A 144179-nucleotide genomic window follows, 5' to 3' on the forward strand; every position below is an offset into this window, starting at 1 on the left:
CATTCAGGCAACGTTTTTGCATTGCCGACCTTGGGGCAACCTCGAATCCTCGGCCCACACCTTATTGACCATACTTTGGTCTAGGTCAGCCAGGCTACTTGTCGACGTCAGGCCCACATATTGTATGGGCCAGCGGGGCCTAAGGCCGATAACCAAAAATGAGCTCAGTCCAACCTTGTTGACCGAGGCCCGAGTCTGGACCGACTCTGCCAACTCTTCGAGACAGGCTCAGCTAGTAAGCGTAGCAACCGGAATGGACATACGTTAGACTTGCCCTTTAGCAATGGAGCCATGAGATACTTCGTTAGAAAGAACTGCTGTCAAGTCCGCCTGTCACGAGTAAGGCATGTGATCGAGGGACCGCGGTTCGATTCACCGACGAGATGCAATTGTAATTGTTATATTTTTGAATTTCATTTCTTTTTTTTTTATGAATCAGCACTATGTCATTTAATGGCTTTTAGCACGAGGTGTAGTCAAGTCCTCGTTAGTACAGTGGTTAGTATCCCCGTGCCTCATGTGGGATCTATGAGCGCGGGAGACCGGGGTTCGATTCCTCGACGAGGAAATATTTTGCTTTTACTTAGTGCTGTATTGCTGTATCCTCATAGCAACGAATGACAATAAAAGAAGTCCTCGTTAGAATAGTTTTTCTTTTTTTCTTTATTGACAGTGGTCAGTGTGCCGCCCCGCCTGTCAATCGCGGGAGACCTAGCTCGGTTCGATTCCCCGGCGGGGAGCTTTAGTTTTTTTTTTTTTGTCACAATATTACTTTTACCATTTAACGGTTTTTAAAGAACTGCTGTCGAGTCCTTGTAATTAGTATAGTACGTGGTCAGTATCCGCACATATATTACGCGGGAGCAGTGCACGCGGGAGACCGCGTGGGATTCGATTAACCGACGAAGAACTTTCTCGATTTACCGCAATCACATGTGCCCTAATTTCACGCAAATAATAGCATTTTCAAACAAATTTTTTTTTTCGATTTAATATTATAGAAACTTAACTGCTACAATGCATTCAACTGTGCTCCTTTCTTCACTATATCTGTTAATCGAAGCCATTATGCGTGGTGTGGTGTTGTACGTACGTTTCTAACACTTTTTCATGCAAAAAAGGGTACCATGCCTACCACTATCCACCGAAATCATGAAGCTTTTTTTCTACATCAACAAGAAAGCTAGAGCATTTTTCATCAGATACTATATGGCGATACAAATTTGTGACATGACGGTTAATTTTCTTCATAATTTATTTGAATGTGCATCTCAAATGATTGAGACCAGGGTTTCAAAATTGTTTCATATTGGTTTTAAACAACAGTGTATGTCAATTCAACTACGTACTTCATCTACTTTAAACCTTCCGCCGCCGGCACGTGCGGCCAACTGGCTGCATGCACAGCAAACCTTCTTGTTCGAAGTTAGTTTTTTAAAGTGTATTCTCATAGGCCTTGATGAGTTTAGGAATGGCATCATATTAAAGTGACTGGAGCATCTGGTTTTTGCAGAAAGTACCAACATATATATATATATATATATATGTTGTATTTGCCATAGCTTAGCTCAACACTACTATGCATGCTTTAAAACGAAATATGTTATAAGCAGCAAAGATAAAGAAATCTTGTACTGGCATCCCAGGTGGCAATGTCCAAATGGGGTCTTAATGGTCCCAGCTCAAGTGGTTTATTGGCCCATTTCCTGTAGCTGCTGGTTCCATTCAACTAGCTCTGATCCCAGCCGCCCCTGGTCTTAGCACATGTTGCTACCAGAAGCTACTTTTCCCAGTAACTGCATGCTTGGATGAATTGCCCTGGTAGCATGTGTATTGTTCGTCATCTTCTAATCTTTCTGAAAAGCTTACAAATAAGTTTTAAAATAGCTTCTGAAAGCGTATTCCAAAAATTAGAAAAAACATGTGCAACCCATGCAGATATCTTGAAAATGCACAGCTTTAAACTAAGCAAGAGGTCCAATGATAATATTTAATACAACTGTAATGGACACAGTTTAAATGATAATTTTCCTTATGTTCTCATGTAACTACCATCATTAAATCATGCTCCTTCATATTAGCATGCCCAAAAGCGTTAGGGGGAAAGTTCTATTTAAAAATGACTGGGAATTAAATTCGGGAAGCTGCAACCAACTTATATTGGAGCTGAGGAAAGCTAAGGTGCACTACTTTCAACAGCTGTTTCTGGATGCGTCAATATCTCGCCCTAATTAGGTATAAAAGATTGTAAATGCTCTGCACACGGCTATGCCTAATCAGTTGTAGATGACCGTCCTCAGTGAACTTCTTACCAAAGGCGCTTTTTCAGAGCTGTTTAGTGTGCATTATTTCAGCACTATGACTAACAATGGTGCTCCTTGTGAAACATCAGCATTCCTTTATCACAATGTTTGCGAGTGTTTTTATGACACCAGTGAATATACTGTAACTATTCAACATAACTATATCACTAAAAAAACAGTAAAAGATTTGACAATGACGTCCACATTTGACCTGCCAAATATGCTATTGGTGTGATCTGCCCTACCCTTGGGCACCTTTAATTTATAACATTGCTTTGCAGACAGGTTGTTTCCAGCTCAGCATGAAATATGCAGCAGTGTTAGTCAAGGATTGCAACAAAAATGATGCCACCAATTACCAACCGACACTACGTCTTTCCTGCCTGAATGCCTAATTTCAAAGTTAAAATTAATTTCAAAGTAATTTTATTTTAAAGTTTTGAAGAAGTCAATCTGCCCTGGCTGGACCCTAATTTTTTTCAAAATACAAACTTCTTTCCGAACGCCAGCATGAGTTCAGAGAAGGATTAGCTAGTTAGTCTGCCCTTCCGATACAAAAGGGAATAATACCAAGAAACATAGAGGCAAACAAACTGATGCTGGGGTGTTTGTAGACTATAGTAAAACGTTTGACAGCCACAATCATGGTGTTCTTCTCGATGAGGCAAATCAGTATGGTATTTGAGCTTTACCTCACTCACTCTTAAAACTTATCTTGCAATGTGCATGCATTGCTTAGTAATCAATGGTAATCCGTCATAATTCAAGGAAATACTGTGTGGCACTCTTCAAGGCAGCATATTAGGACCATGCCTGTTTGACGTCTTTGTGAATGACATTGTCAGTATTGATAAGCTTTTTTGATGACCAATTTGCTGATGATACCAGCTTGTTTATCACATCAAATAATAGTTCCCACTCCTTGTAGTGTGTCTGTTATGCTGTTTGCCTTCTTCTCTGGACTCAATGTGCACTTTGTATAGTAGTACTGATATTTGTTCAAAGTTCTGTATTTCACCACTTTCTTATTTTGCTTTCATAGCTTAAATTCTATTGATGTATAGAGTGCATTAGTGCACTCCATATATCACATTCGAAGGAAAGCAAAAATTGCCGGCACTTAGCCTACTCCTGGCATGTTTAAGGTCTTGCTTCCAAGCAGCTTTATAACAGTGATGGGCACTTCAGATAGTATGCCATCTGCGGTCATTTATTTCACAAACTATTCATTCTGTGGTTGACATTAGGCATGCTTGCTTTCAATATACAGAGTTCTTAATAGTGAGAGAGTGAAAAGCGTGGCGTGATATGGTCCATAGGGTCCCGAAGAGTTGGACACGACTGAACTGAACTGAACTAATTGGACAACCGTTTTCGAAGGACCTTCTTATAATTCAGTCAGGGGTTGAAAATTGTGGTATTTCAAGAACACATGTCAATCTTACTAGCATTTGAGGTATATAACAAGAAATATTGTAATTAAAATTATAAGTAATTATAAAATTACTTGCGCAAGCCAGCATAAAGTGGCCCGACTGTGAGCCATGATGACATTGTACACGTATCGTCAATTTATGTCCAATTTTTATGTCCTGGTAGATGGTACTGTGCGCCACTTCCCGTCAGGCTACATTCAGATGTATAGTTCACTATAAGAGAAACAAAAAGACAGACTGTGGCACCACAATTCAAGGGTCTTTTTGCCACAAACTCGCAATATGCAAGTTCACAGCAGACGTTCCATCCACCATTTTGATGGCTGCCGAATTAAAGATGACACTGAGATCCAAAAAGTGCCATTTTTATGTGCCATTTTTATTGAGACAGATCAGTACCAGATTTGAACAAACTAATCTTTATTCAATTCTTTAAAATATAAATGTTGCCAATCCTCTCTCTAGAAATATTCAGATGTAGCACAATTTCTGTCACTAATATATGTTCTTGTCTCAGATTCGATTTGAGCCAACTGCAGGATTTCAAATTTGCAGCATAAATAAGCCGATTCCTGCATTTGCAAAAGTGCCTAATGAAATTGCCGATCGAGTTTAAGCAGTGCAGGGCCAGGGAAGGGTGTGTCATGCAGATGCATTACACTAGTTCTGCACTGAACCATGTGCGTGGGGCCTTAGATGGTGGGGCAGGAATTGAGCTGGACATTCCCATAAATGGTGCTCTCGGCCATGCTCTGATCTGAAGTTTGCCGTTAATCTGCAGGTAGCGAACGCAGCCCACGTACTGGTCTTGTGTGTGACAGCCCACGTCCTGCTGGGATCCGGCACACCACCGATGTAGAGAGGGGTTGTGTCGGTGGAACTGACACCTCCGTGCCCTATCGCCAGGTTGCTGGTTGCACCCACAGCGAGGGATACGATATTCTTGTTCTTCACAGCTGTGTCAGGGAGAAACCGTAACCCAGAATAAAGCATGGCCATGCCAATTAAGGTCCATGTCTGCATTGCAGCTGAAACAGCAGACTCGCTTTACTGCCACTAAAAAAAAACACCATTAAGCTCTACGACGGCACGCAACTGAATTAAACATGCTCACATGTCTCTTTAGATTACCCTGCATTTTGGTTTGAGCATGTCCACCTTCAAGCATGAAAATTATAGAGTACAATTATTCCCAAGAAAAGTGGTCCAGCGTTTGGCTCATGTAGTTCCATTTACCAGCGCAATCCCATTTTCCTCTCCCCATTCCTTCTGCAGCTCAAGTGCCTACTCAAACCGGGGCAGTTATCATAGCTTGTCTTTAGTCCCAGTCCACTGCAGTGACCTATACCACTACACAGACTGCATGACTACAGGAAATCTCGCTGTCTGTTTGCTGACTTGAGGACAAAATGACTCAGATGTAAACATGCAGCGACCACGAACACAAGAAGCAACACATACATCTCCAGCCTGTGGAACTCGTCCAACTGTCTGGTTCACCCTAAGGGTTGGGTTAGGCTAGGCTAGGCTAGGTTGGGTTAGGTCAACACACACAACATGACGTGTACGTGTTGCTTAGGTTAGGTGAGGTTAGGTTAGGGTAAACACACACGACACAACATGTACGTGTTGCTTAGGTTAGGTTAGGTTAGAGGTTAGGTTAGGACCGGTAAGAAATAGAGACGTTACAGGGGGGGGTGGAGACCTGCAGCAGCTGTTGTTGTAGGTGCCGCTACGATCTGTGTATATTTCTTTCGCAGATGCCTCTTCTCTTCCCAGGGCATCGCTACCTCGGACCTGGCAACTCAGCAGACAACGGGGAACCCGTGGACCAACACGACTGCATAGCCCGGGAGCACGACTTGGACTACGACCGCGCCCGCAACAACGAGGACGTCTTTGTAGCAGACAAGACCTCTGCAGCGGCATTCTTGAACGATTTTAAAAGCACAGGCAACTGGCATTCTGCTTTAGGCACCGTAGGTTTAGGCACTAAAAGTGCTGGAAGAAAAGATTTTGGGATGGCCCATCTATGAAATGTCAAGCGGACGAAAACGTCATTCAGAAAAACAAGACGATGCACATTTTCTTAAACAATCCAGACCCTACCGTTCGTACGAGGAAATCCAACGAGACGTATTCGGTAGTCTCCCAACAAGCTCCATGGCCGGAGGAGAACCCGCGGCGGCGCCAAATCAGCAGCAGCAGAGAGGAGCCGGAGTTGGAGGTGATTCTGATTATGCGCCCGAGCTCATTACGCAAATTCTCCGAGTTCCTCGAGACCATGGGGTGGTCACGGTGTTCCACGACGGTAAAATTGTCACAACCTGGGGCTACGCAATGTTAAAAATCGAGCTCAAATACAACTTGGAGAAAACTTTTTCTGCCATGCTGACGAGTTTGTCGCGTTTACCAGTGGATCGCCCGTACTTGTATTTGCCCAAAGCTAATTTTGACAACCTTCCGGATCGCACTAGAGTGGTAAAATGCACTGTAAAAGTAACTCCACACGACCTGCATACCCCGTGGAAAACTGGTTCGTCTGTAGTACAACCGGGAACTCGGATATGTTGGTTTACGGCATTGCTAGCACTGGTCTGAACATGCACATGGATACGGGTATGTGTCGCATAACACGCAGCGTGACTGGTAATCGCAAAAAGCTACTGGGGGCTCAATATTAAGCCAGGCATGGAGGAAAGCGAAGGCGATGACAGTACAGACGTGTGCACGAGCATGGGTGCACCCAGACACAATTTTGCCTACGACTTTATTGACGTGTGTGACACCAGCCCCTGCTTTACAAAATTTGTAAACCAGTTTCCGTTTAAGAGCCACGTAAGGACGCCGATAATAAAATAATAAACTATGAGCACACTTTCCAAAACGCCTGGCTTCGCATGGGGCATTCGTACGACGACAGTAACGAATTTTACACGCGCTCTACACTACCCGTTAACCTCAAGACGTGGGATTTATGACAACCAACCTGTCGCACACAGTCCTCAGCACACGAGCCGACAATTGATAAGACCATGCGCGTACACCCCAACAAAATTTCCCGCATTAAATACCTAGACCCCATGGATAGCGACTATTTCCGCTGCGGAATTGGTTCTATGGTTGTGCAAAGCGCACAACCCAGCGTGGGCTATGGCATTCTAGTGGTGACCAAATCCAACAAAGACAATCCGGGCAGCAAAAACAAGTTCCAAGACGTTGCAGCTTTCTTTCAAGTGGACACTGAACTAGTGGTGCACAGCGACACCGACAGCGTGGCTGGTCATCGCGTTATGCGTGGCACGAACGAGGGCCCGTATCTGCGTTACCACCGACGACAAAATTAAAACTACCACTAATAGCCTCACGCGCCACGGCCGATTTGTGCAACTCTACAGAACCAAGGCAGAGGCAGACGAGCACGCAAAAGAATTGTTGGCCTTGGGACAAGCGGATCAAGAAGCAGCTGTCACAAGCAGCACGAGCATGCGGCGCCCACAAGTGCCATTCAGTGCGAAAAAATAAAGGAATTAACCAGTGAAAACCTGTCTCGTTACTTAACGCCGCTGTGCCGGCGGCCGCTGTAATCAGCGTTACATTATTATTCAAAGTGCACACACGAAGGTGTTAACACGGTAATAAGCGGCACCGTCGTCGCTGTCGTCTCTCCCTTGCAAAGAAAAAGGTATATATATATATAATCTCTTCTTGAAGGAACTACTACGACTGCTGCTACAACACTTTAGAATTTCAATTAGCCAGGCGCGCATCGAATATAAAAGATGGCCCCTGTAACCGAGGCAGAGTGTGTGGTCGCACCGCTGCAGCCTCACCACCATACACCAGAGATTGCCGCGTCGAAGGTAAGTTTGCACCATATTTTTAAGTAAGGAGAACTTTTTTTATTTTTTAGATGGAGTACGAGAAACGAATGCGTACAGATACTGACACAGAGGAAAGTGACGCGGGGTCAGACTGTGACGAGGTACCGCTCGTATTCGTTTTAGAAGTACTTTTCGGTGATTGTGAATATATCCCCAGGGATACGTCTGCCGTACCTCTGAAAAATATTTCCCGGATCCGTCCGACGTATCCCGAAGAAAAACGCACCGGGTCCGTCGAACGTACCTTTAAGACCATTGATTGGGTCCGTCCGAAGTACCTTTAGCCACAGCATATCAAAAAACGTAGACTGTCGTAGGCTACCATGTGGTCGGGGTTTGAGCCCAAACAGTGCAGTAGTTTGCACAGGAGAACCTTTCACAACTCCGGCAGATAAAGACGGAGCCCTGTGTATCGGTTATTGAAGCTGCTTTCATGCAGAGCGCTAACCATTAAAACCATTGTGAAGACTGATGAGCGCAGGAAGCGAAACTAAATGAGAAAGACGCACCAGCACAGTGCAAATCACATCTGCTTAAGCATGTTTTATGCAACATCGTGCCTGGTGTGCACTGCAGGCTCTTTGCAAAATAAGCCGTTTGCGACGAAGAATAATTAAGTTTCGAAGGACCACTCGCACAATTTCTGATCTACAAAAATTGGGTTCAGTGGCTGGGGTACTTTGCTTATGGGCATGGAGAATAGTTTGTTTCACGTCAATTAATAAAGTAGAACACGCTGCATTACTAAACTTGTAGAGACAGAATTCTTCATAGATTTCAGAATGCAGCCTGAAATCCACTCCATGTATGCATCATCTAACAAAGTCTAAAATCTGTATTGCATCAATGCCTAGGGCAGTTGGCAATAAACACGGCAACAGAAATGAAATTTTGCAAGAACTTTATTTCACGGTGTGAAAACAATGCTACAGTACATCTGGCTTCCAAGCAGCAAAAAAATGCGGCAAAGCCAAAGATGCGATCTAAACAAATGTAAGAAAATTTGGTTAACAGCTTATACGAGACATTTCTGCACAATCGAACTGCTTTAAACAGCACTATATTTCTATTATGTTTTATTGTTTTTAATTTCCTCCACTGAATTATTTCGTAAGCTGCCATGCCCATGAAATGCACAGACCTTTTAATTAAGAAAAGATGCAAAACACATACACGGACAGCAAGACGAGATAGTTTTATTGCAAAGGGATGCAAAAGCAGACTTATAAATAGTTCGGAAGGTTTTTGTCTTCAACTTAAAAATTGAACCTACTTTCCTCACACCTAAACTAGCTCAGTATGAGTGAGTAGCCACAACAGCGGCAATAAAATGAAATGCGACGCTCATGGTTATCTACACCGAGATGAACATATGATAAACATTCATACCAAATAAATTGCTGAATCAACCATTTCCTTCGTCAAATTCCTCCTCATCACTGAAATAAGCACTCTGGCGAATGCGACGTCGGCTAGCCGAGTCGGACTTGGTCCCAGCTTGGCTACTGCTAGATTCCTGGTCACGCTGTTGTTGCTGTTGATAAAGAAAAGAGGAGTGTTATTTTCGTTACTCATGGCCCAATAAACTTTCAAATCTCATCCACAGAAACCAAATTGTATTGGGAACCAGTATAATCTAGTTGCTTTCTAGCTTACTCACTTCCCTTATGATCTAGCATGTGTAAGTAAAGTGACAGTAAACAGATTACTCAGACTAATAAGATCTTAGTTGTTATCCCACAGCTGCCTTTTCATGAGTGCATCCTACAAAATATCTTTCTCAAAACAAAGTTCATATAAAAAATGTAACTACCGTAACAAATGATGCTGAGCATATAAGGAGAGACCTCCAGGAGGATAAGTGTTGTGGCTAGTAATTAAATGACTTTTTAGCTCTTTCATGCACAATGACAACAAAGGATGGGAGAGTGTTTGGTGCTTTGCTTTCACTGAAATGAGGGCCTTAAGAAAAGGGGAACGTTTCATTCAGAAAACTCCACTCCACCCATTTTTGCTTTCTGTATTAGAATGCAAGTGGCCCCTGCTGCATTCTGTAGTCTTGAACTAAAGTAATTTAAGTTTAATGCTGTAGGCCTACCGATAAAGAGCAACCAGCATAGAACAATAAACCAAATTTATCTGAGTTATAATTTTTTTCTCTAAGCGTTGTTGAAAAAAGGAAAGCACATAATTGGTTTTAAAATTCTGCTACTACATACTCGTCTTTAGGAACAGCAGGAACACTTAAGCTCCGCCTTCAAGAGTATAGACGCATTGTAACTGCACGGGCTGTTGCTGGGTTTATTTGCAAAATTTTGGCAACAAAGGAAGTTCCAGCTGCAGCATTCTAGTGAGCATAGCATTTTCTGCAATCTTAAGAGATAGGTTACTTTTATGGGCCAAACAACTTACCGTAACTGTACAGCTTAAAAGTCTAGCCAACAAGTAGTTGCGAGCTCAATGCAATCAACAGTGGACGGACACTGCTGCAGCTAAAAGACCTTCAACACCTCTATAGAGTTTAATGCTGCTGCGTCAACTCAACAGACTATCTGCTTGATGGTCACAGCAGCTATAAATTTAGCATTTGCTTGTACGTAGCGCATACTTATTCATTTTTTCCCTTTCCTTTTACATACTTATGGCTGGCAGTATAAATGAATCAGTTGTCAGCCAATCCCGTGTGCCATTCACTTTCTGTCCTGTCCTTTTGAGCTGCTGCATATTACATAGTGCCCGAATGGTTTGGCTTGGTTTATGGGATTTAATGTCCCAAAGCGACTCAAGCTATTAGGGGTTCTTTAATGTGCACCATTGCACAGCATACGGGCGACTTATTTTTCGCTTCCATCCATAAGTGGTCGCCGTGGCCGGGATTCAGTCCCACATTCTTGGGTCCGGCAAACAAGCGCCCTAACCACCGAGCCCCCGCGACAGGGCCATAGTGTCTGAGTCGGTGAATCACTGGTTCAATTACATTTCAAATTTCCATTTCGCACGGGTGCCACTAACTGCACAAATGCACCACCTGTTGCTGAAGTTCACAATCCATACTGCCATTCATTTCAATGATGCACTGGACTATAAACTTTTAGAAAAGACTGACTACTTCATCCTTGAAATGAAAAATACATCGACGAGGCAATTGGATGCCACACTGCACAAATGCACATTATTCTCGTAAATGAAAAAAGTAAATAAAGAATAACATAAATGAGGAAGGTGTAACAGAAATTGAAGGTGGAGAACAGCAAGATCTAACAGCCACTGCTTACAAGGCACAGTGCCCTTGTTTGCAAACACAACCTGCCACTCCCTTTCCCCCCACCTTACCTCATACTTAATTGCTGCATGAAGCGACTCCAGGGCAGGATCTTCATCATACTCGCTGTCTGTGGCTTCCGCCTCCTGATCCTTAGGCCTGGAAAAAAAAAAAAGGAAACAAAATAATGGGATTCGTACACTACAAACCTAGGCACTTATTAGCTATGAATATTTCAAAAGGGGCAACTAACTTTTCCAGCTGTTGTGGGCGCAAATGAAATGCCATTTCTTAACAGTGAGACTACATGCACCAAGTGTCCTCTAAGAAGTACTAAATACGCTTGCATAAACCTTAGCGTAGAGCATTTGCATTCGCTATCCAAATCGAAGAAGAAAACATATACAAAAGCAATACCTACTCACTTATTAGTGGGTGTCAGGAAAAATAATTAAAAGGGGAACTCTGACTCAATGCTGCAATTTGGCACAAAAATGCAGGCGGACAGAGCAAGCTTAATTTTAATGTTCAAGATGCATAACACCATATCTGAGGCCTCTAGCTTCACGTGATTCCGTGAAAAAACATGGATATAGATTATGCATTAGCAGCTACATTCTTTATTTTTATTTATGCTAACGTTACCAGCATCTATAATAATGACAAAAATGACTATTTAAACTTATTTACAAGAATACAGTGCAGAAGCTTGAAAATTCAGGAGAAAAATTTAAGTACATATTAGTAAGATTACAATGAACTGTCTAGGCCAACCATAGCTGAAAACCTACAAATAAAATGCGAACAAAGCACTAAAACATAGAGGGAGCGGATAGGCGAACATTATTTAAATGGCTACATTAAAGGTACTTCAGCCCAACTTGTCAGGCAAGTTGGTTCATAGCAGATGCAAAGAAAGAACTGTGTGAATCAGACATGGATGAAGAAGTACAGACATGCAAGAACGCGGATCTGGACTGGCAGGTCACCACGGTGGTAAGAAAGGCACGTAAGATCGCGGTACTAGAAAGATACTTTGAGTAGCACTTGTCAGGTTAGTTCATTCGTAATACATGCAAAGAAATGCACCAACGGTACACCGACAGAGAAGATGCATGCACCACAATCAAGTGAAGCCATACCTTCGATATCGCTACTCTATCTCAGTATTCGTTGCAGCACTATCAAAGCTGCGATGAGTGCAGAGGCGACAGTTTGTCGTTACGGGGTGTAGTGGCAGTATAATGTCGCCATAAATCGCACAGGACGAAATGTTTTAAAGCGTGCATTCGCAAAACATCATTTCTAATCAAACCTTAACATATGCTCGATTTATGCATGCTAATTCCGAAGTTTAGCATTCGCTACTCTTGTGTATGCTGAAATCATGTTTTCAACGCGGTGGCAGGCTTCGAAACAGGCCGTCTCGTTTCGCAGTCAACTTGCCATTGTTACCGAGCTTTTGGTTTGGTCATTTGACATAAATGGTGCATCCAGTGTTCATTTGTCCTCATCTCAACCCCTCTCATCTCATCTCAGTAATATCGGTTCGGTGATAAATGGTTGCTGTTAAGAAAACTAGATGGCGCCACAAGACTGAAGTTGCCAACGCGGCTTTGTTTGCATACAAAGAACTAATAGCGCAAATGTGACAAACTGCGCGTAAGATTACTTAAATGCTTAGTCTGAAACTGATGAATGCTCTTTCAAGGTTTGGCATATAGACAGGACCTATTTATACTCTTTTATGGCCTCATCCGCAGATGAAGCGGCATGGAGGATCAAGCTTAACGATCCGTCATGAATGGCTGAACAAGGCTCATAGTTTCCACAGTGCTGCAAGCAAGTGATGAGATAGAGCATTAATGCATGCAGCATCCCATGCAGCAGCGGTGGCGGTCATCGTTGCACCAAACACTATTCTCTACTCGTTGTACCAACACTATACTTCTTACTACGACACGAGCTGTATTCTGAAGTGCGATTTGATGCTTCCAACAGGATTTACAGATTCTTTGTTCTCAATATGCGGAATTTAAAATATTTCACTGCAGAAAGCTATGGGCCTTAACAAAGGCAGTGCTTGTGCCCTTGCATACCAAAAACCAACTTAGCTAGCACCCACGGCCATTCCTAAAAAGTCATATTTTTATCCAGAATGGTCATGTCTTCAGCGCTCATGCATAAAGGCCAAAAAGAATGGAAAAGATGAAAAGGATATCAAGAACTGCACGGGTTTCAGCTTCGTCGCTACAGCTTATAGACATGCCCAGAGGCCAAAGGAGAACTTCAGAGACAAGTGTTCAAGATGTCAAACACGGACTTGCTTCAAGAACAGAGGAGGAACCTTAAATATGACTTCATGCACTCTCTATTAGTTTGGAAGGAGCGGCATTCAGTGTCCCTAGGCCAACCACTTAGCATTCTATGCTACAGTCTGAATGTACGTTCCTCCACGAAAAATATGCCTTCCATAAAGCCATGTGTACTTTCCCGACTATTGACATTTGGTGGCGTCACACAAAACACCATTATGAAAATTCCCGAGAGGTGTTTATGGTAGTTTCCTACTGTCACCGGTTTGGCTCAACTTGGCAATGAGGGTCCGGCGATGCACTGATAGTTTAGCTGTGCAAGTAACTCACAATTCACAGAAATGCGAAAGCATCATCCGCGGCTTTTGTAACGTGTGTCTCCTAGGAGCAAATAATGGCTTTGCAGAACAGTCATGTTGTCCACTACCGTTCCATACAACTTGTTGTTCCGTGACAGGTTAAATTTAATTTTTTCTCAATTTAATGACCTATTACAACATTCACAGCATGACAATGACATCCAAAGGTCACTGAGTAAGCTGGATCAAGAACTGACAGGTCAAACAATGATATGACTTGTTTGCAATAAACATATGCTGGCACACAACACGTGAACTTTTCACACTTTCAGGCAACAACAGGAATTCTTACTGCTGTGCTTTTCTCCTTTTTTTCTTCTTTTGCGGTGCCTCTCGCTCACCAAAGGAGTTACGGGGACAGCGGTAGCTAAGGTGACCTTCCTCCTGCAAGACAAGAGCAATGGCAAATAAATAAATGGACTATGACTAGTGCATTCCGACTCCAGAGTTTCATGTTCTGCCAAATTCTGGGGAACTGACGGCCATTTAATGTAGTTAGGTCAAATGAGAATTAGGTGCGCACTAACATTTTGGTTTTGACTTTAGTTTCAGGTTGCATGCACTCATTAGCATAAGAGTTGCAATCTACCACATTATGCAAAAGACCGCCTCACATAAATATAAAGGGATGATGTGAACACTTCAGAGAATGGACTGCGGAATGGAAGCAATAAATTTGCCTCCGCACTGCTTTTGCGCAAGAAATTGAGATAGTCTACATGTGCCTTGAGTGATGCGTGCTCCCACTTTCACTGTGCCTTAGGAGACCCCCTGTCTCCCAGCAAATTGCTGTCTTGGGAGACCGCCCCTTAGACTTGAAAAGATGCAGCTTCGTGCTACAAAAAAAAAAAAAAAAAAAAAAAAAAAAAAAAAAAGGCGGATGCTGTTTTTGATAATCGGGCAGAAGCCAAGCTTCCTTAGAAAGTCATCCTACAGAAAAGACCCAATGATATGGGCATAAAACTCCATGCTATGAGTTCTCTGCTTTGTACGCATGTGAGAAGAACTTTACAAAAAGGCTGAGGCAGCGCAAAGCTAACATCAGACCAATGAACACTAAGTGAAGCACAGTGGCGCTTGCAAATACTACTGTCCCCAAGATTGACTCTGAACTCTTGTGCTGGAGATCGAGCTAAACCTTCCAATAAGTCTGCTGTTTGACTTATGGAGATGAGAAAATATTACTCGTGTTCTTGGAAAACCTTCCTTCTCACATGTTCATAGGTTAAGTTCAGTAACCAAGTGGTGGTGGTGGTGGTGGTAAAACTTTCATATCTAACAGATACAGGATAAGTGTCAGCCTATCCACCTAGACGGCGGCCTGGAGTCCTTGGACCCGGGCATCTTCGGCCAGTTGGATTAGACTTAGTTGAGTTTTAGGGTGTAAGCTCAACTGTAGAGTCTCCCAAAATTCCCCTCTTTTTGTCTCCTTATTTGTATCTTCGATTTCTGGACACATCCATATCATATGTACCAGATCTGCCCTATCCCAACATAGTTTGCATCTATCTGAGAACTGTTCCGGGTACCACTAAATAAGGGTAGCTGGACTGAGAAAAAAACTTTAAGTGCCAAAACCTCTACTGTGCATGTTCTCAAGTGCTACGCTTGCAGTTATACCTCAATGATACGCAAAAAAAAAAAAATGCCTACTAAGAACTTAGTTATCATTAATTTTCTGTTCAATACCACATCCTCAAACATACAGCCCTCTGTGAAAATGTTTCTTTTGAGCCCCTGGCAACAATGGAAAGATTCAGATCATCACATAATATTTAACAAAGAAAAAAATAAAAAAGGGCCAGAAGCTCATTTGTAATTGCATAGCCTCCTTTATACTCTCTGTGCCTGGCAACTGCGCTCCACGGCCGTCGTCCCCGCTCCTCCTCCGTTGAGAAGTTACGCCGCTGGCTCCGAGAGATGGCGACAGCGACGTAGGGTCATCCTTGCCAGGCGAGTGCCGGGTGCGCTGTGTTGCAAAGCAGTCCGGATAGCTATGTGCTGTCGCCCTGTCACTTTCTCGCTGTTTCGTGGACAGTTTTGCAGTGTACAAGGTCATGCTACTACTTTTCTCTGCCTTCGGGTGTTGCAATAATACAGCACTGCACCAACTGGTAAGTGCCAGCTTTGCTTTATCCTTACGTCGATCGCTGCATAGTGTTCAGCTTGCTTTGAGGTTTGTGAAAAATAGTGCAAAAACTGTGTTTATTATGCGTCAATACTGCAATAATAATGTTAGATGTGCACGTGTGCTTTCTGGACTGAAATGCTAATTGCTTTCCTGCTTAGCTCGTCTGCATAGTGTGTTAGATGTGCTCCTGTGCAGTTATTTTTTTTTTCGTGGTATACGCTAATTACGAAATTTTGTGATAAAATACAAACACGAGCTTTACCTATTGTGAAGATAACTACTTTTAAGTGAGTTAAACCGAATTGTGCAAAGCGTGTATTAGTTTCCCTTGTCAACTAAATCGCTGTGTCCCTCTCTAGCATTGGAAACCCCAAAACACGTACTCAACTGCATTGAGGCCTGTGAAAAATAATGACAGCACCAGAAAATGTGTTTATTACGCGTCAGTAAGGTAATAATAATATTAAATGTGCACGTGTATTTTCTGGACTGCGGTGCTAAGTTCCTCCCTGGTTAGCTCGTCTGTGTGGTATGTTACCAGTGCGCTACAGCACAGTATTTTTTGTTTTGCTAACTGTGCAATTCTGTGATGAAATAAAAACACAAGCTTTGCCTATATTGGCGATTACTTTGGAATGAGTGAAACAGAAAGATGCAAAGCGTATATTTGTCTTCTTTGTTTTTCAAGTAAAAAAAAAAAAAATAAAACGATTGTATGACGTTCTGAATCATTGAAAGTAACAGCTGATACCGAAATTGTTCTGCGTGCACCTCGACATCTACGTCAATGGCGCCCTCAGCGACGGGAGTGGCAACGCAGCGCAACTTTACCCAACAATGCCGCTGTATTGTTTGCGCGGCGCGTTGACAGGCACAGAGAGTATAAAGGAGGCTATGGTAATAATATAGAACTTGAAAAGCCTTGTTTTCACAATCAATCCATGAGAGATCATTTACATAAAGTATGTTGACTCATGCTCATTTTTGGCTAATTCTACTCAGTATTTCATGGAATACATGACCATCTGCATTTGCAGAATTATAAAAAAAAAAATGTTTACGTTCATGCCACATCTGTCAGACCTCTGCATGCATTATAAAACTGCAAAGTATTTTGTGAACATTGCAACAACTAGTTTTAATGCCCAAAAGCATAAAGGCAGTGGTTGCCAAAGCATGAAAACTAGCTACCAGAGACTACATACCAATAATCCACACGTGTTCTCGAGGATTGGTTTGAACAGCTACTACAGGAATTCACCTTCAAGTAAACCATAACCATACTTACCTATTGCCACTGGCAATAAATTTATGAGAACTTAATAAAAATTATTATAGAATGAGTTTAATTTCAGTAATGATTTCAGTAATGAACTCAGATAATTAATGACTATTTTCTGGCAGGCGGCCTTTTACCTCAAACTTTGATTGAACCTAACCATAACAAAGCTTTTGTGTACAAGAATCAGATTTGAACAAAAAATGTATGGACCTAAATAAACCTAATCAGAGACTTGATCACCTAAGGCTAAATGCCATCGAAATGATTTAGATGGTGAAGGCTAAAGGCTAGTAAAATGCCATATAGTGCTAGAATGCAGGTCTGCATCTAGCAAAATGACAGGAACACGTACGTCATCAAACGGCAGCAAGTATGCCAGCTCTTTGAAGATGGAGTCCAAAATGACGTCATCTTTGAGCGATGGCCAATGTTACGCCCAAACAATCTTCTGCAGTGAAGTGGAAAGTGGATAGCACAAGAAGATTTTGATGCCAACAAGATCATCCGCTGGTGCAGACTTCAAAACAGGAAGTAACACTAAGACTGACATAAGCACATGAACATAATAAAACAATAAGCCAATACAAATATTCACTAAAGGAAACTTCAAATCTTGAATATCTTGATGGTTATTTTGCCTAGCATATGTTTTTTCGAGTCACAAAATGGCTTTACTGCTTGAACTTGGTTTATTTTTACTTACACCGCACTCAAAGCATCTTGATTTGTCTTTGTACTCTTTGCGACGAATGAACTCAGGTGCCCGACCGTTGTACTTTGCGATGCTTGCCCGAAGGGTGCGTCCCATGAGCTGCTGCTGGTTCAGTGCACTCGCACACTTGTTGGCCGATTCGCTGTCCATAAACAGCACGAATGCCACTCCTTTACTCTTCCAAGTCTGCTTATCCTTCATGACTGTTACCCTGCGTAGCCAACATAAGATGCCAAGGTTATGTCAGAGCAGCTGTTACAGTGTAAATGGCTTTCGTATGCGGCTCCCCTTGTGGATCCTCATTCTTGTACGAGCACTTTGCTATTTCTCGCTTAATCACTGGGCTTGCCCAGCGCTAAACAGGATACATGGAAATAAAGAGTCATGGGAATCCTCCCTTCACAGCCAGGAAGAACAAATCCAGAAGCAAGTCATCCGTCAAGCCCAGGCCGCCGCCGGAAGCCAACTGATTCCGGCCGACGTCTAGGGGGGAGAAGACGGTGAAAGGGGGAGCTGCGTCTCACCCAATCATCCATGCTCTCTGACGGGTGCAAATAAAGTGCTTTCTCTATCTCGCTTAATCACTGACCCCTTAATTGCTGCCTGTATTATTTTATACACACTCATTATCATGCAGTCTACCACACTAGATGAATCACTCTACATAGATATAAACCTCGTTTTAATCAAGTGATGAACGTGCCTCTCAGGCCTAGGTGCTGCATGTCTGACTCTGGATCAAAGGGTCCCAGAGGGTTTGATTTCTACCTCACTCACCCATCCAAAAGGAGCTATCCGAGTTGGTAGCTCATGCTAACTTGGTCATGTTGTGTGGCCTTATGATATCATCATCATCATCATCATCATCATCATCAGCCTGATTATACCCACTGCAGGGCGAAGGCCTCTCCCATATTTTTCCACTTAACCCGGTTCATACAAACCACCAACCAATAGGAGGTATGCACGTGACGTCATCCGCTAGGTGCACTAGCGGCCGGTGCAGCATTTGCCATGCGCGTGGTCGTGTGTGTGGGCGCCGCACCCAGCCACAGTATTCAACTCATTGTGATCCGTGGGGTACGCCTTTCGCATGTTGACGGAACTTCTGCGTGTGCCAGCGAAAATCATGCGAGCGAGTGGATACACACGTGGACTTCGTAGAACAAGAAAAACGATGGTCTCGACTTTGTGGAAACATCGGCTCGTACGACCACGGTAACTTCTTCGAGGTGTGCCGTGTACTACAAGACCACTGCTTCACGTTGGATTCACCGATATTGGTGCTTGCCTTGTGAAGTGCGGTTTAAAGTTTTGTGACAGGTGAAGAAATTAAAATGTATTAAGCCATGAAAGTGTTTTAATTTTTGGCAAGCGAGCGAGGCCAAGAGCCACACGTGCATGAGGGTGTCGATGACCGGGTGCTGTTTTTAGAGGTGAGCAAATTGCGACGTGTCTGTTCGCTTAGCTAACGCTGTCATCTTCTCCGACTTGCAAGTGACAAGTTACAACTGTATCAAGCGTTATCGTTGCACATTGCGTTGTTGCGAACCTAGGTTCCATGGGTTACGTGTATTTCAAGCAGAGCTACTTTGCCGATACTAAATTTGTAAAACATGCTCTCTGGTGTGCCGTTTATACTGCGAGCGCATGACAGTACTTTTTTCCTCGGCCTTCTGTCACCCAAATTAAGCAACTGCATTGATTTGCTTTACTCCTGGAACAGCGCCTGTGCAAGCTTCCATCGGCAGTTTGCCGACTACCGCCACTAGAAATGTACGTTTTGCGGCCATGCCAGCTTCGAAATCGGGGCATTTAATGCGCTCGCTGTCCCTCCAATATGTGTATGTGTTCTGCCTCAGTGGCAGCTAACAACGGGTTTAACGAGCTGCAAGTCGTATTTCGCGTAACGGGCAGCCGGCCGCTTTTGCTGTCGAGCTGTTTCACGGGTGAATGCCTAGTTGCAACAGCGAACAGCTAGTGTTATGCCCCGAAGCATCAAAATATCGCTGCAGATTCCATGCGCATAAAGGGCCCGTATTTAACAGCTTGATGAAACTTTACGGATCACTTCCAATATACAGCGGGCACCTGACAGCGAACCTGAAACTGGGCGAGCCGACGCACACCGAAGCCACCGGCGACCTCCGACATGGCGGACGAGGCGGGACGATGCTCGCACCATCTGGTAGTACGGCCTCAGTGAATACCTCCTATAAGTGCCCAGACATGTCACTTACCAGAGGCACGCTTTGAATTTTCTCTCACAATGCTGACATTGGATTTTCTGGAGAATGGGCCTTTAATACAGTCACATTAAAAAGGGAGAGATGTGAGGGGGAATCTGCATGATGCTGCCATTGTCCGACGAGCACCATCAAGAGCTTGCACGATTGCCAGCGATAGCTGATGACCGATCAAATGCTATTGATATGTAGCAAAAACCTGTGAAACCAGTAAGAACAAAGGAATTTGTCAGAAACTGCCACTTTGGTTGCATCAGTCCAAATGTGTGTCACAAGTATTAGGGGCTATATTAAGCAATGATCACATCACAAACCAGCTGTCACAAATCTGTCAAAAACCGAACAATTAGCCCCGCTGCTATTGATCGAACCTGCTGACCGGTGGGCATATCGAGCATAAGAGCTGGGCCAATGACAGTTTTTTTTATCACTGCGCGATTTGGCCAATTTAACTGCTCTTTCTACATGCAGCAACGACACCATGTGGTTGTGCCACAAGTGGTAAAACGTTATGAAAGGGTTTGTCGCGGTCAAATGTGATCTCATGTCTACAATGCGCCGAGAAAAGACCAAAAGGTCAGCGCTGCTTCTGAGGAAAACACGATAAGAGACACAGGTGCACGTTTAGTAACTAATGAAGGATCCGGACTGCCATGATGAATGTTACGTTGAACAGAGTCTATCGTTGGAAACAGGACTGACAGCGTATACAGTCGTGCCCCGTTAATATGGACGACCTGAAGTATGGACAGTTTTACTGGGGATGAAACCTTTTCAATGTATTTATGCCTCATTAATATGGAAACTCGCTGTCCGGACAATGGACAGGGGAAGAATGCACGCGCCCCACTTGGGCTCATGTATTTTTGTCTCGTTAATATGGACAGTGCTGGAAAAAAAGCAGAGGAGTCTGAACGCAAGTTAAAGAAGGGTGCGCCGCCCGCGAACCTACGCGACAGCAGATACGGCGGGATGCCTGAATGAGTCCTGTGGGGTTGCAAAGAACCAAAGCGGGTGTGTCGCCGTTCTAAGGGAGGGGGAGCACTAGAGCGGAGAAGAACGTAGACAGCAAACCGATGGTCAGCGTAAGAAAGACCCCGAAAGGGGGGAACCAGGAGATTTCTGCGTGCAGCGGAAGTGCCGCCGCAGTCGAGAAAACAGCAACATGTGGTTACAATAAATTCTGCTGAACGTGAACAGAGAGGCCGGTAAAAGCGTAAGAAAGAAATGACAGGAAGAAAGACAAGTGCCTACAGTGGCGGTGGGAACTGAAGTTTTCTTTCCCAAAGCGCAATGTGTGTTCCATGAAGCCGTTAACGCTTTTCGGTGAGAGTTAAGACACACTCACAAAGTAGAGCGACAAAAGAAAGGTGACGTACGAACACGCAACCGGGACCGGGCGTCCCGTCCTGGACACGCTTCCCTCTCATGCTTCTGGTTTTCGTCCCTGTTGCGCTGCTGAATTGCCAAACTATGCACACTAGGCGGTCCATATGTCGGCTTTGCTTTGAGTCAACGATGCGGTCGGCTAGCCGTCGTTCTAAACTATACTTCAGCTTGCAGTGTTTGTTTTATGGGAACACATAAAAACGGCACCAAGAAGATGGGATGTTCTGCATTGCAGCTTGCCAACTGGACTCCCTTGCTTCCTTACAGAAACAGTACAAGGCAAAAAATGAGAATCAGAAGAACGAAAAGGCAGAAAAGTTACCTAGGCAAAAAAAGTGCACACCATCAAGAGCCTGTAACCCTCAACTTGAGTCTGGCTTTTGGCATGGCGGGAGTTAAACGCAAAAGAATAGAGCTGAACGCAGGCGCGAAGAAATCTGTGAATATAAGCGGCAAAAGCCATCTCAGTCAATCCAAGCTGCGAGGGACTAGTATCAACAGCTCAGCTGTTTCCTCGCCTCAGGAGAATCTCAAGCAGCTACTTAGCGGCTACTTTGCTCAGTGAAGAGGCCATTTTGGAAGTGGCGGTGAGTAGAGAATCAGACGCTGATTCATCGGCCAGTGAGGAGTTCGTGCTCGAAAGTTCGACCAACACAAAGCCCAACATCACGGGTGCCATGGTAAGCGATTCGCTTCAGACTGCACTACACTTTTTCGAAGACAACAATGGCAAGGATAATGCACTCAAAATTGCCGGTGTTCTGTGAAATTTTGAGCGTACCGTTATGTACAAAAGCAGTCGTTAATTACAATTCTCTTTTCTCAATAAAATCCTTTTTGTTTTTATTCATGACTCGTTATTATAGATGACTCGCTTTATGGACAGCTTTGGTCGGAAACCAAAGTGTACATATTAACGAGGCACGACTGTACTACATGTTACTACTTTTCGGAATCGGAAGGTGAGTAGCCATGGGTGGACCACAGTACTTCAGAGCCGTGCCGATCAGTGAATTCAGGTACTCACTTGGCAACTTTGCCGTACTTCTCGAATATCTGATGCAGGTCATTGTTCGTGAGTTTGAATGGCAAGTTGCTGACGTACACAGTGCTTTTGCTCGGTGTGAGCCCCGCACTACCAACACTACCTGCATTCATCGTGGGCGGTCAGGTTTCAGTTCAAAAACCGTTGCCTCGCACAAAAACGGCAAGGCTAGCACAAGTCACGGAGATGGGAACGGTCAACTGGAACAGTTCAGAACATATAACACTCATGTGTGGCCAAATTAACCCCCTAATTCCGATTGTTTGCATCGGTTCACTGCTAAACTCTGGCAGTTTTTACGCCATGGTTTTGTATGGCAAAAGCAAGTCTTGTCTTGGAGCTAGTTGACTTATGTTGAGATATGTTCACGAGATAGCGAGATTCCGCGAGATGTGTCGTCGCAATAGGTTGTGACGTCGATATAATTTCCCCGGTCACTGCACTGCAGGACATGGCGGAAGTAGGAAAGAAAAAAGAACCGTACGACCTACGTGCTGCTCAAATGCGCGCGCCCGACTTCAAAACAGTTGGCTTCAACGCTTTTTGGTGGCGAAGTTCTGTTCGAAGGTGCCCGCCGAGTTAAACAAACGCAAGTCTGGATGACACAGAGGCAATGATTGCCACGGGGGAGCCCCTGGAGTTCGTGCCGTTCGGCTCCGAGTACTTGAAACATCATCCCGGCAACGTTCGGCCCCGCAGTGACGGGATCAGCGGCAATGCCTCGGTCGGCCACACAAATGCCATCGAACTCTCGGAAGCCCTTCAGGGTGTCTCCCTGCGTGTGAGCGAACACGGAGATGATGACGCTGCCCAGAAGAAAACGTCGCCATTCTGGAAGCTCCGCGAGAGCCCGTCCCAGGACGACGACTCTGACGGTGAAGAAGAACTGTTCGCATCGACGGATACCGTGGTGTGGAGCAAGTCCAACGGCGGTGACGTGCGCAGAGTTATTCGGACATTTAACGTTGGCGGAAAGATTCAAGACACCCTGTGGTGCAACTTTCTCGCGTCTGATTACAAGGCGAGGCATCTCGGTGACAACGTTGACGTGGAGCCAGACACGATGCTTCCTTGTGTGTGTCTCTTCGAGGAACAATCCAGTACCCTTCATTGCTTTTCACGCTCAGGGGGTGACTACACGAGGCCCGTACCATTCGCCGTATTGCGCCTGTGGCCCATGAGGTGTGGGCTATTAATTGAACGCCGAGCGCCAACAGCGACGCGCTCACGGTGCTCTTCCGGCTCCAAGGCCAAAAATTCCGCTGCAGGATCGGTGATGTTCAGCTTGCTGCATCCGCTGGACGAGGTGACGCCTGTGGTAACGCAGACCAAGGTGCCTGGCCGCACACCCAAGTTAGAGTATCTTCAATGCAGCGATGACATCGAGGTTGTGTTCGTTTGCGAGGAGCCGTCGCTGTTGGTCATGTTTCACCGTAGCCAGACGGCGCACAGCGTGTGGGAAGTGCGCCGTACTACGGCAGAGGAAGATGCGTTCGCCAACACCACTGTGCCGGGCTGCATTGACCACACCCCTCTCTCGAACTGCCAGCGTCAACTGGCGGGATTGTCATCGCGGACCCCCGGTTCGTCGTCCCGGGGCCGCTCCTTGTCGCCGTGTGGTGGCTCACCTCGATTGAAGCACAGCACGCCCCGCTCATCATTGAGTCAAGCGCACAACTCCGGACATCAGGCCCATTCCCCCCTGGGACAGATGGCGTACTTAAGCAGGTCGCAGTCACCGCTGTGCACCGGTACACCCTCCTTCAAGTCGAGCATTGACAGCAGCGCCTTCTCGAGCGCGAGGCAGACCAGTGACGTTTTCTACAACCCTTACGAGATCGAGTGCAAGCCGCCTATGCCTGACATTTGCCTCGACCAACTTTGGTGTGAGCCGCAGCCTTCTGCGGAGCGAGCGTCCAAAGCCTTTGTCGTACGTGACATAATAGGGAACGCCTACATCTGCTACCACTTGCATTTTCTCAAGGTGCTCAAGCTTGTCAGTTTCATACAAAGTAGTCCTGGTGCACGGCCTGTGTTAAGTACATGTGAATCAGTGCCAGCACTGGACGTCCAATACTTGCCATCTCTCGGGATGCTGCTTGTACTTGATCTGAACCACAGCCTAACCCTCTATGCGGGACCCAGCAGGGTGTGCAAGGTGCACGTGCCATCGTTGGTGTTTGCTCTGCCGAGAGACTTTGAGTGTAGTACATCTGCCAGTGCTGTTCCTCCGCAGCATCATTGCTGCACCATGGGTAACAGTTGTGATGGTGATGGCGTGTTGGCAGACATGAGCATTTCTCCCACGTCTACGAGTCCCTCCTCTCATCATACAAAGATGTTGGGTGAAGATTCTGCACGTCGACCACCATCACATCACGTGTCCCTGCAGGACGCTGTAAGGAACCGTGTCACGCTGGAATCGTCATCTGGAACCTACTATCGGCTCAGCCTGCCTGCAATGTCCAAAGACAGGATTGTCAAGCGCTGCCTGAAAGCCTTGTCTCGTGTACTTCCCCAAGAGCTGGGTCTGCAGGTGCTTATGAAGTGGTACATGTCTCGCAATGCGCCTGGCCCTACAGACTTGACAGCTTCGACCGAAATGCATTCTTTTCTGGTGTTTGTTCTGGGCACGGTGGGCTGTGTTACTGGCAGCGGGTGGCAACAGACTGAGAGCATGGAAGTTGACCTTGGTACTCCTGTCGCAGTGAAAAAATCTAAATCAAGTGAAGGAGGGTCGAACACTGACTGGGAGTACTTGATGAAGCAGTCGGGTGGGTCTCTGGCATTGGCATTGAGAGGTGTGCCGAAGCCGGGACCCAAGATGCCGCTCTTTGTTTCAAGTGCCGATACCTTGGCAAGCACTGCTGCTCCGTTACAGGAGTATGCCTATAGTGTGCTCACTGCTCTTCATCTTGTTTATGAAGATGCAAAGCTGAACGTGCTTGAGTGGCCTTCATTGCCTCGTTTTGCAGAGTTCCTCTACAGGCTGGCTGACCAGCTGTCCTTGAATTCATACCAGGACTTGTATATAAAAGATTTTCCTGAAAGAATCGGAAGCCTCAGTGTCCAGTCTAGTATATCGAGTCCCAAAAGTAGGCGAAATAGCCCACCATGGTTTTCTTTGTCACCGCCAAACATATTTGCGTGGATTGCATACAAGATGTCACACCCTGATTGGAAATCACGGTTCCTTTATATTCCTGGTACAACAAAGTCTCTCAAGGCAGTTGTGCTTCTTTATTCACTGCTTGCCTGTCCTGCGGAGGATGCAGCTTGTGATGAACTCTTGCAAGACATTTCTGCAGTGCCTTTAAAAATGGCCGAAAGATTTGAATTTTCATTTTCCAAGGAAACCAGTGTGGGAGAGAAGATAGTTTCTCTTCTTGTGAAGTTGGGAATCGACTCATCCCAGCTTTCCCGATGGCCTTCAGGAGTGGTCGCACCTCTTCAGGATGCCATGGTGGAGTGTCAGGACAGCCCAGCCCTTGGCTGGGGCCCGACGGCCTGTCATTTGGTCGGAAGGGAGGACCTTGCATTGCTGACAGTGCCAAAAGAGAAAAAATGCCTTGCAAAACTTGCTCTGCCAGTGGTGCATGATAAACAGGGATCAAATCTGACTGACAAGGAGAGCGGATTTGAGCTTCTCAATCAAGAAATGTGCAAGCTGAAGTTCAGCAGAGACCAGCGCGTGGCCGACGCTTGTCGTTTTCTGCAGTCATCTGTTCCTGTGAGCATCAACATCCAGCAAAGACCAGAAGTGAGTGACCATGAGTTTATGGAAGAACAGGAGCGTCACCTGTACGGCTTGTGCATTCGTACTATGGCCCTTCCAGTGGGCAGGGGCATCATGACTTTGCGCACCTGCCAGCCTGTTCTCACAGATCCGCTACCCATTCCAAAGCTCTGCCTTACAGGAAGAGTTCCCCTCCGAAACACCACTGTTGACATGTCACACATTGAAGTGCCTCCCAACATGAACACATGGCCATTGTTCCACAATGGCGTGGCGGCTGGTCTGCGTGTCTGCCCTGATGCGAGTGATGTGGACTCGAGCTGGATCACATACAACAGGCCTCGAGCCAGCAATGCGGCTGATGCAGCCATTGAGCATGCCGGATTCCTGCTGGGTCTTGGTCTTAATGGCCACTTGACTTCCCTCAGTACCACTGCTATCCACGACTACATGGTGAGGAACCATGAGCTGACCAGCATTGGCCTCCTGCTTGGCTTGGCCGCTTCAAAACGGGGCACCATGGATCTGGCAAGCACCAAGTTGATGAGCATACACGTTGAGGCCCTGCTGCCACCAACTTCTACAGAGCTGGACGTTCACCCGCAGGTGTGTGTGGCATCAGTCATGGGGCTGGGGCTACTCTATGCCGAGTCTGGCCACAGCCAAATGGCAGAAACACTTCTTGGTGAGATTGGTCGGCCTCCGGGGCCGGAGATGGACCATTGCGTTGACCGTGAGAGTTACGCACTGGCTGCTGGTCTTGCTTTGGGCCTGATCATGCTTGGAAAGGGAGGCTCTCAGTCCCACCATTCTAACTTGCGCATGGCTGACCAGTTGCACCATTACATGGTCGGAGGGCGAGTCAGGCCCACTGGAAACCAGAGGGAAAGGTTCCGCTCTCCCAGCTACCAGATCAAGGAAGGCAATGCTGTCAATGTTAACGTCACTAGTCCAGCAGCTACGCTTGCTCTTGGCATGATGTTCTTCAACAGTGGCAACGTGGCAGTGGCGAGTTGGATGGCTGCCCCAGATACTCAGTGCCTGCTAGACATGGTACGACCAGACTTGCTCATTCTGCGGACGCTGGCCTCTGGGCTTATTCTATGGTCTGAAGTGTGTCCGACAAAAGCCTGGATTGAGAGCCACATGCCTAAAGTGGTGCTTGCTTACGCGTCTCGAAGGTCATCCGCAGATATCGACTTTGACCACGAAACTATGAACTATACCTACTGCAACATATTGGCAGGTGCCTGCCTCTGCTTGGGTCTCAAATTTGCTGGCTCTGCCAACACGCAGGCATTTGACCTCCTGCGCCATTATACCATGTATTTTCTGAACCTGCAGAAGCAGCCAACGGCCGAGCAGGCAGGACGAAATGCTCTTGAGACGTGTCTTCTTATCGCCATACTCAGCTTGTCTCTTGTCATGGCTGGCACTGGTGACCTCGAAGTCATGCGCATCTGCCGCTTCCTCCGGAGGCGCTCCTCTCAGGCCTCCAGCCACGTCCTCTATGGTTCTTATCTGGCCACACACATGGCCTTAGGCTTTTTGTTCCTCGGTGGTACCGAGCTGACCCTCAGCACTCGTCCCATTGCCATTGCAGCTTTGCTATGTTCACTGTTTCCACGTTTCCCCATCCACAGCAGCGACAACCGTTACCATTTGCAAGCCTTCCGGCACCTTTATGTGCTAGCTGTTGAGCCGCGCCACCTGCTGCCAGTTGACACCGTAACTGGCAATGCTGTCTACTGCCATGTAACCGTCTCATTTAAACAAACGAGTGCCTACGCCCCCTGCCAATATGTGTTGAAGGCACCTTGCCACCTTCCAGAATTGAACCTTTTGGAATCCATCGCTCTGAATGATTCCCGCTACTGGCCAATCGTTTTTAAGCGCAACAAGAACTGGGGCCAGCTCAAATCCGTGCTCAAGTCGTCACGCGGAAGACTGAACGTGAAACACAAGGCCGGCTGTCTACCGTATTCCACAGACCCCACAGGCTGCAAGACGGCCCTCGAACAAAGCGCCATCAAGGACCTGCTGCGCGGGTGGTCGTCACGGTCGACAGTATCCGCCTGTTTTTCGGAAAACACTGTCATCTCAAAGTTTACGGAGTGTTTTCTTCGAGTTCGTGCCTCCGGCGACTCTGAACAAGCGCTGCAGCATGCCTTCGGAACCATACTCCTAGAATGCACCATGCGCGAAAGGGTAGACACGCTGTCCACCCTCTTCGACTTGTTCCAGATAGCACGCCATGACTTCACCCAGTCAACGCTGCCACTGTGGCAGGCTAATATCGCACTTGCCTATTACAATCACTGCAGGGGGCAGAAACAGCAGCTCATAGACACCTCCTTTGCCCTCACTCTGCGCGCACGCATCGCGGAGGCTGTCGAAGACTCTGTCCCCAAGGAAGAGCTGTGCACGGCTGTTAAAGCATACCTGAAGGATAGAACAGTGTCTGTGGCAGCACTACCATTCCTGGTGTGGCACAGTATTTCATATCCTCAGTCAGATACTTGGCATAGTGACAGGGGTTCTGAAAGTTTTCTTGCTCTCTGCGTTGCACATCCATGGCTATCTGCCAACATTGACAAGATCATGCGCTCTCTGCTGTGAATGAAGTGCTAGAACCATTGCAACGAAATTGGCAAAGTGTTTTCTTTAGCGAGAAAACCACACCAAACTTTTTCAATTTCATCCTGTTAATTTAATAAATGGACATTTTTGACAAGTGAGCGATGTGGCAAGTTTTTCTGTATTTGCTTCAGCAGATTCAGTAGAGTGTGTCCCATCATTGAGGGTATATTTGTGGTTACTGCCAGCACTGTAGTGGCTGGACTAGTACAGTCAAATTTCAATAATGTCGACTTGGAGAAAAAATATTTAGGGAGGCCCGACTAGGTTTGGCTTAAAACATTCGGCAAGCACAGACATATTTTCTCTTCTTTCTTTCCAATTCTCTCTCTCTCGACTGAGAGAACCGTTTTTCCAGTAACACTACCCCCGAAGACTTCAATTTTCTCTCTTGGCTTGGTGCAATCCACTTGGGCAGGCATTAGACTAAGGCAAGCCAAATCAACTAAAATGGGCTTTAGTTGCAAGACTCAAAACTGCAAGCTCAAATAAACCAAAGGTTGAAAGAGAATAGAATGGTAGGTGTAACATTAAGAGATGGGAAGCGTGCAGAGTGGGTCCGAGAAATAGCTTGAGTTAATAGAGAGTTTTAGCTTACCGTGATCCGCGATCCGCTACTGGGATCCGCCACCGCGCGTTCCACTGCGCATGTCCAGACCCCCCTTGACGCCGACAGATGGCGCCACATACTGGATGTCGACACACAGACCTGCCGCGTCGGGACCAATCAGCTTGACCGCCCCGCCCACGCGTGGTAGAGAGCCACGGTGGCGGATCGCGGATCACGGTAAGCTAAATCTCTCTAATGACATTCTAGCGCAAATCTAGAAGAAATGGGCAGGGGAGCAACAAATTTGATTCCAAGGGAAGGAAAGCATAGCAGGGGGTGACAGAATTCTGATTAGGTGAGGGAATGGGGTTAAGAAGTTTGCAGGGTTCAAGTGGATGCAGCTAGCACAGGACCAGGCTATTTAGAGGAATATGGGAGATGCCTTCACCCTACCACGCGTATAGTCCGGCTGATGATGAAATAGAGACCACTGCAATTCCTTTTCTATATTTGGCCTTTCAACGCAAGCTCCAAGAAACCATCTTGCGTAAACTATATTGTTTCAAGTGCTTAAAGACTAGATTACGCATTCTGTACCAATGTAGAAATTATGGCCAAGCACCTCCCCTTTTAATTTGAGAAAATGATTGAGGCAGTCAAAGTCCATTCACTTCCAAATTTTATTTCATTGCATGCTACATTGCAAGCGACACCACTTTAAACCTCTGGCAAGAAACTGGCTCTTCACAGCACAAGGTCATGGATGCACTACAGATTCTGTGCACTTACCGTGCAACAAGGAACAAGGGAAATATGCACCGAATTGAGTGGCACCCAATAGAACAACAAAGTAAACTCTATGTATAAAAACTGCGCGTGTAACATCACAGCATGCAGGGCAACTGGAAACAACATGCACAAGTTATCATTTGCCACCTATGTATACCGTAACAGGCAATGGTCGGCAAATGTTGTATCCCTGGTCCTGCGACGCATGATTGGCTACAGTCGGAATAATTGTGGATAGTTGTTTCACCACAAAATCTCATTCTGCTCAGTATGGCCTGTACCTTTTTAAACCTACAATGCAGCAAACGAACAAATATTTGACCAACGCTGAAAGACCTGTATATGTTAATGTAAATATATAAAACACATGACTAGGGCAAAACCAAACACCCGAAGAAAATGCACAGTTGGACCTGCATGTTGTAACAAAATCAACCAAATTTTAAAGTGAAGCTTACAAAGGAAGCAATTAGATTTAACAAATTTGAACATGATAATTCATGTTTGTTGCCATGTATTATCAGAAATACGAAAAAAAATTGCATGCAAGGAAATCTGCTTGGACTATACTACAATCATAGATGCCCATGGTGAAATGACCTCGAGCTTACTCGTGCATCGCATTTAACTGCCAAGCCCAGAAATTAAAAGGTAACATCTGCTTTTAAATTCCTAATTTCCTTCTTTTTCTTTCTCTCTCTCTCTCTTTTCTAAATTTGCACTACTATGATTTTTCTCACTTGGTCTGCCAAAGTACACAGTTTGGAAAATGCTTTTAACAGACCGCAAAATGTGACTGGCTACAATCGATTTCAATTTACCCAACACTGGGGAAACGCCACACTGCAGTGTTATGCCCGAGATGACATGAAATCCTCAGCTAGGTCATGTAGTGAGTGCACTTACAACAGAGGAAGAGAAAACGAAAAAGGAAAGACAGAAGAGCCGCAAACACAGCGAAATGTACACAAGCTGTCTGGATTTCTGCAATAAGAGCGGGCCACTTTGGATGGCACGTGTCTCTATAGAAGCTTCGAGTAGCAGCGACAGTCCCCGATCCATCTGCAATGACTTCCGCGTGCCACTGCATTCAGGTGCTGTGTTGTGGGTACGGAGGGGGCGCATAGACGGGCACGAATGCCGGCATCTTGGTTGCCGTTTCGTAGTCAGGTGGCAGAAGAGCCTGCAGTTGAAAAGAAAGCGTAAAATGCGAGGTGTGTTTTTGTTCTTTTTAGCAATGCACCTGTGAAATTTGGGTCTCCCTCCTTCCTCTCATAAAAAAATGGCCAGACGTGCGTGACATTGTTTTTTTAGTGATGCACAAATGCTGCTCGGTGTGGTTGAAATGTTTCAGAAAAAAATATGAAAAGACTCATTCGGGATACAACACTTAAAGGGACAGAACACTGGCCAAAATATGTGATGAGATTACGGTGGAGATAAAAAGACCTTGCCTCATATAGTACAGATCAAGCACTACAATATTGTTACATGGTGACAAGCAAGAAGACGGCATAACATGGCGACAGGATGAACGATGATTTAATGTCTGGCCTAGTGCGAGGGTTCCTCTCACGCCACTGCCGGTCTTCTTCGCAATAAAAAGAGTAGGCTTTACAATTTTAATTTTCCATTGAAAATCTCATAAAAACAACTGAGGCTCTATATAGCAGAGAAACACTTACTTTTACTGTAGTACCCAACGTGACTACATCTCATCGAAATATTGCCGATTTTCGTAAACGCACATCATTCTTTTTTCTTCTAGGAGTGCTTGTCTTAACTTGTTATAGGCATTTTGCGCTCTCTAAAGTGCGTTCTTAAATAAAAACCACTCCTCCTTTCGCACTGCGAGAGGCATGCTTTCAGCTTTTGCCACTAGATGGCACCCCAATGTTTGAGAATGAGGCGATGAAGTGCCCACTAAACATTTCGTCGAGGTGTACTGTTATTGTGCCGTAACAGCATTGAGTGTGGAATCTGAAAAAGACGCCAGTCTAAGCATAAAATGTCTAATTACTGTCTGGTGAGTGAAATTTGTTTATTTTCGGTACGTCCTTTTTTGTCAATCATCAGTTGTCATTGTTTCCAGCATCGGACTACATAAAAACAGGTGCATACACTGACCGAAAAATTCTTGGCAAAAATTTTCTACAGCGTTTCTACCAAAACCGCTATGGAATCGAACATTTTAGACATGAATCTTTCCATTGTGCTGAAAAAAATTGAAGACCTAAATACCAGTGTTCAGTCCCTTTAACAGGAAAACAAACTTGCAACGGCAGTCCCACTACCGGCAACATTCAATTCTTTACTAGGACTCTTCGGTTCCCAAGCAAAACTATGATGAAGCGAGGTAGCCTGCTTCTGTGCATTATATTTACCAGTGATGAAACGGTAGTTTTGGGACCTACAAGCACATTATTCTGGTTGCCATTATGCTTTAAACTCGGCGGTGCAGCTTGATGCACCTAGAAAGATTTAGCCACAGCGTGATGGTGTGTCAAGGCTAAAATGGCCTAACTCTTATTACGACAAATCTCATCCTACAAACCATTACTATACGCATCAACACATAGTCAGCTGACAGCTTCTGACTGCGGCTCATGTGGCACAGTTTGTAGAAAACGTTTTCTTCATCATTAACATAGTAAGGCGCATCTACTAGGCAACTTTGCACTGTAAAGTACGAAACAAATAAGAACATCACTCAGTCAAACGCAATTTTTCACTGCATTTCTCATTGTCCTGCACTCCAAATGCACAATATGCAATACCTGGTTCGGGCACTAGAGATTTTGTGCTCGCCACTGACAATATTAACGCTGCAAAAATACATGGCCTACAAATGGGCTCTGGGCGTTCTCTCCTTTTGTCCACTGTCTGGACAGTGAGTTGCCATAATAATGATGAGTGAAATATAGTGATAGAGATTGGCCCATAGGAAAAAATGTCTATATAGTCCGAGTTGTCCATACTACCGGGTGTTGTAATGACGAGGCACAACTGTGCAACTTTCAATCAGATATTTACGACACAGAGTTTTCTTACTTAAAAAAGTTCTTCGTGAAGGTGACAGGCACAACGTTAAGAGAGAGTGCAGAGTAGGTTATGGGATAAACATGAGTTAAAGGTTAATAAAGTTAATAGGAAGGCTATGGGCTATGTCCTGCAGTGAGTGTGGTGGAATGTGGGGTGGCTAATACCTCTGATATTCATGCAGGAAAATCTGGCGCAAATGCATGCAGTTTGCTCGCAAGATCGGGCAGTGATAGTGCCATCTGTATTTCTGTATTTAATTTATTCCTTTCTAGTTTACAAAAAGCTCTGTCGCAAGAATGCCATACCAGAGTGATACAGGTCAAATCTGATTTGTCCTGGATGTGTCCCTTTAAAGAACTCAATGCATGAGAAAGATCCTTACAGCCCATTCGATGTGTGGCATTAACAACTTGTAGGCAAACTGTTATCCGCGTGCACTAGACAGCGTCCAATTTGCCTAGCAGTCGAAGCAGTTTACTGAGAGGGCACCCAAGGAGAACAACAGCCAGCACGCTGTGCTAAGTTACTAAAGAAGAACTTTGGGCAACCTGTATGTGCATTCCGGATGGCATCCTTGCAGTTATGAGTGGCCAAGCTAAGGAATTTATTAGAGTGCCCATTCAATAACTATTTTCCTCACTGCATCAGAGGGGGTATAGACAGGTAGGTTTGCTTGATAAGCTGCCAAAATTGTAAGTTGTGACCAAGAAAGACACTGGCACCAACCATGAAAATGCACACCCCCCAGAGCAGAGAAAACATGTGCTGCACTAATGAGTGGACAAATTACTTAACCATGGTTCATAAAGTCATTGGAGGAAACGACCCCTCCTTGCTTCGGTGCACTTCCTAGGCATCAACCCTTTCTTACTGAGACAAATATACCTACCTGTTCTTTCTCACACATACTTTAAAAGGCTCAGGGACTGCATTCAACTCTTGCAACACCAGATTGACACCAGTAATACAAAAGGAATGAAAAATCAAATCATACAAAGCTACACTGTCTATCTGGCACATAAGGTGCCAGTGCCTTGTTTTCTTTAACATGTCACAGCAAACTGACAACATGCTAACAACATGCCAAAGCATCACCCTGCTTGGACATATGCTAGCGTTAGTGCAGTATTTCAGATGTATCTGTTCATGTGCAACCTCCCATGTAGTACCTTCGTACGTGGGCCTTTAGCGGTACCGTAAATAAATAAATAAATTTGCTGTGCAATTCAAAATGCTCACAAACCAAGCTGGCTTTAATGAACTAGCTTTACGTTAGCACAGCAGAATGTGCACAAATGGTACGATATAGAAACGCAACTTCACTAATCCAGGGCCAAGCAAGTCCCCCGCATTATCTATTCTCATCATGTACGTGTGTTTGTAAATTTAAAGTGAAACATTCATTAGTGCAGGCTACAAAAATAATAATAATAATAAAAAAAGTGCCCAGGCTGCAACAAAGAGACAACGGGACTACCAGACTACAGCTACCCATCAGCAGCTTGCAGGCAATAAAAAAGCAGCAGAGCAAATAAACAAAAAAGCCTACCTGGCCGTACGGCAACACCTGAAAGCAAAAGAAGGAAAATTTCTAGCACACCAAGTGACAAAATTTGTTCAGTCATTCCTGTATATGTTGCAGTAAACTTTTCATGTAATAACAACAGCAAAGTTATGTGTACTCCCAAAGGGTCCAGAAACACTGCAGACTCTTTCAGTGTTTTTCTCAATGACTCCTCATCCCTGGCAAGCCTGTTAATGTTGTTCTCACTTCACCAAAACGCAAGTAGCATTCTTGCATAAGCCAGCTCCCTCTTATACAAAAACAGCAAAAACCACACATACTCAATTCAAATCTCAGACTGGAAACACCCAGCTTTTAATCCTGTTTTTCTTTATTTAGAGTAGGGTATAGGGCACTGGTAAGCACGTCTGTAGCTAAATTTATTTTCTATTGCAGTTTCAAGTTATGCCTTGCAAAGCCATACTATAGCCATGATGTTGCAGCTCACACTGAGGTCACGTTAGGCCACAAAAACTAACATAATAGCTGCTTCATTTTGATTTGCTATCAATCACACAAGACTTTCTCAGAAGGCAAGATCACATATCAAGACCTAACAAGAGTCGTTATCATAGTGCAGTTTATTACAGCCTCTCATGACGTCAACCTCAACTGTGACATCACAAAGTTAAGTGGCAAATTATTTACACCTGTTATCACCTACCATCATAAGGTTATTGACCACCACTATCACTACTGCCAAGGTTTCAGTGGCCTTGCTGGACCATAATGCATACGCAGGGGACACTCTAGCAAGCTCTACCTTTCAGCGCACCGGAAATGCCAAGATCGCAGGGAGGACAACCCTTCCTATGGAAAGGGTCCCCTTCAATGCACTGCCCTTTGAAATGCAGAAATAAAACGGCAAAAATGAATGCTATTTGCAAACTGCGAACAGAAAAAGGCCCCAAGAAGTGAGCTTGATGCCACCACAAGCATGAGCAAGTGTTTAAAAAATGACAAACTGACACAACAGGGCACAGCAGAGCAACGCATACCTCAGAGTCGGATTCAACATCAGCAAGGCTTGCCTCTTGTCTCATTCGAAGGTATTTGTAGCAGGACCAGACAATTCCCATCACATAGGCCTGAACAAGAGAGAGGACCGAAGTTAGGCTAGCATGCACACATACCATGCACTGTTCATTACCTGTATTGCATCTCAGCAGCAAGATTTCTTCTAACATGCAATGCCTGTGAGACTCTGACAGATGGGCACATATTTCTGAAGTTGGTCAATATTCTGGCAAGAAAACTTTTTTGGCACATGATAACAACAGGAAAGTTACATTTACTTGCAGTGGGCCCAGAAACACTGCCGACAACTCTTTCCAGTGTGTTAGGTGGCCGCCATCCACAGGTTTTTGAGAGCGCTATGGAGCGGACAGCGCTATGGAGAGCACATTTCTTCTCACCCCAGGACATAAGACAGTTTAGAGTGGTTATGCATGCAGAGCTCCCTAAAATTCAAAAAGCATCAAGACTTTCGAGCTGTGAAATAGTGATATCGCAAGGTTCATGAAACAAGAAGAGTGACGATAACAAGTACAACATGGCCGAGTACCTTTGCCCATCACTAGTGTGCCGCTAAGCTGAGAACTGCAAATTATTTTTTTTAGAGCTCTACTGTAATTTAATCAGACCTGCACATTTCCGTTCATGCAGTACTGCAAAAGGCACCCAGCTAGCTGTCAATGCTCTCATACGACATAAAAAGCAAATGCACTACACAAAAATTAGGCAAGAGAATATTTAAAGTGACCACGAAGACACTGCAGTGCGTTAACATCCTTACAGGGACATTTAAAAAACAGCTAGTTTCTCGAAGACACTTGATGCCTATAAACCCGTGAGTATGAGAGCTAATGAACCACGGCCACATCTGAGCAGAGTCCTTATCCTTCAAATAGCATATAAAACGTTATGAATTCTTCCTGCGCTGCTGAACTGCAAGTCTCTTGAAAATGTATCTACATAAATAAAGCCCCAAAAATGGCAGAATCCCTATAACATGACAGAGTTCCAACTTTACTGAAGGTAAAGAGAACTTTTTGTCCTGTCCTCTTCAATGTGAACGACTTCCACGAATGCTAAAGGGGTGCCACTAGACGGATTAGAAACAGACCCCTTGGACTCTAAGCTTTTGACCTTCCCATAAGCAGAGGCAGGTTAAACAGAGAAATCATGACATGCACTGCCAATCATACTAGAGAGGCCCCTTATTCAGAGAAAAGCATGGATGGCCTCTCTAACCATTCTGGCTACATATCCAGGACCTATTTTTTGAACTGTCTTCGCTGGTAGCCTTGTCCTAAAGCAACAAAGTACTAGAAGGGACAGTTGTAGAGGCCATAAGAGGGTTAATGGAGTGTTTCTGACCTGCAAGAAGTGGCCCATGTGCTGTAACAACTGTTTCATGCATCAACAAAGGTCACATTGTTACAGAAGGCCTAAAAGAAGCTATTTTATACTGGCTCCTTGATTCGCTCAGTTTGAGGAGGAACATGCACAGTCCCCTGGCTGTCCTAATACACTTGCTGTTCCTCTAGGTGTTACATGTTTCTTTTGGGTAAGTATGTATACCCTGGTATAAGTTCTCCGCTAGATGTTGCATATCTCTCACCTACCGGTCTGTAGTCGTTGTCTCTCACTTACATCACAATTCCGAACCAATGCAGAAAAGTGCAAGACGAGCATGATAGTTGAGAGTGAGAATCACTCCACTGACTAGAAATGAGTAGAATGAATCCAAGTATCCTGATACTGCTATCTGTGCATGCACCGCACGGCAGACAGCTCTTTCGAAAACAGAAACATTTCCTTGAAGCAAGAAGCTCAGTGCCGACCTTGAGCATCATGCAGGCAACGAAGCCGATCATCACCACCGTGCAAAGCCACTGGGGGTCGAGGCGCAGCAGCTCCTTCTGCAGGGGCAGGTCCCGTGACGAGGCCACCAGCCGTCGAACGTCCGGCATGTATGAGAAGTAGCCCACCACCGTCAGGGCCGACAGCACAAAGTCGAACACTTGCAGGCAGAAGAAGGGCATCAGGTATGTCGGCTGGCCCTGCACAGGGAGCAGCAACAAGTCAGGAGAGGGGGAGGGAATTTGCTACTACTGGGCACTCCCGAGAGGTGTGCGTCCTTTCTACAAGGTAACAAGGTAAACATTACGGGAGACACTTAAGCTCTGCCTTTAAGGGCCCGAAGCGATAGCGTAGGCTACCAGCCCACATATAAACCCCTGCTTTAAGCAAGCCATATAAACGTGGCCTGCGTGCGATATCACCCTCGCATATTACATTCGGCAGCTCCTGCCAAAACGCAATGTCAGGCAACTTTACATCCAGTCAGTGCTCGGCCATGTCAGTTGGCAGCTACTGCCTGCCAGCACCACGCTCATGATTTTTTGCCTAAAATGCCAACACCGAGGGATGGCCACCAACGCCAAATTTTCGGTGAACAGGGCTTTAAGGCTATCGCGTTAAATCTCTGTAACCACAGAACCAGCAATCATTAACATCCTCGGTCTTCATAAACTGCTTCCGAAATTATTAAATTCAATGAAACACAAGAATATGTGGCAATTCCCCCCCCCCCGTGTTACAGCAAGAGGCATAAACCAAAAGCCTGGCAGCACCATCTACTGTGATGAGATATGCCAATGTACAATAGCAGGTGCACTGCTTACATCAACCTGACTTTCTGTATGTAAGACCTTCTAGCATGCATGGAGGTTAGGGGACAACATGTGTCCTGTAAATAGCTAAATGCATCCCACTTTACTACATCCCACAGCAGCACGTTTGGACCTTTCCCAGGCCAACAATGGGAAAGTTGGTTCTCACCGAACTATGCCATATAGAAAAGTTTGGCCATCATTAGTTGGATGGCTGCTGTTTCAATAATCCTCAAAAAGCATGACACCGCAGTAACCTTCCCAACCTTTTCCTGTTATTTAGGTGAATGTTAATCTTTCTGGCAAAAAAATAATAATAATAACCTGACAACAAGGAAACAAATAATGTAACACAGCCTGCAGAATGTTTTGTAGGGTTTACCATCCCAAAGTCACTTAGGCCATAACAGATGCCATAGTGAAGGGCTCTAGAAATTTTGAACACCGAAGGTTCTTTATCATGCACCAACATCACACAGTACACAGTTGCCTTGCTTTTTGTCGTCAAAAAGCAGCCAGAATTGCACCAATGTCCTTAGACACAGCAGTCGAGTGCCATAGCCCTGAGCCATCGCAGTGGCCTTTCACAATATCTGTGGTGTACAGTTGTTTTAAACAGCACATGACTGCACCTCATGTTGTAAAAGCTGAAAATGACACAAGTGACCAGCCTAACAGCCACCTAAGAAACAAAAGCTTTAAAAGAGACCCTATAATTTCCCATTTTATAACATTTTGGCACCTCAACGTGCATGCATGGCTGAACTACGAATGAAGGGTTCCATTTCTTTCCTTAATGAATTCTACTTGCTCGTGCGACACTCCTGTCATTTCTCTTAATATCCTGGTTGCATTTAGTGCTTCGTCAACGTGATATCATACCAATGAGCCTAACCCATAATGCTTTTTGCCCCCAAAGTGCAGCTTGAATTGCTTACCCATATTGTTCCGTACAGCAGTAACAGGGTGACAACTCCTGTGCAGACGGTTATGGCCAGGGCTACGTGGAGGTCCTCTGTAAAGTGAATAGAGGGCATGGCAGTCTGGTGCAAGAAATTATCCAAATCCACCAATGAAGAGTTTTTTCTTCTACTTTGTATTTAATAATCTTTCACTCAGATAATATTACATTATTAATTTGGGTGAACAGCAGAGACTATGAAAAAAAACAAAAAAACAACAACAATCTCCTATGCTTCCCTTAGTATCGTTAACTGAAGGCTATATATCGACAGCGTAACACTTAAGAGTGCACTTATGGCGATATTTATTTATTTGATACTGCCAACTGCCTCTTGGCAGTCCAAGCAGGAGTGAGTAAGTACAGAAAAGACAAGTCAAAGTCGGCACTACAAATCAAGGTAAACAAGAATGTAAGTTGACAAGAAAACATAAGGAAATGGCTTGCAATACAGATTATTACGTGGGCAAAAGCAGCATATACAAAATTACAAAAAAGAACATTAAAAAGAACAAAAAAAAACACACACACACACGCACACATCTGCAAACTGAAAAAACAGGAGATTGGACACTCTAAAATTAACATACTTCATTGCAAAGAGTGCACGGTAGACGCAAAGGATTCGACCGAGGTCATACTGGCGACTTCTTGCAGTAGGGCATTCCACTCTGCTATAGTTCGAGGGAAGAACGAGAAGCGCTAGTCTTAGCCTCACAACTGTTTTGCTGTGCTTGCCTCTTGTTTCTCGTCTCTTAATAAAATTGATGTCGGAATCCATTTTTGTTTGTTTATTAACTATATGAAACAAAGTTTGTAGGCGATGTAGTCTGCGCCGAAATTCAAGTAAGTGTGATTACTGCACGTAAAAGAAGACAGGCACCCACCATCATGAATGCTTGCCAACTTTGGATCATTGGCCATGTCCGACAATTCGTGGTTGTAGACGGTCGGGCGAAAGCGGGTGATGAAGCTGCCCGACAGCTGGGTGGTCGCTGAGCCGCCATTTCCGTACAGCTTCTCAAACAGCTCTGGCCGCAGCATCATGCTGACCAGAATGGCCAGGGCAAGGACATGGAGGATCTACACAGGGAAAGACATAGGAGGAAAGCGGGCCGGGCAAGACATTGTAGCAGAAAACTGGGCGTAAGGGTGACACAAGAAAGAGACAATACGCAGCCACTTTTGTGCGTGTCCCCTCTGTTTTGTCCCGCCCAACTGCTTTTATCTGTCATGTCTACTGCTTGACAACTAGCTGAACTCCAACCCAAACCTTACAGCTCATACTGAAAGCAAAAAAAGCCATACACAATTGCTACATCTCAGGACCAGCAAGACTTTGAATTACTGCTGCAGGCATGGGCCTATAGAGTGCCTGCAATGGCTTGCAAAATAAACAATAGATTCAAGTGAACCTAATCATTAGTTCCCGAAGGAAGCATTGAAAATTTCTGAGGAGCTGAAAAAAAAATCGAATTGCTGTCTGTATAACACGACTTTAAATTGCAGCAAAAAGGGTGTACCTGATACAACTCAGAAATAAACAAATGAACCAAATTAGAAATTAGAAGTAGAACTCTGCAGAAGCAATTTTTTTCACAGGTATTAAGCCGCACAATAAAAACTAACTAATACCTTGTTTCAAATGGGTCCTTTTCACTGTTAAGTAGAAAGCATAAGGACCTTAATCATAACTCGAAGAAAAGTACTTTTCTGATTCTACGAAGTTGTCCGAGAGCTCCACTCAGCATTTGAAATATGTGAAATAAGTCACCCATTATAATGATGTGCTTCGACAGGTGATGATGCATGCCTATGCTCACTAACCTCATGGTTTAGATTTTTGAATGGTGCAGATTACTTAACATGTTCACAGAAAGGGTCTATAGTGTAACAAGTATAACACAATAGTTTAAAACAATATGCTGCTCGCAATTTCACTACCATTAAACAACAACGATGGTAAAAATTTTTTTTTAGGCGAGATTAAATTATAATCTGCGAGATTAATATACCTAGCTCGTCACACAGTACTGTGTAATTCTCGAATATTAGCAAAAAGAGTTAGCAATTGTAGCAGAAAATTCACAAGAAAATTTGTTTGGGCAACGAGCGGAAATTTGAACATGTACTACAGGAACGAGAAGTAGAAAAACCGCAACCCTGGCACGGCAGCACAATGTGCCAATAACCATGGACTGTTGGCTATGTGATACGTGTTATAATCGGCTTTAAAATAAAATTAACAAAGTATAGAAGAATGCAACGCAGTGAGACAACATGATTGTCGAATTAAGCCGCACACTTTGAGGCAATGCTATGCTTCTTTAGAGGAATGTTGGGTGCAGACTCCATTCCCTTAGCAATCACAGCAACCACAGCGCCATCTGCTCATAAACTGGCATCACCTAGTCTTGTTACCTAGTTGAAGAGTTTTCACGTAGCGTGAATTGACAAACAATATTTGCAAGTATAACAAGTTACGGTCAACTTGAAACCACATAGAAGAGTCACAACAAAGTGTTATATTCTGGTTTCTGTGAAGGTTCAACTAAACTTCTATTGCTGCAGTCATAATGCAGACCATGTCATCAGAGGCTCTTCGACTCATCCTGGATTTCAACCGCAGTTGCAATTTTACTCTAATCAATCTGAAGCTTTGTTTTTGTGAAATGTTTACTACTTTCACAGCTTGTCCCGTGACAGAAGGAATGAGTAGTGCGTCCAACAAATATGCTTGCACTGACAAAACCAGGTAAATATTTCGAGCCGTGAAACTGGCTAGATAGGAACACCTAATTCCACTAAAAGGCAAGTGTATGCATGTTGCTCCTTTGATTTGTTTATTTCTTAAACTTTATTTTGGCTTTTGCACTGCCAAAAGTAAACATCTATTTGCGTTTTTGTCCTAGGCCCAACTCCTTACCTTGTACAGTGTCCCCTGCACCCCCCCCCCCCCCCCCCCCTCCTCCCCACCTTTTTTAAAGTGATATTAGTGCATATTGCACTTGCTACTTAGAACGTCATCATGTGTGCATGATATGCATCATGACTTTTCAGCACACAAAGTTGCAGCACATATCCACACTGCCTCCAAAACGCCAATTTTTCCATATAACATATCTGCCCATAAAAATGAAAACTGCATTCTGAAATATTAAAACTGAAGCCAAACAGGCAATAAATACTGAATAAATGACTGAAATAAAAAGCAAATTGTGCAAAAAAAAAAAAAAAATCGAATGACCACATGCACACAATTACGCAACGACCATAATCCTGATGTGCTTTCAGCCTTTCAGCATCCACAAAAACCAACGTTGCAACACGGTCCAATTTTTGATACGATCGTTGCCGCAAGTTTTCAGTCATTGTATCATGATCCTCTGTAATGTTCCTAAAGTTAATCACTTTTTACATTATGCGTACGAAAGTTTTCCAAGCGATTCTGTGTTGTAGCAATAAACCAAAAGAACAATTTGAGCTCAGTGAGATGGAAGCGTGATAAAATATTGCACCGAATATTTTAACCTTTCGTAAGTATATAGTTAGACGTGTACTTGTGTCTTTGGGTGTATTCATTTCAACCAGGGTGCTCTCAGCAGTAATAAAAAAACAACAACAAAAAAAAAAAACATTATGTGACGTCATCTCCATGTAGTTGGCTTAGTTTTGTAGGCGCCAGTGACATTCGAGTTTAGGCCAGGAGCTAGGTGTCTCACGAAGTGCTTTGAAACTAATTACTTTCTCTTCGCGACAGTGCAAATTGTTTCCACGTTTCCACACAAGAAAACCGTCTTTAGAACAAAGTAACAAATGCCAAGGCGCTCACAAATCACTGTCTCGACTATCGATCAGCGCTGCCAAGCGTTGCTAGCTCTTATTTCCTAGTTTCTCTGTTTCGCTCCGTCACCTGACAAGAGGCAAGCCCTTCGCAACGCGTAGTTACCTGCGCGCGACGCAAATAACTTACAATTGACAGACAAGCAATAAACACTGAAACGGAAGCCTCCAAACAAATCAGTCATGAAACCATGCCCGATACTCACCAAATGCCAGATGCCCAGAATGACTGTGCCTGTGCGAACATGACAACAGAAACAGCAGCGAAACGCGCTGTGGTTCGCAAGGTGGTCGCTCTTCCTGCGCATGTTGGCGGTCTAGTCGGCTACACAACCACGGGAATTCCGCACGGGGAGGTGAACTGTCGACAACTTAAGCACACTGCAGCGAACACGACGTTGGTTTACAGGCTTGTCGCTATCAATCTGTAAATTTTAAGCCTAAGGTGCTGTTTACCCAGTGGTTGTTTCCTCACTGGAGGTGACGTCGGTGGCGCGCCGTCACTCGCTCAGGCTCGCTCACAGGATCGGCCGTCAGGGTGACGGCAAGGAGATTCCAACGCGTTACTGATACGCTGCAGCAGCTGCCGCGATCGCGGTCTCCGGTACGCACCAGTACACAAGACCTACGCTTGCACCGCAGCGGCAGCCGGCGCGGCGGACGCAAGCGGAAGGCGAAACGCGAAACTGCCAGGCGAAACCACGGCAGCGCCGATGCCGCCGGCAAAGATCACGGGTGCATGCGCATGCGCGCGCGCTGCCTTCTTTCCTTGCTTCTCCGCTATACTAGGCCGGCTGGGTTGTCGCGCTTCTGCAGCTCCGCTGACTTGTTCAGCTTGTTGCTGCTATGTCGCTGGGAAGTCTAACAATAGTTGTAACCTTTCAAACTTAACCAGCACATCAGAGACCATGCACAAGTTTAGTGCAATTATGCTCGCGCAAACGTATTCTTCCGTACTTACCACATTCATGCCCAGTTCTCGTCGTAGAGTGCTTTGTTGATCACTCAGAAATGACACCATAAGGCAGTGCGTGAAGTAAAGTTTCTTGTCAATTGTTTCTTTTTTCTCCTTCCAGTTCAAAATTGAATGAGTGCAGCAAAGCGACAGCAGTCGTCCAAGGAGGTTTGTACATACAGAACAACGCAATTCATCACATCACTGTCTCAAATAACGCGAAGAAAATGGCTGTGTAATAACAACCTGCAGCACGCATCAGAACTTTACGTTAGATCGATCGTGCCTACAATACTTTTAAGAAATTTATGATACAGCATATAATTACCTCTCCTCCAATGAACTTGACACAACATGCATATGTTGCCCAATGTCTCTCTGCTGAACACGTCAGAGAGAAAGTAGCGACTATTTACAAGCGTGCAGCAAATGTAAAATGACATAACAAGAGAGTAGAGAGAGAGAGGAAAAAAAAATGCAAACACCCTGGTGACTGCAACCTTGAGATATGTACAAAGCGCATTTGCACACATGGAGATGGCATTGGGTAAACCCTACAGTCCTTGCCCCTGTAGAAAGTGGGTAAAGCTGCGAGGTGAAAGCAGGCAGCATCCAAGCTGCTCTCACTGTTTCTCTCTTTCCACTGTTCACTTCTGTGTGCATTAGAGATGGCCAGTACTGGCTTTCCTCCCCACTTCAAAGCTTCTCATTCTACGGTGGAGAACACATACTGCCAATATTTAAAATGCAACAGCCTGCTGGTGACCCAATCTGCATGTGGCTGCAATCAACAAACAACTTGTTCTCATATACACCGAGCTTCCCCTGTACACAAAAAAGTGATAACAGAACACTGCGAGAAAGGGGATGCTTGACGCAACTTAACAACAATGCATGATAAACTGAAGCCCTGAACATGACACTTCCAGAGAACATGTATGTCAAACTACTAATCTCATAAACAGATGCAGAAACAAACTGCTCTTTATCATGAGAAAAAAACAACAAGAGACTGCAGTTCTCACCCCCGAGACTGTGCAGTGCATTAACGCCATAGAAATCAATGCCACGAGAAATGCTCGACAGCACTGCATTCTACGAAGAATGGCAACAAGCAAACCTCTCAAAGAGCTTCTTGCTGTAAATTCATCTAGTTTAGCAACTAGCCTGTCATGTGAAGACAAAATCAGAGCAGAAGCAGCTGGAGATCGAATGATGCACATTCAATTGTATGTGCCCCTACCCATGATAAAGTCAGTGTCCAGCCATGACAGGGCCACAACAGTAAGGTATCATTATGACCAATTAGCGACCCTGTCTGCCTTATTACGAACTGGAGCATTGCAACAACTTAAGGATTATTTTTTTAATATGAGAGGCAAATTGGCTTGGGCTCCACTCTGAGATCCCCATTTCTCAACGCTCTAAATAAAATTGTTGTAACAAGGTGAGTAGGCAGCATTTCAGCAGTCAACGTCGAAACAAAAGCCAACCACACAACTCTCCTCACATGCAACACTTTTTCTGTTCCCCTTGGGACAGAGTCATCTGTGCAGGACTGGGGCAGGATCTCTGTTTAGCAACAATATTAATTAAAATGATATTAAAAAAAAGAAAAAGAAATATGCTGCAGTGCTCAGCCAGTGGGCAGGATGTCGAACTTGCTAGGGAATCGTAAAATGGTGCTCCCCAGTTTCTTCAACAAAGCACCGGTACTAAGTTTGAACAGTGGCAGCGTCTACACGATGCACGCTTTGCGCTAAAACAAACAGGATGAAAAAAATCAATCCAGGGGGGACAATTCGAGGGGGAAAAAAATGCAAAGGGGGCAGAAATTTCACAAGCCTACACATCTGTCATTTCCGTTGCTTTGGCACCGTTTGGAGTGGGTTCAATATCGCTGGCAGTGGCAGCTGCCTCAGCAGCAGCAGCGACGTCGTCTTCAACATGGCGCCGCTTCGAGGGGGTCTGTCCCACGTCATCTTTGGGCACCGTTTCTGTGTCGCCCTCTTGCTGTTCGCCCCCGTCGACGGCTGATATTGACCGTTTCTGGCCTCTGTTGCCATTTGCAATGTGATCACCGTCTTTTTCCGGGTGAAACTGAACAATAATGCAAGTCATATTGTCACAGCCTGTACCGTCGCCAGATGTGTCTGGGGCGAGGCAAGCGTCGAAGAGCTGAAAAAGATAAACATTTATTTATTTTGTTAATTTTTATCCCATTAATTAGTTTCCTTCTCAAGAGCCCCAAATCATTACATGGGGGAGACGTGAATGCATTTCAAATAATGCATTCCAACAGAGAGGGCAAGTACTGCACTGTTGCTATCAGGGATGCTGTCATACTGATAAGTCCTGGGTGTAGAGGGATGCCAAGAAGAAATTGAGGTTGGTTTGTATAGACAGATCACTGTACTCTCACAACAAAGATGCTACTTTGACTGTAAAACGGCACTTTCATAAGCAAGAAATGCACAAAAATGACATACAGGCCTCGTCATCACTGGTAGATGTCACATCTCAACTCCAATGCGTCAACGAGCCGTTTTTATTTTAAAACTAAGGTGGGGGGAGGGGGTATAGACCTCAGAGGGAAAGCTATACAGGCGAACCCGGATATGGCGAACCCAGAAAATTTGAATTTTGGTTATATCGAACTCACGGAATATCCCCTTAAAAATCCCATGGAAAAGTATAGGAAAGTTGTGTCGTATATCAAACTCTGTACCACGCACTGGAAGGTGCGCCTTCTCCAAAAACTATCACATCACCTTTGGTAGTTTGCCGTGCAACGTTTTCAAGCTAAGCGCAGACGAAATGAGAGGGAACAATTCGGCGACGGCTGCACTAGGGCAGCGCTGCGCCCTTTCCCCGAAGGCACGCACATCTGCAGTGATCGTTTGCCACGTGCCAGCACGTGGCGTTTGGAATGCAGCCGTAGTGTTTGGGAGAGGGGAAAACCGTGATAGAGCAAAGTGCAAGGGTGTGTCCACTTTTCTGCCGAGCTTTCGCTCTTCTCTCCCGGTTTTCGTTCGCAGCAGCGCGCATTACACATGCGCGGACAAGCCTCTGAACCCTCTGCGCGCGGCAAGGCCCTGCGCAGTGGTTGACGTGCGTGCTGAATGTGTGTTAGCTATGACGGCTGCAGACGCTAAGAAGTGGCAGATTTTGTTTTTTTGCGAGAGTAGTCCAACCTTGTTGTCGTGCTGAACATGCAGTGTAGCGTAAGCTATGGCGACTGCAGACGTTAGGAAGCGGCGGATTGAAAAAATTTTTTTTTGCAAGTCATTTATCTTTGCATCTTATAAATCAAAGAAAGCATGCGGTCAGCTGTGATCACGATACCGGCTTTTAGCACTGTTCACTTCAAACGGAATTTGCAGCTATCACGCCTTCCAATGATTTTGCGGCAGTGGACTACGCTCGCCCCAAGCGCGGCGTGATAAATCGAATCAGGCTTGCGCAATCAAGCCATCACGGGCACTCTGCCAAGTTCGCTCCCTGCCGACGTGTGACGTTATCGTTGCGCAGCAGCTTGGTGCACTGCCAATAAACGAGCTGTGGACGTGTTGGCCGGAACGGAGAGACGTGCCACCGACTAAATATTGTTTCACATGCAAGCGAAAACGCTTACAATTTGTGCCGCGGCGACACATAAACCTGTTTTGAGCTGTTTTGAAAATCTGTTTTGAACCGGTTCGAGCGGCAAGAGCGATGCAGTTCCAACAAGATGGAAATGTTTTGTTCTGTCGCTGCTGCTCATCGCAGAGTTCACTCAATTGCTTGCATGTGAACCGGGCTTTTGTTATTATTATTATTTTTTTTTTATTCTCAGAGGCAAAAGTGGAGGGTGGGTTCATTATGCGACAAATACAGTATCATTTTTCATGATTGCAAGCGGCGTCTGAAGCCGATTTCTGTACATCGAATTATCGATATGTCGAACTATTTTGCGATTCCCTTCGAGTTCGATATATCTGGGTTCGACTGTACTACCATTCACTACAGAATAGTGATCAGAGTCCTTTTCAGTTTAGACATCATGACAATGAAATGAGTAAATATATATATTTTTTTTGGCCAATACATGAGTCTTTTGCCACTGGAAAAATACCAACATACCCAGAAAGAGCAGTAAAATCATTTACCATTGAGGCCAAAAATTGGATGTATGTTGTAAAAAATGCGGGAAGAAACGTTTTATCTAGGAAAAGGTATGATCCAAACTGCTTGATTTAGAAAAATTTAACTGCTGAATGAGGTACAATGGAATTGAGACTTGCACTCTATAAGAGTGTAAATTAGCACTATAGACATTAAGTATGCACAGCTCCTTTTATAGCTTCAGCGGAATTCAGGCCACATTTGCAGTCCTAAGTGTAGGAGAGATTTAGTAACAAATCTGGTTAGTAAAAAGCAGTGGTGAGCCGGTATCGCTGTCTTGGTTTTTTCCGGATGTTCCATCCCCTTACACTCGCGACATGTGGAAAGCCATTGCAATGGCCTACAGGCGGGGAGTTTTTGCTCATGCTGCTTTCCCTAGACCCGGCCTGCTTGTATGGGAGCAAATAGTTGTAGCTATCAAATGGTTCACCCCTGTGCTCCTAAGGTGCGGCAATGAAGTCATCGCGTTTCTTCTCACGAAGTCATGTTTCCGTGGGAACGGGCACATTGTATGTTGGCTCGTTGGTTTTCTTTGATGCCTCGCCCCTTTGCACTCAGGCACTGCAGGAAAGCAACTGTGGCGAGGGAGCGCCATGTCACGAGCGCTAGTTGGCACATGTCCAGTTGATCGCAAAACACAAAATTATAATAAATTATTATAAAAGCAAAATTATTATAAAAGCACAATTTGTCGAATTTTCGAACGTAGTAACTGGGAAATCGCGTTATCCGGGAACGCAATAACCAGAATAAAAATAGTGTAACTGTATAAGATATAATTTTACTGCCCGCGATTCTGAACTTACGAAACCAGAAATTGTATCAACCGGGAACATATGAACGAGATTGTACTTATGTACAAAAGGGATCTTAACAGGCACCAAAGGTCCAGTAAACGGGCATTTCCGGGCTTGGCCTTTACCAGAATGCGATTGCCACGGAGCAGGTAAAACCAATTTTTCCAAGCCTATTTATGCAGCTGTATTTAACACTGTCTTGTTCCGCAAATCCGAATCCTTTCCAATTAGATGTGAGCACCTGTACGTTTCACTCACCATTTCACAGATCAGGGACAGTGGACGGGTGCCCTTGTCGAGTTCACGTTTGACAAAGTCAACCACCTCTTGGCTGGTCATGTTGTTCCTGCAGGACAGTTTTGGTTAGTCAGACAAACAAATGACGAATACAGGAGAGAGAAAAACAGCAAAACATTCCGACGTGACAATAAAACATTAAAAAAGAAACAGGAAATGCTAGCATCTGGAAACTACAAAAGACAATATTCGCAGGGTTTAATCAATAGTTGAACCTAGTTACAAAAGTCGTAGCTCGGTTTATAGTTAGCCAAGCATTTGTCCATCTTAACTGACCACTCTAAAACTATGAGGGACCGCTTAGCCCCGTCATTAAGCGTATGACGTGACAGAATTAAAGACCACCATCTTTGGCTGCCCTTGTAGTTCCTCATTCATGTACACGTAGTTCCAGCTTATTCAGTACAAATCCCTTAATCTGTGCCAATAACAGCGCATACATTCTTATCAGAATATAGTCCTAAGTTACCATATTATTCAGATGCTAGTCGTAATTAACCACCCAACAAAGATTTAAAGTCTCACTTTGCCCAGGCCATATGACTGTCCCTGCATAGCCCGGATGCCTTACTCGGCATCCAAGTGGCCTGAAAGGTTAGGTAACTTCCACCAGCTACACTAGTGTAGCAAATCTCCTATACATCCAATGGCTTTTTGCTACACTAGTGCAGGTGATGTAGGTTAAAAAAATGACCCTGTTGATTCCTAGCTAGGGGTATGCAAATATTCGAAAACTGAATCCACTAGAAAATTTTCAATTCACCACATTTTCTCCCCGCACTGCGCATTTCACCGCAACGCTTGGCAGCGTGGGCTGTGCAGTGAAGCCGCTTCAAAATTCGACAGGGTCGTTTTGTAAGGAGGGACTTTCCTGACAGATAGTGTGTGCAAAACGATTCACTTGACGAAATAGAAAAAAAAAAGATGTCTTTTTCTTTTATCTCAAATGTAGACATCCATTGTACAGGTGGTGTTCATCACATAAAATTACTGTTACGGCTTTTTGCCAGTTTTTTCAGACCCATTTGATAATTTGAGCTTTCGGTTAATTTGGACAATTTTCCTCGCTCTTTGAAGGCCGAAATAATGAGTTTACAGTATTCAGCAACTAAAGTCCCTCAATAAACAAAAAAGTAGCGACATGTGAAGCTTGCCGCCCACCTCCTCTCCGGCGCTCTCCTTCCGCGTTCGACCCACCGATTGGCCGAGCCCCGTGACATGTTTTCGTGCGCTTTTTTCTTGCTTGTTGTGTTGGCTGCCTCCTTTCCATCAATGCAAAACGAAGCGTGCGCGGCGCATATCGCCGTGTGTTTTGCTAAGGCTCGTGCCTCTTTCGTGCCTTTTTTTTTTTTTAGTTGCTTCGTTCGAAATGACGTTGTAGCGTTTTCTGGTGCAGCACACTTGGGCATGATGACAAACGGTTGTTTATAATGCCGTCCGCAAATCGAGATGCGGCGCGGAGGAAGGTTTCGCGGCACACGATCGGCCGGGCGGACTAAAACGCTGTGGTCCCGGCTCTGAGAGTTAAATGAGCAATTGCTCATCTCTAAACCAATATGCTGCATTTGTTCATTTTTTTTCGCCTTGCCAAGTGTCACATGCCCGCGCGTCAAAATTTTTTTTTACACTTTTCGCGTTGTACATTGAAGTGTAGAATAAAGTCCTTGGTGTTTTACTCAACCATGCTTTCTGAGGCATTGTCATGGTCTTGAATGTATACTAACTGCATGTTTTGAGTATGTCGCTACATCTAAAGAAACAGTGACGGCTCTTAAGCAACCAGATAGTCACATATTTCATGCTTTGCTTTCGTTTGATGTGCCAGTTCTCGATTTCACACGCCATACATGCAAGCGCTGATAGACCTTCAGCTGAAGTTGAAAGCACATGAAGACGTGCTACCATGCTTCTCAAGTTTACGGCCAGCTCGCAAACCAGTCAAAGTTGCAAAGAAACCATGCACAGACTGTTGCTAAATTGTTCCCGTCTGCCGCCTAGTTACAATTATTTTTAAAGCATGACGCTCAGTTTGGCCAACGGGTGGCGAACTATGGATGCACAGAAGTGAAGTCGAGTTGAACCGACGCCGAAATCGCGTACGTGTGGTGTGAGACACTGACAGCTGGAACTAGCCATCCACTGCGAAGGTGGAACCACGGTCTAAACGCAAGAGGAGGAGCGGCGGCGCCGGAGGAGGAAAGAGGAGATGGCGCTACTTTTAGTTTATCGAGGGGCTTTATTCAGCAGCAACATGGCAGCTCCACCTGGTGTCATGCAGCTCCTTCCTGTACAAAATCTGCTATACGGAATTCTGCATCAATAATTTCGATTTGTTTGCTGATTTTGCTTATATATCACACACGGGTGTGAATTTGTCATCGGCAGCTTTTTTTTTCGTGGTTCTCTGGCTGTTGAGAACATGGCGGAAATAAATGTTGATTTAATTAAAAAAAAAAAAACTGAAAAAAAAAAAAAAAAAAAAAAAAGAACCTTGCACAGTTCAACTTTTATTGCAATCATAGAACCAACAGAGTAACTTGAAATGGTTTCCATTATCTCATGCAAGGTCTCAATGCATACACCAATACACACATACAGAATACGCATGCACAATACACAGAGTACAGTAAAAGCTCGTTAATTCGACTCCCGTTAATTAGGAAAATCGGATAATTCGACCTTCACGCCTGGTCCCCAGAATTATGTATAGGAGTCTATGGGACGAAACTCTCGTTAATTCGGACGGATCTGACCGCACAACGGATAATTCGGACAACTTCGGGCAGCTACCGAGGCTCGAAAACGAAAATAAGACTAACGCAGCGTAATAGCGATACCCAAAAGCAGCATCGCCATGGACATCAATTAATCAACTTGGCTCGACTTGTGGCTGGATGGGCGCGTTTTCTTGTTTTTTCACGAGTCGACGTTACTGGCGGTGCCATTTTGTCGTTTTGCTGCTGTCGGTGCGCTGGTATCACCGCACTTGCCCCCGATGGCAACACCGGCGAAACGGCCGAAGAGCTACGAGGTGAAGGACTTGGCTACCAAAGTGGAAATGTTGCGGGCCCTTAAGAACGGGCCCTTAAGAACGGGCTCTCCCGACAAGAAACAATGAAAAAATATGACGTTAAAAGGAGTACTTTAAGCACATATGTAAAAAAAGAACAGATTCTTCAGGCGTTCGAAAGCGAGAAGTTCCAAGCGTCAAGAAAGCGTCTGCGAACAGCAGCTCATCCGGAGTTGGAAGAAGCCTTGCTTCGGTGGGTGGTCAACTCGCGTGATGCAAGCCTCCCATTGAGTAGACCCCTCATCATGGTGCAGGCCGGGAGGTTTGCACTGATGATGTATATCAATGGATTCAAAGCGTCAGAAGGGTGTTGTGCGCGCTTTAGAGACAGACATGGTCTCGTTTTCAAGACTGTGTGCGGCGAAAGAGGTGCCGTCAACGAAGATGTTGCCAACAACTGGAAGAACGCTCAGCTGCTGGAACATATCGCAGCATATGATCCAAATGACATATTTAATGCTGATGAAACAGCACTTTTCTTTAAGGCATTGCCTGACAAGACTGTGACAATGAAAGGAGATCCCTGCATCGGAGGAAAAAGGAGTAAAGAACGAGTCACCGTTCTTTTAGCCGCAAACATGACAGGGACAGAGCGCTTGCTGCTTGTCGTCATTGGAAAGGCACAAAAGCCACGGTGCTTTAAGAACGTGCTTGCTCTTCCGGTGGAGTACCGGGCTAATAAAAAGGCCTGGATGACATCGGAAATTTTTCGTGGCTGGATACAAAAGTTAGACCGACAGTTTTCCACGAAGAACCGCAAGGTGTTAATTGTCCTTGACAACTGTAGTGCACATAACAGTGCCACCGGACTGAACAACATTGAAGTTGTTTTTTTGCCGCCCAACACTACATCGGCCCTCCAACCGATGGACCAAGGTATAATTCAGTATGCGAAGACTAAATGCCACAGGCGCGTGCTGGAACGTATGCTACTGTGCAATGAAGTTGGTAAGCAGTACGACGTGGATCTTCTGAGCGCGGTCAACATTCTTGCCTACGTTTGGAAGAATACGCCTGCGCACGTCATCGCTAACTGTTTTCGACACAGTGGCTTCGTTTCGCCTGAGCCCTGCAATGACACAGTGGCAGAAGTGTCGCCAGACGACAATGCAGATGACTGCCCGGATTTCGGAGGTGTGCTGCCGGATGCGGTGACACTCGCCGATTACATCAGCACTGATGACGGCGTTGCTCCAGCCGGCTCTCTAACTGAGGAAGAAATTGTCCGGGATGTACTGCACGGCGAAGATTCGGAGGAGGAAGAGGGGCTATGAGAGGAGCAGCCTCCGCCCCCTCGCACTGTGAAGGAAGCAGCAGAGGCCCTCGTTGTGTTAGAGGAATTTTGTTGGGGCACTGCAGATGGCATGTGCGCTGCTGAGCACCTGGAAGGACTGAGGAAAATAGTATCTGCGCGGGTTTCTGCGGGAAAGCAGACAAGCATCCGTGATTACTTTAAGTAATAAAGGTATGTTGAGATAAAATCGTGCATGTTTCTTTTTTTTTTTTTTCTCTCGATAATTCGGACATATCTTACGGTCCCTAGACGTCCGAATTAACAAGCTTTTACTGTATACCAATTCTCTGCATAATGCAATTTGATCAGTTTATTTCCACGAAACTTGCCATTCTGTGTCCATTTCCACTATTTCAGTATGCAAAATTTGACAAGACACGTCAGAATGAAATGCAAGAGGTGCTGCAGGGCACTTTGCTTAGATCAAGAAAAGGAAGAGACAACCTAGATGCTTGAAAAAAAAAAAACAAAACAAAAAAAAAAAAAAGTTTAATGAAGTAAACAGTGCAGAAGCATCACAAGCTGTATACCGTACTTACTCGAATCTAACGCGCCCTCGGTTGTAACGCGCACCCGTTTTTCGTGACCCCCACCCCCGAAAAAAAAAAAAAAAAAAGCTCCGATTGTAACGCGCACCCGTTCTCCGCGAAAAAGAGTACCGCGCACCTAACGCTTTCATACAGCAATACAACTTTGTCTCGTTTGGAAAAGCAAAGATTCAATCTCGGTGCACTAAACAACACACACACAAAAGGAAACGGCTTATCTTGCCAAGATTGTCACTAGTCGGCACAAGGTTCACTCGTCGTCGCTGTCAGACAACTCCTTGTCACTGCTGACGGACCAAAGCATCTCATCCTCGGTGCCGTCCATGGCATTCGATATGCCACATTTTTTAAAGGCCTTGATGACCATGGCAGACGGTATCGTGCACCACGCATCTTTCGCCCATCCAGTAAACTCTTGCAGCGAGGCACGCTTCATTCTGTTGCTGGGAGTGAATTCATGGCAGCCACTCACAAGCCATTCGGTGTAGAGCGCCCGAATCCTATCTTTCACTGGCTTGTTCAAGCAAACATCGAGCGGCTGGAGCTGCGATGTCATGCCACCTGGTATCACGACAAGGTCGGTGTTGCACGCAGCGAGCTTGTCCTTGATGCGTTGGTCGAGATGGCACTTGAAAGCGTCGAGCACAAGCATCGCACGCAGGCCCAAACTGCCGCCGGGTCTCTTGCGCCAGACGTTATCGATCCAGTCGGCGACCAAGTCCGTTGTCATCCAACCTTTTTCATTGGCGCGCACAATCACGCCACTCGGAAACACGATTCCTTTCGGGAGCGTCTTGCGCCTGAATATGAGATACGGGGGCAGCTTGTGTCCATCCGCGGTGCAACAAAGCATTGCGGTGACGCGTGTTTTTTCGTGGCCGGAAGACAACACGCGCACTTGCTTCGCCCCCTTCTTTTCAACGGTTGTGGTGGCAGGCATGTCAAAGTACAGCGGTGTCTGATCGGCATTTCCAATCTGGCCGAGGTGGTAGCCGTACTTGCGGCGCAAACTTAGAACGAACCGCTGAAAACTGTGCAGCTTTTCTTCGTACTCTTCAGGCAACTTCTGGCATATCCCTGTCCGCCTTCGAAGAGAAAAGCCTTTTCTCTTCATAAAATTAGACAGCCAGCACCTGCTCGCTTTAAAGTCGCTCCGCGTTAGCCCTGTTTGTAGGGCTAGCTGCATCGCCCGGACTTTGAGCAGGTCCGTCGTCACTGACCGCTGCGCCGCTCGCTGCTCTAGAACATATTCTGCGAGCCGCTCTTCTATTTCGGTGAACCGGCCCTGCTTCGGTCCACTGAAACCTTTTCGTGTAGCCTTGCTGCCGAAAATCTTTTCCTTCTGCTTGCGCCAGTCCCGCACGCATGTTTCTGGAACTCCAAATGCACGTGATGCGGCCCGATTTCTGTCCGTCTCTGCACACACGATGACTTTCCGTTTAAATGTGGCATCATGATGAACTCGACGAATCTTTGGCACGTCCATACTGGTCAGTCAATCGCAGAAAACGGGTAGGCTAACCAAAGCACATGTACCAGAGCACACGAAGGACGCTACTGCAGCTAGGCATAGACAGCTAGACCAGCTAGTAGGCTCGAAGTGCATACCAGGCGGCCATTTTGAAATGCCGATGGCGATATGATATCGGAGATTTAGGGTCGTACTCGATTCTAGCGCGCACCCAATTTTTGGACACGATACATCAGAAAAAAGGTGCGCGTTAGATTCGAGTAAATACGGTAACTCCTACAGCCAACTCACCAGATGCCGTCGCAGGCCAGCACCATGAACTCGTCCGTAATGGGATCGACTTCGAGGGTCTTCACGTCGGGCAGTGCGGTAATCATCTGGTCCCGCAGGTCGAGGTCCTTGTTACGCTTGTATGCATGGTCACCTGAAAACACCACAAAGAAAAATCACAACACCGAAACCTGCTTTCCATTTAGGACTCCTGATCTAGCCCTTTCCCTCGACCTTCTGTAGTTCAAAGTGACAGCCACGCATTACTTCCTGATCATATTCCCTCAAAGACAGTCCACCTAGTCACGTTTCCACATTCCCTTCTATAAATGAAATCCATAAATGAGTGCCAAGGCGAAACACTTTTGGTTGGTGCTTGAAATTCAGACGCCGCTCGTCTTCGTCCAATTGAAAGAGTTGCAACTAGAACAGCTTACAACAATATGCACGCATACCTCCGCTGTTAATCTTCTTATCTATTAATAATCTGCCTTCAGTTGTTAATCACTTGTTAATTAGAACAACAAAGTAACAAAAAAAAATATGCCAGCTGCGGCAGTTGTTAGCACCTGAGCTGCAGCTGGCGGAAATGACACGAACAGGGAGGAGATAAAGAGGGGAAAGTAAGAAGGGGGCGAAAGGAAGGACAATGGTAGGGTATTTAAAAAAGCTTACAGAATATAAAAACTGCAAAGATAGTGCACCCCCTGCCTGCTATTGTGGTACCAGCTGAGTAGCTTAGATACTTTTTGGCTGTTCAAGACGGCGCAATGCGTGCACTTTCTGCCTACCAGTATGTCCTGGCGCCCCTGATGCGACCAATGTGTCCCCATATACCAGAGAAAAGGAGTGGTGCTGTGCAGTCTAAAACGATCTATACTGAACTGTTGCTTGTACAGTTAAACCCGGATAACTCGAATTTTGGTTATATCGAACACATAGAATATCCCCTTGAAAATCCCATGTAAAAGTATAGGAAAGCTGTGTCGTATATCGAACTCCTATTTCACTGGTCGTTCGATGCAATCGTCCTTGCAGACAGCGCACCTTCCAGTGCGTAGTGTTCGATATATCGAACTCCGCACCACACACTGGACGGTGCACCATCCCCAAAGACGATTGCATCACCCTTGGCCTTTTGACGTTTTCAAGCCACGCACGGAAGGAGTGAGAGGGAACAGTTCAGAGGCTGGCTGCTCTAGGGCAGCGCCGTGCCCTTTTCCTAAAGGTGCGCGCATATGCGGTGATCGTCTACCACACGCCAGCACGTGATACTTGCAAGCCACGTGCGTGTAGGAACAAAAGAGGGCTTTGTACTGGCAACATACCTTCGGACCGTTGCTGGTACGAAGCAGACGCAGCTAATGCAGCCGTGGTGTTCGGGAGAGGGGAAACAATGCGATAGAGCGAACAGCAAGGCTGTGGCCATTCTTCTGCCACGCTTTCTCTTTCTGTCCTTCTCTTATTCCCGGTCTTTGTTCGCAGCAGCATGCACTATGAATGCGCCGACAAGCCAGCTCAGCACAGTTTCTCCAAAGTGTGTTTTAAAGCCTCTGCATGGCGGGCGACGTGCTGAACGTGCGGCATAGCGCAAGCTATGGCGGCCGCGCACATTCAGAAGTGGCCATTTTTAAGTTTTTTTTTGCGAGTCGTCCATTTTTGTCATCGTGCTGAACGTGTGGCGGCTGCTGACGCTAAGAAGCGGCAATTATTATTTTTGGGGGGGAGAGGGAGATTTGTCCATCCTTGCATCTATGAATCAGAAAATTATAGTCAAAAGATAAACACGCCGTGATGTCGCGGTGCAGCATTTTGGCGCGCTGCCAATAAATATAAATTAGCTGTGGATGCACCGGCCGAAACGAAGGTGCGCGCCACCGACTAACAAACTTTTTTTTTTTTAAATTCTCGGCGGCAAAATTGAAGGGTGGATTCATTATGCGAATGGGTTGATTATGTGACACATACAGTATCATTTTCCATGATCACAAGCGATATCTTAAGCCGATTTCTGTATATCGATATATCAAACTATTTCGCAATCCCTTTCCGAGTTTGATATATCCGGGTTCAACTGTATCAAATTCTCAGTCAAAGGCCATACGAAAGAATAGCAGTGTTCGCATTTATCGAACTGCCAGTCAGTCAAAATCTGATATATTGAACTGCATCCCATTACCCTGCATGGGGCGCTTCTCCTGACAGTTCCCCAATATGTCTCTGCACTTGGAGCCATGTCGACTGCACATTTCTTGGCAGCTGCTAACTACGCCAACGCTGTAAATTAGTGTGAGACAAAGTGAATGCTGGGTCTGCTTTAAAGTGGCCTTTGGTATGGTGTGTTTTTATTTAGTCGTGACACTGCTGTCATGCAGCGAAACCAGCCTAGCCGACCGAATGCTTGAGGCAGCTCTTTTACGGCCTGCTTAGCCCGCTGCAGGCGACGCAGAAAACAACTGCAAATTTGAATTTAGTTATTACTGCGCTTAAAGGCGCTGGTAAAAGAATTAGACCTCTTATGATCTGCGATGCCCGTTTCCAAAGCACCGTGGAATGCAGCTTTGACACGACTCCCAATTATGAAAACACTTTTCCTGCGCGATGAGAGACCGGAGCAACATGAACTCTCCACACTTTGGTCTGTCCCTGACACATATTTGGCATGTGTGCTCGTGCCTACAGAGCAGCACATGAAGGTGGTGTACCCAGTGTTTCTTTTCGATGCAAGGGGGCAGCCTAGATAACTGTGATGTCGTTCCTTTAAGTGGGACACCATGAACCCTCACCTATTGCTCGAGAGAGGTTGAGGCCACCGTTGACGCGACCCTCCTTAGTGACGCGACCGCCAGCGTTGCGGATGCGGGTGTACTCTGCCTCGTCCTCTGGCTTGTGGTCCAGCGACATGTCCAGGGCCTGGCCCGAGCGGCAGACGACGCAGCGCGAGTCGCCTGCGTTCGCCACCACCAGACGGCGTCCACGGACGAGCCCCACCACAGCTGTGCAGCCACTGTCAAATCCAGCCTGAAATAAGGGAACCTTGTTTTCCTACCCCTCTTCAAATGCAAATTAAATATTTAAATATTCATTAAACAGCATGCAGAGGTCAAACATGAGAAACTTCCACCGTCCAAAGTGGTCAATTATGTAGTTTTTGAATTTTCGCAAAGCGTTCGACACTGTGTGTCACCCATTGCTTCTTCACAAACTTCACATGGTAAATATAAACCAGGAAGTGTGAAACTGGATCGCCAATTACTTGTCCTAGAGTCGATAGTATGTCAAACGGAGCGTGTACGAGAACCCGACAAAGCTATTTAATCGTAATGCCTAATGGTTCCCAGCATAGCGTTCAACCTGACTTATAATGATGAACACTTACGTTTTCATTTGACAACCTGCAATCAGCGTCAGAACAAAGCTGGTGCGAACCACGCAAAGTACTTGCTGGGCTGAGCATGGTGCACCTTCAACTGAGGAGGAAGGGTGTTTTCGGTTTTTTTTGGCACCTGTTACAGCTTAGTTTAAGACGTTAATCATCGTTTGCACCTACCACTTCATCTCGTTGCTGTCGAGGTCACATCGGGAGTTCCTTAGGGCTCCATCTTAGGGTCCTTATTATTTTTGGCTTATATTAATGACATTCATACCGTCATATCTTTGCGATTACATTTGTTTGCCAACGACTGTGCCATATAAAGAAAAATCAGGACTGAACAGGATTATCTCGATTTGCAGACTGATATAGCTAAAATTGTTGCATGGTGTGAGAAGTGAAAAATGGAGCTAAATATAAAGAAACGTAGCAATCTGTCCTTCACGAAAAAAAAGAAAAAACTAGAGACTCGCTACTATTTGAATACCGATGCTATTAATCGGCAATCTATGTATAAATATCTGGGTGTGATATTGTGAACTGATTGTTCCTGGAATGCCCATGTGAGTGAAGTAGTTTCAAAGGCCGCCAGAGCTCAAAATTTAATTCAATGGAACCTGAAATCTTCCCCTGTACCCTGAAAAACACTATTTATCTGTCATACGTAAGACTGATCCTGGAATATGCTTGTGTGTGGGACCCTCACCAGATAACCTTGACAGAAAAAACAGAGAATACAGAACAGAGCGGCAAGGTTCATTCTCGGGCAGTACAATTGAAGTGATAGCTGCACTTTAATGAAAAGAGAACTGGAACGGGAAGTGCTCTCGACTCGCCAAAGAAAATTGAGCATGAAATTGTTTTTTAGAATATATCACAACAGGACTGGCATTAATAAAGATATTTATTTTAAACAATTGCACTATGTATCAAGAAGAACTGATCATAACTTCAAAATTCGAGAATACCAGACTAGAACAAACCTTTAAGCTAATTCACTTTTTGTCAGAACCATATCAGGGTGGAATAATTTGTCTCGTGACCATATGTGTTGTACTAATGAAGATCTGTTCTTTTCCAAGTTGTAACCCCCCTGTTTATACGCCGTTGAGCAAAGCGGGGCATCCCTGAATAAAGAATAAAGATCTAATGCCTTCCCACTGTGACTCAACGCTGGTTTCAGAATTATTTCTGTCATACGAATTCATTATGTAAACAGACCAGAACATAGTTAAGAATTTTAAAGCAGACATAAAAAAAAAAAAAAAAGAAAGCACCCATTCTTCCAAAACATACAAGAGAAAAACGCACATTAGCCCTCGCTGCACCAGAGCTACTGTAAACGGTGGAAGCCTCCATCCTTAAAACGAAGCTCATCGTGATAATTTCCCGTGCCTAGCTAGAAACTGTTCTGCAGAGTCTGGACGATTTTGCACATCTGCCAAAATGTGCAGGATCGTCCACAGAACCATTGTGCGTATCCTTCTGTGCCTTCTACACAGGCATAGGCAGCATTCAGGACTTGTGTACCGATGTATATGCAACGTGTAACGGCGATACCCCATCACATGAGGGTGACATCCCGTCACCTCCGTCTGCAGGTGCAACAGTGGAATAAAAAGTGCAACAGACCCCCTTTCGTCAAGTCGGCTTCCCCACATCGTGTGCGGCCCCAAACATGGCATCAGTGGCCGCAAGAAAAACGGGAATATAACGCCAATATTGCAAGGTCTGCTGCATAAATCACTCAAACCTTGGCCACAATAATTAAACAAATAAAAAAAAAAAAGAATTCTTTGCCACCATTAGTGGGGAATGTAGCATAGGGGTAAAGCCGACTTTACATTTATGAAAGAGATCTATAGTCCAACGATATCAAATCTCCTCCCACGTCTATGTTCGCACAGGCGTGCAAACCACACAGCTCCATGCACAAATTCCACTTTACAATTACAGTGAAATTTCACTTGAACGAACTTCAAGGGACCTTAGGAAAAGGTTTGTTGAAGTGAAAGTTTGCTAACTGAAACAAATGCATGCAAGCTTGATTCCATTAGCTCCAAGAAACATAGTGTGTTCAAATCATATCTCATCCTATTTATTCTTCACTGCGCTCATTTGCAAGCGAAGAATGCAGTAACCTTTTGCAGCACTTTCAAACTTCAGAATGGAGTGGTCTTGAACTCCGCCACTGTGTGTAAGCTCTCGTGAACCTTTTCCGGCACAACGTCTGCAGGGTGGCAAAGGCCTTCATTTTCTCCAAGCATATAATTGCCTCAGCGAGTGACAGTTAACCAACAACACACCTTTCTCGAAGCTAAAAGCTTAGTAAGGCTGATGCTCTGGCTATGACTATGGAGCCAAGTAAGCGTGCAAAGCCAGCTATGGATGCGGCAGACTACAAGCCTGTTTAGATAGCGAATTCAGTACAAAGCTAAACGTCTTTTTGTCAGGGGGTAATGAAACATGGTTCTCAAGGTAAAAATATGATACAAAAAGTGCATGTTGTGCTTGCTAAAGCGCTCGGTACGATGTGAGAGGCACAAGATGACGCCGCGGTAAATGTTTGTAGAACTGAAATGAGCAATAACTGAATTTCGTTAAAATGAAGGGCACTTACGTAGCATTCAACGAAGCTTCAGGTGGGCAGGATTTAATGAAGCTAGTACAGCTGAATACTTCGTTTAACTGAAATTTGCTCAAGTGACATTCCACTGTACTGGTGAAACCCTTCAGTTTCCAAGTGGCTGCGACACCAATCCATATTTGTATGGAATGGCAAACGCGCAGCGTAGCTTCTGCGGGGCAGGCCCTTTAGTAGGCTCCATGATAGTGGCTAGCAAATGGTGGTCCTAATTTTTAAGAAAACAACCAAGATGCGGCTTCTGTAAAAAAAATAAAAAAAAATAAAAAAAAAATAAAAATAAAAAACAGACGTGGGTCCTCACCGTCTCGGCGTCCCCACTTGGCAGTGTGTTCAACTCGCTGAGCCGGCGCTTCAAGCGTTCATCCCATCCACCACAACCTCCCCTGCGTGACACAGAAAACTGAATTTGAGAGACATTTTCGACGGGTCTGAAGAAGCCATGGAAGAAAAAAAATCAAACAATACAAAACTGCATATTAGGCAGCCAAATGCACATGAAAACCATGCAGATTTTTATCTTTGTTGTTGTACCATATGGTCAAGCGTAAAAAGTTGCAGCATACTTCCTAAACTGCTTGGAAAACTTTAATTTTGATTTCAATCAGGTTGTAGAACATTTGTATTTGAAGACTCGGCTGTTAAGGAACTACTACATATTGCGACGCTCACCCGTCGTGTTACTACACATCGTCTCCTTCCATTGGCTTGCTCAAGGAATGCTGGACATTCCCCTTTTTGTTAGCCAGGGCCTGTACTCCGAGCTTGCGTCGTTGTCGAAGTGTCGCTATCACACGTGACCTCGAGTCATCTGACTGGTCGAAACGCTGGAACTGGGTGTTGCCACTATGGAACCAGAACAGGTAGCAACATCATGTTCCGGTGTTTCGAGCAATCAGATGACTCGAGGTCGGGGAGATAGCGATGCTTTCGATAACAACACAAACTCGGAATACAGGTCTGCATCATCAATGTCAGAGAGAAGCACATTGGTGCCCAGAAATGTTGCCAAGTTAACACAACAGGGCCATAAACCTTCCTCTTACCGCGCAATATGTTTTACACTACACAAAGGTAAGGATCTGCAAACAAGCCGGAAATGTCACATCAACTCAACAAGGTGGTGGTACTAATGGCCAAGATTGTTCCAGAGAAGGCCTAGAAGGAAAGGTAAAAAATTTAGTTCTAGAGCAAGTACTATCTGTTTGGTAACGAACACACCAACCTCAAAAAATTCAAGCTTGAAAGTCGAATTCATAGTCAGTCATATGCAAAAAATATCTTAAGTAATTGCAAATAAAAGAATGCAACACAGAACAGCAGTCGAAAACGAAGTAGAGCATGCTGAACAAGTCCATAAAAGGCTTTAAGAACAGACGCATTGCACGTTTTCAACAGACAAATCAAAAATGGAATACTTAATAGCGCACACAGAACTGGTGCTAGCAGAACTGCAGGACTATCGTACTGTCAGAAAAAAATTTAGGTACCAATTGTAGTCCACAAGCCACTCACTTTTCGCCCTCTTTCCCTTCCACTTCTTCATCCTCTTCATCTTCTTCCTCCTCCTCTTCAGCTTCCTCCTCCTCCTCTTCTTCTTCCTCAGATTCTTCATCCTCAGCATTGTCCGAGGAGTCTGACGACGTGTCCTGGTCGGCAACCAACGCCATGTATGGCTTCCAGTTGCGGCGTGACCTCCGCCCCGTTTCTGGTTGTCCGTCAGCTTTGTCCCCGGGACCTGAAGACGATGATGCTGAGCCTCCTGCATCTGCTTCACCCGAGCCTCCTGCTTTAGCTGGGGGGAAAAAAAAAAGTGAAAGTGCTGACAAAAAGTTCGTTCGTTAGGACACATCCTGGCTACATTCAAAACAAATGCAGCAGACACAACAGGCATCCCCCATAGCCCTACTCACTTTGGGACATTAGACACATTTCAAGACTTACAGGGCATGATTAAATGCACTGATTCCCAACGAGAGCTTATAAGTCATATGCTCTCTGCACTGGTACAACACTGTAAAGGCCAGATGAGGAAGCTTCAGCAGAAATTATGATAGCAAACATAGTCAACTAATTTCACCTGACCTGGTTGCGTCAGCATAGCCAATGGCATATATGAAAACACATGAGCTCTATTGTTCCATCAGTGCTTGTGCCATATGCTTTTAATGCTTTCTGCAGTCCGTTTGAGCTAATCCCATCAGTAGCATACAACCTTAAGGTTTTGCTGACAACTGTAGCATGGGTCAGCATTGCACAAAAGCTTTTAAATAATTTATGAAATGCAAATAACGTCTGACCCTAGTATGCAACTTTCACAAACAACTTTCAACACTTCAGTGCAATAAAAAACCTTGCAAAACAGTGCTGTGTGCCACTCTCTCTGTCTTACCCACTCCTCATTTCAACAGCTATACTCCACAAATACTTTTTTGGGCAGTTAGGCCGACCCTACTGATCCAAAATGTGCACGCTCTTTCTGTGCAGTGGAATATAGTCCCTGCTTGCTGTCATGTTTTTCCTAAACCATGGCAAGCTGCATAATTCTAATTTAATGCATACATGATGGGATACAATGGAAGCTCTTGTAAGCGGGTTGCGCTCTCTTCGCTGTGAAGGGCCTATCCAACTCTGGCCGTTCGTTTCTGTGGTGGCGGCTGGTGTGCGCCTTCAACTGCTCGTTCGCGAGGTTAAAGGTGCCGAAATAAAAAGGAATTACGGTGGGTTCATTCGCTTCGCGAATTTCAATGGGATACTTCATTTTTTTCACACAGCTGGCCGTTACAAAATACAAACTAGAGAAATCGTCCTCCAATTTCACCGAACTAGACAGAGACCGACATTTTGCGGTCGTCGTAAATGGAGAAGCTGTACTTTGAATTATTTACCGCTCTTACTCCTCTTAGCACGTACTAAGTGGATGCGAAGTATGGCTCATGCCAAACTGAACAGGCGTTGAAATAGGAACAAATGAATGCGAGCATCGGGGAATGCAAACTCAATGTGTGCAGCGTCCTTTGATTTCCTCTCTGTCCACTTCGTATATGCAAACACGGCTGAGCAACAACACACTACTGTAAGGTGAACCCCTTTATGCCGTACAAAAGCTGTTTTATTTTTCTGCGGCAGGCTTGATTTCTTCACGATATGAAAGGAACTGGCAATCGTCAAAAATGTAATGACAAGGCTACAGAAGAACAAAACTTATCACATGAGCATTTTTGGCCTGTCAGATTTGTTCACCGTTGGAGACGGAGCAAGAGTGTTAAATGCCGTTTCCGTCATATCGCTGCAATGCATCGAATTCTGCCAGCCTGTTAAAACTAGTGACCGAGCGAGAAGGAGTACCCGTCTCGCCTGAATGCATTATCCCAAAGGATGGCAGAATACAGCATTTTTTTGTTTCTGGGCACTTTACTGTCTGCTTCCGCACATGCGCCGCAATTTTGGGTGCCCTCACATATTTCCCGGCAAGTCAGGCTGGTCACTGAGCCGTTGTAAGTTCTGTTTGCACAAGTTGAAAAAAAAAAACTACTCTTATCGCACTTTTTGTGCAGAACGCTCACCGTAACTCCTCTTCCTGTTCTTAGGTGTAGTGCACCGCCTCGGGGTAACAGACGGCGTTCATTACCATCCTCAAACACATGGGATGCCATCTATGTTGCTAAATCGTGCAGCTAGTTTGTGACAAAGAAGCTGACTTTGTGACAGCAATCGGGCTTTTCGGCCGCAGTGTACTTTCGGCATTTCTTTCGGTCCGCACATATGTTTTCTGCCGCACATTTAGATTATTTCTTTTGCTGCGATATACAAACCCCTGAACGCTGTGCACACGTCTGTGCAAGTGATGCCTCTGCACATGGAATAAGTGTCGCAACTCTCCTTTTGCCGTGTATGTGACTACTGTGCCATGGTTTATTGCTGCGCCCCATTCTGTAAATACCGGTCTAAAACGACCTCAGCATTTTCTTTCACTAATTCCCGAGTGATGGAGAACCCTGTTCCAAATAATTTGGCTGTGTTTTGCACAACAGTTTTTACCCGGTTTTTTCAGCTCTTCAGCAAGATTCTGATACAGCACCAAAGCCAGAGGCTGTAAGGATGACTCACGGCCGGCATGCCCATGATCTCCTATGATGCCTAGAAGTTTTTATAACATTTTGTTGATGAAAATGAAGAACAATTCACAATTCAGCAAATGTGTAAAGAATGTGTAGGCTTGCAGCCACAAGCTTGGCTAACCTCAATACTTTCTTTTCAGTTTGTTGCACACCAAAAGTGCCATCCGAGCAAACGCTCCAACATGCTTTGCAAGCGGGTGGCCACACCACCAGGAGAAGACGGGTATGGCCACAGCGCCATGATTTCGCAGTGGCGGCAGAGAGGAATCACCCCCTTTACGCGTACCATAAAGAGCATGCCGCTGCCACTTGAGCCTGGCCATGACTTCATAAAGTAACTGATTTTATGTGAAGAAAGATCTCTATCAACTAGGATTCAAACCCGCAACCTTTGGATCGCTAAGAAAGCCACAGAGGCATGTTGACTTGGCCGAGGTATGACGAGGATGATAAGAGTGTGCTGCTAGGGAAGCTTAATAATATGGACAAAAAACAGAGACTCTGAGTGAAGAAAAACCAATGAAGGAAGGCATAAACGCTATTATGTCATACTCTTAGGGAAGAGCACAAATGCTCCCTAAATGTTTCTTTTCGCAATTACGAGATACTGACAAGGAACATGAACGAGCATGGCGCACAACTTCCAACTGCAACACACTCACCCTCTTCACAAGCCTTCTTCTGTTGGCCTGACTCTTCCTGAAGGGAACATTCCCCATTGACAACCTTCTCTCCGGATGCAGATTCTGGTTGGTCAACTGAGCTACTTCCTTCCTCCTTCCCCTCGTCCGCTTTGGCGCCCTCCTTGGCCTTTTCATATGCTTCCTTTGCCTTGCCACTGTAGCGTGCAAGAAGGTCTTCAATGGGCATATTGGCTTCTGCATGCAGCATGTCTGCCTCGCCCTCTTCCGGCGTCACCTCCCCCGAGTCGTCTGAACTGGTCCCGGCGAGTGCTTTGAGTTCGCTCAAGCCAGTGGAGGTTACCAAGCTGGCGTCAAACTGAAGAAAGCCCTCTCTCAGGGCCTCCTCGAGATTACCTTCCTTGTAGCAGGCCAGTGTCTTGACAAAGTCGGGCAGCTTCATGGCACAGTACTTGGCCACTTCGGCACCTGCAATGGGCAACAGAGCATGGGCAACCAACAACCATGAAATGCATTCCTGGCTTGTGCATTTATTTCCAGATGAACGGTACACGCCACAAACGCTAATGTACAAAAAAAAAAAAAAAAAAACGGGAATCAAATTGTCACATCAAAAATATTTTTTTGACGAAGTTGATGAAGCTCAGTTTTTCTTCTGAGTCACACTTTCATCAGTTAAAAAAAAAAAAAGGATGGAAAACTTCATACACAGATACTAAATTTTTAGCTACAACTTTTGCTTCGTTTTTGTTTAAATGCAAAACAAAAATTGTGGAAAATCTGGAGAGGTAAATGAGGTTAGTGGTTAGTTTGTTCAAAGAACATCCTCGGATCAACCTATGCAGCAATCTTACAACACCATGGCCTAGAAAAAAATGCAAGACAATATACAGCACATTCTTAATATGAAAGCAGAGTCGGTATATGCACAGTAAGTTGCACAGAAACTAACACACACCGGAAACGCATTTTGATGTGGTCCACTTATGGGCACCTATCAGTACATCCCGTTAAATGCACATTAGCACACGACTCAGATATAATTATGACAATAGCTTTCTGTTCCTAGTTTTCTCAATCAGCAATTTTTTTTTTTTATGCTGTCGATTCCAGGTGTCTATGTATGTGCGTTTGCTGCTATCCAAGACATTGGGCAAATTTTTTTGCTTGTCATCAGTCGTCAGACTCGGTGCCGAGACGTTTGCTTCAACACAACGCCGTCATTACTATGCACAGAATCTCACAAAAGCAAACTGGAGTAATGCAGACTAGGACGCTCATGGAATTCCCGAGTCAAAACGAAATCTGAGCACGCAGTGGCCCCAAAAACGGCATCCCAAAAGAATCGATGCACAGCAGCGAGCATAGACTCGAAAGAAAACTTACCCCCATGGCCATCATACACCGCGAAAAAGGATGTGTCGTGATCGTAACTCAGGATCGTGTTATGGGCATCCTGAAAGGAAATCGGCGAACACAGGACGTCAGGTTTGTTTACATCAACAACGTGGGCGGAGCCTAAGCGCTCAAATAACCGCCAAAGGCCGGATGCTGCCGTGAAGTTACACACAAAAGAGCAGTACGTAAGAGCGCACCGCGCTACAATACTAGAACTCGCGCGAACGAAAAATGCGGATATATATCGTAGCCGGCGCAGCGTTTCATTCAAGGATTCACACAGAGTGCCAGCGAGCCCGCCAACACCGGTGCCCAAACGCGGTGTACACTTGACGGCCCATATTGCACTAATGTGTCTACGATTTCACTGCTCTAGGGTGGCCGCGCGCTGCCGGCTTTTGGCACGAAAGTGCGTTTCCGCTCGTCATGAAGACAATTAGAGATGGCTTTACCTCTTGGCTCATACGCCAGCCTTGCATGGAAGACGCGCCGTACGAAATGCGGCTGCCAGTCTCGTTGGTGGAGAACTTCTCCGTTACGGGTTCCGACAGGTAGGCACCCATAACGAGCTGGGAATCAATGCACACCGGAGATGATTTCGCTACCCGTCACTGTTGCGGTGTACAGGGAGATCTATTGTACAGGAGAGCACGCAGCCATTACACGTGCCCGCTTGTGCCCGCTTTGTGGAGTTTAAGCGACAGCAGCGCTCTCATGATCGACTACTGGCAGAGAGCATCAACAGAAAATACCGGAGTTGACGTAATAACAACAAATTTGCATACATAAAGGTCAATGGTCAATGTTGTATTTGTTGACATAATGCAATATGAGCAATTGGAACGCAAGTAATTTGCGTTGAGCTACGACTGACTGGCAGTTTTTGGTCTTAATTAGCTGCTACTACATTCATGACGTACTTTTTGTGCTCGCGGAAACCAAAGCTTTGTGGCTTTGTTGCCTTTTACGCCGGAAGCCGTCGTGTTTATTGTCCAATTAAATGCAACGTAGTGAATATTTACTGCGTGTAGAATAAAAATCTGTCCCCAAGAGTTGTTCGAGTTGTTTAAAATGAACGATGTAAATAACTTCAGCCGCAAGTTTTAAATACTCTTTAAGTTGCATTGTTAGGGTGAACTCTAGCGACTTAGGTGTCACCACTCGCCACTATAAAACTAGTCCTACGCATACACCCACCAGACGGAAAGCTGTTTTTTAATGGCGTGTGGACGTGCTTTGCGTGGTGGTTGCTGTGTCGGTATCCTCGCTGTTCCAAGTGGGATCTTTAATCGTTGTTAGTGGTACAAGGATTTGTTTATTTCGATGTGTTACGCATGATACATTTTCCACGAAGCCTTCTGCTGCGGCAATGGGCGACACGAAAGACGGTAAGATTCCTCAGGAATCCAACGAACAGCGTGGTAGCGGGGACGACTCTGAAGACGAAAGCGAAGTCCTAGAAGAGAGCCCCTGCGGCCGATGGCTCAAGCGGAGAGAAGAGGTAAATGCCGTCATTGCTCTACGGTCCTCTACGTTCACCGTGGGACGACCAGCCTTAAACTTCTTGTTAGCGAAAAAAAGACAAAACTGGGTCGTGCACAGGGCATCGCTAAGCTTAAGGGCTTTTGACAAATAGTATTCTGACAAATCGTTCGCGAGCCTACTATCGGCGCCACAACAACGTGATTCTTTCCGCTATCTGTGGCGTCTAATCGGTAGCTGGATTAAGTGACAGATGTGTCCAAAAAGGGGTACGTGTCTATTTGAAAGTCAACATCCCGGGAACGCCCTGACGTCGCCTGTACTTGTTTGCTTGTTGTTTACCGCACGAATTGTCGGCGCACGTCTGTCTCGCACTCTGCAATGATCGCGGAGCGCACCGCTCTACGTGCGCATGGGAGTTCGCGTGGCCAGTAAAAGTGCTGTTACGTCTACTGATGAGCGATTATGCTATGCTTCTTTGTGGTAGTGGCCTGCGCCCGACTCATTGCTGCACGGTTTCACAGATCGCCTGCACGAAAGATTCTTTACCAAGGGCGAATGTATCAGCTACATCGTCTGTCCATGTGACGACGTGCGGCCTTTTTGGGACTGAAGCCGTAGCGAGCACGTGTCTGCGAGGAGCAAAAACGAGACGAACAAACTTGATAATTTGATTTCAAAACTAATTTCAGCCGTTTTGGTTACCATATGTCGCTAAGCGCGCAGTGTCTGATGAGTGACATTCTACATTCTGTCTTACTAAATGCTTCTGCTGTGGCATATGCAGACTACTGCGTACTGTGCTGCTACCATTGTAAAATCACTTACCAAATACCTGTGAGGTGAGAGTGTGACCTTGTAGAATCTATGTAGGTACCAATATATTTCATTTGGATAGTGAAATTATGTTGGATACTGAACTTTAATAAAAGCAGTTGTTCACGTGAACTGATTCATAGGATTTAATGTCTAAAAGTGACTTAGGCATTGAGGGATGTTGATCAGACGAATTGAATACCTATTAGACTTGAGGAGTAAATAAAGTTTTCTGCACATCATATATGTTTTGAGGCATCGAAATGTTTGCTGCTATGGTCACTAGTGAAGGATGACTGATCTCCATTAGTCATACTGTGGTCACCTTTTTGCAAGTGGGATTGCCATACAAAGTTGCTTTATCTTTACGAATTGCATGGTCAGTGATCTGTGTAACATTCAAGTTATTCTGTTTATAAGAGTTATCAGCTAATGTTATCACTATATACATTGTTATAACCAATTTCAGTTGGTTATTCAGAGTGCTTTCAAGGTCTGTAAAGGAGAAAGACTTATAGGAAGTCTACTAACTGTACTGTCGCAGCCCCATCAGAACTTAGCCTCTAAATCCAAATTGCTCATCAAAACAGCTCCTCGGTTTTGGGGAGCAAGAAGCTTGCTCCAGGTCACCAATTGGAATTCGCCATTAGATGTGCCTTTCTTCCTGCTCTGGCACAGTCATTTTTTTTCTTTTGTTCCTGTTGCTTTTTACGGGTGGTTGTAAAGGTAACCCACTGAGGAAGCTACATGTTTGTGTATAAAATCTTGAGATCTTTGCAGCTGCTTTCCTTTGTTCGCTGTGCAGGTTCAGCAGCGGGACATTCCAGGCATAGACGCTGCCTATCTTGCGATGGACACAGAGGAAGGGGTCGAAGTTGTCTGGAATGAAGTCAAGTTCTCCGAAAGAAAAAATTTCAAGGCCAAAGAGGTATGGGGTGCATGGAAATTACTCCGTGCTCCTGTATATTTCAGCTGGGGTTCTTTTAAGGAAAGAAAATATCGGGAGGGGATCAATTGAGTTTTCTTTTTAGGTGGTGATGCTGGGAAAACACTTCTTGATAAGGATATCGATGTTCTTGATATACTGATAGTTCAGACTCGCAAAAATTCACATTACTTGATGGCACGACAGAAAAAGTTAACTATTTATTTCACACATAAATAAAACAAAAAGAGAAAACTATTTACATGACTGAAATGTTAAGTCAACGAAATCGGCCCTGGTTTAACTCAAGAGTGCATAGTCCTCTGTCTCCGCCCTTGGCGGGGACGGCAGCCAATAAGAAATTAGATGACACTTCCCACCAGTCGATAATCAGGGAAAGGAAAATCAAGTTTCCTTCAGCGAACCAAAGATTAGGGAAAGGATATCTGCTATCAAATACTTGGGAAAAGAGAGGTCCCAAGCAAACATACAAACAGCACTTAGGTGGCTGCAATCCGAACCTCTGCCTTCCCCTACGTTTCCTCTCCACACACGGGTACACGGGACAAATGCTGCGGGAACACTTTCTAATGAAACACTCAGTGCCAACTCCAGCTTAACCAAGCGCTTGTGTGCACCTGCAGCTCAAATGACCCATTGGCACCTCATCGGGCACTGGTCCGTCACCGTACACCTGCTTCCTCACAATAGGCTATATGCACATGAGCAGAGGGAATGATGAGAAGGCATAAAAAGACGTCCACTGGTCACAGAAAGGACATTCAACACTGTGAACACTACACTACGGAACGAGTGCAGTGGCGGGCGCCGGCAACAATAGAGCAGCCACTGAGCCTCCATCGTGCGTCTGCGGTTCCACCAATTTGGTAATCGCCGTGACTGGGGACAGGTGCACATCTCTTAGTAGCTACCTCGGTTCGTACGCTCTGTGTGGGAGACCGAATGGCGCGAAAGTTCACGGAACCTCACAGGATTTATATAATTTGTCTTTACGAGATATTTTGGGGGAATCATTCATTTGAGTCTGACTGTGTGTTTCTCATATTGAGCCACATACTACATGAAGAATGCACTGCCTCTTTCACTGAGCAACTGATACGTTGAGTCGAGGAAAGTGTTGTTGCATGAAATATGAGCTTGTTTATTGACTGATGGAAGGAGCAGATGACATCTCAGGTCTGACCGTGTGTTGCACTAGTGTTTTACAAATATATCTCTTGCATTTCTTGCAGTGTAGGCATAGAAAACTTCATCTAGAGTACCATCGTTCGAGATATCAGCCTTTGAATGCATATGTGCTTGTATTGCAGGAGAAAATACGGGAGGTGTTTGACAGCCTAGCTCAATTGGAGCACCCCAACATAGTCAAGATCCACAAGTACTGGATGGATAAGGATTCGGAGAAGCCACGAGTTATATTCATCACTGAGTACATGTCCAGTGGGTCACTCAAGCAGTTCCTAAAGAAAACAAAACGCAATGTCATCAAGCTTCCCCTGCAGGTATGGACCTGTGCGAGCATGTTTTTGCGGCATGCCTTTGTGGCCTTCTTGAAGTGTTAGATTCGGGGTGTGTCTGAAGGGGTGTCCGAAACGGCATTGGAAACGAGATATTAGCAGGGACGTTCAAGTGGACAAAGGTGTAGTGTATAAGAATGGAAGCCCTTCATTTAACTTGTTTATTCAAAGACTGCACTGAATTTTTGGGCTCGTTGTCAAGAAAGTTTTGCGTGCAAGTCTATTGCAAAGTCAGACTTTTACCTAGCAGTTGGCCGTTCTTACGTTTTGATGTTTCTGCTGCTGTTTTCGGGGACCTCTCATGTGACAGTGAATTCCTCTTCTCGCCTTCTTTTCACGCTTGGCTGCAAACTGTTTTCAGTAAACATTTTATTTGAAAGGAATTGGTTCCCAATTTTTCTTGCCATTCAGCATGGGATGTCGGGATTTTGCATAACATTGCCTAAGCTGCTTTTAAGAGAAGTCTGGTGTACAGTAGGCTAGCGGTTGGTGCTCCGGGGTTGAGGTTCGCATTTTAGAAATAAAAAAAAAAAAGCTTTGTCTTTGTTACTTGTCTGTACATATAATAGAAAGCTTTCCGCGCTCCCTACGTAGCTGTGCTTTGTTATGAATTGAATGGCCCACGAGCTTTGAAGTTGCATTTTCTTTCACTTCACTGGTGAGACCGTGTAGGAAAGGCTTTTCTTTGTGCTGCCGCAAAACGGTGATGTACTGGTGCTCTCTGTACGCTGACATGCCATTCACTTACAGTATCTACGTAAGCATTTGGACCGAGTGTGCCTTTGCACCCCAAAGTTCTTGTTACGCCAGCTTCAACTGCATGCTTTCCCAAGAACGACCAGACCTTGCTAAGCGTACTTGTAGCGACTGCAGGTGTGCAATCGGGAACAATAATTATTGTCTTCATGATGGAGAGGGAAGGTAGGACAGTATATGGTGACAAGATGCCTGCACTGTTCTCTATGCTTTTTCTCATGGAGTGCATTAAGTTGCATGGAAAATCTTTGTTCTTTTAGGGTGTGCTTAGTCTGGTGTACGTGCTCTGCGTAGGTACTCCCGTGATCTACATAGAGGTTGCATGTCATTTTCAATGTGCAGCCAATGTTGTAGCTAAAGCTAGCGTAACTCACAAATAGAAAACAGCTTATAGAATTGCCTATAGAAAATAGAAAGTCGAAAATAGCGTAAATCACAAGATATATTGTTTCGATCATGGCCGTCATGAGTTTTACGATGGCATCATTGGTAGAATTGAGAGCGCAAGCTATGGTGTCATGGAAGGTGCGTTTGTACTTACTACTTACACTGCTTAAATGGCAAGGGACTGAAAATCATGAGTTTCACTGTGGAATCAAATGCATTCTTTTGAAATTGTCATAAGTGTCACTTTTAACCGCAGGATTTGCTTATGCATTCCCTCCCCCCCTTTTTTTTTTTAGTGTTATTAGAGTTTGGAAAGTATAATGCTTTCGTAGTGCATAAATAAACCGCTACATTGCCCTGTCACCTTTTGCTGTTGTATCTTACTGCTGTTTTTATAACTCAAGACACTATCATATTGTCTGAAATAGGGAAGGCAGAGCTTTATATAAATATTTTTTGTTTTGCTGTTTAACCAGCCAAGTGTGTTCCCGGGCCCATCTAACCACCAGTAGCAGCCAGTTATCACAGAGGCCTTTATTCTTCTGCATTGTTTATTAGTTTTTCTATGTAAAACTTAATGGGGATGGGCTTTGGAAGAGAGGATTGGAATGTGCTTCAAAGCAGGTGAGCTTGTTTGCGTTAAACATGAAAGATTTTTAAGCATGTTATCACAAGATGTGAAGTATCATCCTGTGGCTTACTCACTATCGGTCAGCATAACTTTCAGGCCAGTTACATTAGTTAACTTGTACAGAAAATTTGGAATAAATTTTTTAGTGCCGCACAAGTAGTATATCGTTTCTTGTGCTAATTTCATGAAATACGGATTTAATGCATACATTTAAAATTGATGGTTGAGCGACACGGGTGTCATGCATCCTTAAGAAATGTCCTAAAAAAATGTAAACCTCTATATATGAAGGGAATTGTGGGCTTCTTGAAGTGCTTAATAATCAAGTGGGAGTTCATATCGAAACTTATCCTGGAAGCTTTTCTCTTAAGATTTTGAGAAAGTAAGTGTTACCTAATCTCTTCACTCATTTAATTTTAACGCATTATTAGTGTAACTGAGATCTGCATGTTCTCTCCAAACGAAGCCGTGCCACATATACGAGCAACTGTGGCTGTTTTATTCATGTTTATCGCAAACCAGCTTGCTGTCTTTGTTGCCTCGGAGACTGATCACACTTTATACATCAGCCTTGGGGAGGTTTGGCAAACTCGTCACAATTCTTGTCAACTTCTCGTGCTTGCAAAATTGCCTTTCTCCGGCTAGCCTTAGTATAACTTCACCAGATTCATATTAAATCTCCTTGCAGTTGGGGCAATCTGAGGCATGCTCGCTTGAGGAGTATTCATGATGGATTTTAGGCTTCTTACTTTTCTGAAACGGGTGCCCAGTGCTCATTTAGTTGACGAACATAAAAAGGTAAAGTGTGATCTAGTCTCTTTCTAGTTCTTCTCTCCTTGTGTTCGCCGTCGCCATGTGTTGCAGTGTCTCCTGTCGCCGGCACGCGTCATCACCTTTGCAATTTTCATTTTAGGCATGGAAGAGATGGTGCAACCAGATTCTCTCCGCCCTAAGGTGTGGTCCCAGCATTTGATGTCTTAAAAAACAAACGCGCGGCTGGACTGTTGCTCAGTCCGCCGACCGTTGCCTGTCTTTTTGGCCGAAGGGCCGTGCCTCGCACTCTTTCGCGGGCCGGCCCGAAGGCGCTGTGGCAAGGGCCCTCTTTCGCACCTCACGGGCGTCTCTTCTCCCCCACCTTTCTCCCTCTCTCGGCAGTTACCTCCATTCTTGTTCGCCGCCAATCTTGCACGGCAACATGACCTGCGACACCATTTTCATCCAGCACAATGGCCTTATCAAGATTGGATCAGGTTTGGTGGAGCATCCCTGTCTTTGTTTTCCAATTCGTGCACTGCTTGGAGATGGCAGCCCGTGTATGTTCAGAGCTACTTTTTGACAAAACTGAAGCTAAGTTGATGGTAAAGCTTCAGTTCTTTTTGTCTCAGCAATTGTGAAACTCTTGCCAAAGAGCATTATTTTTTTTCTTGCATTTGTCACATTGACTTCCTGCAAAGTGGGAGCAAAGCACTGTAGCTAGTCTGCTTTAACCACTTTTAATGATTAAATAGGTGGTGGTGGTTCTCGTTTGTTCACGCACGTTGTTACAGGAGTAGGAAATAAGTGTTGTTTGAGGACTGAGCACAGAAAGCAGGAGCCAAGGGGAGCAGACTGGGGACAGTTTTTGTAAAATTAGTTTGAACGAATGAGTAAACATAACGTGAGAAAACTTGACAAAACCTATGTTTAGTAATAGATTTATGTGCTTATGCAAGGCCAGGACAGGTGAAATTCCATAATGTTCTTGAAGAAAGGATAAAACTGTGCCTGCCATAAAGGATGCCTGTTTGTTGTCTGAGGTTGTCATGTTAACTGTACTGTCAGACATTGAAAGCGAGTGTTAATAAGGGATAGCTAAGTATTTAGATGTATGAAATAGACAGCTCAGCTCTGTCATCATTTGCTTGATATTATTTTTCTGCCCTTTGAGGTTCTTTATTCTAGCATTTTGTTGTGTGTGCATTGTTTTCGGGCTACCAAAGTTCTTGCTGGAGAGTGAGCAGATTACTGACCAGAAGTAAAACACAAAACTAGAATGGCAGCTATCACTGATGTGTCACTGCAGGTAGGGAATCAATATCTCTGCTTATCATTTCGCAGCCTTAGATCTTTTGTATGGCCAATAATCTGGTCGTATTTGGTGGTAGCGTGGTGGACGTAAATGGATGATCAGATGAGCGCATAGTAAAACTCTTAAGGTATTGATTTGCGTATCCTAAGATTTTAAGACTGTATTTATATGTGGGTGGAATACAGAAGTTTGTAAAGATTGCGTATATTTTTTGTTCTTAATGAGAAAATTTTCATTGAAATAACAGATGCTGATTGGGTTATCTGCTGGAAGTTGGGGTCTATAGCATGCAAAAAAAGTAATGTTGCAGGGCTTGAGTGTGTTTTTCTGGTTTCGAGGTTGCCTTAGATGAAGCTGTCTTTTATTTGAGCTTTCTGATAGTGTTATGTGATTTCATTCACGTAAATGTGCTTCATATTGCATAATCCAATCCACTAAGGCACTTTATATATTTGAATTTTTCTCCCACTTTTGTAAAATTTGCAAAGATCTCATAATTGATGGTTGAGTTTAGCCTGACAGGCATGGTTTTTTTGTGTGTGCATATTTTAGAGAATATCAGGAACTGAAGTTAGGTTTTGATGCTAGGAATTGGCCCGGTGGCATGCATACGAGTGTATTTGAGATTTCACTATTAATATTCAAGCGTATGTGGTTCAGAACTGTGTCTATTTTAATATTACAAGCGTATATGGTACAGAACTGGGTCTTGAAAGCTTTGCACCAGAGGAGGCCTAGAACACAACAGATTTGGGAAGGTTTGGTTTATTTTGTGAGGGTTAACGTCCCAAAGCTACTCAGGCTACGAGGGGCACTATATTGGAGGACTCCAGAAATATAGACCACCTGGGGTTCCGTGCACTGACGTCATACAGCTCACAAGCGTCTTGCTTTTCGCCTCCATCGAAAAGCGACAACGGCCACCGCTGGGGTTCGATCCCGCTTTCTCGGGTGCAAAGGCAGGGCAGACTTCGGAAGGTTGTGCACATGTAGTAAAGGAGCAAGTGCAATAATGTTAAGAGCTAGTAGCATAAAAATGTTACAACAGCTCAGTGCAGCAAGAAGACAAGAGAAAGGACAGGCATAGAACATTCGCCATGGGAATAATATTGCACTTGGAATTTCACGTTAGTTCTGTCACAAATAAAATGCATGCCATAGTTTCTTGGGTTAATGAATTTTAGGAGTACATGCCAAAAAGCAGTGAGTAGGTCATTTTTAATTCGGAAGCACTGGTCTTAGCATTGCATCACTTAAAAAAAAAAATTTGTGTGGGGACCAGAGGCTTTGTGCATTGGCCAAGCTCCCCTTTAATAACTTCTTCTGTGTTTCTCTTCTAGTGGCACCTGATGCAATCAACCATCATGTTAAGACATTTCGAGAAAACATCAAAAATGTCCATTTTGTGGCACCTGAGTATGGAAGTAAGTCGAGTACGTGTCTGGCACTGGGCCGCTTTCTGCCTCTTTCTCTCCTTCCTGTCTTTTTGCTGTCCTCCATTTGTGACTTGCACATTTTTTTACCCTTTTCCTCCACTTGTTCTCTTCCATCTTCTCACTCTTTTCCACTTCTCCATGAGTGTTGTCTTTTCTTTTTTCCTTCTGCCGTTATAGTCCAAGTTATTTTCAGCTGCCATTGACCCATTGTTATTTATTTATTATTTGACATCAGTTATTGTTGTGTAGTTTGCACCGCAGACTGCTATCAGCTCCCTTTCCCCCAGTGACGGTTGAGTTTCATCAGAAATTAGAAATAAGGCAAATGTGTCAGCTTATGAGATCGGGATTGGCATTAGATGCGTTATTATTCCTAGTGTTATGTTGTATGACATAATTTTGATGGCTAGTTCAGGCATGAATCTCACCTTGGTGTAACTAATTTATGCAAAGAAACATAGAACTCTCGTGTAGTTTTGCTAGATTCTCTTGGCTCTGAATAGTACGCATTTCTTTGCTTGCACAAAACTTACACTTTAGGAGAAAAAAGCACGGGTGATGCAGACATGTTTCTATGAATAAGCAGGTTCACGTGATGGTGTGAGGTGTTCAGGTGTAGCCGTCCGAGTTTTTAGTTCGAGACCCGAATTCATCTGAAATGGCCCCTGTTATGTGACCGTGCTTTCTAACTGCCTTTATTATCTTTTTTTTCTTAAGCAGCTTGAATAGATTGATTAAACCTCTTAATTTGTTTTACTCTTGTACTGGCCTTTCCTTTTTTTCTTTTTTTGAGCATTCATGTTTCTTTGCAGCTGCTTCTGTCGTAACACCTGCTGCCGACATCTACTCTTTCGGGATGTGTGCCCTTGAGGTGAGTACCGCACCATGATAACTTAGTCACTTGCGGAATTCATCTGTAGCTCTGGCTGCATTCTGTTGATCACTCTACAAATACGGCAAAAGGTGGTAATTGATCCACGAGGTAAACAAAGGTACTAAAGCTTTAGCTAGTCTGAGGACAATTCATACTACATGAAAGCTTTCTAAATTGTTAGGTGGCCTTATTGCATGTGGCACGATTCTGTGTTCTTACACAGTTATTATTCTTATGCAACAAGATGCAGGCAATAGTCTATTACCAGTTGCTAAAGTACAGCGTATTCTGGTTTGGTTTGGTTTATGGGGTTTAACGTCCGAAAGCGACTCAGGCTATGAGAGATGCTGTAGTGGAGGGCTCCGGAAATTTCAACCACCTGTGGTTCTTTAAAGTGCACAGACATCACACAGCACAGGACACCTTGCTTTTCACCTCCATCGAAAGCCGGCCACTGTGGCCGGGATTCGATCCCGCCTCCTTGGGCACAGCAGTCAAGCACCCTAACCACTGCACCACCGCGGCGGGTTGCAGCATATTCTATGGAGAGGACAGGCTGGGGTGTCTATTAGGATGCAGGTGTTCCCAACATTCGGTAGTAGTTTTTTTCTCCGAGGCAGGTTGATAGTAAGAAATGCAGCATTCTTAAACAAATTTTCTGGCTTCTTTTGTTGTGTGAGAGATTGAAGGCTCTGCCTAAATAAAGTGTCGCATGCTGGTTGAGGGCTTCTGTCACAATGTGGTAAGTCTCCTTTTCCTTTCGTTTTCGTCTGCCAAATCCTTTCGAGCTTTAGTAGCGTGCACTCGAAAGTTACAGCCATTCACTGTTTTTCTTAGATGGCAGCTTTGGAGATTCCGGGAAATGGTGATTCTGGCACGCAAATCACCGAGGAGGTCGTCAACAAGACAATCGAGTCATTAGAAAATCCCCAGCAAAAGGTAAGGTATTTTTCTTTTATCTGATGAGACATGACTGCTAGTTGGAGCAGGTTTATAATAATAAGGAAGCAATTCCTAGCATCTGAGTAGACCAGCTATGCACATTGCTTGTGATCTCTGCATTGTGCAAGAAGATGTCGGACTTTCGAAAACTAAAATGACATACATGGCCTGAAAATAGTGGAGACTACATGAGGCTGTGTTTATATATATATATATATTTTTTTTCAGGACTTCATCCGCAAGTGCTTGCGGAAGAACCCCCAGGAGAGGCCCACGGCCAGAGAGCTCCTCTTTCACCCCGTCATTTTCGAGGTGCACTCGTTGCAGGTCCTTGCCGCACACGTCATTGTCCAAAGTGCCTGTGAGTCTTCGGTGCCCCCTACCCGCGTGAAAAGATCTTGCGTCTATCATAAGCACGGTTGTGGCTTGGCCTTCGTGTTGGGAAAAAACGCTCGTTTTGTTCTGTAATTGCCTTCACTGCTTTGGGTATTAGGCAGCCTGACACAGGTTTGGTGGCCATAGTTTTAAAGGAATCACGAGAAGTGAGTCGTGCAGGTCGCTGCTTCTACAATCTAGCACTATTTGAAGGTGATCACATCAGGACTAAGCTGCTCGAAAGAAACTGCTTGAACGCTGTTTATTTAGCCAGAACGCAGCAACAAATCCACATGCTTAGCTAGCCAAAAGACTTCTGTCTTGGGCCATCATGTTTATTTTAGACTAAGCAACCATCACGACAGAAAAAAAAAAGTATTTTGATTCGTTTTACCGGAACAAATGTAATAACCTTCAAATCGTGCTAGACTGTACTTTAGTGCCTCAGTGGAGTGAAGGGCTTGTAAATTGCAATAGAAATGGATTGCTGATGAGAAGTAGCGCATTCTGAGTGTAACTTACTGCATAAATGGTTTCTTTTTTCCTTTTTTTTTTTTTTCCTTTTTTTGGAAAAGCAATGTCACCTTTGAAGACACTAGCAGCACCGTGTCATGGCTACACACCCGAGCTGCTAGTGAAGCTATGCTCGGTTGACCCTTTGTATTGACACTGATTTTATTCATGAACAATTACGACTGTAATGTCTATAAATGCCTGGCTAGTTGCCATGAGGCTTGCCCTACTCACTAACAGAGCATCTTGCAGTGAAGAATCCGGATTTCACTAGTGCCAGTTTGGCTAAAGACAGCAGTTTTAATTTTAGTGCGTAGTTACAAAAACAACAAAAACAGCTCATGAAAAGGTGAGGAAATATGAAGACTTGTTCTGGATTTAATAAGCAGAGCATTAAATGCTTAGTGAGGAAACATTGGTCGGCTTTACATGTATGCAGTCGAACAGAGTATATAGTGCATGCATAATGAAAGATACCATAGCGAGATCATTGTGAAATAATTTTAGTAGTTGATTAGTGAGAAGTTTCAGCAGAGGTAAAGGTCTCCATGTTACGTCAGCCTGACATTCCTGTGGTGTTACAGAAAAGAAGTAATAAATAAATCAACTGTGTCATGGTTCCACTCTGCGGCCTGTCCAGGCTTAATTGAGCCCGTTTTTTTTTCTCCAGCCTATCATCCAGACCAGTTGACAGACGAAGCGGTGCTTTCAAGGTACAGCCAGGCAGACATTGTGGCCGAGATTTCGCATCGAGACGGCCGTGTTGGCGTCGAGCTACGAAAGAATGAGGTGCCCAAGCTGGAGCTGGAAAAATTGCTTGAAGATGTTAGGTGTGTGTGGTAACCATTTTGAAAGCCATTGGACAGAGTGTTCACACTGCATTTTGTGACAAGAATTCAGTTTGGGGACATTTGGACCCTTTCTCGTAGGGAGCATTAAAAAGCGAGAAAAGTTGATTTAGTGCAGCCACTTAACTTGGGTGAATTAGTATGAATTTTGTTATGGGTTGCTGACTAACGTTCCAGAGGACAAAGTGGCCAAATGGTTGCTATCATTAGCCACAGGAATAGTTTTGTTATGGGACAGAGCTCTTTTGTGCAAAATTTAAAAAAAAGCCGCTCTTTTTGAAAATTTTGAAAGTACTGGCGACTGTGGGTGGGGTGCGTGGTTCCCAAATGCTGATTGCTTTTATAGTGGTTCACATTTTCATGCCAATTCCTTTCTTTATTCTGGTTTAGTATATGGTTTACCGCAGTATTTAGCGTGAAATTTTAACATTTATTATAAACAGGGCATCCTACAAAATGGTCAAATCTACCATGACCTGTTCTGTTCCTTTCAAAGGGTTGTTATGGGCGTGAAGAAAAACAGAAATGATAAACTCTCCATATATTCAGTATTAGCCTTCAAAATTTCCATATGAGCCTAAATATTTGAAGAATCTGACAATTTAAGCTTTCTTTCTGAACACTTTTTATTTTACTTTCTTGCAGTCTTAGCAAATCTTGCTCCGTTGTACGGAAGGTACTTTCAAAAAGAAAGAGCATATGTGCAGCTTATCTTATCTCTAAAGCTCTGAAGTCGTATTCTGTGCTACCAGCACCCAGCTGCTTCTTTTTTAAGCTTGCTGCTCACTTACTTTCCCAGGAATGGCATCTATCCTCTGACAGCGTTCGTGATGTCACACCAGCCAATCGTGAGGCCCCGGGCATCGTCACCAGAGGTGTCCGAGTCGGTCCAGTCTGCGTCACCGGAGCCGTTCGATGCCGAGACACGCCGCATCATAAACATGATGTGTAACATCAAGCAGCAGGAGGAATCTCAAAACTTCGTCGTGAGTCTCGGTTTGCAAAAATATTTTGTTTCTTATTTTGACGCAGTGAGTACGGTACCCGCATTTATAATCATTAACTCGCTGCTCTCTCTTATTGGCATTTGCAGAGGGTGAGAAGAAGTTCTGCACTACTGAGATATGCAAATACCATTTCACAGAGGGCACCTTAAAAGTAGAAAGGAAATGTACTTGCCATTGTTGTTCTTGGTAATAATAACTGATTAGGAGACAGTTGTTTTATTTCTAAACATTGTTGCCAGCACATAGTCAACACAATGACCATGCGTGCCTTCAGACTTAAGGTTGGGTACTGTGCTACAGGGCACTGGGCTAGTTTGTTCTGAGCGGGGAAAAAAAAAAAGTGCGAGCTTTATTATTTTTTTTTAATCTGAAAATTTTTAGTTTTAAGCCAAGCTCACTAAGCTGAGAATCTGTACCACAGATTCGCTCTGTGCTTTTACTACATAAGTTCACATTGTTTGGTTGTGACGGGGGAAAAAAAAGAAACAAAGCATTTTGACAACAGGAAAAGGTGCACTTAGGTATCCCTTGAAACGTTGGTCGAAGAGCAGAAAGCGGTGAGTCTGACTTTGTCTGCGATCGTGGTTCTACAGAACTGCTTTGTTTGATGATGTGACACTGCGGTGGTGACAGTGTGGTCTTGATTGTCGCAGATGACACTCCTGCTGCGAATGGATGACAAAATGAATCGGCAATTAACCTGCGAACTCTCCATAAAGGACACGCCCTCTGTGCTGGCTACGGAGCTTGTCCACTATGGTTTCATCAACAAGGTTAGTGCGTTCCACATCTGTGCTACTGGCCTCGTTCCTTTCCTCGTGGTGTGGAGACTCAACAATGCTTTCAGCCTAGTAGTATCATCTGACTTTCTTTCTCTGACATTTAGAACGTAAACTCTTTTGATCAACAATACTGCCTTTCCTCTTCAAGCCCAGGAGCAGCAGAATCGTTTCTCTATATGAAAAGCAAAGCAAACATATTGTTATTGGTAAGATCAGACAAAGTGAAACTCCTATGCCCCATTCATTGGCGGTGAACATGCTGATAGTGCATAAAGTAAATAGTCTTCTCAGCAAAGTCATGTTTGGGGCATGTGTTTAAAAGTAGAACCCTTCTATAGCAAAGTCACTCGGACCAGCAAAAATATTTACTATATCAGCTGTTGGCGATGAAATAATTTGAAGATGCTGTCTCGTAATAAATGGCTACTTAGAACATTTTGTTGGTTTATAAGAGAAACAGCCAGAGTGCTTTCAGGCCTTCTCTTGTTGTCTCCTTATGCAATCTTTTTTTTTTTTTTTTTTTTTTTAGCTAGATCCTGGAAGTACCGTTTTAATGAATACAACATGGCCACGCGAATAAAACAAGTTTGATTTCATGTGAAAATCAAAGCTCTGCTTTAACACGGCTTCGTCTGCTGCTATTCCTGTCACCGAAATGGCAGTAGTTGAGAAATGCTTGCAACGCAGGCAGTCGCGGCAAAACTGCGCACGTCATGCCTCCACTACTCTCTACCCCTACCTCGTGTTTCGCGCTGCCCAGAGCTGAAAACTTTTGGCTGTTTCTTGCTGCACTTCTCTTTTACACTCTTTTACTTTCTCAACAGACCAAGCCCCACCTTCTTTCCACATTCGTAGACAGCTTTACTTCTTTTCCCCTATGTACCACATGCTTTGCCTTGCAGTTCCAGGTCCCTCACAAAGCTGGCTCCTCAAAGCTGCTAAGCTTAGTGGCAAAGCCACCTCAAGAGACCTTCTGTTATCGTTTTATGATTTAACAAAGAAAAAAGAAAAAAAATCGCCTCCCCACCCCAGATTGGGCATGTGCCACAATGTCAATTTGTGGTTTCTTTGAAAGTATGTCGACATGGCCAGACCTGCTATACTGTAACCAGTTTTTTTACTAAGACTGTTCTCACTTTAAGCAAACAAAAAAATGCACAGTCGTCTATGGGAGGTGGACTTGGGCTTCAGTTTCACTTTACTATATCCAAGTTTACTATAGTGGTATTCGTCATTACAGGAAGCTGGACATAAATAAATCTGCTTTGTTGATTCTATCATTTTGCATGCTGCCACTTATTTGCGGAGGAGGTTTTCCCAAAGGTCAAGCTGTGAATGCAAACTCAAAACTAGCTCGCATTTTATTTATTTTTTTCATCCACATCTAACTCTAAGCTTCTATCAAAGCCAGTTGTGCGACGCCTTTGTGAATCAGCCAGCACAAATGTGTCCTTGTTATTTCCTTTCGCACCTCTGTGCAGGATGACCGAAACATGGTGGAGGTTCTGATCCAGGACACTCTAAGTCGCAGCCACATTCCGGGCATTCCCAGCCCAGGAGCTACGCCTGTCTCCATTGGTGCTGCGTGACCCCTGACCATTCATCTTTTAACTGTGGCGCCATCTCTAGAGTGGACTTTGCGCTTAGTGACAGAGGGGGGCATATGTGTGTGTGGTGTGCGTGTTCCCAGTTGGGTGTGTACATTCGTGCTTGTCCGAGGAACCGTCAGTTTTTCTACGCATGGTCGTGCATGGAATGACAACGGGCTGCATTGGCATCGGCATCGACAGCTCCTGGTCGCTTTTTGAGAGAGCGACACAACTGCCGTCATCGAGGCCAAAGTCCATGACTGTTCTCCTTATTCGTGCGAGTTGTCGCTGGCTTTATTACTTCTTTACCCCTTTTTTATTTCTTTTTCTTGGTGGCTCTAAGAAGCGAGCCGGGGCCAAGCTTAGTCATGTGCTGTACAGAAGTTTGTTATGTGCACGGTGTGAAACGGAGGGCACTTGTCGAGCCTAGCGTAGGAAGCGTGTAACGTGAGGAGCTGGGCCAGACTGGTGTCGTTTTGAGAACTTACCCAAGCGCAGTTTGTCGCTTGCTTCATTGTGCGAAGAAGCGACGCGCCATAGTTAAATTTGGTGCTTGGAAATCGACTATGTTTATGCACATGCGATTGCTGAAAGCTGCGTTTGTTTACGAAAGTCTCTCTGAGTACACCTTCCCTATATTTTTATTATTTTTTTCAGACCAACACCCATGTTGTGTGGCCAGCAAAAAAAGTTGGATTTTTGTTTGCTGTTAAACATGACTGGCAGCTGCAGCAAAATACAATGGGCGCACTTTTTTTTGTGCCTGGCACCTTTGTTTTGCCACATGAATTTTGCATACAACATGCTTTACAGGTTGACAATATGATGTTCTTGGTATTATACTCGTGCTTTTTTTTTTTCCCCCACATTAGAATGTTCGTCTAGCACAAGCGTGGTCCTTCACGTCTCGCCAGATCTGTGAGCTTGATTGCTCGACGAGATAGTTTGTTTTATAATGCCCACAATCGCACGAAGGTCATCAGGATAGCAGAATAGGGGACATGTCGTCTGCTGTTGTACGGGACAGAAACCGGGGGTCTTGCATGTGCCGGATGATTTAACATGCATTCCCTTTTTGTTTTTACAATGTCGTTTGTACGAAAAGCAAAGAGAAGGCCTTTTTCTTTTTCCCGTCTGTCCCTTTTTTCTCTCATGTATAATTGACTCTTTTTATTTGTTGTTTTTGGACAATAGCAGTTTAACCTGTGTTCTGCATTGAGGTAGTAGTAACTGTTGCTAAACTGGAAATATTTGTGGCGCACTTAGACTCTGCTCTAACAGTGAGTGTGTCCTCTTTGATTGGCACGTGGTTAATGATTTGCATGTATTACTATGCATACTATGTAATACTGTGTATTACTATCAGGCTGTGAGTACAAAGTTGAAATTTGATGTTATCGGAAGACGTTGACATCTATTGGGTGAGTGCTGCTTATAAATGGCATATCAAGGTATCTAATGCATTTGGTAGCCACTTGACATCTAATGACAGATTACTTAGAAACAGGATTTCTAGTTTCAGGTAGATGCCTTAATTTTGGGGGCTGGGTTTTCTTGAAAATGGGAGTTGTTGTCTATACGAAAATGAGAGAAAACTATGGAGCACTAAGAAATTGAAATTGAAACCTGTGTGCTTATGAAATGTTAACGTTTGACTTTCCTTTTTTTTTTTTTTTTTTTTTTTTTTTGCACGTCCGTATCATATTATACCACCTTCTGGGACTAAAGGGAAAAAAATCAGAAGCGACCTAAAATCTGTAACCTTAGTGCTGTTCCCTTCTTCTAAGGTCATACTTTTTGTGCAGTGTATACTGTTTTTATCTTCAACTACAGCTGTTGCCATATCTTGCAGTATATATGTGTGTGTCAGCCTTACCAGTTTGGCACTTTTTTGTTTGTTGCACAATGTTTGCCTCTATGATCAAAGGTGGCAGGCTTTCTTCAGGCAACTTGATATGACTTTCGAAATAATATAAGAATACTGAGATGCAGTTTCAGCATATACAAGGTTCATATTATATGGCACATTAGTCAGAATTTTTCTGTATTCATTTTCAAAAGTTTATCATTTTACTTTAATGAGCTTTTTTTGATACTACCTTTGTGCTGCTGTTCCGTGGGAAGAATCTGCATGACATTTGCCTTTAAGAATAAAACTTGAGCCTTCACATCTTTGTTGTGTAGTTCATTTTGACCTTTCACAGTTTCTGGTCATGGGAGTGCTTCCAGAATTTGATCTGTGGTAAAGAACAACTATGAAATCATGTGCATGCTAGTGGATGAATTCGCATAGCTTGACATCATCAGCCTGACTATCACTGCAGGGTGAAGGCCTCTCCCATATTTCTCCAATTAACCCGGTCCTCTGCTAGCTACATCCATTTGACACCTGCAAACTTCTTGACCTCATCTGCCCACCTAACTTTCTGCTGCGCCCTGCTACGCTTTTCTTCCCTTGGAATCCAGTTGTTACTCTAGGTGACCATCGGTTATCCTTTCTTTGTACCACATCTCCTGCCCATACCCATTTCGTCTTCCTAACTTCCGCTAGAATATCAGAGTTAATTCTCTGACCCACTCTGCACGTTTCCTATCTCTTAACGTTATCCCTACCATTTTTCTTTCCATAGCCCTCTGAGTTGTCCTCAAATTAAGTAGAACCTCTTTTTTTAGCCTCCACGTTTCAGCCCCATAGGTGAGTGCAGGCAAGATGCAACTGTTGTATACTTTCCTCTTGAGTGATACCGGTAAGTTGGTAGTCACAATCTGGAAGTGCTTGCTAAATGGGCTCCATCCCAATCTTATTCTCCTTATTTCCCTCTCATGGTCCGTATCTGCGGTTACTACCTGTTTAAGTAGACATTCGTCTACTACTTCGTGTTTCGCTGCCTGACGTAAACTGCTGTTCCTTCCCGAGGCTGTTGAACATTACCTTAGTCTTCTGCATATTGATTTTCAAGCCAACCTTTCTACTTTTGTTGTCTAGGTCATCAATCATTATTTCCAGTTCATCCCCTGAGTTGCTTAGCAAGGCAATGCCATCAACAAATTGCAGATTACTGACGTATTCTCCATCTACCCTTATTCCTAACTGCTCCCATTCCAAGTTTCTGAATACTTCTAAGCAAGCTTTGAATAGTACTGGGGAGATCGTGTCTCCTTGTCTAACAACTTTCTTTATAGGAATTTTGCTTCTTAATGCAGAACTATGGTTGATGTGCAGCCCCTATATATATCTTCAAGCACTTTCACATGTGGCTCGTCTACACCCCGATTTCGCAATGCCTGCATAACTGCCGAGGTTTCTACTGAGTCAAATGCTTTTTCGTAATCAATGAATGCTATGTATAAGTGCTGGTTATATTCCGAGCATTTTTCTATCGCCTGGTTGATGGTATGGATGGTATGGGGACGCTAAGGACTTGAAAAATTACAGACCAATCGCTTGTCTTGCGATGTAGTAAAATTTCGGTGAAACGAATCCGGTTGATACGAATTTCGGAATGATACGAACCTACGAAATTCCCTGGCCAGAGTGCATTGTATACAATCTGCAAAATTTTGAATGTTCTGAACACTGTCCCGCCCTTCTGCGGATGATATAAACGCGCGAACTGCGACCGCAACCTTGAGAACTACGCACTGCCGCACATGTTGAATTCGCGATCGCCAGCCGCGCTGTATGTGCGCATATCACGAGCATTTTGCGGTAACGCGTGGCCCACGCTTCGCCTACGTCACGATTGTCTGTCGGGCTCAAGCCTCAAAAAGTTTTCAGCGATGCGTTGCCCACAAACCGCAGACGTCACAACCGCGGCCGAAATGGCTTAATCGGCCGCGCTTCCTTCTGGATGCCTCTCGATGGTTCCACTTGCACTGCTTTCTACGGTGGGCACGCCTAGAGTTGAAAGAGGACCACCGCGGCCTTGCTGCCGCCATATGTACTACATTGCACTTGGAAGCGTCGGATTGGAACCGGCAGCGCGCACGATGGGGCGCGGGATGCTAACTTAATTTATTTCCCTATTTCGGCTCCCCTATGCGACGTATATCGACCATATGCGAGTGCATGTATTTACCACCGGCGATGAGCACTTGTACAGATGGTCTTCAATGGAGAACAAAGATTTGAGCTGTCCCGTGAAAAGTGCTTAAAGGTACTCTGTGTTGGGGAGACGATTTGAAAAAAAAAAAAAAATTGTGCAGAAAAGGTAAATCACGGGATACCCGTTTAGAATTCTAATCAAGCTTACCCCATGGTCATTAATTCTGTTGAGCCCGTTCATTTATGAGTCGTATTCTTATCAGCGTTTCTGCCTTAAATGGATCCGGTTTATCGCCCTTATGTCTCCATCGTCGCACTTTTAGCCTATATTTATTCCAAAAAATCTATAATTGTCCCACGCGCCATCTAACACGCATAACAGCGCGCACCAGTCAACTACATATATTGCCTGTACGCTCTTGTGTACTGTCACCATTTCAATTTTTTTTGCCACCAACAACTGCAGACTGGAAATGCCTCCCGAGCGACATTGCTGCTAGCACCTGCTCATGGCATTTCATTGACACTTACTAGCTACATATCCTGGAGGTCCAACAAGCCCTCATCCAACAGGTGTGCAAACCTGGACTGAGGAAGCCACCCACCAAGCTCAAGAACATTCCTTGCTGCCTTATGGTCATAATGAAGTTCTCACTCACTCACTCACTCACTCACTCACTCACTCACTCACTCACTCACTCACTCACTCACTCACTCACTCACTCACTCACTCACTCACTCACTCACTCACTCACTCACTCACTCACTCACTCACTCACTCACTCACTCACTCACTCACTCACTCACTCACTCACTCACTCACTCACTCACTCACTCACTCACTCACTCACTCACTCACTCACTCACTCACTCACTCACTCACTCACTCACTCACTCACTCACTCACTCACTCACTCACTCACTCACTCACTCACTCACTCACTCACTCACTCACTCACTCACTCACTCACTCACTCACTCACTCACTCACTCACTCACTCACTCACTCACTCACTCACTCACTCACTCACTCACTCACTCACTCACTCACTCACTCACTCACTCACTCACTCACTCACTCACTCACTCACTCACTCACTCACTCACTCACTCACTCACTCACTCACTCACTCACTCACTCACTCACTCACTCACTCACTCACTCACTCACTCACTCACTCACTCACTCACTCACTCACTCACTCACTCAGAGATCGAGCAGAGTCGCCACCTTGCGGCTCAGCGGCGAAACCTACTCAGTGTGGATGCGTTTTCGCGTCGCGTGCCAGCCCGCAGTGATTTACGCGCGCGCATGCGGCGTGTACAGTAGTGTTATTGTTTCTTTCGCAGTTCCTGTGAGCTTTTGCTTACCTGTATGCCTCTCTCAAAAGAAATATGAACAGTCTATAACCCCAGGCGTATTTAAAAAAATATATATACTTGTCCGTATCGAGCATGTCATGCTTGGATAAGGACATCATCCATCGCGGTCTTCGGCGCTTGAGATCATTTAACATGCAATGTCTCAAACGAAGTGGTACTGTCGTTACCGCCGTGTCAAAGCAAAACACGTCGTTGCCGTCAATAAAAGTTAATGCAAACGCTCAGAAATCGCATATTCCCGTTTCTGTTCGGAATACCGCAGCTACTAAAACATATGCCACCGCAGACTGCTTCATATAGCAAAATGCAGTTTGAACAGACCACTCTATGCCTGCTATGCCGTCTGTATGTACGATAGAGTTGTGTGAGTACTTTTTTTTCTTTTGCTTTTAAACCTCTGTCGCGTTTTCTCAATGGTAAGGGCGCTCGACTGCTGATTTCGAGAACGGGGGATTCAATTACAACCGTTTCGAAAGGCGCTCCTCTGCTGTGGGATTTGACTGCATAATAAACAATCCCACGTGGTAAATGTGGTGTTAATAATGAAAAAAAAAAAAAAAAAAGAAAAACGACCCAAAAACCAGCCTCTGCAATAATCCGTCATAGCTGCTGCCGCTTTCATGCGTTAAACCCGGGCCAATATGCATTTCTTTTCTTTTGTTGTTGAAGGCTTCTGCGCATCCGTAAAAGTTTTAGTGAGCGCATTTTGCTTTAGAGAAATGCTCCAATGTTTGGGAAACATATTCCCTGCACCTAATTGTTACCCTAAATATTACATAATACACCTAGATCAATGTAATTTACTAGTAGCCTATTATAATCATTATAATCCATTTTCGTCCAAGTGCTGTCTTCCAACAAAACTAGTCATTTCTGACAAGGGGAGTAAAACAGCTTCATGCGGGCTTAAATATCAGTGCTTAGTTCGGGAATAAATACATTTTTATAGTCGCATGATAAGATGACCTCCATTTCTTTCGGAATAGTTTTATATCCGGCATCTGTTTTGAAAGCAACCCTAATATTTTACTTCGCATAAGATTTAGTCACTGCTAAATAATTAGTGATAAAGAAATTTTCAGCCTGTAAAATTGCTTCCCAGAGCATGACAGTGCCCATGCGCAGTTTATAACGATGTCTTCGCAGCGAGTAAATCGTAGCTTGCACTTTAACGTTACTGAAAATTAATTGCTGATTATTGTAAATTCTGTCAAGTGTGTAAAAGTTCTCTCACACGGTGAAATTTATTGGCATTGCAAAACAAAATAATTACACTACTAATTTACCGTTATATATTAACATCACACACATCAGAAATCCCTTATACTTTCCTCGGTTTCAGGAAATCATTTACAGTTAGTGGTGCATGCAGTAATACAATATCACATTCTATGACAGTGGCCGCAAAAAGCATCTCGGCAAATGCAATCCACTCAGCGCTGTACACGTGAACAATCAGCTTTCCTGTGCGGCGAGGTTTCCTGTATAGTGTCGGCGTGATCTCATTTTTGGGGAATACTTGTGCGTGGTTGTCTGGGCCAGAGTTGATGCGCACTCAGTCTAAAGCAACTCACCATGCAGTGCGCTACCAATGCTACATTTAACCTGCTTAATCATCGAGTCAAGTACGATATAGTGAACCAGACTGCCTCAATTCAATCTAAAGTACTGCAGGTATCTATCTGCGTGGGCTTGACACTAAATTCGCTGGTCTCACTCGCATGAGACGCGTGCAAACTGAATTAAATATAATGTGCTCAAGAACTTTACATGGGACAGAAGTAAGTGAAGTGGGAAAGTAATTACGCGGGTCTTGACTTATTCTGTCTACCCTTCAGCAAAGTAACGTACACGGAAAAACAAAGCTGTCATTAGGCAGGTCCAAGCATTAGGCGCGTGAGCGTGCTACAGCGCAAGAAACGTGCAAAGTAAATCTAGAAGACTGGTGGTTGCGTGCTTTGTTTTCCTAAAATCCGCTCTTCTTCTGCTGCATTGGCGAAATCCTTGGATCTTTTTCTGCAATATTGCAGAAATACTGCAGAAGACACGTTTTCATCGCCAACAAACCCGCCGTAAACTCGGAAGCAGACCTACGCAGCGTGCGTTTCTGCGAGCGCCGCCGGCTGCCGATCCACACTACCGGAGTGATGGTGGCGCCACCTCTAGGTCGATCTCGCGGCGAATTCCTCTTCTCAGTAGTTCAGGCTGCTTGAGTCTCCTTTACAATAGCTTGCCGGCAGTACAAGTCACTAAGCGGTGATGCACGCTTTAAAGGGGAAAAGTCTAAGAGCAGAGCTGGGCAACTGCAAAATGTGGCGCTGACTTCTTCGGAGCAGTTCTCCATGACTAGAAAAGAGCGGCTATTTTGGCTATTTGCGGATTGCATAAAATGTTTTTGTTTGTTTGTTTTTGGTAAGAGCACATTCCTCAGCACAGCATTGTCAATGATATAGTCATAGCGCATCACAATACAGGTAGGGTGTGCTAGCTAATACTGTATAGTTACCCTTTCAGATGTTACCGTTAAGCTTCTTATTTTTTAAAGGCTTATGGGCCACATTAAAAAACGTCAACGTCAGTTTGTAGAATTTCGAAAATGCCGTTAATTGTCATCACCTCTACCCCGCGATAAATTTTTGGGGTCCCAATCGGGCTAAGATGGTATTGAGTGGTCGGAGGTAGCAATACCACGCCTACGAAAGCGCGTTCCACAGTGGTGCTCCAAGGAGCCTAATAGTAATAGCTAAAGCGTTACTTATTCAGAATTAGTTAACAGGCCTGCTAGTTGGCAAGCTTTAACTTGATGGAGAAAGACGCAGCAGGGGACGACGACACAATAGAAAAACGCAAGGTTGAGGCTGCACTTACAACTGAATTACTTTTGGCACGCGCACCTTAATCCTCCACTTAATTCATCCGCCTGCAGCTGACTTCTTTCTTCACTTCATTGTCATACCGGTGTGTTGTGTGCCGGTATGCAAGTGAGGAAAGAAGTGCAGGTGAATGGCGTGAAGGGAGAAGAAGGTGCGCGGGCCATTTGTGCAGATATACGTTTTTACGTCCCCAGGCAGAGGGTACGCCGGCAGCTTAGTTCGCCGCTTGCCGGCCCAAAGCCTGCTGCTTGTGTCCTTCCAAAAAATTTAGTATATGTTTTCACGTGGCTCTCGTCCCGATCGGTGGCGGTATGAGCAAAAAGAAAACCCCAGCAATAACCCAACAGGAAGATCTTTTACAGCCCACTATTTGCAGATCTCTGAAGTGCGCCCGTTAGTTCGTAGAGGGCGCATTGTTTGCTAGTCTTCAGACATCGCTTGAGCCGCAGACTAACTACAGTGCGAAATTTTCAACGCAATGCCGGTGGAAGCATTCGTTCCTAAACAGCTTGCATGTGTCACATGTGCATTGTGCGTGGTGTCGGCTCAGCGTCTTCCCTGCAGAAAATTCTAGAAGAATTCCAGGATGCAGGAGTTTGGGTGCTTTCCGTCTATCGATGCAGTAGAGTGAGGAACGGCTCGTGAGTTGTTACTGAGTCAGTAATAGCCACTTCTACTGGCTTCTTCAATCCTGATGAACTAAATTATTTGGTCGACTGTATACCGCGTGGGCGTTCTGCATCTACACATGAACTCTCTGCAATGCACGAAGTGCTAGCGGAACAAGCATATGTAATTAGCCAGTGACACGCTGCCGTGTGCACAAATCATTTCAGTTGACGTATACAAAAATGCTATGGAACTGGAGAGCGCACATAGACAATCCACAGAGAAGACGGAGAAAAGACAAGGACCGTAGAAAATCAAGAACCAACTAGGCCCAACCGAAATTTTATTGAAGGTGTACTAGTAGTACACTACAGTAGAACTGCACTTCAGAACAATCCCATTGTTGCCTAAGCAGATAATAACCATGCATTCGGCTGATGTTGTAGACTGCCCAAAACGTAGTGAGGAAAGAACCCAGCTAAGATGAACCAAGATTTAAAAAAAAAGAAAGAGAACAAAACATAAGTGTTCCTCCAAAATGCAATAATGCGAGCGTTGCTAGCAGCCATACGTAAACTACCCAGTAGTATTTTTTTTTATTCCGCTTGCTTGAATAGTCGACATAAACTAATTATAACTTTTTAAATATCACTCTAGACGCTCAGGTGTGAATATAGGCAAGTTGTCGAACGCCACGAGAATAGTCCGACCCAGGTGTTTTCGACGTAGTAGCCTTAGAGTGGCCCTTTCTATTCTGTCAGAATGCACGCCCGTGTAATTAAAAAAAAGAAAGAAACCGACGTGACAGTCGGCAAGGTGTGCCCGTATGCGCCGCGATTAAAGCGCTCTCATCCACAACTTGGTAACACGCTGCCGAATTCGTCCCTACGAGTTCACCCCAAAGCGGAGGTTTCCTGCAAAGACTCCCGACAGCGCGCTTTCCCGGTCCATCCGCAATGCAGAGCTCTGCTATGGCCATCGCAAAAGGCGGCAATCTGGCAGCGTTTCACGCAGTCGCGTGTTAGAGCGCTGTAATCACGGCCACACCATAGAAAAAGAGATTGGTAGCCACACTTCCATCGAGTGGCCGCGCATGGTCGGTGTCACAGCGCATGAAGGCGCACGGAGCGCGTTGTCACGTGGTATCTTTTACACTTTGTGGGCCTCGATTTCGGAATTAGTACAAAGTCCTGAGCTTTCCTGAGAGCACAGAGCATCGGGGAAAGCGATACTGAAGAACCAAAAAATCTAGTCCGTAGAACAGCTGAGCAAGCCACATCCGAAGCCTTGAGTGAGCTAAAGTGCAGCACCGTCATCTTTTGCTGTAGGTAGTATTTAGATACGGAATCCATTTGCGGGTAGAGGTGGCGGTAACCCGTGTATATGTTAATTAGGGCAAGCCTCGGTCATTTCTTCAATCGTGTTGTGGATGCCTGCAGAGCTAAGAGTGTTTCCGTTGATGTGCATCTCTTGCATGAACCTCGGATTAGGCGGTTGAGTTTGTTGAGTGACGTACGATGATCTATAGGCGGTCGATCATGTGGCTAATGATGCTAAGGAGCAGTTCAGTTCAGTTCAGTCGTTCAGTCGTGTCCGACTCTTCGTGACCCTATTGACCATGTCACGCCACGCTTTCCGGTCTCTCACTATCTTCCTAACATCACATAATTTCATCTGCAGTGCCTCGAGGATGCCATCTAACCATCGCGTTCGCTGCCTACCCCTTCTCCGGCGACCCTCAACCTTTCCCAACATCAAATCTTTCTCCAGCGACTCCTCTCTTCTCATCAGATGACCAAAGTAGCTGAGTTTTAACTTTACACGAAGGTTTAAACATGGTTGCAAGACAATAATGTTCCGCATATATGAACGCCGTTTGCGCTTCCGTATACAGACTGAGCGGATATAACCCCCGTAATATATGTATGTAATCGCTCTGTGTATAACCAAGCACACCCGTAAGGAAATACCAGCGCTAATGCGCTTTAGTTTCACATGTGCAGTTCCGCTTTCGAAACACGAACCGTGCATTGGCCGGTGTGCCGTCTTACAGAACGGGTTACGTTCAGCTTTTCCCGTACCATACATTTGCGGAATTCTTTAAAAGTGCGGGCCATGACAGATAAGCATGCTGCTGATGCTGGTTTCCTTATGCTATAAGCTACAAGGCAAAAGACTGAACGCGACGTGGCAAAATAGTTCAGCCATTTCTAATTGGACACCATATAGAAACAATGTAGCACGTCATTAGCAGAATTCGGGCCTCCGCTAAGCCTCCTCTACCACGCGCATTCACTAGATTTTTTTTTCAAACCCTACGCATAAATTTGGGTGATTCCGCGCCTTCCAGCAAAGAAGCTGTAGATAACAGCGTGTATTGTCAACAATACACGGCACTTTACCACGGCAGACAAGCAACATTTTGCGTATGGCTTGCGAAGACCGCAGACTCCGAGACCGAAGGCTATCGCCGAAATAAAAAAGAAAAGGGGAGGGGCACACGATGATCGCTCCGCCGATGATGATTGCGTCACGGGTGCCAAAGCCGGCAGTGCTGCGTTATTAGAGAGATTTAGCTTACCGCGATCCGCTACCGTGATCCGCCACCGCGCGTTCCACTGCGCATGCCCAGATCCCCTTTGACGCCGATAGATGGCGCCACATACTTGATGTCGGCACATAGACCTGCCGCGTCGGGACCAATCAGCTTGTGCGGTGGCGGATCGCAGATTACGGTAAGCTAAATCTCTGACACCGCTACCTTTTTGCCGAACAGTTTTGGTTTGAAAACGGCTGCAGAGGTGGAATAATTTATCGTGTTTAGAACAAGCAACCGTATCTTTGTCTCATGCAATGGTGCGTCGCACACCTTCGCCCCTCCCAATTTCGCTGGCATGTACTTCATTGCGAATTATTTAAAAAGCAATAAAACTATGTTTGTCAATTAGCACTCTCAGGGAGAAGTCACGCGTGTTTGAAGTTTTTTTTTTTTGAAGTTTTTAGCTAAGCACGAATTTTGAAATACCTAACGCGAGCCATATTTTGATTGAAATTTGGTAGAGGTAAAAACAGAACACCCGATATATATTAGTACTCCGCTCTTAAATTCGTGACTCTGAGTGCGTAGGCAGCTTTACAGTGAGTTTATTTATTGCACTATTTACTGTGTTCTGCGCCTGACTTATGCTTCGTGGTATTTTGATGGTTCTGGAGCAGTATATATTTTTTGCTCAAGGTTCTCGGAACAGCAGGCGCTGTCACTGATATATCCGTTAACGTGTGGTCCCTTTGGCAAGGGTTGCAATCTACTGGGTCATGAACCAGAATTCATCTCAATACTCGAAGTTTCGTTTGGTTGATTCATCGGGTTTAACGTCCCAAAGCGACTCAAACTATAAGGGCTCCAGAAATTTCGATCGCCTGGGGTTCTTCTTCAACGCGCACTGACATCACAGCACACAGGCGCACCTTGATTTCCGCCTCCATCGAAACGCAGCCGCCGCAGGCGGGATTCGATCCTGATTCCTTGGGCACAGGAGGCGAGTACTCTAACCTCTTCATCACCGCGGTGGAGCTTTTCTGAAAGTTAATAGTTGTACTAACTGAAGCGGCGAAGGCGCACACTATCTGCAGGCAGATATGTAAATCATTGAGTGGTAGGAAATCGGTGCGCTTTGGAAATTTTATAGGGCGCACATACGCTGTTCGGTGAAGCTACACCAACATTGATAAATGTGCTCAACAGAGAAATGTCCGTCAAGCCTCCTTCGATTTGCTTTCCCCAGCACGCCCTTCGCGCCGTCCCTGCTTACGTTTGACTGCTGCATACATTAGAGTGCAGTCAGTCAACATCATACTGTCACGTGGTAGTGACAGTGACTTCCTTATTACAAATCTACTCTATCTTGGAGGATTCCACTAAATATCCGACAAGCACGAATGCCCGTTGCACTTGTCAGTACTCAATTTTAACGTCGTCGCAGAAACATCTGGATAAAGACGTAATAGAGGACGAGCACAGCCTAGAACATTGTAGAAACAAACGCGAGTGGCTTAACCCTAGCGAAACAACTGTATGAGTCACAATTACCTCCATACAGATTTCTCATACTATAACTCGTACTAAACTCATACAAGTCACATACACTCTCATATAATTTTCATACGTTAAATGACATTTGTATGAGATTATACGAGATTTATACGAGTTTAGTATGAGAAATTTGTATGAGGTTATTGTGACTCATAGGCTTTTTTTTTTGCTAGGGAAACCATTCGGGATACATATCTCGGCGCATCGTGCGTGACAATATATATATATATATATATATATATATATATATATATATATATATATATATATATATATATATATATATATATATATATATATATATATATATATATATATATATATATATATAAGTCACATCTCGGCGGCACTGAATGTAAACGAACAAATATTCCCCATCTTTATGCGCTGTACATGCAAAGCGGTAAGGATGCACGCAGGCTGCTGCCAGTAGCAATAATAAAGATTAGAAGGTTCGTGGAAATATATATGCCTCCCTGATTTCAGTTCCTCGCGCCTTGACATCGCTCGGTGCTGATGCATATCCTATACAACATTCAAGATCATATTAAATAATGTTCCACTTAATGCTTGCGATTAAAACTCACTAAAAGGTGCATTCTTGCGTCACGAAACCGAAAAATTTAATGCGCAAAACTTCGAGGGTTCGGAGACAGCTTCAAACATCTTACGTCGGCTAGCCCTATTTAGCTTGCATGCGACTGCTGGAGGCAAGAACGATAAACGCGCGCACCCGCATGAAACGCACGACGAATTTGAGCGCGTATCGAAAGCAAGATCGTGATATTGCTTAGTCGCGCCATGCAAGAAACAGACATATAAAGCATCATCTGGCCCTTGGAAACGCGACTGCGGCCGTCTGTTCACAGGAGCAGCGGATGGCGATGTGCACTGTCACTGTCGCGGCCAGCGCCAATGTCGGCTGCTGATAACACAGAAGAGACAGCCATCCTTAAAAAATAAAAAAGACATGTCTGAATCTGTCTGTTACAGCAACACGCATGCGCAAGTGGTCGGGCTTGGCGGGAAAGACAGCATTTCCGCTCAGAAGCCGCGCTGATTGTTGCTGGGGTGGACGAAGAGTCGGGAGGACTGATCGTCGCCATTATGCTAGCGGCAGTGCGTCGGAAGTAGGCTACTGCGCATTTGGACTTAAGGGGAACTGATATTCAGGAATAAGTATTTCCTGTGCTTATATATGCAGTGCCAGACACTGCGGAGGTTTTCGAATTGCCGGAGAGATCAGGAAACGACGCTGCACTGTTTTCGCAGCAGTTGGATCGACTTAGTTTAAAGCTGAAATATTTTTCTTCCCTGTTGGATACCGCTGCCCTGAAAACAATGAGCTCCAGTCGGCATGCGAGAACTTTGCACTGCCGTTTGAATTGACTGGGCAGCGGCTATATATGCGGAAGTTTTCGACCGGTGACTGCGTCTGCACCTTGTGGTGGTGGTGTGCCAAACTTTGTAGTGTAGTGCTTAACGTGGTGGTGAACCTAACTTTGTGGCCGTGCTCCCGAGTCGCCTCAATGCCTTTCAACCCTGACCGACGGACTGGCCTGCGACTACCGAGGAATATCTGCTAGCCAGGCTCGTCGGCATCTAAGGTGAGCGCGGGCGAGGGCGACTTGTGTTCGTGGAAACCTCTTTTCGGCTATTGGTGCAAATTTAGCTCAATTTACGCGAGCATTGCATAAAAGTGAACAAGTAACAACACACTGAGGTTTCCTGGACCAGCGCCATCGGGTTTTTTTCTCCGTGATGGAAGCGCGGTGAGCAAGCATATTTGGTGCGCAATAGCTTTAGGCTTAGCTCGCACTGTAGGCAGGAAAGTGTAGGTATTGAGCCAGCTAGCAAAATGAGACCGGTAGTGACTTTGGGATCAATACAAAAGTGCGAAATTCTGTTAAAGCTGAGCTGAACTAGCTTATTTTCTCCGTGCACGACTCCCCGAATGACGTCCTCAGGTGCGCCTCATGTGTGTTGATTCGAAACTGCCTCCTCTGTCAATTTTCGTATTTGCTTCAAGACCATCGCTGTATCTGATTAGGGTTAGAGCCCATCTCTTCTGCTTGTTGGATGGCTTTCGCTATTACTACCATTGAGTATTGGCTTAGCTGTGAACCCTGCTTGGACTTCATAATGAATTTGATGTCGCTCTTCTGTAGAGGGTTTTTTTTTTTTTTTTGCTCGGCCTTCCTGCTGTATTCTCGGTCCCCGTCCACGGTGTGACCTTTTCCAAGCTGTCACCCCTCTTGCTTCTCCGGCTGTCAGCTTATCCATTCTGGCCTTTTGTATTTTTTCGTTTTTACTCTTTTACTCGTGTCTCTTGCATAACGGGTATTCGGTTGTCAACGTTTCGACTGCCTAGAACTTTGTCTCTTTCTATCGGGCCAGATCCTTGCTTCCAGCTGCCATTTGCGGCGACGAAGTCGTCACAGTCTCCACCCTTGTTTGATTCCGCTTGGATATTGTTCCACACCTGTTAGGACTTGCGAGCAATTTATCAGTCGATTTGGTCTCGGCCTGGCAGCCGATGCATTCGCGTTCATGGCTCTTCATGGCTTTCATGGCCGCCCTTTGGTCTACCCACTTCGCAGCGGCGTGGTTGCTCCGGTAATTTCTAACTCCGTAACAGGTCGAAGAATTGGCCTATCGTTGGAGATTGTATAGCACACAGGTGTGCCGGTCGTTGAGTTGTTCATAAAACTTGACACAATTTCGAGAGTCGACGTTTCATGACGCGAACGCTGTGAAACACTCAAGTACCCTGCCTAGATGGGAGGACTAATCGAGTTCCTCCAAAAGTGGCATTGTTGTCGGTTACCGTCAGCTCTTGACGAATCTGGGGAAAGGCTTCAGAGTAGGTGTTTGTTATATTTTGTCTGGTGTCTTCTTGTCTTCCTCCTGGGCGGCACTTTTTATTTTAGCTGCTGCATCAGCGCGTCATCCTCGTAGGCCTTTTCTACTTCATTGGCATGACTTTGGGTACAGCTGACATGTTGAAAACAGTGCATACTCTCGAGTGGATTTGCAGCCTGTTTTTTTGGGGCTGGCATATTTTACATGTCTTGAAAAATATACTGCCGGGTGTCTTATCCTGGTATGAGGTCCACTTTGTAGGTGGTCTGGCTGATAGTTTTTCACTAGGGTTTTGGAGGGTGGAGACGAGCGTTCTGCGGTCCATCTAAAATGTAATAGCTCCTCCAGCTGGGTACAGTAAAAAAAAAAAAATGCTTCGGCGCCAATACCACGGCCAGCATTTATACATTTGAGGATAGCACCTTTCTGTAGGTGCCAACGCTGTACTGTAACAAAACAGTATACTGCGGGTTTTCTTTTTCTTTTGAAATAGCACTGAACCCATTCCTCTGGGTCTGCATCTGTAGTGAGGCAGGTTTCTTATCGCAGTAGTTGAGAGAATGGCTGGCAGCCAATTCTTGCTTGACATTATTCAAAGCCTCATCCTCTTTGCTGGTCCATTGAAATGTATTCTTTTTTCGAGTGGGCTCCCGAAGTGGTTCCACGATTTTATACAATTGTGGGATGAATTGGCCACAGTAGTTCACCATCCTCAAGCTTCGAACTTCAGGCTAGTCAAGGCCAGCTGCCTCACTCGAAGAATGTGTGTTCGAAACACTTTACTGTAGTTGTCGCGATCACCCATTTGTCCAAAGTCAGTCCGGCTTCTTTCAATGATATTAGCACAAGTACTCTTCGATAGAACGTCCGGACACTAAAGTATCATCGCTTATATTGTTGATTCCCTCTTCGCCAGGTGGAATCTGTCGTACGGCGTCTTCGAAAATTTCTGCTGCTGCGTTTACTTCAAAGGAAACTGTTGCATCTTCTCAGTTTGCTGTGAGTTCCGAATGCTGTAATGTGTCGCGATGTCTCGTGAAGCTCTAGCTGGTGGTTGCCCCCATTCGGCCGTGACTTCGAGAGACACTTTGCATCATAGAGGTTTATGATGCCTTCCGCCGTCGGCGTGACGCGTCTTTCTCGTTTTATGGCAACTTTTGGCTCCAGCATGTCCATGCCAATCCTAACTGCACCCGGATCACTTTGTTTTGAGACTACCACTATTGGAGAAACTCACGTGGTCGGTCACGTTGCTGCATTATGTATTGTTCCAGCCTCTATACCTTTCTTCACTCAATTTCGCATTTTGAAATGGATGCTCCTGTGTGGGCGGGCTACTTGTTTCAAGCCTGCCTTGATTTCGAGCTTAATGCATGTTTTCAGTTTTTCCGATACCTTGAAGAGGTTTGGGAATTCTTTCTCAGAGTTCACACGAGAGTTGTTGACAACTCCGTTTAGGACTTGTATGAAACTGGTTCTATGAAGTTTCGCAGCTCACTGCTTGCTGCCTTTGGATGACGTAAAGGATTATTTCAACCTGCTTTTCTCTGGTTTTCAAATTTTGTGCTGAAGACTTCTAACACCGTAAGGACTGCACGCACTCCGTATGACACGAGGTGCATGCTCGTATCTTGCAAGGGTGCTTTCAGGAGGTCCCTCGAAGCATTTCCGCCAATCACACTAATTTCGGCTCCCGAGTATAGGCAGAGTTCCACCTAGACTCCATGGAGTCCTATGTAGTACAGTTGTAGGAAACTTGCACTCCTTGCCCTTTATGCAGTGGATCTCGTTTTCAGGAGGTCTGTGGTCTGCTCCAGTTATTGGAGTCTTCGCTCTATAACCTCTGCGATCTACTCAATTGAGCACAATGATTTTTCTTCCTGTGTTGGTAGGCGGTTTCCCATGCTGGACATTTATATTTTACTCCAGCATGTGATCTCTGTCTTTTATGTCATGATCAGGGTTTGTTCTGTGCATTTTCTTTTTCTGCTGGAGGTTGTGCCAGTTGCTTCTTATTTGGTACTACCTACCTTTACGTTAATGGCGTATGTTTCTCTGTACCGGTAGCTTTTCTTTTGGCATTCTCTAGGCTGTGTCTCTCGCTAAGCAAAGCGGTTCAGTGTGAGTCTCTTGCTCTCGAAGGGTGATTCTCCTCAGCCTCGATCATGCTGTGCCAAATCTAATTTCTGACAAAGTTTCTACATCCTGCTCAAAGAAACAGCACGTGGCTGCCAGCTGTTCTACGCGTACGTGAAGCTGATCGATTGTTTCGTTTTCCTCCTGCTTCGCTTAGTGGAACACTAGACGCTTGAATTCTGTGTTCTTCTCTGGCGAAAAATGATCGTTTAGGTATTGAACGGTGGTTTCGTACAAAAGACTCGTGTCTTAGAGCGGCAGAAAGATGTTGAAGAAAACCTTCCCGGCAAGAAGCAGCCCCATCGCCCTCCTCCTATTGACAGCAGTGGGGTGATTCTCGAATCTCGAATGACACCATCTTCCAACACTGGGTCAGTGACGCGGAGCCTGTGTGCGGATCAAAAGCAGTAATGCACCTCCATGCCTATATTGGTCTGACCTGAGAAGCAGGAGCTTTGTTCCATGTCGGATGCGTCACAACGCCGAGACCTCTGTCTTCTTCAAGTGTGGTGCTGACGTTGCTGTGCTGCGTCGTTATTGGTTCACTTTGGGTATCCCATATTTGTTCCAAGTTTGTGTCGTCTTCAGAGTTAATCCATAAAGACGACACTCTGTTAAATCCGAGCTGTTATATTCTCTGAAATCCGCATTTACAAAGACTCCACTCGCGTCGCGCATCCAGCTCTTCCTTTTTATCTTCCTCCGGCTGGCCACTCCTTTGTGTTTACAAACTCCCGGGCTTCGGGTTTTAGGTGGAGCGGCTCAGGGCATCTTTGGAGGTCGAACGTCGCCGGGCGTTGTGTCGTGTCATTTGTACGATTGGCGCAAAACACTACAGGGCCTATACCCAGCTTTGCTAGCTGCCTCAAAGGGGGGTTATGCGAGCCCGCTGCCGCTTGCGTCACTGAGCAAAAAAAACTCGTTCCGAACGCCGTTGCATATGGTTTGCGGCTGCACACGGCGCGCGGAAATTCTCGCCACCCCGTCCAGCAACTCCGAAGAACGGACGCTGCCTGCGGTCTGCGGCACAGCGTGTTTCCGCCGCAGCCAAGGTGGGTAGACACGTTTTCTTTTCCAACTTAGCTGCGTAAGGCTTGTCTCCCGAGCTTCTCGGGAGTCCGGCGAGCTTACTTTCCTGCCACGGTGAGTATGCAAGAATGCGGTACTCTTGTGTGTCTGCAGCAGGTTGCCTATATTCTTTTTTTTTTCTCTCTCTCTTTGCAGGTGTGCTTGCACTTGCAGTAGTTCACTCGGCTGGCGATGACATCTGGAATGATGTCAGTTAAAGGTCGTGCAAAATGTCGTTCTTGCACACCGCATATATTTCGTCAGCCAAACTGTCGGAAGTTTCGACTGCGCTGCATCGCAGCGTCAAGTTTTCTGCGTTTTCGATAGACTTATCGAAACGAGAAGACTTGACACGGCTGCCGTAACCCTAACTTGTCACTAAGTGTGGCTGTAGTGGGGTGGAGGATGTAGCTTGGTCGAAGACGTGGCAAACGCCGCATTTGCTTCCGACAGTGCTGCAAGTGTACAGCGGGACCAAACACAGCTCAGTCTTCACTCAAGTATAAATGTGTGCTTTCTTCCACGCTCCTCATCTCTTCATTACTAAACATTTTGCCGCTATTTAGCGATGCTAATTTCACTTCCAATAATCGGAACACTGAAAATTAGTCACAAGCGGTACAATCTGCGCATAGCAGGTGCTTAAATACTCATCACCGACGGTTTGAAATGAGACATTTACGGACACAATTACATATCCAGTTTCATCAATCAAATTACGCACCATGCTTGAGAGATAATGTATGTTGGTATTCTTTTTCGTCATTGCTTTTTTTTTTTATTTGCTCTCCGACGTTCTGCTACTCTGTGTGAAAGGAAGCCAGAGCACCTCACACTGCTTTTATAGCTTTTTACCTGGCCTACACACCTTTTTTTCTTGAGGAATAAATTTCTTTCAATTCGCAATAGTTTCTAAAGTTCGCCAGTAGCCTTTTTTTTTTTTTTTTTTTTTTTTTAATTTGGCTCGTGCCAAAGAATCCTGCTAGACAGCTGCGGTTATTATTCCAGCATGCAACTTGAACGTTTTTGGAGAGCTTGCAACTTATTTAAGACCTTCAAGGTACATTTCCTCCACACCTAAAACTACACTTCACCATTAATTCCTGCATGGTCTTCGTTAGAATAAAACAGATACCCAGACAATTAGCATGGGAAAAGACTTGCTACTCTTTCAAGCACATATTTAATGTTTTGCTTTACACGACATTATCGGCACTTGTGGAGTGATCCTGTCGACTTGTGTGTAGCTAGTGCGCTTGCATACAGCTACATGCATCAGTTTGTTTATACTACAGAAAAATCCCATATGCATCGTGTTGCATGCCACGTGCATACTCTTCACTCATAAGTCTATAGAAAGTCTATAGCCATCAAGGCTATAGAAAACAATAAAAGAAACGTGACTTCCATATGAAGGCTTGAACAGAACCGCAAACAAGATAATGCTAGTATTTCCATCACAAAAGCGATTTTATGAAGCCGTATACAGTCACGATCACGAAGTGGGCACACACGTCTAACACACACCTACTTGCTTTCAGGGACACAGACATCGCACTGCGAGCACTGTAGCGTCCTATTTTCAGGGGACCATATTCGCTGAACATGCCTATTTTATAAAAAATCATGGTCGCACTCATTTCAGAAAATTTTATATGGCTATCACACACTATATCATCACCACGTTTTTTTTAGGGTGACACCATTTGATGACGGCTTGCGTAATTTACATGAAACCGGAATTTTAATGAGTATATAACGTTTTAATACTTTCATTCTGGGTAATTGAAAAGGGTAACCTGGCACTGACAAGAGCGCGTCGTAACCAAGCACGGTATAGGAGGAAACTCCTCGCCGTCTTGTTCGTGCCAAATTACATCTGCTAGCTTCCATTTGAAGTTTATAATGTCAATTGCTGCCAGTTATTTACACTGGATTTTTATTGTCGGTATTGACACACAGCGAATCAATCTTCCATCACATCTAGCACATCACGCTCTAGTTAAACATCATTTTGGATATATTTGTTCTTTGTTGCCCTTGCGCCATTAAACTCCCAACTAAACACACAAACAAGGCCCTTTCAGCTATTATACGTTTCGCGTTTCAGCCTTTTTTTTTTTTTTTTTTTCTGCATGATCAACTTATCTGGAAGTTCGCAATTCCTTAAAACGCAGTGTATCAATGTCATTAAAGTAACTCAGTTATTCAGTTATTTCGAATGCTAGACTCCCTTGTCTGTTTAATTATACATTGGAGAGCCCTCATCAACGCAGTCATCTGTGATCATCTGTATACTGCGTAATGATTAGTCAGGCTTACACACTATCAAGAGTGGTTCTTGGCCAAGAAATGTGAACGTCAGTTTAACTCTTTTGTAGTGCGCAAGGCTGTTTTCCACGTCAATACACTGTTGTCGTTATTTGTCAACTCCGCTTCTGTGCTATCATTTCTTTTTCAGTTTTTTTTTAACATGTATGTGCAATTTCACTTCTGATTTTACTGTACTGAGCTCCAGTATAGATATTGGCTGCGCTTTTTTCCGTCGTCAGTTATACCTCAAGATTGATCTATCAGGTTAGGGTATGGCGGAAGACAGGTAGTGAAAGCGCAAGATCACATTCATGATGTATACGATAACGATGAGGAGAAAAGAGATAAACGAGTGACATTTCTACACCGAAGGCCCCATCCGTCGGTGGTATAAACATGGCGACCTGCCTTGCCGGCTCCCCGAGGCGGCGGTAATATCCATCACAGACTTTCACGCAGCTTATTCCCGTCAAAGTAACGCGGGCTCGCATTCAGCGCCTCTGGACGCAGTGCATCCTTGACAAAGTACAAGCTGCGTGCCCTTAAAAGGTCCCATAGCGGGGTCTTAGTAACTTCCCTCTAGTGCATTTACTACCGAACAACTTTGCATGTTGCCAAATAAAGCAGACCTAGCAAAGTAAACGTTCCTGAATTTAGGGTTGTCATCTGCACAGTATTCTAAATTGCATTCAAAACTTGTCAGCTGTGCAACAAAAATTAAACGTCATGAGTGCGCAAGTGGCACTGTGGACAAAGTGCCACCGGTTCCAGCTTGAGAGCGACCTTAAGTATCTACTGTAATTAGTCATCAGCTGTTTGAAAGAATTATGTTCGATTGTTATAATCGCGGTTAATATGGACAACTCGAATAATGCCCAATGTTACTGCAGTGGTGATATCTGGCGCTTTCTGGTGGTGATATCTGGTGATATCGAGCAGCGGAGAAGCCTCCCGAGGAAGGATCCTAAAATGGCCGAGCAGTATCTCCATTTCGTTGAAGTTAGGGCTAGCGGTAGGTACTTGGACCTGATATTGAAGAAATTCTGAAACAGTTTCAGACTTTTATTGCCACGAGCATCCTTGACACGCGACGAAGGTGACGCAGTAGAATGCAATATCCATTATGGCAGACGTGAAAAGACGTAGCAGCAATATTTTCGCTCCGTCGTTCATACAGACGTTTGTCTTTCCGCGAGTGAAGCTAACAGCAAATATAACAACTTGACTATTCGGTTCCTGAAATACTTGCAACTTCTTGTAGAAAACGTCACAAAATGAAAAGGATGCGCTCACTTTAGCGGTGAACATAGCCCGACGCGGCATGCCAGCAGGCGTGGCTCATGAGACGATCTCGCTGGACGACTCGAACTCATTTTGGTGAAGCCTGAAGCGCAGAAAAGACAGGGGCATGAGAGATAGACGAAACAAAGTGCTATCTTGCAAATGGATTTTATTTGGAGCACGGAAGCATATATACTGAAGAAAGCGCTCCAATAAAGAGAAATAGAAAATGAGCAAACTTCATCAACTGGCTCAAGAAACAGCCTTGCTGACTTGAAGAAATTTGCCGAAAATGGATTGGAACTGAAAAATATGCAGTACCGACGCCGACCGAAATTATTCTGCGGTTTTGCTGCGAGGGATGCACTGAGGATTACGAGATGATGCATGCCATCGAATCGTTCAAGTACAATATAGGGGTTCCCCTATTTCGTTGTTCATATCCCGTACTCGTGCGTCAATGTTGTGTCGGCACAGACAGCCGTGAAGAAAGGGAGCCGAGAGTTTAAAGATTCGAAAGATCGCGTTCATTACGTGAACGCCCTTTATATACGCTTGGTTCACGCGATTAGAAGCCAAGTACAGACACAGAGAAGTACCAGTACAATCAACAAGACGGAAACCGGAACTGGACAAAACCAAATTTGATAGAGGAATTTATTGTAAGGAAAGGCAGAGAGGTTGGTCGAAATGATTAAAATCTGGCCTGCTACTCTGCACTGGGGAAGGGGAAGGAAAGAAGAAAGAAGATCATGATGGGTGACGACGTGGGAGAAGGCTTCATATAAGCACACACGATATAACAACATCGTAACCCATCCGGACCCACAACAACACCACAATGGTGTTAGAAGTGTTTTTTATCTTCTTTGAGGAGCAAGCAAGCAGTTAATCGGCCGTATTGTCCTTAAAACCAGCAATCAAGCATAGCACGTGATTCTGCTATTTCCCAGTTCTGATATATTGGCGCTAACGACGACAGTAATATTGAGCACGAATGGACCAAGTAGATGAGAAGGTTCGAGAGCATTCTTTTTTTTTTTTTTTTTTGGCGATGGTATTGCGGTAGACGCACGAAAGAAAGCGCTTCTTCTGCCTTACGTTGATGAAGTCTACAATATGTTTCGCTCCGTCCCCGACAACTTTACACGATTCGGAGCTGCAACGGCCACAAGCACAATCCAGAGTGCCGCACATCGACGCCGTTATACGTCACCGCGTGAGAAAGACGCATGTTTTGCTCCGCGAGTGAATATTTGGAATCTACAAATTTCATCAAGCTTTGCAAAATGTTGTTAGTCACTGTAAGCCTTCTACGCGCGCCTCCGGCAACTATCTTGATGGTGCAACTTTGAAAACGTGGACCTTGAAGTCGGAAAATAAATTGTCTCGACCACATTTTCTTGCCTCCGAAAATATGCCTGCCTCATTCCTATTCTTTGCCGGACTTTCAAGAAAGAATGCTCGAGGAGGTCGAACGTGATGCGTCCGAAATTGAAAAAAAAAAAAAAAAACATTGACAGCGACGCACCAGTGCTCGCAGTACGTCCATCAAACAAATATATATGCCCAAGATATGTTTTCATTGTCAGCAACGTGCCTGAAACTTCGTAATACAAACAGGTTCAGCAGTGTTCAGTGTTTGTGAAGATGACTTAAAGAGCCTTCGTCTAAATGTGAGTCTCCAGAAAATATCCATCAGTGAGCTCCAAAAGCAATGTCTCCACTTCAACATCCAGGCAAAGTCTTTGTCTCAATGAAATACAAAGAGAAATTTATTTAGGAGGACATCTTTGTCATTCCGGGAAACTGCACCACTCCTCAGCTTCACAGCAGCATCCTATCTGAGGCTTGTCCAAATCACATACCAAGTTGATGAGCAGCCAACTGGCACGTCAATCATGGAACCATTTCCCCGAGTTTTTCAGTGGAGTTTGAACACAAGATCAGTAGATCCATATTTTTGTGGACAACACTGTTTCACTTGTTGCCCAACCACGCAGACATATACCGTTTACTTGACGTGTCACCACAGAAAAAAAAATCTTGAGCGACTCGACTCCTGTACCAAGCCACAATTGAGCCCGTTATCGGACATAGACCGTGGGTGTCCCCTGCGGTTATCGTGCCTAAACTACGCCAACCCTGATGAAATTCGAATGTGGATTGACACGCGTGTTGTGAACCGTACCATTCAACGTAAACGACATTTTTGTCCGAGATTAGATGACATCATTGTTGTCTTAACAAGAGCAACAGTATTCTCCTACCTTGACCTGAACACTGAATGTTACCAGTTGGAACTTGACACTGCTTCGAGACAGCTGACAACTTTCTTGACACATGTTGGCTTGTTTCGCTACAAACGCTTAAGTTCGACATCAGCAGTGCAGCCGATATATTTCAGTAGACGTCCGACAAGTGCTCAATGGCATCTGTAATGTCCTGAATGTTAATGACATCTTTGTCCTTGGTAAAACAAAACAGGAGCATGAAGCCTCCCTGGAAGCAGTTCTGCTGTGACTCCGAGAAGCTGGATTGACATACAAGAAGTGTCACTATATTTAGTGAGAACTGAATTTTTTGGGCTAACGTTTTCTGCTAATGGCGGTAGTACTAATCCCAAGAAAATCGCAGCCTTCCTACAAGTCGACTTCAGTCTCAGCAGCAAGTGAAGTGGCTGCTAGGCATAATCAACTATTAGGGCAGATTTCTAAAATAATTTTGCTAACCGCACTCAAGGGACATTGAATACTGCATGGGAATGGACAGAACGACAGCAGAATAGGCTTAAAAGCTTGAAGCAATGCCATGTTTGAAACTCCACCATAAAGTCAACCAACAGCTACAACTACTTATAGCCGATATTTAGAACCACACCCTCAATAGGTGGACGTCAGCTGAAATGAAGCCATTTGCATCGATAAAGCCAGAACGAACGACAACACCCGCGAGCAGTGTTCTTCGAGGAACTCGGCTCGTTTTTTTCTATAGACTGGAGAAACACGTTGCTCGACCTCAAGGGTCACCTAGGGATCGTCGTCAAGACGAAACTACAGTGATTTGATTAAACGCTGCCTGCCATGTCAAGGAGCTGTTTTCAAAACAATACGAGGGCAATGTTCCATCACCGAACCACTCAATGGTCCCTGGGAGGAAGTGTCAGTTGACTTCTGTGATCCTTTCCCAGATGGAAAATGCGCTATGGAGGTAACAGATAATTTCGAAACGGTATGCAGCTCTACAATTCATGTACCCCACAAGTGCAAAAATTGTTGTTCTGTTCTTCCGAAACCTGTTTTGCCAATTCGGAATCCCTGCACAGGTGACGGCTGACAACGGGTCACCGCCCAAGGCAGAGTTTGTTTCATTCTTTAAAGGGTTGCGATTTAGGCACCGTTGGATCACACATTTATTGCTGTAGGTTAATGGTGAAGCTGAGCGATTCATGAGAACCCCGAAGAAGCATCTTCGCACGAGTCAGCTTGAGTTTGATTTCGACACTTTTCTGATCTCGTATGTGTCTGTTAAAACATCTGCAGCACACTTGACAAAATGAAGATCATCATAAGAACTGCATTTCGGTAGACCAATTAAATCTTCGGCTCTACTACACTAAAACTACATCCCAAACGAAACACCAAACAAGATTGAAAGCAACCGTACTCGAGAAGGAGACACACAAACGTCACGCTGATGCATGCAGGCATCCTCAATTTCATCGCTTCCATGTAGGCGAAAGAGTCCCGTGCTAGCAAGACAACCATCCCAAATTAACTCCGTACTGTGATACAGGTCCTTGAACCATCGTGAACATTCATGGATCACAAATCAAGGCACTGAGAAGGAATAGAGTAATAACGCTCGGCTCAGGTTCTTCAAAGACTCCTCTGGTCTTATGCAAGCACCACCCAGAAAACTAGTTCACTTTTGTTCACATATGTAGCCTAATGCGAATGTCCTGTTGGCATCTACGCCGATAAACATAAATGCTTAAACCAACAAGCCCGTACCATCGGTGTCTAACCCAAGCTAATTAATCTAAGCCTTCCAAACCCAGAGCAACACCATATTATGCACGTTTCTGGGTCACCGAAATGAAAAAAATCGTTATCGGCGTTTCGAACTATTTCGCGATCCCCTCCGATATATTCACTTAAGTTATAGGAGGTTGCATACGGGACGCGCAGTGCCGAATAGAAGTCATACTTCGCCTTCGCTGCGGCCAAGCGCGGAATGTACATTTTGGCGCCCTCACCTCTGAACCTCTACTTCGACGGCGCTTTTCAGAGCAGCTGCCGCAGACTCGCGTACAAAGAGTGAAGCCACTCTCGCCTATCCCCCGGTAATCACTTTCTCGCTTTCCTCCAAGATTTCGCTATACTTTTCTTCGTTTCCCTCCTCGTGCCATTGAGTTACTGTCACCCATTAATAATTATATTTTATTAACGATGTGTCATTATTGGTGCGCACACTCCCAGACACCATAAGAGTGTGCGGGGATAGTTGTTCCGGTCTCAAAGGAGATGCTCTCGACTTGCGGCAAGCTCAGCCCGACGTCGGCTACCTGTAGTGACAGAAGGGGGTGGTCGTTTAACGTAACTTTAACTGCAGAACGAGCCATGGAGGAGGGCTCCATGCTACGAGCTCTCAACGCGCGGAAAGAAGCCATTTTTCAAATGTTCTGGAACTTTCTAAGCAGACGCCGCGCGTGCTTCATTCGCTCCGCGCTGAACGAAAATGTGCACCAATTTCGTGACAGTTACCCCGTCTTTCTTACTTGTGCTATCTTCGCTACCGGCGCACTTTCGTTTGCGTTGTGCATCGCTTTGTCTTTCACACGATGGGCTCGCTAGCCCTGTCTATTTTGACGCCAACGTCGACGACGGCGTTCGAGCCAGCAATGCGCGCCTAAGAGCTGCCTCAAACTCTGCAGCTTGTGCTACATTGAAAGTTACATTTAGCACTTCAGCCAGATAAGTTTGTACTACCGATTTGTGGGACATCAACAGTCGGAGCACTAATCATCATGACGCACAATCACGTGTCTCACTCCACCAGGGACTACCCCGCCGGGGTGGCGCAGTGGCTAGGGCGCTCGACTACTGTTCCCAATGACGCGGGATCGAATCTCGGCCTCGGCGGCCGCTTTTCGATGGAGGCGAAAAGGAAGGCGCCCGTGTGCTGTGCGATGTCAGTGAACGTTAAAGAACACCAGGTGGCCGAAATTTCCGGAGTCCTCCACTACGGCGTCTCTCATAGCCTGAGTTGCTTTGGGACGTTAAACCCCACAAACCAAACCAAACGAAACTCCACCAGGGAATTCAATCTGGAAAAAAATATTTTAAATATAATGAGCAATGATTACCTAAAACATTGCCTCTCCCGCAATCGAGTCAACATTTTAGCAAGGAATGAGCGTTGTAAGGCACCTCGTTTCAATGCTCACACACAGTTAGAGATTAGCGCCACCGCCGAGTGATGTTAGTTGTGCTTAATATTGCTTATTTTGTAGGTCATACGTGATATATTGGTATCATTGAGTATCTACGTGTTTACTGCTCCAGATACCTAAAGGGCGAGGGCAGCTATGTTTCATATTTCGGGGATCGAGAGTTGGGCAGCAGCTGCATGTATACAGAGTTTAATACACAATCATGGTGGCAACTCATACTGGCACATCAAATATTTACTGTAAGTAGTCCTCCGTTCCAAGATTGCTGATTTAGGCCTAATTATGCAGTATCTTAAATCACAAGGCACCCAAAAAGTGAAACATCCCGTTGCAAATTGCAAAATAAGAGGTTTCAAGAGCTCGACACCACTATGACTTCAAACCAACGGATACAAAACCAGGGCGAGTAAGGCATCTCTAATCCTCGTGAGCGGGTATAGTCACCTAGAGTTGCGCTTCAGGCTTACAAAGAGCAATACCTTATATAAGCGCGTATTCACGTGGAGGCATTTAAGGAGGACACGTGAAGGTGGGAAGGAAGACGGTGGGCCGGTGCGCTCAGCGTACCGTACCGCTTGCGTGGTTCGCGGCTGGCTGCTCCCGATAACGGAGAGTTGATGCTCTTGCAGCTGTTCCAGTTTGCGCTAGCTGTGGGAACCCCTTGTAACATCTTCCCTATTTTTGTAATCGCCGTCATCTAACAAAAAATTCTGAAAGGGTCATGCCAGCGTGTGAATCACATCTGGGCACTGCTGCGTTTCTTGCTCTTCAGTTTCATTTGTTTGCTTCTCTCCAGCTTCAGTATTTCTCTGCGAATGTTATGGCCGATACCTTAGTCTTGGTTGTAGCTCAAGATGTTCCGTTCTCGGGCTGTACTTCAAGTTCCTTCGACTAACTTAGCGAACTGTTTCCAGATTTAAGTTGCTGCCTGATCATTATATTCGAATGTATTTCTCGTATATCGGGCTTTTTTCAGTTTTAGCGTTGTGTTACATTTCTGTCTTCTTCCTCTTATCAGGCTTCACCGTGCTTCCCACATCTGCTGTAGGTGGTCATATGAGATGCCTGATGCTGAATCGTGCAGCTGATAGTATTAGTATGACGCTTTTCGCTTCCGCCAGCTCTTGGCTCCATTCCTAGTTTTCAAAAGGTCGCGTTGCTTCTTTGTTATCTTCATTCTCTGAAGGTTTCCCAATCCGTGATTTCTGCTTGTTTACGCCTGTTCTGGCCGTGTTTTCCACGACTATTGAGGCGAGCATGAAGTGATCGCTTCTCAGATTTTTCATAGCGTTTTCCAATTTCGCTTCCACGTAGCCGCTTACAAAGGTGAGGTCTGGCGTCGCGTCCGTGGTTACACTATTGCCAATTCTTGTTGGGCTGGCTGGGTTGGTTATTGAGTTCAGAACAAAAATTTCGACGCTTCTGAATCTGAGTCTTCCTGTCACTTGTTTTCGATAGCCACACTTAGAGTCCATAGCGTTGAAGTCCCCAGGATTCTTATTTCTTTTCCTGCATTGTCCAGTAAAAATCGTTTTTGCCCGTTCCTTTTTTATTCCTATACAAGCTCCGGCTTCTCCGCCGAGCATGCTAGTCTACGTTCCACAACGTATCCATCGATTGTTTTCATCGCCTCTAGCGGTCTTTCCTTGTCCCTCATATTCCTTATGATGGCGTTTCTTATTTTGTCCTTACAGGCCGCTGTGTTTCTCTGCTTGTACTATGGCTGCTTGTAATTCTTGTACGCTTGCATATCTATATGTTCGAGCGTTCCCAAAGCACTTTTTCTTTAGTGCTTGTATCAGTTCATGTTCTATTCCTGGGAAAGTATGCACCAGCTTTTCTGCGGCTTTGCTACTCTGTCATGGCTCACATGTTCTATGTCCGGGCCGTACTTAATGTTCCACCCAGGGACTCGCGGTGACATATTCCTAGTCTTGCTTTGCTGTCTGATCCAGATATTCAGCCGGTTTTCTCGTGACTAGGGTTAATTTTTGTCTTAACGTTGTGTTATATTCTGTCCTCTCCATCTTAAGACTTAGTCATGCTGCTCGAAGATACAGTAGGTGGTTATCTACTTAACAACGCTGAATTGTGCGGCTGATAGGCTTAGTATGACTCTTTTTCAGAATCTTTTGGCTCCATTCCCAGAAGTTTTAGGTAGCTCGCGTTGCTCCTTTGCGACTTTTATAGTGAGAATGAAAAGCTCGCTTCCCAGTTCTTTCATGGTTTTTCCCATGGCGCTTCCGCGCAGCCGTTCACAAAGGTGAGGTCTGGCGTTCATGGTTACATTATTGAGATTCTTGTTCGGTTGGCTGTGTTTGTGATTGAGTACAGGTTAAGCATTTCGGCACCTTTTGCCACGAGTCTTAATGTCACATCTTGTTTTTGATAGCCACAGCTAGAGTTCATACGCTTGAAGTCTCCCAGAACCATGAGTGGGTTTTCTCTGATCATATTGCTAACTTATTTGAAGAGTTCAGTTATTTTCAATTTATTTTGTCTTGGAGGCCTGTAGACACTATGAATATGCCGCCTGTGCCTTTCATATTTTAGAGGCACGATTTGTGCAGCTGTATGACGTCCGTGGCTTTGACGCTAGTTTTCTTTATTGCGTCGAGCACATTATTTACGATGATGGCTGTTTTGCCAGTTTGCCTTTCTTCGCATCTCTCGTATCCCGCGATATTTACTCTCCACTGGGGCCTTATCCCTGTAAAGCAATTACACCTGTTAGCATTACGTGATTGTTTAAGCGGTACATTACCTGCATTTTCCCCTAGAATTTTTCTGCAATTCCACTGCCATATTTGGTGAGTTACCTTTTGTTTTCGCCTAGTTTTTATGAAGCTACCCGTTTGTCGGGGTTGTCATTCTATTGTACATCTTTCGAACGCCCTGTACAGGCCCGGTCTGTGCCTCGACAATATTTTGTATTTGGCGGTGTCATTGATGCCTTCTGGCTGTTTTAAATTGTGTTATTAAGCCATGTGTATTGCGCTTGCATTTGTTGGAGTTGCCCTTATATCTGGCAATGGTACTATCCTGCATCATCTGTTTCATTTTATGCTCCCATGGGCCTTTTCCTGCATTCTCTTCGGTTGGCATTCACTCCTCCACCCTCGGAAGCTCTGCATCCGTTTTTAGGGCTGACGTAAAGCTCTTGTTTTGTTTTTCAAGCTGTAAGTTGTTCTTTTTCTCTCGCACGTACAGGATGTTTCTTTGTCAGTGTATGAGTTTCGCTGGGGTTTCATTTTTTTTTTCTAGCTGATAAGATCCGAACGCGACACAGACTTGGCAAAGCTTTGGCAGTAGAAGCTCACCTTGTTCTTTTCTTGTTCTTGCGGGTTGCGTTCTCTTCTTTCCTCCTTGTTTTTTCCCTCTGTCTGCAGGCTCGGGTAGTCGGCTGCCTTTACATTGCCCCCTTTTTGTATTCTCCGGTCACTGACTAGTATCCGTGTCTGGCTTTCGACCTTACGTTGGTTCGGCTTTCGTTGCCTTCATGTCCATTGGAGCCAAGCCATCTTTTCATCTTGTCAGAGTTGTCTTTGGCTCTTCTTGGCTTTTTATTATTTTTTTTTCTTGGTCTTCCCCTGTCTCCTGTCACCGTTTTTGTAGCTTTCTGGTTACATTGCAGCGTCTGGTATTTGGTCTTTTTCCATCTTTGTTTGCGACCTCTGTCCGTTTGAGGTGCCTTTTTCGAAAATTGCGCATTTGCTATAAGTGCATTCGTGCATTCGGGATCACATTAATTTCGAGGTTCTGGGTGCCGCATTCTGTAAAGACCTTTGTTCCCGAGCATTGGCATAAGTCCCAACGGTGTCCCGGTTGCAGACAGACCTGAGAGAACTGTCATTTCACTTGCATTCCGTTCCAGCATATATGAATTTCTGTTGAAAATATTGATGACAAAACTGATCATGTCTGTGGTTAACTCGCCGAGCATTTATGAACCGACAATATCTACTCCTTGCGTTGGAGCCTTTGTGGTGTCGGTCGTTGGTAGAGGCCAATTGCTGTTATTGTTCCTCTGCTCCACCTTTTTCCTGCCACTGCGAATCTTTCCTTGGTCCAGCCTTTTCCAAGCTGCCGCGCGCTGACATACCCGGATGCTTGCTTGGCCACTGTGGCCGTTTCGAGTTTTTATTTTTGTTTTCTCGCGCTCGTATAGCGGGCACCCAACTGTCCACGACCTGACTTGGTCGGCCTTCGTCCCCTTCGATCATCCCGGCTCCTTGCTCTCTGCTGTTAGCAGCGACGAAGCCCACGCAATCTTCAAAATCGTCGATTTCAATTTCCGAATCCTCGTTTGATCATATCCCAGTAATGTTTCTACTACCGACGGAGCTTGCAAGCAATTCGTCAGTCGATTCGTGCCTCGGCACGGCCCCAGAGGTAATCGTTTGGTAGCGTCACTTAGCAGCGGCGTGGCCGCTGCGGGTTTTTTCTGCTGGGTAATGTGCCGACAAATTGGCTTACCGATGAGAATTTTTTATTCGGGTGTGTCGGTCATCGAGTTCTATCAGTTAACCGAAAATGCGATGGTCAGACAAAACCTTTCTTGCCCTTTGGGGACGATCGTGCCGGCGTGTGAGTCACATCCTTGCGCTGCTGGTTTTTTTGGCTTTCAGTTTGATTTTTTGCGTTTCTCCTTTTTCAGTATTTCTTTCGTTGGAGTATTCTTCTTCGTACTGTTTATTTGTTGCCGGTTGCACTCTCTTATGCGCTTCTATATTCGCGCGGTTCTTCCTCGGAACGCTATATGCTACGCTGACCACGTATGATTTGTCATCGACTCTTTTTTTTTTGTCCCGGTTGCTTTAGACCGTGGTCGGCTCAGAGTAGGTCGGACAGTATCTTGCCATTAGTTTAGGGCTGAGAACGTTTGGTATGTTTGTCATCGTAGAAGATTCTTCTTTGCCTCTTGCCCGTCCCTCACTGGTCACGTTTATTATTTCTGCTTGTAATAGGAAATGTCGTCCTTGTGCGGCGATCAATGAGCAGTTGTGCGTTTAATCACGGCAGCGGTGTGTTTCGGAAGTGTAGTAATGAAAAAGGTTGTGACGCTGCTTTTTTCCTCTTTATTTCAACAGCAATTTTGCCATTTCTGAAGATTATGGGCCAGTCCATTCGACAGTTGATAAAACGGACATGAAGCTTTGCGTTCTAAATTCATGCATTCTGCAAGCTTATCCAATTATTCACTCGGAAATTGAGGTTTGTTGTCGCTAAATAGCACTCCTGAAATCCCGCATTGAGTGAAGCGATCATCCAGTCTGAGTGAAATTTTTTGCTTTGTCTGAAAATCTCCTGGTTTGAAGATGTTTTCAATTGATCCACTGCGCTCCGCTCCGGTGGAGAAATTGTTACGGAGCTCAACTGCTGTGCCCAAGGATGTGGGATCGAATCCCAGACGCAGCGGCCGCTTTTCGATTGAGGGAAAAAGGAAGGCTTCCGTGTGCTGTGCGAGAACCCCAGGTGGCTGAAATTTTCGGAGCCCTTCACAACGGCGTCTATCATAGCCCGAGTTGCTTTGGGACGTTTAACCCCATAAACTAAACTAGAGTTTATCCTCTTCCTAAATGTTGGTGAAGTAACTGTAACGAAAGTCTTTTCCTTTATGCTCGATGATGTCGCATCGAACTCGTCATCAAGAATAACTCGGTTCCTGATGAGAGTCTCGCGCTACTGGGAACGCACATGTTTCTGACGCTCTTCACATCTTTTAATGTAATCCTTCAGTTTTGAGTTCATGCTTGCAAATAAAACATACTGGCGAGCAGAACGAAGACAGCTCATGATTCCCAAGTGCGATGAGTGAAGTTCCTCTAGTTTTACAACGCAGAGACATTGAGACAAGCAGTCGCAATCGTTTGAAGATATCCTTCTCCACTGCGAGTTCATCTCAAAATGTCAACCGGAAAGCCTTTCTGGACAAGATCACAACGATCCCTCCTCCTCCCTATCTATCTCGGAATGGGTAGTAGACGCGCATGTCTCGCAGCGCTTGGTGCTTTTCTAGTGGCCATTCTGACGAGATGATTGATTTTGTTTTTCGCTGGAAGTGATCTTTGTCGCTCCACAAATTGTTTACAAGGCATCCTTGTGCACTGCCAGGTAGTTTACGACGTTGATGCTTTCCATCCAGTTCATTTTAATTGTCTTGACTGGGATGATATGCCTTCGCAATCGTGGCTTCTAGAAGTAGTTCGTTGCTTGACCTGTGCACAAAGGTGACGTACCTGGCAGTCATCTTGGTTAGGATCGCTAGCATTGCATTTTCGATTTGGGCGTACGATTGTCTGTCCGCATTAGTGCTTTACTGGCGAAAGATGCAGGTTTGCCTTCTTGAATGAGAGTCACTCCATGCCCGGCTTTGCTGTTCTCCCACTGTATTTAAACTGGCTTTCACGTTTCGAAGTATGCGAGCATAAGATCTCTTGTCAACGCACCAATATCATTGTTAAACGCTTATTCTTGCGCTTCTGTCATGCCACGATGTGTATTTTACTGTGCGCTTTCTCAATGGTTCCAACACTCTTGAAATTCCCGGCAGTACTCTGGAGAGGAAGTTATTCATTGCTTAAAAACGCTGCGCATCTTGAAATCATCTATATGTGGCATTTTGCTTGAATTGCCTATATTTGGATTCATTGTTTTACTCCATCCTCAGTACGTATCACAGGAAAACTGTTGTGCTTGTACGAAGTCGTGTACTATTGATTGGATGGATAGGTTTTAGAGAAGCGTCGTGATTTGGGCCTGTTTGTAGGACATGTTGATGAAGACAAAGCGCAAATACATAAGGACTGAGCACAGAAGCAGACGAGATGAGCGCTAGAGATTTCTGTCGGCATCTTCACGACTGTTTTTTCCAGTTTCACCGACTCCATTGAAAAGGATGTCTGCTATGCTCAGGACTTCGTCGAGGCTTTCAAGAGCTATTTGCAGTCTCTTGTAAAATTCACTGCTGACCGCTAGTCCAAATGGTGGACGCAGGCGCCGATATCGACCATTGAGCGTTCGCGACAGTTATGCATTGTGCAATTTCTGCAAAGACGTCTTCGAGAATGGGCAACGTGGGGCACTCTCGTTTCACTGCTTCACTTCGCGCTTGTGAGTAAATGAATATAGGCTGCGGAAACTGCCAAGAGGTCGTCGAGAATGGGCAACGTGTGTTGCTCTCGTTTCACTGCGCTTCATTTAGCGCTTGTGATTGAATTGATATTGGCTTCGCAATCTCTGCCAAGACAACATCGAGAAATATGAACGTGTGGTTCTCATTTATCTGCACTTAGCGTATGGATTGAATTGATATTGGCTTCGCAATCTCTGCCAATACATCGAGAAATATCAACGTGTGGTTCTCTCGTTTCACAGCACTTTAATTACCGCTTGCGATTGAATTGATATTGGCTTCCAAATCTCTGCCAAGACATCGAGAAGTATCAACGTGTGGTTCTCTCGTTTCACAGTGCTTCATTTAGCGCTTGTGATTGAACAGATATTGGCTTCGCAATCTCTGCAAATACATCATCGAGAAATATCAACGTGTGGTTCTCTCGTTTCACAGTGCTTCATTTAGCGCTTGTGATTGAATTGATGTCAATCTCTGCCAAGACATCATCGTGAAATATCAACGTGTGGTTCTCTCGCTTCACAGCACTTCATTTAGCGCTTGTGTTTGAATTCATACCAATCTCTGCCAAGACATCATCGAGCAATATCAAAGTGTGGTTCTCTCGTTTCACTGCGCTTCATTTAGCGCTTGTGATTGAATTGATATTGGCTTCGCAATCTCTGCCAATACATCATCGAGAAATAACGTGTGGTTCTCTCGTTTCACAGTGGTTCATTTAGCGCTTGTGATTGAATTGATGTCAATCTCTGCAAGATATCGTCGAGAAATATCAACGTGTGGTTCTCTCGTTTCACTGCGCTTCATTTAGCGCTTGTGATTGAATTGATATTGGCTTCGCAATCTCTGCCAATACATCATCGAGAAATATCAACGTGTGGCTCTCTCGTTTCACAGCACTTCATTTAGCGCTTGTGTTTGAATTGATACCAATCTCTGCCAAGACATCATCGAGCAATATCAACGTGTGGTTCTCTCGTTTCACAGTGCTTCATTTAGCGCTTGTGATTTATATCAATCTCTGCCAAGACATCATCGAGAAATATCAACGTGTGGTTCTCTCGTTTCACAGCACTTCATTTAGAGCTTGTGTTTGAATTCATACCAATCTCTGCCAAGACATCATCGAGCAATATCAACGTGTGGTTCTCTCGTTTCACTGCGCTTCATTTAGCGCTTGTGATTGAATTGATATTGGCTTCGCAATCTCTGCCAATACATCATCGAGAAATATCAACGTGTGGTTCTCTCGTTTCACAGTGCTTCATTTAGCGCTTGTGATTGAATTGATGTCAATCTCTGCCAAGACATCATCGAGCAATATGAACATATGGTTCTCTCGTTTCACTGCGCTTCATTTAGCGCTTGTGATTGAATTGATATTGGCTCCGCAATCTCTGCCAAGACATCATCGAGAAATATCAACAATGGTTCTCTCGTTTCACAGCGCTTCATTTAGCGCTTGTGATTGAATTGATACCAATCTCCGCCAAGACATCATCGAGAAATATCAACGTGTGGTTTTCTCGTTTCACAGCGCTTCATTTAGCGCTCGTGATTGAATTGAAATTGGTTTCGGAATCTCTGCCAAGACATCATCGAGAAATATCAACGTGTGGTTCTCTCGTTTCACTGCGCTTCATTTAGCGCTTTTGATTGAACTGATATTAATATCTGCAAAGACATCATGGAGAAATATCAACGTGTGGTTCTCTCGTTTCACTGCGCTTCATTTGGCGCTTGTGATTGTATTGATAATAATCTCCGCCAAGACATCATCGAGAAATATCAACGTGTGGTTTTCTCGTTTCACAGCACTTTATTTAGCGCTCGTGATTGAATTGAAGTTGGCTTCTCAATCTCTGCCAAGACATCATCGAGAAATATCGTGTGGTTCTCTCGTTTCACAGCGCTTCATTTAGCGCTCGTGATTGAATTGAAATTGGTTTCGCAATCTCTGCCAAGACATCATCGAGAAATATCAACGTGTTGTTCTCTCGTTTCACTGCGCTTCATTTAGCGCTTTTGATTGAACTGATATTAATTTCTTCCAAGACATCATCGAGAACTATCAACGTGTGGTTCTCTCGTTTCACAGCGCTTCATTTAGCGCGTGTGATTGAATTGATATTGGCTTCGCAATCTCTGCCAAGACATCATCGAGAGATAACGTGTTGTGATCTCGTTTCACAGCGCTTCATTTAGCGCTTGTGATTGAATTGATACCAATCTCCGCCAAGACATCATCGAGAAATGTCAACGTGTGGTTTTCTCGTTTCACAGCGCTTCATTTAGCGCTTTTGATTGAACTGATATTAATCTCTGCCAAGACATCATCGAGAAATATCAAAGTGTGGTTCTCTCGTTTCACAGGGCTTCATTTAGCGCTTGTGATTGAATTGATATCGGCTTCGCAATATCTGCCAAGCCATCATCGAGAAATATCAACGTGTGGTTCTCTCGTTTCAGTGCGCTTCATTTAGCGCTTTTGATTGAACTGATATTAATCTCTTCCAAGACATCATAGAGAGCTATCAACGTGTGGTTCTCTCGTTTCACAGCGCTTCATTTAGCGCTTGTGATTGAATTGATATCAATCTCTGCCAAGTTATCGTCGAGAAATATCAACGTGTGGTTCTCTCGTTTCACTGCGCTTCATTTAGCGCTTTTGATTGAACTGATATTAATCTCTGCCAAGACATCATCGAGAAATATCAAACTGTGGTTCTCTCGTTTCACAGGGCTTCATTTAGCGCTTGTGATTGAATTGATATCGGCTTCGCAATATCTGCCAAGCCATCATCGAGAAATATCAACGTGTGGTTCTCTCGTTTCAGTGCGCTTCATTTAGCGCTTGTGAGTGAATTGATATTGGCTTCGCAATCTCTGCCAAGACATCATCGAGAAATATCAACGTGTGGTTCTCTTGTTTCAGTGCGCTTCATTTAGCGCTTGTGAGTAAAATTGATATTGGCTTCGCAATCTCTGCCAAGACATCATCGAGAAATATCATCGTGTTGTTCTCTCGTTTCACAGCGCTTCATTTATCGCTTGTGATTAAATTGATATCGGCTTCGCAATATCTGCCAAGACATCATCGAGAAATATCAACCTGTGGTTCTCTCGTTTCACAGCGCTTCATTTAGCGCTCGTGATTGAATTGAAATTGGCTTCTCAATCTCTGCCAAGACATCATCGAGAAATATCAACGTGTGGTTTTCTCGTTTCACAGCGCTTCATTTAGCGCTCGTGATTGAATTAAAATTGGCTTCTCAATCTCTGTCAAGACATCATCGCGAAATATCAGCGTGTGGTTCTGTCGTTTCACTGCGCTTCATTTAGCGCTTTTGATTGAACTGTTATTAATATCTGCCAAGACATCATGGAGAAATATCAGCGTGCGGTTCTCTCGTTCCACAGCGCTTCATTTAGCGCTTGCGTTTGAATTGATTCCAATCTCTGCCAAGACATCATCGAGAAATATCAACGTGTGCTTCTCTCGTTTCGCAGCGCTTCATTTAGCGCGTGTGATTGGATATTGGCTTCGCAATCTGACAAGACATCAACGAGAAATATCAACGTTGGTTCTCTCGTTTCACAGCACTTCATTTAGCGCTTGTGATTGTATTGATAGTGGCTTCCTAATCTCTGGCAGGGCATCATCGAGATATATAAACGTGTTGTGCTCTCGTTTCACTGCTCTTCATTTAGCGCTTGTGAGTGAATCGATATTGGTTTCGCAATCTACCAAGACATCGTCGAGAAAGTTCGTCTGGTTCTCTCGTTTCACTGCGCTTCATTTATCGCTTGTGAGTGTATGGATCTTGGCTTCGCAATCTCTTCCAAAACATCGTGAAATATCAACGTGTTGTTCTCTCGTTTCACAGTGCTTCATTTAGCGCGTGTGAGTGAATTGATATTGGCTTCGCAATCTCTGCCAAAAAATGGTCGAGAAATATCAACGTTTATCTCGTTTCACTGCGCTTCATTTAGCGCTTGTGAGTGAAGTGATATTGGCTTCGGAATCTCTGACAAGACATCATCCAGAAATATCAACGTGTGGTTCTCTCGTTTCAGTGCGCTTCATTTAGCGCTTGTGAGTGAATTGATATTGGCTTCGCAGTCTCTGCCAAGACATCATCGAGAATTATCAACGTGTTGTTTTCTCGTTTCACAGCGCTTCATTTAGCGCTTGCGATTGAATTGCTATCACTCTCTGCCAAGACATCATCGAGAAATATCAGCGTGTGGTTCTCTCGTTTCACAGCACTTCATTTAGCGCTTGTGATTGAATTGATATTGGCTTCGCAATCTCTGCCAATACATCATCGAGAAATATCAATGTATGGTTCTCTCGTTTCACAGCGCTTTTTTTAGCGCTTGTGACTGAATTGATATTAGCTTCGCAATCTCTGCCAAGACATCATCGAGAAATATCTACGTGTGGTTATCTCGTTTCGCTGCGCTTCATTTAGCTCTTGTGAGTGAATTGATATTGGGTTTGCAGTATTTGCCAAAATATCATCGAGAAATATCAGTGTAGTTCTCTCGTTTCACTGCGCTTCATTAAGCGCTTGTGAGTGAATGGATATTGACTTCGCAATCTCTGCATAGAGGTCGTCGAGTTATATCAACGTGTGGTTCTCTCGTTTCACTCCGCTTCATTTAGCGCTTGTGAGTGAATGGATCTCGTCTTCACAATCTCTTCCAAAACTTCGCCGAGAAAGAACGTGTAGAGCTCCTGTTTCACTGCGCTTCATTTAGTGCTTGTGAATGAATTGATATTGGCTTAGCAATCTCTGCCAAACATCGTCGAGAATTATCAACGTGGGATGCTCTCCTTTCACTGCTTCATTTAGCGCTTGTGAGTGAATGCACTCATGTTTTTATTTTTGTTCATAGTCAGTAGAAATAGGCGCGTCCACTGGGATTGGGTTGGGGACATTTGTAGCGAAAGCTACATTATGTTTTCAAGCCGTCAGCGTGGCACGGTGGCACCGTGGAAGGCGAAGAAAAAAGAAAAGAACGCTAAGTCACCGACTGTTAATGACTTCGCTGCACATTTGGTTCAGCAGCGTTTAGCCCTTCTCATGTTTTTCTTTACGACTGTGCTGCCAATGCTTTTCAAGTTCCTTCCAGTTGGAGTTTTATGCTGATAGGCTCTCTGCATCTTTTATTGCTTTCAAGAATACGTCTTCTTTAGTTACCAGATGCGCTCTTCCCGGTAGTGTCCCTGAGGCTTTCTTAAAGACGTCTGTAAATATTTTGCAGTAGTCCTGCCGTGGTGGCGCTGCGGTAAGGCGCCCGGCTACTGTGCCCAAGGAAGCGGGATCGAATCCCGGCTTCGGCGGTTGCGTTTCGATGGAGGCGAAACGGTGTGGCGTCCGTGTACTGTGCGATGTCAGTGCACGGTAAAGAACCCCAGGTGGTCGAAATTTCCGGAGACCTCCACTACGGCGTCTCTCATAGCCTGAATCGCTTTGGGACGTTAAACCCCACGAACCAACCGATGTTTTGCACTAGGCGCGTGAGGCTTCCTTCTGGAGCTTGAAATGTATAGCTACCGGACCATACGTGCGTGTTATTGGACCTATAGTTTGTTATTTTCCTTCTAACTAGGGGATGCTATCTCGTCAACTACGAATTCCATGACAAGCGTTTCTTTGCTATTTTTGGTAGTGACCTAGAATTAGTTTGCTTTGGGCTAGTTGGTTCATGGTTGAAGTGGATTATGAAGACGGCGCGAAAGGGACGAGGACAAGGAAGGAACACCAAAATAACAGGACAGGCGCCCTGTGAAAACTTTGCTTCCTTTCCACGTCCGGGGTGTCGTTGCGTTCGCTCTCAGCTGCTGCGGCTGGACGTGTTTTGCTCTGTAATCCCACCAACTGCCGCTACATGGTCTACCCGAAACCTTTCTTTGTTTCCGTTGGCCGGAACGTGCAGACTGTGTTGGGCTTTTAGCTGTTGATAATCAAAATGTCCTCTTCGTCTCTATCGGCCTCCATACTGTAGCCACTACTTTTAAAAACTGCTGCGAAGTGGTTCGGCTTTGGCGCTTTATGCATACTTGCTTCCAAGTTCGGTAGGCTATTATTTTGCGTTCGTTTCTTCTTCTGCAGATTCTCTTTTTGGAGGGCTCGCCATCGACGCAAATGTTATGCGTCTTCCAATCTCTTACGGCCATAGGCGTGACGGTTGTGCTTTTTTTTTCACAGAGTGCCCTCACAGAGTGCACTTTGCTTTTTCTTGCAGCTGATGCCTGTATGTTTTTATTTGATGTTTTGTAGCTTTATGGGCAGGACACATTCTGACCACTCTCTCGGATTAGGTTATGGAGCTTTAGAATGTTAGCTCGCACTCTCTCTACGAATTCCGCAGACGACCAGGTCGCGCATCAAATTGTCTCATTCGTTCCCGAACGGACAGTCTTGCGCTTTCAGTTTCGCGTCGGTGAGAAAATAATGTAATCGCTCTTCTCGGTGCTGCATTCGTGAGAGGAAGACGTGTCGCAAGTTCCGTTCGCTATGCTTTGTTAAGTATGTGTCGAGAAGGGCTATCACATGCATCTAGTCAAATTTTTGGTGTGGTCTTAATTCTATTGGTTTCCCGAAGTCCGAAGCGTTATAAATGTCAAGACGTGTAGAGCCTCCGACTCTCAATGGCAGTGTTACTTTACTGTCGGGTGGTGCTTTAATCGCTCTCTTGGTTGCTTCGAGGTAGAGCTTGAATCTCTCCATTGTTTCACTGCGTTGCCAGGGGATTCGAATTTCGCATGTGATAGAATCTTATCCACAGCTGAGGCGCTGAGGGCAGTTTTACACTTCTACTCTGTTCTGAAATTTTTTTTCAGCGCCACTTCAGCGCCCGTTTGAGTTGGCCCTCTGTGACTGTCAAAATTCATGCGTCAGATGAAAAGGGTAGTTGTGTGGACTGCGGTTTTTGCGGATTCGAAACGCAGTTTGTACGCCACATATTCTGCTGCGAACTGAAGGAAACTTTCCCCCTCGTTCTCTATTTCATTCATTTGGTCACGCAAAGCTGTTCTTCTTCTGTGCCTCCAGAATGGTTTCCCTCATGTTTGCCATCCTCCTTGATTTACTCGACAAACGTTCGAATAATGGCCCTGATGCGGTTTTACCCAAGGCCATCCATGGTGCTCTTGGCGTCTAGATATATATCCCGGCATTTTTTAGGGTTGTCTCATCAGCATGCCGAGTAGTACATGTCGATGCTTTCTGTCTTTCATTTTGCGGTGAATCAGATCAGCTTCCATATCTGTGTGCCACCATGTATTTGCCCTCTGCGGTTTAATACTGGTTTTAGGTAGTCTCTGCCGTTGTACTTTCTTAGTGTCACTATAGAGCCACGTCACAAAATCTCCACATGTTTCAGTTTATTTCCTCCGCCTCATGTTCGGATGTCGTCACCACTGTGTCCATTTCAGCATAAGAGTGAATAGTGACAGCCTGTCAGTTCGCTTGACTTTGATACAAAGTGTGAATGAGGATCCAAACTGAAGTGGTCGATTCCAATGCTTTTCTCTGCAGAAGGGTTTATTTTCATGTCTTCAAGTAGAGGGAGAAGAGCAGGGAACCTGAGGCAGTATATAATCGATATAGGCTGTTCGGTTTCGATCTTCCCGAGCGGTTATCAAGCAGAAATAAGGTACAAACCTGTCTGGTCTGTCAGTCAGCCCATCCAGGTATGTGTGCATTGAAGTCGGCTTCAATGATAGATTTAGGCCTGGAATCTTTCTCCAGGCAAGCCATCGTCAATATGTTCTGTTGCCACGCATTATTCCATGTCCACTAGTACACAACTCTCCGTGCCACTGTCTACAAGTCAATCAGGCCCATCAACCACATATGCTCTACACATGGTATTTGGGTTTTCGCTCATTTTGCTGCAGTCCTAATAAAGAACCTATACCACCTCCCTTCCTCTCACGTTCCCTACGGTGGAAGCTTTCCCAGACATAATTCTGGCATTGAGGGGGCTCGTGTATGCATCGTTAGTGCGTCTCGGGACTGTGAAACAGCTCTTTCCGTTTGTCTAAACGTCGATCGCCAAAAATGTTGAGGTTGAAAACCTTTCTGCGATTTTTCCTTAGTCTTTGGAGTCTTCGTTTTCTTTTAGTCTTCATATTTTCTCTCCTTTGTTTCTTCTATACCTGAAAACCATCTCATATATGCAAAATTTGGGTTTGCAGCCCAGTCATTAGATCCAGAAAGTTTCTTTTTGCGTGCCTCGTTAAATCAGAAAGTTGTGTGACTGGTTGAAGCAGAAAGTTCCCAGCATTCGGAGCCAATTAATGCAGTTCGCTGCAGGCTGGCCAGCTGGCATGGATCGCGTTTCCATGCGGATTGTCTTCATGCTGGCTCCATCTTGTGGTGCTTCTTTCCCTGTTTGATGCTGATGTGCATGGCAAGTCATCTGGCGTATATGAAGCCCTAAAAAGCTGTCCACATAAAAAAAAATCCTGCATCGGCTACTACGAGCTTTTTCTCGGGCTACATTATGCGGAAACCTTCCTCCACTTCCGCGATGGCATCCCTAAATCTTTCTATAGCTACTGTATTGAACATGACTCTGCTATCATTATCCACATAGCAAAGACAGCAGGCTTTAACTTGTAGGCTTTTAAGTCTCCCGCCACTAACTGTGCTTATGCTCTATTTATAATTATCTAATTACTTTGTAGCCTCTCACTAGGCATTGGCCGTTATTTCTTTCCTGTGGGTGCCTCACGTTGAGTACGCTGAAACGTGGCACAGGTCGTCGCGTTTCTGGTTGCCCGGAGTTCCTTGTTGGAGCCTTCCGGCCACCCAAAGTGGGGAAATCTTGATCTCGCTCACTTTGAGCCGCTGAGACTCTCGGCGTTCTCCCGTAAGACAGCAATCTCCGAAGACAGGGGAAGGGTGGGTGTCAGGTTTCACTTGATAGGAAGCAGTATCGGCCCTGCCCGTCGTTCGATTCCTTCTCCCGTACAGTGCCGTGAAGCTTTACGTCGTGCTTCGGGACAGGACTCCTGTCCCTACCTGTGCGTTTAATACATAAGTGTGCACTGAAATCAACATCAAAAACAAAAAAGTGGCATCAGAGGTCACCTGCGGTACTCCTACTTTCGAGAGTCCAGCATGCGGGCAACCATAGCCAGGCCTTTTATTTCTTGTTCGCTTTAAAAAAGGAATGAGGAAGAAAAAGCCACATAGCTCTTTCTGTAGCGGAGCACCGCTGTCACTGCGGTCGCTAGGATCTGTTGTAGCCGTTAAAGCGGTCCTAATTGCTTCGTAGGGCGCGGTTGCCCGAACTCGCGCCTATCACACCCATTTCAACGCTCTTCTCTGCATATGGTGATGATTGGCCTCAGATGAATCCAGTTGACAAACCACGCACTTTCTTCTTCCTTCAGTAATTTATCTCAACGGTGGCAGAATCGCGTTTTATGCGCTCTTGCTGCGTAAGCCGTAGTTTGTCCAGAGGCCGTTGCTTTGCTTCTGACCGTGAAGCAACATTTTTTCTTTGCCTCGGCGATAATTCACCATTGTTATTGCGACAAATATTGTTATTTACGGCAGTGGTTGGATAAACGTTTGGATGAACAGCGTGCGTTTTCGGTATTCGAGTGTGTGACCACTGACTGATCCTATTTGTAAGGTCATAAACGAAGGCATACTGATATATCAGACCCGTAAACCGATATATGCATTGGTCAGCTAGACAAATTTGTGCCAGAATATATGATGTATTTCTCTACCGGTCTAATACCTTTCATATACAACACACAGATAAACTTTTAAAATCAATGCCACTGCCTGTAGGACAAATATGCACCAGTCTTACGTTGTACGATTTCCTTCATTGGTCCCATACGAATTGCAGACATGGCCCGAATAAAACACAGAAAATACGGGTTTTTATTGAGCCAATAATTTTCACTATTGATTTTTTTGCTGATGCATTCACTTGCGCTATTGAGACTGCCCTCAGTAATCAGTTTTATATGCCAAATTTATGTGAGTGCGAAGATAAATGCGAGTATCAATTGTCTGACTGCCCACAAAAATACACTGCCTGAAAAATCCTCTGACCAACAGCTGTATGAGAACTGTGAAGATAGGTCCGCAATTCAGGTTCAGCAATAGGCAATTGCTTGTGGCTGCTTTCGTGTCACTCTAAACGAGCAGCTGGGGCCACCCAAGACGACTACGATTCTCCATTTGAGGGTGGGAACTTTGTCGACAACCATCAGCTTTGTGGGTGGCTGTAGCAGACCATCTTTAATTGGCTTCCAACTCTGCCTTGACCGCACGAACAGTCATGTTACGCGCAATCCACCCATGGCATGCTTGTCTGATTGTCTCCATCGCTACCAAGTAGAGTTGAGTTGGTTGTTGTATCCTACAGGTGATATCAGCCTTGCTTATTTTGCCGGCATTTGCTCCACCGTAGCTTCGCTTCTGTGTTAAGAAAAAGTCCTAATATCTGTGACATCTGCCGCACCATGCGCACAGTCACTTATAACAGTACACAACTCACTCCAGAAGTCACCATCTATGCACACATTCACTCACAGTATAACATAGTCCACTCCAGAAGTCACCCTCTATACACACATTCACTCGCAGTAGAACATACTCTATTCCAGCTGTCACCAATAGAGTTAAGCTCAGTGTCCTGCCGAAATTGTAATAGAAGGCGTGAATCCTCTCTTCTGCATGTCTGGCTTCCACTCGGGTAGATAATGTCCTGAAGTGCACTGTGAAGGACTCCTGCCTTCTTGAAGGAAGCGAGCATCACACACCTTTCCGCGTTGTACTTTGGGCGGCACATAATATGTTCTATATCCGCACGCACACGACATAGACGGATGCCATGCCTGTCTTATGCATCCATCGCTACCAACACGGACACAGCATGGCGCCAGTAACCTAAAGCCTGTATCCTCGACGTGGCCTATGGAACGCAACCGTAGTGTGCTTTCTATTCGATAAAATGTTTTTCAGCACAGGCTGCACTTTTTGGATTTTAAGGGAATGGGGCGGGTCTCCTTTTTGGTACACCAGGAAAACGCAGGACAATATATAAATTATATATATATATATATAAATATGGAGGGGATTGAAGCTCGAATGGGTCCGGTAGGTCATAAACTTGAAGTAGGTGACACACGGTGGAAAAAACAACACTTTAATCCGACGTTTCGGCCGGGGTCCGGCCTTTGTCAAGGAATTCCTTGACAAAGGCCGGAATATATATATATATATATATATATATATATATATATATATATATATATATATATATATATGTGTGTGTGTAGGGCGAGCGCGAGCACTATGTACAAGAAGATGCTTGTCTTAATGGGCGCATTATTAGCGCACTACGTAATGAATTTGTCACTTTGTGGCCATGAGTGGGGTGCGAAACCCGCAGCGCCGCCCACATTTCCTCTCCTTGATCTCACCTGGAGTGTACAGGCAGAGTTTCCTCTCCATTTGGCCTCCTCTCCACCTGGGGGTTCACATCAAAACGCCGGGAACATTCTGCGAAAGCAAGATAGCGCATTAAAACCATATTAAACAGGAGAAACGCAAGGATTTATTCAATATTCCACGCACGAAAGGGAAACTTTCTACAAAATATAAAGCAGTTTAAGCTACTCCTCTGTTGCACTAGCAGCTTCTGAACGCGCAGCTTCCCTTCCTGTCACGTACCGCAAATGAGCGCGTTGAACACGTACTTCTCTGGCTGCATTGCTTGCAGCCTGTAGACATTTTAACCCACAAAAAGATATCAAAGCGAAACATCTGGACTCTCATGTGTGACACTTTTCGTCGAACCTTTTCTTGCTTAGAAACGCTACAATTAGATGACTTGATGCGAATGAAAGTCCTTCTCATTCGTCTTCTTTCTTCTTGCTTTTATCAGCACCTGACGCAGATGCTTCAGGCTACTGCTTCTCACTTGAAGGTGGCGCACAGGCTTCGATTGAAGCTGAATTTTGCTTTGCGGTTTATCATTCCCTATCAGAGGTTCCGGGCTTGCTCGTCAGGCCTTCTTTCTGGCTTGCTGCATAGCTAAGTGGTCCCTGAATGTGCCTTGTTATAGATACCTCATGCACCTTCGCACTCTGACGCATATCTGCGTCTTTCTGATATAGCATAGCGTGCATTACAATGGGATACCATACACCGCACGCAAAGCGTGCTTGAAAAAAAAAGTGAATTCGTGCTGTACACAGCAAGGATGTTTCTTGGCACTTGTTGTGGGCGGAGAGCGTGATCCCCACCCCTGTCCGCAAATATCCTCTTGACGTTGTAGAACGTCCTTCGGCCGTTTGGAATGGCGGCTGTCTCGCCGTTCTCTTGATCTGATTGCGTATTGTGTTTTTCGCGACTTCTTTTCGGCGATAGATTTAGCCGTGCTAGCGAGCAGTCTTTTTAAGAGCTGCGATAGCGTTAAATGATCTCCTCTTCACAATATCCGTCCTCACCGTTGTCAGCATTATGAGCGAGAAATCGGGGTCAAGTGGTAGTCAGCAGGTGACATGGCCGTGTACTTATTGGCCGTCTGTTTGTGTGATGTCCCGAGGCCACGTGACATAGCGGAGAGGGCAGGAGTTGATGTGATCGGAATACCAGGGCATAGGACATCACCGCATGACATTGAGGGAAGCAGGTGACGGCAGGAGTCACTCAGGATAAGAGCAAACTGAAGATTTATTGATAAAACATATTTACAGAACTTGAGAAAAAGTGCGGGGACGTTAAAGGGAGCGAGTTAGCTCTTGGGCATAACTGGTTGCACTTGACACAACACGATGGCGTGCTTAGGGTTCGAGCCCGGTGGCGACGGCAGCCGCTCCTGTTCGCCCTTTCCATCCCCGGTCTATTGTGCAGAAGAGGGGTAAGGGGATTGAGATGATGGCCGCTTCAGACGAAAGCTCGCTCGACTTCCAATTATCTTGTCGAAGGCGCGTCTCCGTGTCGCGAAGATAAGGATCTGCGCCCTTGTGCTGCTGTCCTCGGCCCGCTTGTTATTTTCGGAGAAACCACGGCCTAAAGCCCCTTGATAGTTTTAAAGTAGCGACACTCTCCTCCTTCGCGGCGCTCTCCTCCTCGTTTCTCCTTGCCCGCCCGAGCTGCACACGGCACTTTTTTCACCCTGGCGCCTGCCGGCCAGCCGCGCCTTTGAACGCTGGCGTGCTTTTTAGGACAGTTTACAGCCTCAGTGGTGAAAAGCATTCTCCTAAACCGTTACCAAAGCAATGAGAATGTTGAGGGAAAAAATTCTGTAGCTTTTTTTCCCTCTTAAGGCAACCTAATTCTTAAGTATTTCCCAAAAACATGTTTCTGCGAGTTTTATTGCACAAAAACTGCCCGTGAAAGGGAATGCCATGCTTTGCGGCACGTAAGCAAGTAACTACTGCTACAGGCATACGTGTTGCTTTGCTAGTGCTTATCGAGGCGTACAATAAATTAATTGGACGTGCAGTGCAAGACGATCTGTTTAGTTTCGTGATGTGAACTTAAGTGCACTGCAGCGGGATGCGCAGCGCACAAGTGATGGACTTACAGAGACTTTCGAAAGTAACAGATCAAAACAAAACACACAACAAACACAACTGTACAAAAGCAATATCATGCCGTGCATAAATAAATCAGCTTTAGTGTGGCTCAAATATGGCCAAAATGTTCTCAAGCATAGGCATGCTTACAATTTCCAAAATGGAGACTGATGTAATGAAGGCGATGTTGCATAGTGCAAGGGCTAGCACATTCGTCTGAGCCGAAGCTCTGACCTAAAAGGAACTTCAACGCACGAAACGCAGTTTTCTTAGTTTATTCTCGCTCCCTCAACGCGTACGGACGTTCCGAAGCTTCGTTTTTTTTTTTTTTTTTTTTTTTTTTTTGCACTTACCCATTGAGCGCCTTTAGTTTTATATTATAGTAAATTGAAAGCGTGTTAAAATTAAAACGTCAAGTTTCTGTTATGAACAAAATTTATTTCGACATGAATAGCTAAATTCTCACGTTAGATATTAAGGACACTGTGGATGTAAAATTTTACAATCTATTCCACACTGTGGCTTGCTGCTTGTGAACGATGTCTGTTTTAAAAGGGTCATATAAAGGTCATTTGCTTTTCAAGTAATGAGACTTCAATACCTCATTTAACGTTTAAAACAGCGAAGCCCATGCCTATTCTTTGACTGGCAGGATTGGAAGTCTTATTAGAAGATATTTTAGCCGCTTTACATTTCACTAAGGTTTCCATGTTAAAATTACGTACGAAGCCAATTTCGGTAAAATTTAGGAGTCGAATTGCAGAGGTCCGATAGGCCAAATTTTTTGAAGGTGGCTAATATAAATTTGAGAGTCATCACTGAGTTGACAATACTCAAATTACGTTGACGCCGATTTTGGTCGAATTCGGATGAGATATACTGAGTGACGTCAGCATGATACATTTTGTGCACACCTTTCTGCGGACACCTTTTCAATCATGACCCCTTAAAGGCAAGTGCGTATTAAATAGCAGTTTTTATGCTGCTAATTACAGCTTGTACGATTAAGCAAGTGCATCTACCAGCATGGCCTTCACACAAGTAAGCTGTAATCCACTCACTGCGGATATAGCAAAGATGCTATACCTGGGTATCCGAACTTTGTTTCCCCTCAAGACTTCCCATTTTTATCCTCTGCTCGTTCTCGCGTGCTGCTTATACGCATTGCTGTTCGCGTCTCTTCCTTGCTTCCACCTGTCAATCGCGTTCTTTCCCGCCCGGATGGTTCGTAGTCTTACCGGTCAATACAAAGTCTATAACATGTCCTGTGTGGTCGGGGGCGCCATATGGCCGATTTTGGTGGGCTGCGGCCCTGCTCCTGCCATGTGGACATGTGGCTTTCCTGTTTGATTGCCCTGATTGCCTTCGTTCTTTTTTTTTTTCTGTATTAATACCTTCCGTAATGAATGTTAGCTAAACTCTTTTAGTTTTTTTTTTATCATGAAGCTGCTATCCGTACCGTGACTATAGGTTGAGAAGGGGAGGGAAGAATTTAATCATGAATTAACCATGATGAGCTCCTCGTCTGTCTACCAGGTGAGGGGCTCCGGGACCTTCCTCTACGAAGGCAAGCCAGAGGCGACATAATATAAGAAACCTTGGACATTACATGTCTTATGGATAAACCTACTAAGGGACATGATCGGATCCTGATCGCACCGATATAAAGCAATTGATGCCGCAGAAACCAGAAAACTTCCCAAAGTTTCTCATTACCACCTCCTTGACTGATGAGTCACTGTCAAACTTGTCCGCATTTGTCATTGCCAAAACCACCCAGGAATACGTTAGCCGACACTACATATCCAAAAAAAAAAAAAAAAAAAAAGAACCGGAAACCTTCTCGAAATCTGCATCAAGGATCAAACTACTAAGTTGCTATCCTTGCAAAATCTTGAACTGAATGTGCAAATGACACTTCACCGCACCCTAAGCTACACAAAGAGCGTTATTCCAAGCAACAATTGCTACAAAGCACTAATGGAGAACTGGAAGAACTAGCTCATCAAGGAGTAGTCGCTGCCCGCCCAATTACCATCAGGAGAAATAACACAAAGATCCAAACAAAACATATTGACATTCAATAGCACAACTCTACAAGAATACATCCAAACTGCATACCTTAATTACAAAGTCTGCCCTTACATACCGAACACGAAAAGATCTTTCAAGCGTACGTCAGCGCTTCGGACACAACGCGTTAGCTTGCCAGGACACACGCACTTGTGTCACATATGTAAAAGACAAACATACCGACGAGAGATGCGAACATACATCAAAACGCATCAACTGCAGCCGCGCACATGGCGCATACTCTAGATCATGTCCAATATGGAACACGGAAAAAGAAACGATCCACTTGAAAACCCCCGAAAGCCTGTCATACCTTGAGACAACAAAACATGTCTCCCTGCAACAGGAGCTAGGACACACACTCTGGCAACCACACTTAAATCAAAACCAATTGCTTTGTGCTGTATATATCTAGAACCACGCTATTTAGTTACGATCCATGATCTGGAAGAGAGTTTGAATGAACTTCCAGAGCCGTTCCCGGTAGGAGATTTTAATGGTCATTCACATTTCTGGGGAAGTGAGAAAACTGTCACTAGAGGGTAAGTCATTGAGGATCTTATATCTAACAATAATCTTTGCTCACTGAACACTTGTAAGCCTACCTACTGCTCCCCGAGCTCAAGGAAAATGAATTGTTTAGATCTTTCTCTAAGTTCACCCTCCATTTTTACTTATCTTAAATGGGATATTTTAGATAACCCTTCAGACAGCGACCATTTACCCGTGCTAATCAGCTCATATTCACCAAAAATAATTCCCACAAAAAACCACGCTGGTGAAACTGCATTTAATAGACTGGCCTTTCTTCCGAGAAAAAGCTAGTTTGGAAGAAGTTTTTTCCGAGGACCTTAGTATCAATGGTCTAAATGAAATAACTGCTGCATGTCTCGTCACACCTCAGTCATCTGGAGTTGCACGACAAAACAGAAAAATTTGGTATATAAAAGAATGTAGAAAAGCAAGAAAAGACACAAAATAAGGCCTGGGGATTTTTTCGTAGACACCCTCCAAGAATCTCCAAAACTTTAAAAAGGCTAGAGCCCAAGCCCGGCGCATCCGTCGCGATGCTTAAAAAGCTTCCTGGCAGAGAGCTATGTATCCTCCATGAACAGTCCAGTCACATCAAAAGAAATGTGGGAGCTAGTTGGCAAGCTAATTGACAGGTTCCCTCCTTTCAGAATCCCTTTCCTGACAGCCTTTGGTAGACAGACAAGTATTGAGGAACAGGCAGATATATTGGGACAACATTTTCTGAAGTTTCTAGATTTCTTGAAAGAAAACGTCCTACACAAACTATGATTTAAGTAAAAAAATGTATTTTATCACAACTCACTCAACTTTGTGTTTGTCGCATGATAACCTTAGATGTCTATGTGCCATAAAAAAGCACAACACAGATATTTATCGTTTTCTGGCACGCTTTAAGTTAGGCTATGGTTGCATAGTATACGGTTCAGCAAGACCATCCTACTTGAAACGATTAGGTCCAGTTCGTATTCTTGGTGTACGGTTATCATCCGGTACATATAAAACATTCCCAATAGCCGGCCTTTATGTGAAGACCAATGAACCTGCCTTAAAATATCGAAGAACTGCACTAACTTGCACAAACATCCTCAAAATTCGTTCGCGGCCTAAACATCTGTTATTGTGTAGTCACGAAATGTCTATCCCGAGTAATCTTCAACAACAAACCCTAGGCGATTAAACCACTGCTCTTACGGTTCGAGCAAAAAACGTCAAGGGTTAGGTCAATGAATGAAAGGCAATGTATTGCCTCAAGACATGAACCTATACTGCCGTGATATAGTCTCCCCACAGTTAATGACCTCACGTTAACACACTTTCGGAAAACATGCATACCACATGAGCCTGTACTACAAGAATGCCTCACGGTGCAAGAAAAATAGATATTATATGGCATTTCACACTGATGGGTCAAAAACTGACGCTAATGTCGCAAGTGCAATAATACAAGACAAAAACTGAAAATTGTTGTAAAAAAAAAAAAAAAAGCAAATGAGAACATCAGAAAGAGCATCGTTTATACAGACCCCCTCAGTGTACTCTCCGCTTTAAACCCTAGAACTGCTGTCAACTCCTCGCTAGGAAGCATCATACGCAATATAGCAAAAATCACGACAATGCGACATACCAAATTATACAATTCTGCTGGTTTCCCAGTCACTTTGGGATCAACGCTGATGAGAGGGCAGATGCATGTGCCGCGCGATCCATAACGATAGAAATAACACGTAAGCATGTCACACAGAGATTGCATTACGTCTATGCGCTGCAAACTAAGAAGAAAATGGCAGGCTCCTTGGGAAAATGAAGCGAACAAAAAGCATCGCTTCGTAAAGCGTGCTTCATATTAGGAAAATGGAAATCATGCCGCCATCAGGAACGTTCTATCGAAGTCATTTTATGCTGTCTACGCATAGGACAGACGCATCACCCAGTTTACTGCTGACAAAAAAAAGACAAAACTGTGTGTGAAATGCGTGGCGATGAGCTCACTGTTGATCAGTTTTTTCTCACGCTTACATCTTGAAGCATTTAGGAAATATATCTTACTGTATTGCACAAAGAACACATTTCAGCATTGCTTTTGGGCGAAGAAGCAATCGGCGAGTTTTCTCCTGTTTGCACGTTTCTGGAGAAAACCAACGTTTTGTATCAAATATAAGTATACGAAGCTAGCTAGAAAGCCCTAAATCATCTCTAAAACGTAAAGAGCAACTCTACAGCTGATTTAATTATCAAACCTACAGAGAAGGTGGCAGAATGATGATTCCCCCGGTTGAAAATCTGCAAGGGACAAAATATAGACAGGCATATCTAATCCATAAATTTAGAACATTGGAATCAGCAGGAATATATATCTCTAAAGGAACGTTAGAATTCCTTAAATATATTCCATCTGCACCCTAACTAGACGGGAAAACAATCCCATATAGCGTTAACTGTAATTTTTTCACAGCACGTGTACTCTCTATACCCCCTCCGCAATAGCATATAAGCTGTAGGCGTTGCTCCAAACACGTTTCACTTCCTATTTTAGTTGGAACTTGAACTTCTTATGGTTCATTGCCCTGTTATTATTTTCTTGCTTTGTCCTTCTTCCCCTATTTGCAGAAAGCTTTTGAGAATTGTTCCCCTGTAGGTATAAGAACCCTTTGGAATGCCTGTCCCTTTTTAAGAAAGGGGTGTCTGCAGGGAACCTGCTTTAGGTGGTGACTAATCATGCACCCCGCATTGTAGTTTTTCCTGGCACTGAGTTGTTTCTTTTTCAAGCCACAGGATCACTGTTTCCAGGTTTAGAAATACGTACTAAAAAAACATTTTTTATTTTTATTTTTTTTTCACCCCTTGACCTACCTTCTTCTACCCCCCCCCCCCCCCCCAGCTTTTCTTCTTCGGAAGCAAAAGCGTATTTAAACCCCTGCCAGTGATGATCGCTCTGCCCGGACGAATCCACGTCCACTTGTCGAAACGTTGGTTCGACCTGCGAACTGAGGCTTCCCCCCCTACACTTGTTCTGTACTCTTTCATACCGTGTGAGCCATCTTCTTTCGTTCTACCTGTATCATAAGATTTAGGCCCTTAACAGATCATGTAGCCTTGTTCTTGGTGCCTTATAGCCAAAGTCGGTTATGCGCCATAAAACTCATATAACTAACTTATTTACAAGCGTTGCCAGATTGGCCAGATTGAAGCCTAAGAAGAAATATAACGTTTACTCTTTGCACTGTCAAACGAATAACAGAGTGTACGCAAACTAACACACGGAACCGGAAGGCGAAGCCTTCCGGTTCCGTGCGTTTGTGACAAATACACCAATGAAAATCACCTTTTCGGTCATGTACTGTGACTGTAAAGGTCAACTTTGTTCAAAAATCGGAGTGACCACTGACTTGACGTTTCTGATATGTTTGCGACGCTCGCATGCTTTTGTTTCACATGTAAATATTGTCTTTCAGCTTCCTTCACTTTAGCTCTCTGCCATATTCCTCCAGTTAACCCGGTCCTGTGATAGCTGTATTCACTTGACCCCTACAAATTTCTTAACCTCATCCGCCAACCTGACTTTCTGCCGCCCCCTGCTCCGCTTTTTTTCCTTTGTATCGAATTTGTTACCCCTTTTGGACCGTACATCTGTTATCCACTGTTCGCACTACAAGCCCTACCCATGCCCACTTCTTGATTTTCACTAGAACGTCACTAACTCGAGTTATTTATCTGACCCACTCGGCACGATTCCTACCTCTTATCGTTACACCTACCATTTTCCGTTCCGTAGCTCTCTTCTTTGCTCTCAACCTAAGTAGAACCCTCTTTGTTAGCCTCCACGTTTTAGCCCCATAGGTGAGTACAGGTAAGATGCAACTGTTGTATACTTTCCTCTTGAGTGATACCGGTAAGGTGCTAGTCATAATCTGCGAATGATTTGCAAATGTGCTTCATCCCACTCTTATTCTCCTTGTTATCTCCCTTTCATGTTCCGAATCTGCGGTTACTACCTGTCCTAAGTAGACATATTCGCCTACCAATTCCAGTGCTTCGCTATCTATTGTAAACTGCGGTTCCATCCTGAGGCTGTTGAACGTTATACCTATCGACTTCTGCGGATGGATTTTTAGCCCAACCTTTCTGCTTTTTCACCAATCATTCTTTGCAGTTCATCCCCTGTGTAACATAGCGAGGCAATATGTCATCCGAATCGCAGTTTAATTTTCTATTCTCCATCAACGCTTATACCTGTTTTCATTGCAGGTCTTTGAATACTTCATCTAACTAGATGATAGTGATGAAGCATATTAAGATCTTAGATGCCGGTACTGCGTACACAGATTGCGTACACCGGGTTGCCGTCCACCACATCATCGCCGCGCGCAAGCTTTCGGTCGTAATTTGTATTTTGGCAGCTTACTGCGCTACTCTGAGCTTTCTCTCCAGAGATTTTTTTTTTTCGCTCTAGAACTGCAGTAATACGCCTATAGGCTATGAAGAGACTAAGACACAGGGTAGGAACAAGAATGTGAAGGCAGTCAGCTGGTGGAGGCTCTCTTGTCGCCAATAACGTCGCTTGAGATGTTGTTGCGCCGGCGGCAAGGGTCGAGAGCCATAAGGGTGAAAGCTGCTACTCTCTTTTTAGTGTTAGCTATACCACTACCATTACTGAAGGTTAAATGATGCCAGGTTTTGACCTCTAACGAAGCAGTGCAGTCACTTTTATTGCGATAGCAATACTGCGCCAGGTTTCGAGCCATCCCGTGGTCCCGGCAGAGGCCACGCTTGACCTTGAACAGCCGAGGAGGAGGAGAAGACTGGTACCTTACGCTCTCGCGTCATACTCTTAAAGGATGAGCTTAAATGTCCCCAACAATGTAGCACCTTACAGTGATAGGGGGTGATAGGGGAATAATGTAGCAGGCAAAAGAAGCTTCCGCCATTGCCATCGCAATTCAACTAGGGTTAACCAGAGTTAAACCACAACTAATGCTTTGTTTTGCATACGTCATCGCCTTGGCAAGGATACCTTCCCAGGCGCTTCACGATGTGTACAAAATATTCATGTCCAGCCTAATTCGGCTACTGCGAACGCAATAGTTACCCCAAATTCAGTACAGGCCACGTCCAAATTTGGCCCGGTCCACCTGCGAAATTGGACCGCTGCAGATTTGGACCAAAATGGTTGTCTATAGCCTAATTTGCGATTATGGCGAACGCGGTGGTGACCTTAAAATTTGGCCTGGGCCACCCCTAAATTATGACCTCGGGTGATTTGAATTGTAATCGTGCTTCATTGTGTAAATGTCATCACTAATAAACAATTAACGCAACCATGCAATCCACGCATCTTTTTGCATTGCTAAGTAACTCCGAGTAAACGTTCGATATATTCAGGTTCGGCAGCGGTGATGAGTCCTGAGCGTCGAACCACTACTTAATTCTTCATTCTTTTTTTTAATTTTTCTTTATCTTTCTGTGACGTCGCTGAATATTCCCCGCCTACTTCTCCCATTCTTTTATCGCCGCCTATCTCCATTCTTTTCTCTTCTTTTTGGTTTTTGGTCACTGTGATCATCGACCTTGGACTTCAGCCACGCTATGGCTCAGGAGGGGCTCCCTACAAGGGCCACGTTTGGAAATGAAAACCACTAAGAATGGCTACGCAAAATTATAGTTACTAATACCAGGCAAAATGAAAATAATTAAGGAAATAGACTGGGAAAAAAATATAAACACAATAGAAAGGAAGGCGGCTTACGCATATGCTAATTAAGCTGTCCGTAATTCTTGAAACAATGTCACTGAGGCATTCTACCTTAAGGCTCTGCATTTGAAGGTGTTCAGCACACGCTGTAGCGTTTTCATGGAAAAACGTTATGTGAGGCATCAATTCTGCTCAAGTACTAAAGCTGGGGCTATTTTTGTCGGTACCTGCTAAGTGACTCGCGTTCAAATAACATGCACGGAAGTCACGGCAACAGGCACTTCGATCCCGCGCGTGGAAGTAGCTCTCCCAAACGAAGGAAAGATTGCACCTCCGGCCAATCATTTGCAGTCGGATCGAACTATAAGGCCCTGCAAGCTGTGCAGGCCGAAGTGCTATTGTTGCTGGCCGGGGAGTATATTTAGAAACGCCTACTAGGGACATTCACCACTGCATACTTGTGTATATCAGAGGAGCTACCAGAGAAGCAAGCGCATGCCTGATGTGTTCGTCATGCAAATGCAGTCGTAATGTGTCGACCCCGATGCAAATGACATGCTATGCAATCTCATTCATCCTCTCTCTCGCTCTCTTTTTTTTTTTTGAAGAGGAAAAATGGTCGTCATGGCGACATTGTTTGGTTAAAAACGGCCGTTACTTTTTTGCCGGAAGTGAGTCATGTACGGAGTGCGACACGAACACGAGAAAATCTGTTTGAAGACAGGAAATAAGTGTGCAGGGCTGTATGCAGGACTTGTTCACTTTATAAATAGAGAGAAGAGAAAATAGTCAGTCTTTGTAACACGAATTTACCATAATATTCTTGGACTTGAACTTTTTTCGCGAATAAAAATGCGCAAGTCCTCGAGAGATTACAACTGAAGTAATTTTTCTATTAAACCAGGCAAGAGCAATGGCTGATACATGTCCTGCGTTAACTAAAACAAAAAAAAGGAGTAGTTATTTATATTTTATCACTCCTCCGTTTATTTACTGGCGCCGTAAACCAGTAATACAAGTGTGGAAGTATTTCTATTTGTTTATTTCAACATAATGTCAACCTCGGTGGCGTTATTACAAGAGTGGGCATTACATTAGATTAGAATATATTGAAAAAGTACACCAAACATTGGATGCAGACATTGTCAAAAATAACAGAAGCGAAGAATTGGATTTTCAGCAAGTTTAACAAAACTGTCAAAGGATGTCTGTGCAGTAATAGACGGATGCAATTCATCCCATTCTCCTACAGATTATGAAAAATAGGAGTAGTAAAATTCGTCTAATCTGTTCAGGAGCATCTGTCGTATCTGGCGAGTACATTTAAGTTTAATAAAGTCTGACCAATTTAGCTTAAGTGAGTAATGGAGTAGTTGAAAGGAGAACTTTTTCAGTTTCGCTCTACTGAATCGGTGCACTGGGAATGGTTGGATAGAAAACGAACAGTACCATTACGAGCGTGTAGACGTTTTTTGTGAGGGTCATTTATATCTGCGATGGTCTTACGCTGGTATTCTTTTCTTTTACTCCTCTGCCGTCCGTTTATTGCACTTCACTGCAAGAGTTTCCATTCTGAACGGCACGTACCTTGTGTTACAAATGTCATCTTCTCTCTGCTTGTGTCATATGGGAAGAGATACATTGGTCAAACAGACATGGGCATCAACACCAGGTTTAAAGAGCTCAAAAATAACGTTAATAGTATTGCTATTTCCGGGCACCTTGCCAAGCATTGCAGGAAATGTAAAAGTATGAACAGCAATCCAGAAGAACTTTGTGTACCAGAATCCAACCGCTGTACAACTATAGGTAGAGGATGGTCCAGGGAAATTACTCAGGCATTTGAAATCCACCGTGCTAGCAACGAACCTGTAACACGCTT

The 144179-nt window shown here is 44.7% G+C and overlaps 5 protein-coding genes and 1 pseudogene across 7 annotated transcripts; 3 read left to right on the forward strand and 3 right to left on the reverse strand.

Moving 5' to 3' along the window:
• The first annotated feature begins 5499 nt into the window (after positions 1-5499).
• LOC146179580 (uncharacterized) lies at positions 5500-7339 on the forward strand (annotated as a pseudogene).
• Positions 7340-8507: 1168 nt separating this feature from the next.
• Positions 8508-22806, reverse strand: LOC146179581 (zinc finger CCHC-type and RNA-binding motif-containing protein 1-like). Its single transcript, XM_084579246.1, has 5 exons — positions 22347-22806; positions 17676-17895; positions 13852-13943; positions 10957-11044; positions 8508-9157 (listed from the first exon to the last, which is right to left on the reverse strand). Exons 1-5 carry the CDS (start codon positions 22475-22477, stop codon positions 9029-9031), a joined length of 660 nt encoding a protein of 219 aa, XP_084435372.1. The 5' UTR covers positions 22478-22806; the 3' UTR covers positions 8508-9028.
• Positions 22785-28913, forward strand: shtd (anaphase promoting complex subunit 1). Its single transcript, XM_084579245.1, has one exon. The coding sequence runs from the start codon at positions 22978-22980 to the stop codon at positions 28717-28719; it is 5742 nt and encodes a 1913-aa protein (XP_084435371.1). The 5' UTR covers positions 22785-22977; the 3' UTR covers positions 28720-28913.
• Positions 28914-29949: 1036 nt separating this feature from the next.
• Positions 29950-43861, reverse strand: LOC146179583 (lysosomal-associated transmembrane protein 4A). Of its 3 annotated transcripts, XM_084579250.1 has the most exons (8): positions 43620-43859; positions 43370-43544; positions 40208-40403; positions 39298-39374; positions 37529-37747; positions 35681-35770; positions 34668-34685; positions 29950-31259 (listed from the first exon to the last, which is right to left on the reverse strand). In XM_084579250.1, the coding sequence occupies exons 2-8, from the start codon at positions 43469-43471 to the stop codon at positions 31167-31169; spliced, it is 795 nt and encodes a 264-aa protein (XP_084435376.1). In that variant the 5' UTR covers positions 43472-43544; positions 43620-43859; the 3' UTR covers positions 29950-31166. The 3 variants fall into 3 exon arrangements, with proteins under 3 accessions (XP_084435376.1, XP_084435375.1, XP_084435377.1); XM_084579249.1 differs by having other exon boundaries at positions 43370-43858; XM_084579251.1 differs by lacking the exon at positions 34668-34685 and having other exon boundaries at positions 43370-43861.
• Positions 43862-44195: 334 nt separating this feature from the next.
• Positions 44196-68928, reverse strand: LOC146179584 (protein phosphatase 1G). Its single transcript, XM_084579247.1, has 9 exons — positions 68659-68928; positions 68195-68264; positions 66830-67276; positions 63562-63841; positions 62351-62432; positions 58816-59050; positions 56051-56183; positions 49338-49425; positions 44196-46296 (listed from the first exon to the last, which is right to left on the reverse strand). Exons 1-9 carry the CDS (start codon positions 68767-68769, stop codon positions 45964-45966), a joined length of 1779 nt encoding a protein of 592 aa, XP_084435373.1. The 5' UTR covers positions 68770-68928; the 3' UTR covers positions 44196-45963.
• Positions 68929-69320: 392 nt separating this feature from the next.
• On the forward strand, positions 69321-87343 carry Madm (MLF1-adaptor molecule). Its single transcript, XM_084579248.1, has 13 exons — positions 69321-69707; positions 71310-71432; positions 72761-72952; positions 75655-75695; positions 75897-75991; positions 78150-78233; positions 79058-79116; positions 79957-80058; positions 80290-80422; positions 81620-81779; positions 82597-82783; positions 83458-83577; positions 85068-87343. The coding sequence occupies exons 1-13, from the start codon at positions 69576-69578 to the stop codon at positions 85173-85175; spliced, it is 1536 nt and encodes a 511-aa protein (XP_084435374.1). The 5' UTR covers positions 69321-69575; the 3' UTR covers positions 85176-87343.
• The last annotated feature ends 56836 nt before the right edge of the window (positions 87344-144179 follow it).

The sequence above is a fragment of the Amblyomma maculatum genome, chromosome 9 (assembly GCF_055883805.1).
Source record: "Amblyomma maculatum isolate TAMU_Amacu chromosome 9, ASM5588380v1, whole genome shotgun sequence".
NCBI classification, from domain to species: Eukaryota; Metazoa; Arthropoda; class Arachnida; order Ixodida; family Ixodidae; genus Amblyomma; species Amblyomma maculatum.

Excerpts from the sequence above, each read along its gene's own strand:
- LOC146179581 (XM_084579246.1), bottom strand. The coding sequence starts at position 22,477 with ATGAATGCAGGTAGTGTTGGTAGTGCGGGGCTCACACCGAGCAAAAGC. Across the intron at positions 17,896-22,346 it reads AAGTACGGCAAAGTTGCCAA|GGTAACAGTCATGAAGGATA; the intron begins GTGAGTACCTGA and ends TTGGCTACGCAG. Across the intron at positions 9,158-10,956 it reads ATGCAGCAATTAAGTATGAG|CAACAACAGCGTGACCAGGA; the intron begins GTAAGGTGGGGG and ends CTTTATCAACAG.
- shtd (XM_084579245.1), top strand. The coding sequence starts at position 22,978 with ATGATTGCCACGGGGGAGCCCCTGGAGTTCGTGCCGTTCGGCTCCGAG.
- LOC146179583 (XM_084579250.1), bottom strand. The coding sequence starts at position 43,471 with ATGCGCAGGAAGAGCGACCACCTTGCGAACCACAGCGCGTTTCGCTGC. Across the intron at positions 40,404-43,369 it reads TTCTGGGCATCTGGCATTTG|ATCCTCCATGTCCTTGCCCT; the intron begins GTGAGTATCGGG and ends TTCCCTGTGTAG. Across the intron at positions 37,748-39,297 it reads TGCTGTACGGAACAATATGG|GGCCAGCCGACATACCTGAT; the intron begins GTAAGCAATTCA and ends CTCCCTGTGCAG.
- LOC146179584 (XM_084579247.1), bottom strand. The coding sequence starts at position 68,769 with ATGGGTGCCTACCTGTCGGAACCCGTAACGGAGAAGTTCTCCACCAAC. Across the intron at positions 68,265-68,658 it reads GCTGGCGTATGAGCCAAGAG|GATGCCCATAACACGATCCT; the intron begins GTAAAGCCATCT and ends ATTTCCTTTCAG. Across the intron at positions 59,051-62,350 it reads CAAGTGGGGACGCCGAGACG|GCTGGATTTGACAGTGGCTG; the intron begins GTGAGGACCCAC and ends CCCTTATTTCAG.
- Madm (XM_084579248.1), top strand. The coding sequence starts at position 69,576 with ATGGGCGACACGAAAGACGGTAAGATTCCTCAGGAATCCAACGAACAG. Across the intron at positions 75,992-78,149 it reads CCTTATCAAGATTGGATCAG|TGGCACCTGATGCAATCAAC; the intron begins GTTTGGTGGAGC and ends TTTCTCTTCTAG. Across the intron at positions 83,578-85,067 it reads ACTATGGTTTCATCAACAAG|GATGACCGAAACATGGTGGA; the intron begins GTTAGTGCGTTC and ends ACCTCTGTGCAG.